Below are 104,262 nucleotides of genomic sequence, written 5' to 3'. Positions count from 1 at the left end.
GCACTTTTTGTTTTTCTTTCAGAGTACCTGACCCGGAGGTGGAGGCCGCATCACCCAAGGCAAAGGCACAGAGGCCGGAAACAGCAAGAGATAAGTATTTTTTCTGACTTGCAGTGCCCCCCTCCATCGGTGTGGTCGATATGAAACTAATATGCACTTTTTGTTTTTCTTTCAGAGTACCTGACCCGGAGGTGGAGGCCGCATCACCCAAGGCAAAGGCACAGAGGCCGGAAACAGCAAGAGATAAGTACTTTTTCTGACTTGCAGTGCCCCCCTCCATCGGTGTGGTCGATATGAAACTAATATGCACTTTTTGTTTTTCTTTCAGGGTACCTGACCCGGAGGTGGAGGCCGCATCACCCAAGGCAAAGGCACAGAGGCCGGAAACAGCAAGAGATAAGTATTTTTTCTGACTTGCAGTGCCCCCCTCCATCGGTGTGGTCGATATGAAACTAATATGCACTTTTTGTTTTTCTTTCAGAGTACCTGACCCGGAGGTGGAGGCCGCATCACCCAAGGCAAAGGCACAGAGGCCGGAAACAGCAAGAGATAAGTATTTTTTCTGACTTGCAGTGCCCCCCTCCATCGGTGTGGTCGATATGAAACTAATATGCACTTTTTGTTTTTCTTTCAGGGTACCTGACCCGGAGGTGGAGGCCGCATCACCCAAGGCAAAGGCACAGAGGCCGGAAACAGCAAGAGATAAGTATTTTTTCTGACTTGCAGTGCCCCCCTCCATCGGTGTGGTCGATATGAAACTAATATGCACTTTTTGTTTTTCTTTCAGAGTACCTGACCCGGAGGTGGAGGCCGCGGAACCCAAGGCAAAGGCACAGAGGCCGGAAACAGCAAGAGATAAGTATTTTTTCTGACTTGCAGTGCCCCCCTCCATCGGTGTGGTCGATATGAAACTAATATGCACTTTTTGTTTTTCTTTCAGAGTACCTGACCCGGAGGTGGAGGCCGCATCACCCAAGGCAAAGGCACAGAGGCCGGAAACAGCAAGAGATAAGTATTTTTTCTGACTTGCAGTGCCCCCCTCCATCGGTGTGGTCGATATGAAACTAATATGCACTTTTTGTTTTTCTTTCAGAGTACCTGACCCGGAGGTGGAGGCCGCATCACCCAAGGCAAAGGCACAGAGGCCGGAAACAGCAAGAGATAAGTACTTTTTCTGACTTGCAGTGCCCCCCTCCATCGGTGTGGTCGATATGAAACTAATATGCACTTTTTGTTTTTCTTTCAGGGTACCTGACCCGGAGGTGGAGGCCGCATCACCCAAGGCAAAGGCACAGAGGCCGGAAACAGCAAGAGATAAGTATTTTTTCTGACTTGCAGTGCCCCCCTCCATCGGTGTGGTCGATATGAAACTAATATGCACTTTTTGTTTTTCTTTCAGAGTACCTGACCCGGAGGTGGAGGCCGCATCACCCAAGGCAAAGGCACAGAGGCCGGAAACAGCAAGAGATAAGTATTTTTTCTGACTTGCAGTGCCCCCCTCCATCGGTGTGGTCGATATGAAACTAATATGCACTTTTTGTTTTTCTTTCAGGGTACCTGACCCGGAGGTGGAGGCCGCATCACCCAAGGCAAAGGCACAGAGGCCGGAAACAGCAAGAGATAAGTATTTTTTCTGACTTGCAGTGCCCCCCTCCATCGGTGTGGTCGATATGAAACTAATATGCACTTTTTGTTTTTCTTTCAGGGTACCTGACCCGGAGGTGGAGGCCGCATCACCCAAGGCAAAGGCACAGAGGCCGGAAACAGCAAGAGATAAGTATTTTTTCTGACTTGCAGTGCCCCCCTCCATCGGTGTGGTCGATATGAAACTAATATGCACTTTTTGTTTTTCTTTCAGAGTACCTGACCCGGAGGTGGAGGCCGCATCACCCAAGGCAAAGGCACAGAGGCCGGAAACAGCAAGAGATAAGTATTTTTTCTGACTTGCAGTGCCCCCCTCCATCGGTGTGGTCGATATGAAACTAATATGCACTTTTTGTTTTTCTTTCAGAGTACCTGACCCGGAGGTGGAGGCCGCGGAACCCAAGGCAAAGGCACAGAGGCCGGAAACAGCAAGAGATAAGTATTTTTTCTGACTTGCAGTGCCCCCCTCCATCGGTGTGGTCGATATGAAACTAATATGCACTTTTTGTTTTTCTTTCAGAGTACCTGACCCGGAGGTGGAGGCCGCATCACCCAAGGCAAAGGCACAGAGGCCGGAAACAGCAAGAGATAAGTATTTTTTCTGACTTGCAGTGCCCCCCTCCATCGGTGTGGTCGATATGAAACTAATATGCACTTTTTGTTTTTCTTTCAGAGTACCTGACCCGGAGGTGGAGGCCGCGGAACCCAAGGCAAAGGCACAGAGGCCGGAAACAGCAAGAGATAAGTATTTTTTCTGACTTGCAGTGCCCCCCTCCATCGGTGTGGTCGATATGAAACTAATATGCACTTTTTGTTTTTCTTTCAGGGTACCTGACCCGGAGGTGGAGGCCGCATCACCCAAGGCAAAGGCACAGAGGCCGGAAACAGCAAGAGATAAGTATTTTTTCTGACTTGCAGTGCCCCCCTCCATCGGTGTGGTCGATATGAAACTAATATGCACTTTTTGTTTTTCTTTCAGAGTACCTGACCCGGAGGTGGAGGCCGCGGAACCCAAGGCAAAGGCACAGAGGCCGGAAACAGCAAGAGATAAGTATTTTTTCTGACTTGCAGTGCCCCCCTCCATCGGTGTGGTCGATATGAAACTAATATGCACTTTTTGTTTTTCTTTCAGAGTACCTGACCCGGAGGTGGAGGCCGCATCACCCAAGGCAAAGGCACAGAGGCCGGAAACAGCAAGAGATAAGTATTTTTTCTGACTTGCAGTGCCCCCCTCCATCGGTGTGGTCGATATGAAACTAATATGCACTTTTTGTTTTTCTTTCAGAGTACCTGACCCGGAGGTGGAGGCCGCGGAACCCAAGGCAAAGGCACAGAGGCCGGAAACAGCAAGAGATAAGTATTTTTTCTGACTTGCAGTGCCCCCCTCCATCGGTGTGGTCGATATGAAACTAATATGCACTTTTTGTTTTTCTTTCAGAGTACCTGACCCGGAGGTGGAGGCCGCATCACCCAAGGCAAAGGCACAGAGGCCGGAAACAGCAAGAGATAAGTATTTTTTCTGACTTGCAGTGCCCCCCTCCATCGGTGTGGTCGATATGAAACTAATATGCACTTTTTGTTTTTCTTTCAGAGTACCTGACCCAGAGGTGGAGGCCGCGGAACCCAAGGCAAAGGCACAGAGGCCGGAAACAGCAAGAGATAAGTATTTTTTCTGACTTGCAGTGCCCCCCTCCATCGGTGTGGTCGATATGAAACTAATATGCACTTTTTGTTTTTCTTTCAGGGTACCTGACCCGGAGGTGGAGGCAGCGGAACCCAAGGCAAAGGCACAGAGGCCGGAAACAGCAAGAGATAAGTATTTTTTCTGACTTGCAGTGCCCCCCTCCATCGGTGTGGTCGATATGAAACTAATATGCACTTTTTGTTTTTCTTTCAGAGTACCTGACCCGGAGGTGGAGGCCACATCACCCAAGGCAAAGGCACAGAGGCCGGAAACAGCAAGAGATAAGTATTTTTTCTGACTTGCAGTGCCCCCCTCCATCGGTGTGGTCGATATGAAACTAATATGCACTTTTTGTTTTTCTTTCAGAGTACCTGACCCGGAGGTGGAGGCCGCATCACCCAAGGCAAAGGCACAGAGGCCGGAAACAGCAAGAGATAAGTATTTTTTCTGACTTGCAGTGCCCCCCTCCATCGGTGTGGTCGATATGAAACTAATATGCACTTTTTGTTTTTCTTTCAGAGTACCTGACCCGGAGGTGGAGGCCGCGGAACCCAAGGCAAAGGCACAGAGGCCGGAAACAGCAAGAGATAAGTATTTTTTCTGACTTGCAGTGCCCCCCTCCATCGGTGTGGTCGATATGAAACTAATATGCACTTTTTGTTTTTCTTTCAGGGTACCTGACCCGGAGGTGGAGGCCGCATCACCCAAGGCAAAGGCACAGAGGCCGGAAACAGCAAGAGATAAGTATTTTTTCTGACTTGCAGTGCCCCCCTCCATCGGTGTGGTCGATATGAAACTAATATGCACTTTTTGTTTTTCTTTCAGAGTACCTGACCCGGAGGTGGAGGCCGCATCACCCAAGGCAAAGGCACAGAGGCCGGAAACAGCAAGAGATAAGTATTTTTTCTGACTTGCAGTGCCCCCCTCCATCGGTGTGGTCGATATGAAACTAATATGCACTTTTTGTTTTTCTTTCAGAGTACCTGACCCGGAGGTGGAGGCCGCGGAACCCAAGGCAAAGGCACAGAGGCCGGAAACAGCAAGAGATAAGTATTTTTTCTGACTTGCAGTGCCCCCCTCCATCGGTGTGGTCGATATGAAACTAATATGCACTTTTTGTTTTTCTTTCAGAGTACCTGACCCGGAGGTGGAGGCCGCATCACCCAAGGCAAAGGCACAGAGGCCGGAAACAGCAAGAGATAAGTATTTTTTCTGACTTGCAGTGCCCCCCTCCATCGGTGTGGTCGATATGAAACTAATATGCACTTTTTGTTTTTCTTTCAGGGTACCTGACCCGGAGGTGGAGGCCGCATCACCCAAGGCAAAGGCACAGAGGCCGGAAACAGCAAGAGATAAGTATTTTTTCTGACTTGCAGTGCCCCCCTCCATCGGTGTGGTCGATATGAAACTAATATGCACTTTTTGTTTTTCTTTCAGAGTACCTGACCCGGAGGTGGAGGCCGCGGAACCCAAGGCAAAGGCACAGAGGCCGGAAACAGCAAGAGATAAGTATTTTTTCTGACTTGCAGTGCCCCCCTCCATCGGTGTGGTCGATATGAAACTAATATGCACTTTTTGTTTTTCTTTCAGAGTACCTGACCCGGAGGTGGAGGCCGCGGCACCCAAGGCAAAGGCACAGAGGCCGGAAACAGCAAGAGATAAGTATTTTTTCTGACTTGCAGTGCCCCCCTCCATCGGTGTGGTCGATATGAAACTAATATGCACTTTTTGTTTTTCTTTCAGGGTACCTGACCCGGAGGTGGAGGCCGCATCACCCAAGGCAAAGGCACAGAGGCCGGAAACAGCAAGAGATAAGTATTTTTTCTGACTTGCAGTGCCCCCCTCCATCGGTGTGGTCGATATGAAACTAATATGCACTTTTTGTTTTTCTTTCAGAGTACCTGACCTGGAGGTGGAGGCCGCATCACCCAAGGCAAAGGCACAGAGGCCGGAAACAGCAAGAGATAAGTATTTTTTCTGACTTGCAGTGCCCCCCTCCATCGGTGTGGTCGATATGAAACTAATATGCACTTTTTGTTTTTCTTTCAGAGTACCTGACCCGGAGGTGGAGGCCGCGGAACCCAAGGCAAAGGCACAGAGGCCGGAAACAGCAAGAGATAAGTATTTTTTCTGACTTGCAGTGCCCCCCTCCATCGGTGTGGTCGATATGAAACTAATATGCACTTTTTGTTTTTCTTTCAGGGTACCTGACCCGGAAGTAGAGGCCGTGGAACCCAAGGCAAAGGCACAGAGGCCGGAAACAGCAAGAGATAAGTATTTTTTCTGACTTGCAGTGCCCCCCTCCATCGGTGTGGTCGATATGAAACTAATATGCACTTTTTGTTTTTCTTTCAGAGTACCTGACCCGGAGGTGGAGGCCGCATCACCCAAGGCAAAGGCACAGAGGCCGGAAACAGCAAGAGATAAGTATTTTTTCTGACTTGCAGTGCCCCCCTCCATCGGTGTGGTCGATATGAAACTAATATGCACTTTTTGTTTTTCTTTCAGAGTACCTGACCCGGAGGTGGAGGCCGCATCACCCAAGGCAAAGGCACAGAGGCCGGAAACAGCAAGAGATAAGTATTTTTTCTGACTTGCAGTGCCCCCCTCCATCGGTGTGGTCGATATGAAACTAATATGCACTTTTTGTTTTTCTTTCAGAGTACCTGACCCGGAGGTGGAGGCCGCATCACCCAAGGCAAAGGCACAGAGGCCGGAAACAGCAAGAGATAAGTATTTTTTCTGACTTGCAGTGCCCCCCTCCATCGGTATGGTCGATATGAAACTAATATGCACTTTTTGTTTTTCTTTCAGAGTACCTGACCCGGAGGTGGAGGCCGCGGAACCCAAGGCAAAGGCACAGAGGCCGGAAACAGCAAGAGATAAGTATTTTTTCTGACTTGCAGTTCCCCCCTCCATCGGTGTGGTCGATATGAAACTAATATGCACTTTTTGTTTTTCTTTCAGAGTACCTGACCCGGAGGTGGAGGCCGCATCACCCAAGGCAAAGGCACAGAGGCCGGAAACAGCAAGAGATAAGTATTTTTTCTGACTTGCAGTGCCCCCCTCCATCGGTGTGGTCGATATGAAACTAATATGCACTTTTTGTTTTTCTTTCAGAGTACCTGACCCGGAGGTGGAGGCCGCGGAACCCAAGGCAAAGGCACAGAGGCCGGAAACAGCAAGAGATAAGTATTTTTTCTGACTTGCAGTGCCCCCCTCCATCGGTGTGGTCGATATGAAACTAATATGCACTTTTTGTTTTTCTTTCAGGGTACCTGACCCGGAGGTGGAGGCCGCATCACCCAAGGCAAAGGAACAGAGGCCGGAAACAGCAAGAGATAAGTATTTTTTCTGACTTGCAGTGCCCCCCTCCATCGGTGTGGTCGATATGAAACTAATATGCACTTTTTGTTTTTCTTTCAGAGTACCTGACCCGGAGGTGGAGGCCGCATCACCCAAGGCAAAGGCACAGAGGCCGGAAACAGCAAGAGATAAGTATTTTTTCTGACTTGCAGTGCCCCCCTCCATCGGTGTGGTCGATATGAAACTAATATGCACTTTTTGTTTTTCTTTCAGAGTACCTGACCCGGAGGTGGAGGCCGCGGAACCCAAGGCAAAGGCACAGAGGCCGGAAACAGCAAGAGATAAGTATTTTTTCTGACTTGCAGTGCCCCCCTCCATCGGTGTGGTCGATATGAAACTAATATGCACTTTTTGTTTTTCTTTCAGAGTACCTGACCCGGAGGTGGAGGCCGCATCACCCAAGGCAAAGGCACAGAGGCCGGAAACAGCAAGAGATAAGTATTTTTTCTGACTTGCAGTGCCCCCCTCCATCGGTGTGGTCGATATGAAACTAATATGCACTTTTTGTTTTTCTTTCAGGGTACCTGACCCGGAGGTGGAGGCCGCATCACCCAAGGCAAAGGCACAGAGGCCGGAAACAGCAAGAGATAAGTATTTTTTCTGACTTGCAGTGCCCCCCTCCATCGGTGTGGTCGATATGAAACTAATATGCACTTTTTGTTTTTCTTTCAGAGTACCTGACCCGGAGGTGGAGGCCGCGGAACCCAAGGCAAAGGCACAGAGGCCGGAAACAGCAAGAGATAAGTATTTTTTCTGACTTGCAGTGCCCCCCTCCATCGGTGTGGTCGATATGAAACTAATATGCACTTTTTGTTTTTCTTTCAGAGTACCTGACCCGGAGGTGGAGGCCGCGGCACCCAAGGCAAAGGCACAGAGGCCGGAAACAGCAAGAGATAAGTATTTTTTCTGACTTGCAGTGCCCCCCTCCATCGGTGTGGTCGATATGAAACTAATATGCACTTTTTGTTTTTCTTTCAGGGTACCTGACCCGGAGGTGGAGGCCGCATCACCCAAGGCAAAGGCACAGAGGCCGGAAACAGCAAGAGATAAGTATTTTTTCTGACTTGCAGTGCCCCCCTCCATCGGTGTGGTCGATATGAAACTAATATGCACTTTTTGTTTTTCTTTCAGAGTACCTGACCTGGAGGTGGAGGCCGCATCACCCAAGGCAAAGGCACAGAGGCCGGAAACAGCAAGAGATAAGTATTTTTTCTGACTTGCAGTGCCCCCCTCCATCGGTGTGGTCGATATGAAACTAATATGCACTTTTTGTTTTTCTTTCAGAGTACCTGACCCGGAGGTGGAGGCCGCGGAACCCAAGGCAAAGGCACAGAGGCCGGAAACAGCAAGAGATAAGTATTTTTTCTGACTTGCAGTGCCCCCCTCCATCGGTGTGGTCGATATGAAACTAATATGCACTTTTTGTTTTTCTTTCAGGGTACCTGACCCGGATGTAGAGGCCGTGGAACCCAAGGCAAAGGCACAGAGGCCGGAAACAGCAAGAGATAAGTATTTTTTCTGACTTGCAGTGCCCCCCTCCATCGGTGTGGTCGATATGAAACTAATATGCACTTTTTGTTTTTCTTTCAGAGTACCTGACCCGGAGGTGGAGGCCGCATCACCCAAGGCAAAGGCACAGAGGCCGGAAACAGCAAGAGATAAGTATTTTTTCTGACTTGCAGTGCCCCCCTCCATCGGTGTGGTCGATATGAAACTAATATGCACTTTTTGTTTTTCTTTCAGAGTACCTGACCCGGAGGTGGAGGCCGCATCACCCAAGGCAAAGGCACAGAGGCCGGAAACAGCAAGAGATAAGTATTTTTTCTGACTTGCAGTGCCCCCCTCCATCGGTGTGGTCGATATGAAACTAATATGCACTTTTTGTTTTTCTTTCAGAGTACCTGACCCGGAGGTGGAGGCCGCATCACCCAAGGCAAAGGCACAGAGGCCGGAAACAGCAAGAGATAAGTATTTTTTCTGACTTGCAGTGCCCCCCTCCATCGGTGTGGTCGATATGAAACTAATATGCACTTTTTGTTTTTCTTTCAGAGTACCTGACCCGGAGGTGGAGGCCGCGGAACCCAAGGCAAAGGCACAGAGGCCGGAAACAGCAAGAGATAAGTATTTTTTCTGACTTGCAGTGCCCCCCTCCATCGGTGTGGTCGATATGAAACTAATATGCACTTTTTGTTTTTCTTTCAGAGTACCTGACCCGGAGGTGGAGGCCGCATCACCCAAGGCAAAGGCACAGAGGCCGGAAACAGCAAGAGATAAGTATTTTTTCTGACTTGCAGTGCCCCCCTCCATCGGTGTGGTCGATATGAAACTAATATGCACTTTTTGTTTTTCTTTCAGAGTACCTGACCCGGAGGTGGAGGCCGCGGAACCCAAGGCAAAGGCACAGAGGCTGGAAACAGCAAGAGATAAGTATTTTTTCTGACTTGCAGTGCCCCCCTCCATCGGTGTGGTCGATATGAAACTAATATGCACTTTTTGTTTTTCTTTCAGGGTACCTGACCCGGAGGTGGAGGCCGCATCAACCAAGGCAAAGGCACAGAGGCCGGAAACAGCAAGAGATAAGTATTTTTTCTGACTTGCAGTGCCACCCTCCATCGGTGTGGTCGATATGAAACTAATATGCACTTTTTGTTTTTCTTTCAGGGTACCTGACCCGGAGGTGGAGGTCGCATCACCCAAGGCAAAGGCACAGAGGCCGGAAACAGCAAGAGATAAGTATTTTTTCTGACTTGCAGTGCCCCCCTCCATCGGTGTGGTCGATATGAAACTAATATGCACTTTTTGTTTTTCTTTCAGGGTACCTGACCCGGAGGTGGAGGCCGCATCACCCAAGGCAAAGGCACAGAGGCCGGAAACAGCAAGAGATAAGTATTTTTTCTGACTTGCAGTGCCCCCCTCCATCGGTGTGGTCGATATGAAACTAATATGCACTTTTTGTTTTTCTTTCAGAGTACCTGACCCGGAGGTGGAGGCCGCGGAACCCATGGCAAAGGCACAGAGGCCGGAAACAGCAAGAGATAAGTATTTTTTCTGACTTGCAGTGCCCCCCTCTATCGGTGTGGTCGATATGAAACTAATATGCACTTTTTGTTTTTCTTTCAGAGTACCTGACCCGGAGGTGGAGGCCGAGGAACCCAAGGCAAAGGCACAGATGCAGGAAACAGCAAGAGATAAGTATTTTTTCTGACTTGCAGTGCCCCCCACCATCTGTGTGGTCGATATGAAACTAATATACACTTTTTGTTTTTCTTTCAGAGTACCTGACCCGGATGTGGACGCCACAGACCAAGCCAAGGTACAGATGCAAGAACACATAAAGATAAGTTTGTTTTTACTTGAAGTGCCCCTATCATCTGTGTTTTCAATATGAAACTAATATATACTTCTTGTTTCTCTTGCAGAGTACCCCCGAGGATGTCTACGTCACAGACCAAGCCAGGTACAGATGCAAGAGTATAGAAAGATAAGTATATTTTTACTTGAAGTGATTCTTTTAGAAACTGATATTTCAAAGGGAGAAGTGGTGAGACTTAAAAGAGAAATGGTTGTTTGCTCATGGCACTTTAATGTTTGATTTTTAAAATAATTATTTTTTTTGAAGGGCCATATTCGTAGTGCATTTCTTTTAGACAATAAATGAATATTGAAAAAATCCCACCTGCGCTTTCTCAATAATGTCTTTACATGGTGTTGTACTACTTTTGGGACAAATTATATCAAAATTATAGAAAACTTCATCAGCTCTAACTCAAAATATGGACAATTTTATGTTAAGGGGGTTTTGAATTCTTTTGAAAGCTTCCGAAATACTAATTTTTAACCTTTTTTAGCTGGACCAAATCACTACTTTACTTAAAAATTCATGACCCAAATTTTTTTACAGTGTAATTTCATCCCCCTACTTGCTATTTGAGGCATAAAACATGAAGAAATAAATTTGGAAAGGGTATAAAACAAAATTGCAAGTAGCACATTGTCCACACTAGGGACTATATTCGTGGACAACGAAAATCAAAGGACGATAACTGTGTTCCCGGACCATATGTTACATCCTACATTTGTAATTGTTCAATTGTAGCACTGTCATGACTATTAAAGAACCACCATATCTGATTCTGACAATTTGAAGAGAGAGACCAACAATTAAGGATCATAATCAGCACTAAATAGTAGCTACATTATATATAATCACTATCAAAAAAACTTTACTTGTCAGCAAAATGTAGAATATAATGAAAATAAGAAGAATTTGACCTTACCTGACTTCACATTTGTTTTCCACCGCTTCCTTTATCCAGTGGTGATGATACACAGTGGTCATATAATGCACTACATTTCCTCTTAATGTTTTAATAGCCAAATACTATGAGTGCTTGGATTTCCTTTATTTTGTTGAAAAGACCTCTTTATCTCTTTGGCCTTTTCTAATGGGAGATAACTCAAAATATTTTTTTCACTCTTGTGGAAATCTTAATTATTTCATAATTTCCATAATTTTCCAGTATTATTAAACACCAGAACAAATGTGTGCATTCCTTCATTTAGACATTTGTTCCATTCTTATTGACATGAGCCTTGTACAAAGTGTTTAAAAATAGTGAAGGTAAAAACACTATTTGAAATCATTTTAAAATATTTCCTAATTTTATTAACTTTTTAGAATATTTTCTAACATTTTTCACTGTATCGCTAGATTTTTTTCTATATCCACAGTATGATTCTGTTTACTTTCCCATGATATACATCCCAATTAAACATGTACTGAATCTTTATATTAGATCCAGAAATTTGTGATTTTTGATAATTTCCAATATCACATTCAAAATAGTTCCAACTTTACACATTTTTTGGAATATTTTTCTTTTATTTTGCACTATATCACTTGATTTTACTAGATCCACAGTATTCAGTTTTTATTGCAGTTTCCATGAAATATGTCCCAATTAAACAATATAAGATCCAGAATCTTACAATGATTATTTCCAATATCACATTCAAAATTGTTATTCTCACATTATGAATTTTTTAGAATATTTTACTTTTATTTTTCACTTTATCACTAGATTCGACTATATCCACTGTATTCACATTTTACTTCATTTTCTAATATACATCGCATTTAAACAGGTGAATCATCTTCATATTAGATCCAGAATTTTTTAATGATTATTTTCAAAATCACATTTAAATTTTAAGCCACAGAAACATGGATAAACTTATTTCTTCTACTTGCATTCCAGTTTTGAATTTTTTTACCTTTTAGATTAACTAAATTCCATCTTTTTCATGTATAAGCCACACAAAACATTTTGAATGAATTATTTCCTCCTTGATACATTCATGACAATCCATTCTAAAAAAAACAAGTCACATTTTAAGAAGCAAAATTATATGGCATCTTAAGAAGTGAATTCAAATAAAATAAATCCCAATATATTATGCACATTGATTCCAAAAGATTTCAAACACTTTGAATAATATTCCAAATGAAAAATTTGAATGGATATTTGAAGAAATGCATAACATATCCATCTGAAAACTGAAACTGAAAACACCTGAATAGCTACTTCTTGTTTCACTGACAACTGGACAATACCATGTATAAGGGTTAAAAATTTAAAGATTCATATATTATGTAAAAACAGTTTTCATTTTCATACATGTTAACATGCAGTTAAGAAAATCTCTTACTGATTTAGATTTTTTGGTCAAAATTAAATTAATCATTTATATTGGGGATTTAAAACAATGAAAACCAATAATATGTTCTTCCCTATCAATTTTATAATAGAATAACCCTAGGTGAAGAAAAACTTCAGGAAAAAAGCATGCTGCAAGGTTGAGTTAGGTGAATAAAAAAAAACCAGTACAGGTAGCATCAAGGTTAGACTCAACTCTAACAATAACAACTGGTCAATTTAAATGTCCCAATTGTATTGTCAATTGAACAATAGGTAAAGGTAAATAGTCAAGTCGCAGTAAACTATTTTAAGTTAGATAACTGTACACATATATGAATAATTCAAATAACCTGGAATATGAGGTCCAACCAAATTTTTAAATTTTAAAGCTGTTGATAGAATTTTTCAAAAATTATGTCTTAAAAGGTTTCACTTGAAAAATAAAAAAAGGGGAGATAATAAAATTAGGCCAATTAAAATAAATTGATAGATTTTCATCCCCGCCCGCCCCGTTTTTTTTGTTTTTTTAAAGATTTACGATTTCCGTATTTTGTTCATTTCCGTTACCGGTAACCGCTGATAATTTTGTTTCATTGAAAACTTCCTGTTTCAAATTTCAGTTTTCGTATTTCTCCTCGAGTAATATATCCAAAATGATTAATTCGAAATATTCTGCTGCTCAATGATGACAACATTATCTTCTGAGAATATAGATTGATTACTAGAAGGGCATGAAATATTCGGGTTACGAGTAATAGGCTGTGTCCCAAGAACGCTAATCGTGGTATGTCTCAAATTTCAGTATTAGAAAACTGTAGATTTTTTTATTTATACAATGACTTTGTGTTAGGGAATTTGGACTGTGAATAATATCCAAAGCGCAAGAATCGTGGAACACATTGGTACGAAAACATGACTGGAATAAATTAATTGACACAAGCACGAACTTGTGCGGTTTATGACAGTATATTTTAAGCGGTAGGTCTTTTCACCACCGAACACCACCGAACACCCCAAAAATCGAACAGAAAAGGAGAGTCTATAACACTACCACTCTGCAAACCACCACTGGACACCTCAAATAATTTTTTTTCTTCATTTTTTTTCTTCTTTTATAAAATAGTTGTATCAATAACAAGAAAAGAGACATGAACAAATGTTAAATATTTCGGGTAACTAATATCCTTCATCAGTAATTGATGTCAAATGATTCTTATACACAAACAATGTAATCCGGAAAAATAGTGATGAATCCGGAGATGTTTTTCTCTTCTTTATATGGATTATATTGATAATCGACTTTAACAGAAAAATGACGGTACCTCGAAAGACCGAATAACACTGTTATTATCCAAATAACACTTGTAATGACCGAATAACACTTGAAATTTTAATATTAGCACATATTGGTGACTTTTAAACATTGATTTTTAAATAATATTATATTATGTGTGTATTTTATAACTTAAAAATGATTTACAGAAAGCAGGTATGTTCATAAAGGTTATTTTAAATATAGTGTGTACATCTAACATGGCGACCAAGGAAATCACAATGGTCGCCATGTTGGATGTACACACTAAATTTAAAACGATCTTTATGAACTTACCTGCTTTCTGTTAATCATTTTTAAGTTATAAAATACACACATAATATAATATTATTTAATAATCAATGTTTAAAAGTCACCAATATGTGCTAATATTAAAATTTCAAGTGTTATTCGGTCATTACAAGTGTTATTTGGATAATAACGGTGTTATTCGGTCATTCTTGTTACACGAAAAATGATGCACATAAACATCTAAAAAATTAGACGTAATTTAATTGATTTTACTGTTTTCTTGTATAAAATCACTGATTTTCTCAGTGGTTGATGGTTTTTTTGGGTGTTCGGTGGTGAAAAGACCCACCCTATTTTGAGTACAAAGAGTCTTAGAATAACACAAGGATGTTGTTTTTGTTGACAAACAGCAAACACCCTCTGTCCCCAGCCCCTTAATAGAGTCATTAAACAACTTTTTAGCTCACCAGGGCCCGAAGGGCCCCATGTGAGCTTATGCCATCACTTGGCGTCCGTCGTCGTCTGTTGTCATCTGTCGTCAAAAAACTATTTAAAAAATCTTCTCCTCTGATACTACTGGGCCAAATACCTTCAAACTTTAACTAAATGTTCCTTAGGGTATCTAGTTTATAAATTGTATCCCAAGTTTTGATCCATCGACAAACATGGCCGCCATGGCTAAAAATAGAACATAGGGGTCAAATGCAGTTTTTGGCTTATATCTCAAAAACTAAAGCTTTAAGAGCAAATCTGACATGGGGGTAAAATTGTTCAATTGGTCAAGATCTATCAGCTCTGAAATTTTCAGACGAATCGAACAACCCATTGTTGGGTTGCTGCCACCGAATTGGTAGTTTTAACAAAATTCTGCAGTTTTTTGTTATTATTTTGAATATTATTATAGATATATATAAACTGTAAGCAGCAATAATGTTCAGCAAAGTAAGATCTACAAAAAAGTTAATATGACCATAATTGTCAATTGACCCCTTAAGGAGTTATTGCCCTTTAAAGACAATTTTACACAATTTGTTCATCAAGTTTGCTAACATTTAAAAATCTTCTCCTCTGAAATACAGGTGAGCGATTCAGGCTCTTGAGAGCCTCTTGTTTGGTTCAGATCATGTTTTAAATTGTAATTATATTGGCACCTTGCATAAGAATCTTCAAAGCATCAACCCTCATGACCCTAGTATTTTCAACACAGTTTGAGTTTTCATTTCACTCTGTACTCGTAATATTTGTATTGCATACCAATGCATATGCTTTATTTTATGAGCACTACAAATCATAGCTTAAAAGAAAAATGAATTTCATACAGGAAATTATTTATAGCTCAATATGCATGATTTGTCTAAGGTACATGTAGTACAACAGGGTTCACTATTATTAAGGTCACTAAGACCTACATTTTCTGCCTGAGCGATATGGTTAGTTTTTATCTGCAGTTTCATATATAGATAGACACCCTGTGTCTCAAAGACATATTTTTTAGTTCAAAAATATTTCATATATCAAACCTGATTGTTAATAGATATCTTGCTATATGTTACATTATGTTGGTTTTTTTTTTTGCCTCCGCATTAAGGCGTTGGGATTTAGTTGTACCAATTTGCCTACTTTTGTTCATACATCCAGAAATTTTCCTTCACATATTTCTCAGCTTCTAAATATGGGAATGATTTGTAATTTCATAATGATGAGATGCAAGTTGTAAGTTGTTTTCAAATGAAACCAAATACCCTCTTCCTGTTTTAGGGTTGACAATCGTTTCAGATCTACAGAAAGTGATGATTCCTTTCCGTAGAAACAGAACCTATATTTTGTACATATTTTTAGTAATTGTTGGATTTAATTATGAGATTTAATCTATGCGACCACAAAAGTTGGACGAGTATAATGTAATGATGCTGTAATCAGCATTGTCTGTAGACACTTCAATTATGTGTGATCATTTTATGTTTCTACAAAATGGCAATTATGACGGTGATTAACAAACATTTGTTTAATTACAGGTCGCAACTCCCACATAACACAGTCTGAGAGATAAGCAGTGGCAATGTTATGTCAGACCAAAAATACCTGTTTCTCCCTAAGCATCAGAGGTGAATGGCATAACTGGTCGAAATGGTAGAATGCATCACAATGGAAAATTGTTGAAACATCTGACATATCTAGTGCTTTAGATGCATTTATTGATTTTCTCTCGAAAATTGGAAGTGGAATATGTCTGTATGGACACAAATTCACACAATATCAAATCTTTTGATTGCCATGTTCTGTTTAATGCTTTAGAAGCAGTTGGAAAAATTGAGAAGATTAATACTTTTGTTTCTGGTTTTCTTGATACCAAATTTTTATTTTGTTCACACAACCTGGTTTATCGTCGTATTCTCAACAATTTTTTGTTACATTTTTCCTACAGCAAGATTTTTCTGCACATAATGCCATGGAGGATGTCAGCATTTTACAAAAAACTTTTTTTTCACATGAAATCAAAGAAGAAAGTAAGAAAAAAGCTTTTTTTTCCTTAGCTAATGCACTTTTTTCCCATGAAAGTTTAAGTGTCAATCTGCCTAAAAATCAGGCAGTGGTGAAAACATGACAAACAAAAACCCACTCAAGTTGACATTAATTTATATTCAAAATGTATAATGGTGCACGAATATAACATTCGTTTCCTTTTCCTGTTCTGGTAATTCAAGGTATAATTTAGTTGAAATGCACTAGAAATTAACTATTAAGGGGAGCTAACTCCTTAATTTGCTATCATTCTAACCAAAATTTATCAAGAGATTTCTCGAATTACCAGACACACAGAAACGAAAGACCTACCATTTCTAACTCAGGATGAGGGTAACTTCAAAATAGGATGGTTAGGTTGGTGGGTTTTTTTCGACCATGTTTTGATTTTTTTCAAAATTGCCTGATTCTTACAAAGACTGGCACTTAAAAAAGTTGCAGCAACTAATTTGCCATCACTCCAAAGTCTTTTGAAGATTTGTAAAGGAAAAACTATTATCAAAGACAATGTGTAAAAAAATGGCAGCAAAAAAACCAGAACAGCATCCTAAACAACAACAACAGCACATTGAACCACAACAAGCATAACAGCAATTTGAACAAAGAAAGACAACAAGGAAAAGACTGTATGAAGAAGCATTTAAACAGAGGTAAAAAATCATTTAAAATTAACATCTCTTTAGGTGTAAAACCATTAATTCATAGCCCTTTGCTTTCTATGTTAAATTCTGCAATTTTGAGTATTAATGGCGACTTTGTTTTAAGTTTAAATAAAGTAGCAGTCATTTCATGTCAAAACTATACCTTATCCTGACTTGTGCTGAAAAATTCAACATACCTTTAATTAACGTGTGGAATAAGTGGTTCTATACCTTTATAACAAGAAAGAGACAAGGACTTAAAGGGAAACTTCGCAAAAAAATGAAAAATTCATATTCTGTTCATTATGTATAAAAAAGCACATATTCATAGACAATAAAGTTTTATTCTGCAAGTTAAGAGATGACCATCGATTTTAAATTTAGAGTATCAATTCTCCGCATGCGGCCATTTTGACATCCTCCCCGAATATTGACCACGATATATCTATAAACCACAAAGGACCAAAACAAGCAGTAACCTAACGTAGCCGTAATTGAGTGTCGATATCTTGTCAAGCGTACGGTTGTTTTATCCGACAAGGAAAGCATAAACAGTTTCCCGGGTCACAAAAAAGATTATGATAGACATGGTTGTGCAACCTTTCCTAACTAACTTGATACGGAAAATGTAATTTTATATATATTATTTTTTAAATAACTAGTACTAATAGTATGGTCTGTCGTTTTGAAACTGTTTTATTTACGAAGTATTTAAAACAAAGAAATTGAAATTAGTTAAAAAGTCAAAGTTATAAATAAGTGTTCCGCGTAAAATTGTTTTTGAAAATCTAGTTTGTTCATAATTGTTTTATGTAATAAACTTTTTAAAATAAATTCGGACCTTCCCTTTTCTGATCACCAGAATGGCTAAAGGAATTGTTCCCAGAGGTATTTTGAGGTGACAAGTACAGGTATTCAAGCGATTTCCTGTCGGGCTTTAAAACTGTTATTACACAATTACATCAAACAAGTTCGTGCATCACTTCTTTTCTGGGGGTATTGATCAGTGTACACGGCCGATAACATGTAACTTCCATTTTGAATCTATCAGGTGTAATATACAACTTTGTATAGCGTATCAAATAGTGATATACTAGTGATTGCTAAACTCATACGCTTGTTTATAAATAACATTTTTGGTGTAAAGAATGATATTTAAGAAAATTTAAATAATTAAAAAAAAAAAGATTTGATGAAATAAAAATCTATTTACACATTTTCCAAGGGTAAATTGTGGAAAATGTAAGTATATACTCGTCAATAATTATGGACATTTTGAAACATACAAATATTGATTTAATAAAATGTGCGGCACTTGTCGATCATTGGTTTATACGCCTAAATGGAAGGTTTAATACGATACTATGGATAGTCGCAATATAGAACTAATATCATACAAGTATATTGAATATACGAGAGAAACATCCAGAACCAATCTGATTTAAATACAGGTCGATATCTAACTTGCTTTGGTTCATCGAAGCTATAGACATAGTAAAATCACAGATTTATATTTCAATAAGATTATTTCGAACAGTTTAAGAAATTCGTCATCATCACATTTTCCTGGTCCGACATGCATGTTATATATATATATGCCACTGGACGTGCACTAATGATCCCCAAAAGCCTATTTGAAGAAATAAAGAAACTTCACTCCGGATAGACTGATGGTAGTTGTATTAACGTCTGGTCAGCTAGAGGGTTGATTTATTTATTTAGTTAGCTTGTAGGGGATTTAACCACTCTTAATATTGCACTTATGCATTAGATATTAAATTACAGTACCGGTAATATAAGAAAAAATATAAATACGAAAAGTCGCATATTTGATGGAAAAGGTCATGTCTATCTATCTATGATTAACCTTGACATTTCCGGGTATAACAGAGCTACTTGTATATTACCTGAATGTGGTTAGGTGACGTCCCATGAGGTCTTACGTATACATGTTCATATTTATAATGGTTTCTGATATAACAATTAGGTTTTATAACATTCACACTTCTGCATGTTCTGTATACCAAATTCGTATCTTTTTTTCAGACCGAATGAGGATGTGAATATTTTCTAGGATCAAATTCATTTCGGGATTTTTTTATTTCTTTGTATTAAATCTCAGAAATTTACAGAATATACTGCTTGTCCGCTTTAGGAGTTTTCTTGTCAGTTTAAACAGACGTATATATGTCTCTGGTTTAGAGTGGGTTTATGAATGAATGATAAGTCTTACAAAGGTACAAGATATCAAGCACATTGAAAATTGATTTCGCCATTCTGTCTCCATTTAAAAAAGGAAAGTTGACGTTAGATTGATTCTGTTAATTTTTTTAAACATCGTTGGTCAAATAGCTTAAGAATTATATAAATACGTTGTGAGATTTATAATATTTTAATAAGGGCATTTCTGATTAGGTAAATGAAGATCGCTTTGGACGACAAAACTATATTTTTGTAACTGATAATTTTCTCTGCACATTTAAATATTCAAGGTTACCGATGATAATTTAAAATAGTACTGTTTTGATTTATACGCTTGTTTTCGTGGGCCATTTATAATATTTATATAATTATTTTATTAAAAGTGATTCAGAATTTCGATGTTACAACAAAATACTCACCTATTTATTTAAAAACTGAGCAAATGCAAAATGTTAAAAAAATATATATATAACGGCGATTAAGGTATTTTGCCACCATATACCTCCCTTAATAATTAAAAAAAATCTGTCTCATACCTGCAACGGTGAACCCTTGAGGACAAACACCACTCTAGTGAAGATCAAAGGATTAAAATTACATAATGCTAATCTTTTAATTACCGTTAATTCAACCACGCCTTTACCAGGTGGTGTCAGCATAATACACATGCATTGTATTTACACAGTACTAGACTGAAGCAAGGATATGTATAGTAAGACAAATCCTCGACTGAAGTAATAGGGGAGAATACAAACGTGAATTTCTATTATACTATCAGTTATATATGTTGTTCAAAATATCCGTCGAAAAAAAAATCATAAAAAAATTCTATTGTATGATTTGCTTTTATTACTATAATCATATCAGAAATCCTTAAAATATAAATCGTAAATTTTAATTTAAAAAAATGCACGGCTGATCACTTTTCTTTCTGAATTGTTAGTTGGTTAATAGCTACACCAAAAGTCGTTGATGCGCTTTAAATCGCGTTATTAGATGATTAACGAACAAGTCTTTAAATGAGATTAATCCACTCCCGGCATGCAAAAAGACTTAAACTACGTCACATAAGTCAGGAAGTTTGAATAAATAGAATTAATAATTCCCAATTTTCTTCTTTATTAGTTTTCATATCCAGATAAAACTTGGTGAATATGTTTTTAATGGTATTATGAACATAATAAGATGATAAGTAAAAATTCGCGAATTTTCCCTTTAATGTAGAAATATCTGAAGGATGTACTAAGGAGAAATTCAAGGATTTTAAATTGATAAGTCGAAAGAGCATTAGTTACAGAATAAAATAAGCTGAACATATTGATAGGTTATGTAGCTCCTTTTCAAGATATTTGAGTTTTAAAAAATGGCGGAAAAGGCTGACTCAGACTTTTACCTTATATTTGCCTTGGTATTATTTGGGTTTAAAAATCGTTAGAAAAAGTCTACATACAATCTGCTTAAATTTTAAGAAATGACCTTATATGAGCTATTGACAAAAAATGATTGAAGTCTTATATGAAAAGAAAAATGGTTGTTATGGGGCAAAATACTTTACCCTGTATCATAGGAAAAAAAACCAAGAAGTCTGAAAATCTGATAAAAATTACAAAACATCTCCTAAGTACATCCCTAAAAGTCTCGATTATTTGATAGTATCTAGTGTTGTCAGGTAAGAGTTATTTTATCATGTTTATTGCTCGGTTACTTGCAATTACAAATTAAGTTGTTTTTTGGCCTGTGCTTAAATAAATTATTTTTACAGTGTATTGAGCTATCAGTCAATGGTCAATGTAATAACTGTGTGAATGTTGGGATCTGAATTAAATTTATATTTTACTTTGTAGGAAACCAACCACTAAAGCAACATGCATCCCTTCCAGGACGCTACCTAACAGGTAACATATCTCTATATCACTAGAAACTATAAAGGGTTATACCACAATTACGCAATATACATTATAAGGAAGGCAATTAGTTCTTTAGGAAAAGAAAAAGATTAGCAAAAATTTAAATGAAAGAGTCAATGTGCATTTAAATTAAGTATACTTAAGTATATTACCATAATCATATAATATAAGGTTCAACAATTCTTGTGTAAAAATACTTTTCAGAAACTATAGACACAATTGAAAATTAATTTAATCATAGAGGTCTTAAATGTTTCATGAGTTTGAAAAATTTGAAAACAAAATATTACTTGAACCTGTTGAATGAGTCTATGTTTAAGAGAAAATGAATTTATGGAATCAAAAGTTGCAACAAATGACTTCTGCAAGTCGATAAGTTGCCAATATTTACTCTGCGTATGTATAACTTGAAATAATACAACAACAGTCAAGCACACATAAAAAAAGAGACAACAGCATAAACATTTAATCACACAAAAAGAAAAACTGAGATGTTGCCAAAAATTATCCTGATTAAAACATTACATATACTTTTTAATTATTTAAAGAGGTACTTCTTGTGGCAGGCCACATTGAGGAAGGGGTAAAGGCATTAGAGGTAGAAGAGGAAAAGGACGAGGTGGTAGAAAGAAGGGCACTTAGTAAGCACATATCTTCTTATATCTATATAATACATTCTGACACTGAAACTTGTCTAAAACAATTTAAATTACTTGTAACTGTTATCACAAATGAATTAAAGATGTATTTTTTTGGTCTTTAACATTAGAAATTAAATCTACAAATTTTGTTAGGAACCTTTTATGAGCTGGTTATTTGAAGTCTTGTATGCCAAAAAATGGGTAATATGGGGCTAAATCTTAGGAAAAAACAAAAAAAGAGTCCAAACATCTGACAAATAATTACAAAACCTTAACTTAATTACATCCTTAAGACATCTCACCGGAATTGTTTATGTTGTATTATGTTTTCATCAATTCATTTAAAATGACCGAAATAATACAATTTCTTATTTTTTGACAGCATCCAAAGTAGCAGTACTGAGAGTAGTGAAAGTGAGAATGATAAGATCAATATAAGCAGTCATGACAGTGACCAGAGTCCTGTTAAAAACAAGTATGTAGCAGTATTTGGCTTCTGTTTTATGAGATATGTTTTCATTTGTTTTAAAATGAAATCTTGAATACCCCATTTCAATGCATTTATATATGCAAGTTTCAGTGGTACTGCAACAACTATTTTCGACATATATATATGATTGTATAATAAAAACTATAACACAATTTTCCATACATTTCGGCCATTACGGCCTTCGTCATTTTATATATATATAAAAATCTTTTTATCTTTAATATGTCGAATTGGAAAGTTTACATGTTGTGTAAGAGTTCTTATTTGTCACAAGTTATCAATGTATTTTTTCTCTTGTCAGAGTTGATAGACAAAAGGATAGGAAAGCAAAAGATCAAGAGAAAGTAGAGAAAGAAAAAGATCAAGAGAAGGTAGAGCAAGAAAACGATCAAGCCCAGGAGGAAGAGAAAGAGAAGGTAGAGAAAGAAAAAGATCAAGAGAAGGAAGAGAAAGAAAAAGACCAAGAGGACGTAGAAAAAGATGTTACTCAAGAGAAAGAAGAAACACATTACAAAGAAGTTCTGCAAGACGACAGGTTTGTGACAAATATGAAGAAAAGAAACAATGATCAAAGAGATAACACTATCAGTAAAGTGAACTTGTAATTTATTTAAATTGATTAGTGTCAGACTTTAAGCATCGCACAAGTTGGCATTCAGAGGTGGGTGGGGGTTAAGATGGTAAACTGTGGTTCATCTTTTATCAATAGTACCACTTAAGGAAGTTCGCTACTCAGTTTCAAAATAACAAGCTTTTCATAACACTAGTGTATATTGAAAGGGGATAAATAAAGGATTTTTCGAGATATTAGCCATTGAAATTTTGGCGGGAAAATGTTTTCTCTTGACTTTTCATAGCTTTATCATTGACAAGTTAAAGCTCTCAAAAACTATTAAAAAATAACAAAGATTTTGTAAGACTTTTACAGATGGCTTATAATTATACATATAAAAGATTTATAAAAAGAAAAATGGGGGTCAATGGGCAAAAAAATTTAATGCATACGAATGGATAAAACCAGAGGATTCCGAAAATCTGACAAAAGTTCCAAATTATGACAAGTTGACGCTAGGGGTTGTCTTGACCTCGTTGTAAAGTATGAATGTTTCGTTCATTGTGGAAGACTCTACAACTACTGTCAATGAGGAACAGGAATTAAATCCCTGTTTTTTGATAATTTCTATTTTCCATGTATTTTATGTGCTTTTGTCACACGTACATTTACCTCATATCATCCCTTTTTTTTTTATCTTTTAACAGTAAAGTGAAAACGATATTGGAACAATGTACAAGAAAAAAGTAAAATAAGAAATATACTGAACTCAAAGGAAAGTCCTTATTCAAATGGCAAAATAGAATGATCCAACACATCAATGTATGGAAAGCAACTGACATATTCCTGACTTGGTACAGACATTTTCTTACTCATAAGAGTGGATTAAACCTAGCCAAATCTCTCACTTGACAACAGTCTAGTAGCATGCCATTATATTGACAAAGTGTGATCAAAACAAACACAATATAAGTAAAAATGGCAATACAACCAAAATTGGACTTAACAGTAAGGATTAGAAATATACAGACAACTAAAAAAACACTGTTACAGGTACAATGTGGAATTTATTTTTACATCACATTCTCAATTTACAATTAGTGATAAGACAAAATACCATTAATTTGTCTCAACATAAATAATAAACTTGAAAAAATTGTTTGACTTTATTTTTATTTTTAGCTTTTTGTATGCTGCTACTCTAACAGAAGAATTGGGATATCCCATTGTCCAGGATCTTTTGCAGCTGCAGGTAATATATCTACTAAAATTTTCGTTAGTATAATGCTAATATTAAACTTTTTTTTAGTCCCCTAGCAATGAAGTCGAAGGGGACTTTGGGTTTGCACTCTGTCCATCTGTCAGTCTGACAAATCAGTTTTCCACACTTTTTTTCTTCATGCTTGAAGATATAGATTTGATATTTAATGTATTGTTTTATAATGACATCCCCAACTGTTCATGGTAAGACTTCTATGGTGTTCCATAAAATGACTTTGACAGAAAATGAACACATTATGTATGTCAATTTCATATTTTTATTTCATTGCATCCTTCCAAGAAAGGGAAAATTGACGTTTTAATTTACATCTCATTGTTTTGTTTTCTTTTTTTAGATGAATACTGAGGAAGGGATTTTGGAATTTGAGGCTACTGACATTAGCAAAGGTAAGGAAAATTAGACAATAACCAACAACAAACATGATTAACAAAGAAAATGGAAAATTATAATGATATCCTAAAGTAATACATGTATAATGGAACATAATTAGAATTAATACTACGAAATAGAAAATGTCCTATCCATTAACATGATTAAGTTTTTTTATGCACACCAGTGTCATAAACTAGAGAAATACATCATATTTTTATCAACAAACCATATAAAAAATCTATGAAAGTGTAGAAGATACTAGAATTTTTTTTATCATATTCTAAATTAAACTTAGCTAATAGTGTGTTTGTGGTAGTCGGAGGACAGGACATATGTATATTGTGAATTAATTTATTTTGGTTAAAAAAATAGTCTCATTTTTTTTTCTAGACCTTTAGGGTTAGCATAGTCAAGATATATTTTTAATTACTTCAATTTACTTTTCAGATGATGAAATCAAAGTGGGTCAATACGTCGCTGTTGCATATGAGAGCGAATGGTTCGCTGGACTTGTTGTGGAAAAGGTGGATGACACTTTTAAAATTAATTTTATGAAAAAGATATCAACCGGAAATGACTTCAAATGGCCCGCCAAGGAAGATACATCCTGTGTCAGAAAAGAATTCATTTTCGAAACCAATGTTGAAGTCAAGTCACCAAAGACTCCTATGGCAGGATTTGGCACATTAAAGAGTACAAAGAAATACAGAACAAATTTCAATCTTTCTGCAAAAAATTTTTTACTAATTGATATCATTATGTCCATACATTTTACTGACCAAGAGATTTTAAGGCTTATGGAAGTACTTATGTATAAAGATTAACTCATTATGTAAGGATTATTCCTATCTCAATATGTTATCAAGCATATATTTTTGAAAAAACTTTAAATTTCGATAAAGCAAAACAAAATTTTGATATCAAACATTAAGAAAGTTAGTTGTTTTATGCGGGTAAAATTGCCCCATACACATTGTTAACAACTTCTCTGATCAATGGTGTGTATTGCTTCTGGATACATGATTAAAGAATAAACTATATCTGATAGTGGTCAGCATGATGATGTTACACCTCCATAAGCCTTGAAATGTCAAGACAAGTCAAATATTACAACTTTTATTTAGAAATATACTTTAATTTGTATGTTCATGCTGTTGTTGTTCAAGTGTTACAAGGTTCATGAATTTAAGATTTTATTTTCCAATGTTCAACTCTTCCTCTTCAAGAAATGTTAAGTGCTGTAAAACCTGGAAAATTACATTGAAGTGCTGGTTAACCTTAAATATTTCATGTTAGTGCTTCACCTTGAGAACTACACTTTAGTGCTTTTTAACATTGAATATAACATGTTAGTGCTAATGTAACTGGAATAATCTGTAATGCCTTCATATCACAGAACTTGGTTCTTATGACTAAATCCATGATTTTGAATTTATTGGTATATGTATGCGTATGGTATAACTATGTCATGTGTATGTTGTATACAAATTCTAATAATGAGTGTTTTTAATGCAGTAAATCATAAACAATAAATGAATAATACAAGGACTACAAGATACAGTCAAATATATATATAATACATAGTATTGATCCAAAAAAAAATCTGTACACGAGAAGATTTTTTTATATATAATTTTGCATGAAACAATGTATGAAAAATTTCCAGAACATTTTAATGAAAACATTATTACGTGTACACAACACATACATACCATGCATACCATGCACATTGTGTACTTTGATTAAAATAACTGGTTACATACTACTCTTATGCATAACCAGTTATTTTTAGCTCACCTGGCCCAAAGGGCCAAGTAAGATTTTCTCATCACTTGGCGTCCGTCGTCAGTCGTCCTGCGTCCGTAAACTTTTACAAAAATCTTCTCCTCTGAAACTACTGGGCCAAATTTGACCAAACTTGGCCACAATTATCATTGGGGTATCTAGTTCAAAAAATTTGTCCGGTGACCCGCCCAACCAACCAAGATGGCCGCCATGGCTAAAAATAGAACATAGGGGTAAAATGTAGATTTTGGCTTATATCTCTGAAACCAAAGCATTTAGAGCAAATCTGACAGGGGGGGAAATTGTTTATCAGGTCAAGATCTATCTGCCCTGAAATTTTCAGACCAATCAGGCAACACATTGGGTTGCTGCCCCTGAATTGGTAATTTTAAGAAAATTTTGCAGCTTTTGGTTATTATCTTGAATATTATTATAGATAGAGATAAACTGTAAACAGCAATAATGTACAGCAAAGTAAGATCTACAAATAAGTCAACATGACCAAAATTGTCAATTGACCCCTTAAGGAGTTATTGCCCTTTATAGTCAATTTTTTACAATTTTCATAAATTTTGTAAACTTTTGTAAATTTTTACAAAATATTTTCCACTGTAATTACTGGGCCAAGTTCATTATAGATAGAGATAATTGTAAGCAGCAAGAATGTTCAGTAAAGTAAGATCTACAAACATATCACCATCACCAAAACACAATTTTGTCATGAATCCATCTGTGTCCTTTGTTTAATATGCACATAGACCAAGGTGAGCGACACAGGCTCTTTAGAGCCTCTAGTTTTTTAATTTAATCATTGTTATAGTGCTTCTTCAATTAATGTCTTTTGGTGATTTTTTTCCATTATATTATATTTGCTGACCATTCAATATGTGCCACTATACAATAATATGAAACTATTTTATCAACATGCCAATTGTCCTAGAACTTAGTTTCCTTACATTTTTGTGCCTTGTTTACAGCTTCAAGATTAAAGGGGCACTAGCTACAAGATATATAATGAATATAAAATGTGATTTTTTTTTGGTTCAATCATTAATGAAAATGAAATCCAAATGCATGAGTCTGATATCTATTTATATCTATATTTATGTATATATCGCATATATGGCAATCAGAGCTCTTTGGGGGTCAACTAGACAGTTAAATAGATTGCATCTAGACTAAAATACACGCGAAACGAAGCTACATATTATGTAGCCCTGCCCGGTATTTTGTTTATTTTATACTTTTTATTATTTGAATAAAAATTTTACGTTGTTATAATCAAATATGACAATTTGAGTCAAATCAGTGAACATGAATTTGACAACTAGTGCCCCTTTAAGTAATGCCTTTATATTACTGAATTGTGTTTTGATGTTTTATTTGAAAGTTATGTTTTGTTTAAAACAATTTTGAAAATTACTTTGATACAACTTTTATTGAATGTTTTTGTTAACATATGTTCAAACTCAGGTTTTTTTCATGTTTTAGTACTTATATTCATGATATTATTATATTGCCCTTGTTGATGTCTTTTATTTTATAGTTTCTGATTCAAAACATTGCTCAACTGTTTATGTATTTTATGTATCATATTTGTCATGGAGATTGCTAAAAAAGAATAATTTAGATTTCATATAGCTGTTTGATTATGTATGTCATTTAAATTACTTGTACTCCCTGGTTTCAGTTTTCTGTTGAAAATGGTTATAAATATTATGAAAGTTTTTACTTTATGCATGTTATGTAGTTTATTTTAGCAGTGTTAGAATACTGCATTGTAATATAATTTGTTTTCATGAAATTCTTTAAACATGTCAAATATGGTCAGTCTGTTGCACTCCAAATCATAAAAGTCAGAGTTTATTTTGTAAATCCATTATTGATAAGAAATCAGTGAAAATATAGTTATTTACATATATTCCAAAATTAAGATTAAGAAGAAAGACATGAAAAGAGTAGAAAATATTAAAAAATCCATATCCAATCAAGTGTTTTCATCCAGTTAATGAAACATAAATAGACCTATTAAAACAAGTCTTATATTTTCTGGACATTGCCAAAAAAAAAACACTTTTTATTGAAACATAAAAATAAATTTATGTTAATCATCCTTTTAAGTCGGAAATGAAATAAAGACATTTCTGAGCACTGACACCAATTTTTTTTTTGTATTGTTTTCCATCTGTATACAGGTAACTTAAGGTAGCACTATAGTCAGACTTTGATGACTCCAACAAACAGACTTTAAGATTAATTTCTCCTAAACCACTCAATGGAATTTTATAATCTTTAACTCATTTTACAGCTGAAATATCGTTCATTCTTAATCTGATGATAATTTTGTTCTTTGGTATGATCAATTAAAAATATAGTTCATTAACTGCCAAAAAAAGTTCTCTCCCGACTTCGATAAAAACAGCACATTCATTTCAAATGGTGGTAAAAATTTGTTTTCATACATTTCATTGACCATACAGAAGCTACAAAACTGTGTCTCAGATTTTTGATATATGCCACCAATTAGAAGATATATTGATTCAACTGCTTGGTGCTGTTAAAAAAAATAATGTGTTAAAAAAAATCACGTAAAAATCAACTGTAGTGCTACCTTAACTAGGTAACTATAACTTTTTGTTAAAATATTGTTAGACTTTTACATTAAATAATTGTTCTGATTCTTTATTAAGATTTAAGTGATCTTTTGTTGTACAGTGCCAAGTTTACATATAATTGTTTTAAATTGTTGTTATTTTTTTATATACATGTAGTTTGTGATAAGCTGTGGTATTGCCTGCTGATCACTTTTGATCACATTTCTGTTGAGAACTATTTTTGGGTCCTAATTGAAAAAAAAAATTCTGCACTTTTAATGTCAATGAAACTAATAGCTGTTTGAGGTCTTCTTTTAAAAAAATGGGTGAAATGGGTATAATATTTTGCCCCGTTATAGTTTATCATAGAGAAAAACCAAACTAGTCCAAACAATCTTAAATAAATTCCAAAACCTAACCCTTAACAGATCATATTTGCTGTTATATTTATGAGGGGGAGGGGGAGCACATTTTAGATATATTATTTTTATGCCCAACCTACACTCCTATAATATTTTTATGCCCAACCTACACTCCTATAATATTTTTATGCCCAACCTACACTCCTACAATAGTAGAGGGGCATTATGTTTTCTGGTATGTGCATTCGTTCATCTGTTAGGCTGTCTGTCCCACTTAAGTTTAAAGTTTTTGGTTAAGATAGTTTTTCATGAAGTTGAAGTCCAATCAACTTGAAACTTAGTACACATGTTCCCTATGATATGATCTTTCTAGTGTTAATGCCAAATTGAGATTTTACCCCAATTTCACGGTCCACAGAACATAGAAAATGATAGTGCGAGTGTGGCATCCATGTACTATGGACACATTCTTATTTCATTAAATTTCAATAAAATTTTGAGGTTTATGGGTGTATAACTAGTCATGTTTGTGATGACTTCTACTTATTCTGATTGATTTCAATGTATACCTGCTGTATAAAAGTTTGTTCCCAGTGAATATGGAGAAAAACCTTCAGTATTTGAATGTGTTGTCTGTTTAGCATTTAACATGCACTCATAGTCCCTGTCTCACATGTCTCAATTAAACAATGTGAAATTTTTAAACAGGAACCTCTTTTTGGTTTATTTTTAGAGTCTCATGTTTTGATAAAAATGTTTATACTATGTGTTTGTATGTATGTTATACAATGGTGCAGAAATGATAATTTTTTTGATTGAACGAGTTGATTAGAAATTAAAAAAGTTAATAAAGTTCATGGGTTTAAACATTTAAACGGGAGTTCCCATGTTTTTTATATCATATTTTAGAGGTTATTTTGTTAAAAAATGTTTATACTATGTTTTTGATATGTACATACTTGTTTTACAATGGTGCTGTATACGTAATAATACTTTTTTCTGATTTACACTATTTGGTTAAAAATAAAAAATTTAGAATTTAATTCTTTTGTTATATTGCCAAATGACCATTAAAAACTGTCAAATATTCTACTGTGCATAGACACAAACATTATTTTTATTTATGAAATCAAAAATTTCGATGTTTTATATTCATTAAAGCTTTGTCCCCTCATTATAATCTTTTCATCTAAAGCAGCTTTTACCAGAAAAGACTTGTTCCAGTCAAAGACTAAAATTTGACTTCTTCAGGTCGATTCTTGTAATTAGGGGACATAATCCCTACTGAATAATAAGTCAAATATGTGCATTACCAGCTGTACAAAAATTGACTTGCAAAAGTCATTTTATGTATTAATTGAGGTTTGCCTTAAATCGACTTGTTTAAGTCATATTGCGATAAATGAAAAAAGAGAGGTAACTCTTGTGATTTACTTATTTTGACTTGTAGAAGTCAAAACATGTTTAGACTTGTATGTGTCTGAGCTCTGACTGTAGTAAGAGCTCCTTTTGACAAATTTTATAAAAATTGAAGCGTTTGCCTAATTATTTGAAAACAATGATAGCTGCAGAGAAACAAACTTGTCCATCGAATAGGGGAAAACCATCCTTAATAAAACGAAAACTTGGATTGATTGATTGCTGTTTCCTTTACGTTCAGTAGGACATTATTCGCGCATATTCAGGACAGATAAAACTTGATAGATACAATTAGAATAACCTTTCGCTTGTTGTAAGGGGCATGTTCTTCCGCTCATTCATTTCATTTAAATATATTTTATTTGTTATTACATATAACAAAAAGGATCAGACACAAGTTATCACAACTTAGATAGTCCTCTCCTAAATATAATAAGTTATAATATATAGATATAAAGACATGTAACAACAACATTAGATAATTATAGATTTGTACAATAGTTATAGAAAAAAAAGAAAGTTCACAATTTCCCAAAATAATAAACAACAGTCCTACGTCAAAAAGCTTATCCATCGACATACTAAACTATATCAGTTAAAAAAAAGAAAAATATCTTTCTAAAGGTCAAACCGTTCACTTTTCCCAATAAAATGCAAGACTTCTTTAATTGAGGATGTATTTTGACTAAGAGTTAAATTTTCGTTTCCATTTAGTAAAGTACCAAGACGTAAAGACGGAACAAAAAGTAGTTTGTCTAAAAGGTGAGTTCTGATTTGCGCATAAAGTGGACATTAAAAATAATTTACTATATTGAATCTAAAAAGGTCATAATTTAGAGTTGAACATGCATGTCTAAGCCTTGTTAATATAATGTTTGCCTTACGTTCTCCAACATACAAGAATTTTGAGGCTTTAGATTGATGTGATTTCTTTCGTAGGGAATACTTAAATTTGGAGATTGAATCTTCATTTCTAATTGCGCTATCGATTTTATTCCATTGCCTTATAGTATTGGGAAAATATGAATTTGTTGTTAGTTCTAATCTACAAAATGGTACTATGAGGTCAGGGTTAATTCGAAGATTATATCCAGAAATAGTTGATACAGGAGGTGGTATTAGTGTTCGTAAATAATTAGGAGCTTGTCCATTATAAATTTTGTAGAATAAATGAAGTTTTCTTATTGATTAAAATGATACTATTAGTGTGTCTATACTATACAACATTGTCAGCTGATCTAAGCCTTGACTAAGATCATGCATGAAAAAATAATATGTGGAAGAAGTATGATTGCCTATGAGACAACTCTCCATAAGAGACTGGATGGCCTTTTGCAAATGAACAAAACCTGTACCACACAGTCTAAAAATTTCAAACGATACATGTTATGTTGTATGTATAAATTTATAACATATACTTTTAATCATTTGTTTTTTTGCTACACTGTAACAATAAAACAATTTAATAATGTGTAGGATTTAATAATGTCCCCCATGAAATAACATTATTTCATAGTAAATACTGTCCATTACTGATTTGGTTAACATGATTAAGCACTGTTTAACATTGTATTATGAGTATCTATATTTGCATAACAAATATTTATGGTTTTTGTATATATTTTTTCAGGGGTGATGATTTCAGACCAGAATATGGGAACCTTGCACACCTCCGTTCCATTGTTCCTGACAAAACAGTTTTTATAGCAATGACCGCCACTGCAACCAAAGAAATGAGAAGAAGGATTATTAAACACCTTGATATGTGCCAATCAGAGACACAAACCGTATGTATGTTGCCTGAAAGGAAAAATCTTACGTATGTGATCAAGAAATCAAGAAAACAAACAGATGAACTTCACTGGATCCTTGCAGACATACTAGAAAACAAGGAAAATGCAAAGAAGACAATCATTTATTGTAGAAATATAGCGGCATGTGCAAATTTGTATGAACATTTTTACATCAACATTGATGATACTCTGAATTTTGATAGTAGACTAATTGCCATGTTTCATCGCTCCACAACAGAAGAAAATAAAGAGCAAGTGCTGTCTGAATTCCCAAAACAGGACAGTAAGTTACGTCTTGTATTCGCCACTGTGGCTTTTGGTATGGGGGTCGACATACCGGATGTTGAACAAATTGTACACTGGGGTGCCCCTCGTAGTTTGGAGCAATATTCGCAGGAAAGCGGTCGTGGTGGAAGAGACGGCAGACAATGTGTCTGTGTGTTGTACTTTTCCGGTATAGACATTGCTAAGGACAGATCAACTGATGCTATGAGAGAGTTCTGTCGCACTTCAGGATGTATTCGTAAAGTTCTAAATGTCCATTTCAGTTTGGGAACATTAAGCGAGGCATCAAACTTTGAAAAAGGTCTGTGTTTTTGCTGCTCTTTGTGTTCAGAGCAGTGCAATTGTAACAATTGTTTCATACCTAGGTGTAATGTTGACTTTGCAAATGTAAGCGAATCTGTTGTGTGTGATGAACTGGCTGTAAGGTATCTCACTAGTAAGCAAATGAAATTATTAAAACTTAATTTGCAAGACTACCAAAGTGTTCTATGTGAAGACAATCCAAGCAACATCCATGACTTTGATTGCCAGTTAATAGAGGAAATAGTTCGTCATTCTGATACCATTATGTGTATTGAAGATGTGATAGAATTGGGGCTTTCTAAACATGACTATGCTGAAGACATACTGTTGTTGATAGAAGAAATAGAAAACCTATAACATGTTTAAAACTATTGCAATTTTTGTGCAGTTACATTTGTAAATACACATGTAAATTTAAATAATGATTTAACAAAAATTTAAATAAATTAATATTTTAACAGTACATGTGTATATACATGCTTATGTATTACAGTCAACAATGACTCTTTTAGGATCAAGTTAATCAACACATTTAACTAAATAAAAATAAAGGTTAATCATGTTATTTAGTTAATGTTTAATAGTCGCTTTTCAAATCAGTAAAAGACTTTCTGAAGCAATTAATTATCTTTTTCCCCTATAAAATTTATCTTCAAAGTTTTCTAGGAATGACAGTAGCTAATTTTTTTTATGTAAATTTTGTTTGTTTCATATGTGTATTATAAAGTGTTTTATTTTACTGGCTAGAGTACGAAAAAAATTTGACAAAAACCATTGATATTGTAATGAACAATGATTTCTGACATTAAATTGTATATTATTGTAATCCTAAATTTATTGTCTATAAATTCAAACGTGTGTTATAATAAACTGTATGTAGTTTCCTTAAATCTATTCTTTGTTACATGTATATATTTAATTATATATACAAATAAGGAGATGTGGTATGATTTCAACTGAGACAATTATCTAACAGAGTTCATACATATTTGATGTTCTGATTGACCTTTGAATAATCTTGGATCTTCAGTCATGAAATTCTCTGAACCAAAAGTACATTTCATACTTTCACTTAAGATGAATATGTCAATGAGACAAAAAAACCAACAACGAAAATAGACACCTAATATTAACTACATAGACCTCTATTATATTCATGTGTCCTTTCTAAATATCAAGAATTAAAGCATCCTGTACCTTTAAAAGTTGAAATTATTTAGCGAGAACCAAAATATATGCTGTCAACAACAAATATACATGTACAACCAGTAGCAGTCTGAAACACCACCCTATCCTCCACCAATAAAAACAGGAGTCTCCTAAAAATACACAGAAGATACCAAGGGGAAGATAAAAATTTGTTTGTCAACACCATTAATAAAATGGAAAGAAACCAATAAGACAAACATGTCAACCAAAAAAATAAAAAGAAATAAAATTGGAACAACAAGAAATCCCTACAAATTTTTAGGGTGCTCTAACATAGATATAAGAAAATGTGGTATGAGTGCCAATGAGACAACTCTCCATTCACTCCATACAATGCTCCAATAGGGTTCACAGAATTTGCTTCAATTAACGTGGTGTAAAACTAAAGGGTAACAAGATCCATAGCCACAGAAATGAGATTTGCAATAAAATCAATAGTAAATGAAAGGATATGGAGTAGATGTACATGGGACAAAATTGCACACAATACATAGAAAACATAGAAAATTATCAATGAACAGGGCTTTTCCTGTTCTTCATCTTAACAGTTGATGTTGGGTCTTCAACAATGAACGAATCATTCATACCCTACACCCAGTTCACATTCTTGCTCCCAACTCGCCATGGAGTGCCAACTTGTGCGATGCTTGTGTACGACAGTTCTCCAGTAGAAAGCACCAGGGATACAAGAAAGTTTCAATTAGTCTTCATGTAGTTTCAATTGGCAATAACAAATAAATATTCACGCACAAAGGTTTAAATTTCTATAATACTTGGTTGTTCAATGAGAATTCCTACTTTTCTGTCCCAAGACGCTTTTATTCCTGGTTGGACTAGACTTTTTGACCTTTTTGATTTGTACAAATGTATCAGCAATTCAGAGTTTGATTTCAGTTTGCTTAGACTGATTAATATTTTGATCTTTAGCGTCACTAAGGACACAGGACATGTATGAATTTATATGCACATCTGGTGCATTAAAATGAGTAACCTTGGATGTTAACTTCTTCGTGTACCTATCTCTTTCTTTTAGAATGAAATATCAGTTTGGGACTTTTGCTTGTAGACAAAATGAAGATGCATCAGTTTATTATTGGTAATTTGAAAACTTTTGTGCAGGATCCGAGACTCATGTCCTTGATATCAATCCTGTAATCAATATCATTATGAAAGTGATATGTTAATAAATACCAATACATGTACTGTAAATTCAGAAATTATTGCGATGTTTTTATTATTGCGAAAAATGCGACAGGATTATAATCGTAATGATTTAAACTCTCATTTTGAAATTTTTTGTATGAATTAAACAGGATTTTTCTCAATATCGCAAAAATTGAAATCGCATTTTAGTCTTAAATGACAAAATCGCAATAATAAATGCACGCAATAATTTCTGAATTTACAGTAATGACAAATTAAAGCCAGTATAGAGAAGAAAATGCCAAAATATTCAGACAAATCAGCTACATGTATTTTTGTATGGATGACTGCTGTGAGTTTGGCTTACTGTAAATAGTAGTAAGGTGTCCTATACTATGTTGCTTAAATCAACCTTATTTGCACTGGTGGATAGTTGTCTGTTTGGCTATCATATCATCTCTATATGTTTAAAAAAAGGCTGCAATTCAGTGGTTGTTGTTTGTTTATGTGTTACATATTTGTTTTTCGTTAATTTTTTGTACATAAATTAGGCCTTTAGTTTTCTCGCTTGAATTGTTTTACATTGTCATTACTCAGCCTTTTATAGCTGACTATGCGGTATCGGCTTTGCTCATTGTAGAAGGCTGTACAGTGACCTATGGTTGCTAATTTCTGTGTCATTTGGTCTCTTGTGGAGAGTTGTCTCATTGGCAATCATACCACATCTTCTTTTTTATATGCAAGATAAAATCATAGCTGGAAATGTAAGTGAATCATCACATTTGCTTCCAATAATCTTCACAACTACAGCTGGAAAGTCTTGTAAAGACACCAATCTAACCTAGTGATGCAAACCATATCAATTGGGCAAAAAAATGTAACAAAATATGATTAAGACTGCTTTTCATGTTTATTATTGCTTGAATTTTTCCAAGCTGAATTTTTAATAATTTAATTGACAGATGAAAAACAATGAAATTTAAACAGTATACATACAGAGTAAATAAAGCACATGACTTGTGAACAATTACTTTTTTCGCACTATGAAAACATAAAAATGAAGTTCTATTATTGTTGATCTCCAGGATTGATGGACAGTCAATGTTTCTACTAGATACATGTATACCAAAGATTAAAAATAACACACACAAATATCACAATTTTCTTAACATTGCACTATTCACTTCATAATAATTAAAATAACATTCAAAAACTTTAAATTACATATAACATATATGTAAAAAAAAAACACCAATAATCATGACAGTTGTAAAAAATTAAATGCTAACATATTACTGCATTTATTATTACTTCTACTGTTATTGCACAGAAGATGTTTTCATTTTATATTTCTTAGTAAATGAGAAAATGATAAATTATGCACTAAAGAAGAAATGATCAAGTGATGCACTATTGGTAGTATCCATGACATATAAATACATAAGTTTTTTAGAAGGATGGCTGTTTTTCTTTGAATTACACATAAATCTACATTTTCAAGGTTAGCACTAGGCTGACTAATAAACATGTTTAACTTTAAAATATTGAAATACATGCATGAAAGTAAAAAGGTTATCATGCAGGTACCAGTCATGTTTTCATACAAAAAAAATGCACCATAAATAAAACCAACACATACAAAAAAAAATGCACTATAAATAAAACCAGCCTCATTTCAAAGCAATACATGTACAGCTGACGATGATATTTTTATACTTTTAAGAGACACAACCAAGAATCAGTATCTAGAGGTCAAAATAACAATGAATAAAAAAAACTTTATACATGCTACTAATGGGCTGCCTTCAACTCATTAAAACAACAAAAAGCACAAGTTATAAATAAAAAAACACAACATAATAGAAAGCTTTCTGATATTGAACATGAAATGTATGATTAAAATGGAGTAACTTAATCAAGTATACACATGTATTTATACAACATTTTTTAAAGCCACCATTAACAATTTATCACAGTTTAGCACCTTTTTTTCATACATAATATGATTTCCGTCTCTGTATCTTGGCGTATGTTTCCTTCTTTTCTGTTAGCCATTTGTTAAAAGTCTTCCCTTTCAGGTCAGAAAGTGGATCGAATGGAATATATTGAAAGGATTTGTGATAACGTCCTGGAATTTCATTGAATAGTTTCTCTGGTTGAAGTTGTGTTACAATCATGTTTATGTCCTTTTTCAAAGATGGTTTTGAATTTGAAGGCTTTCCAAAATACTCTCCTAGACCATTTACATATGCATCCATGATGTCGTTGCATCCTTGAAGGCTTCTACCAACACGTTTTATGGACGTTGATGTTAGATTTCCATGCAGCGCATGCAAAGCATCCTTGGCTCTCATGTTGAAGAATTCCAAGGCCAGGTCACCTGGTACGTTCCCACCTTTTCCGCCATGGATATTAATTGACCGATTATGTTTCAGTTCAAAGGCAAGCCTTGGAGGTAATGTAGCCATAATCTGTGCTTGAAGTTTAAAGGCCAGTAGGCGGTATTTTGTATGGTTTGAATTTGAAAACCTAAGCATATCAAATTTCCACATTCGAAAAAGGCGATCACCATCATTCTCTTTGGCTGAGTCTTCCCTACACCAGTCCATCAAACCATCCCGAAGCACACAACATGTGTAATTAAACTTAAAGTCAGTTTTGGAATCTGCAGATTTTTCCTTTGTCTTCTTCTTTGGTTCATTTGCGACTGGTTCATGTGGCTGTAATATATTTAAATCTTTATATTGACAAGTTTGTCGATGGTTGCGCCGACACAGTCCATCCAACAGGTAAGATTTTGGACAACCAGGATAACCGCATGGCACTCTATTGGTTTCATTGTTGTCTTCTGTTATGTCATCACAATCTAGAGTAAACCGTTCTGTCTTAATGAAACGATCAACAATAGTCTGAACAATATGTTCCATTAATTCTGCTTTTTGTTCATCTGTTGCAAGATTATTTCGTGGTTATCGAATTCATTCAAGTTGTCTACTCCAAGGACTTGTAATGCAGCTAGGAGTATAAAACCTTGAGTGGTCAATCTCATAAACTCTCTGCAATCATTCACTGCTTTTGTCACCTGTTTGGGTAAAGAAAAAAAAGATTTACTAAAAGAAAAAGTATTGTGATAATAATATTTTTCTATTATATATATAAGTTATAATAAGAATTGTAAAAATGAGATTAATGCCATCCGGAATGTTAGAGATTTTTGTTGTATCTCCTTTTTATCATAACATAATTGACTGTCAGAACAGTCAGTCAAGAATTATCCCTGTAATATCTACGTGTCAATTCAAGTGTTGTAATATGGGAGTTTTACAGTGTCCTCTTTAAACTATTACATTCCTATGTTATTGGGCTATTGTGTCTGGCGATATTTCTTTAATTTGCATATTTTGAATACTCATCAAATTACCTCTGATTTTACTCCACGTCTATCAAGCATATTCCTTAACTGGAACAGTGTTCCTCTTTCACCAGATGATGAGCCTTTGAACAGCATATTAAATGATTCCTGTAATAATGAGAATTACACAAAGCTATAATAAGTATGTAAAGAATGGCATTATTTCATAAACACATATTTGAGGGGCCTGATGGGGGAGTCTCATCACGATTCACGAGTTGATTTTTTTGTCAATCACGATTCACAGAAAAGAAATATACCTGATCACAGATCACGAAAATATAAAAAGAGTTTAATCTGTAGAAAAATGGATCACGATAGCGAAAATGCGCCGATCACGAAGAACGAAAATAACCCATCAGGCCCCTCATATTTAACAGAAAGTTAATTTCTGCTTGTTAATCAAATTTAATGTTAAAAAAAAATGACATACAAAATTTAAAAAAAATTAAAACTTAGTAAAAGATTTCAATACTAAGTACTTGGTAAAAGATTTCAATACTATGACTACATTTTCAATCTGAAGAAAAGAAGTATGCTCTTACCTGTAATAATATTATGTGGCCATGCCAGTCCTCACTTTTCCAAACGTATCCATCTAGCCTCTGCTCTGGTGTCCTTGCATCTTGTCTGGCTCTCTGTGCTCCATCACCCCTTTCTACACTCAATGCATCTCCTCCAAGAAGTAATGGTATCATTTTACCGTTCTCTGTTGTTGGCACATACTGTTGCAGGTGTTCCATTATCTCAATCATCTGTTCCATGATGTTCTCGTCTTTCTCTAAAATGCCTAAAGGAATCTTAAAAAAAAAAGAAGTTTGTTATTAACATACAAATATTGTTTCGTTATAGAACATAGGTAATAAATGCTTGAACCAAAGCATAAATATATACACGTATTTATAAATTTTAGTTTTGCCTACAGTATCATGTATCAAATGATCAATTATTCTATAAAATAACAGCATAATTTTTTACTTTGTTTTCTCATAAAATTGATCATATATATATACACGTACATTGTGACTATTAGATCATTGTTGTTTATACATGTATATTAAAAGGTATGTTAAATTATCTTTTAAAAATATTGTATCACTTACAACATTGCTCTTTTTTTCTGACTGCTTTGAATATTGATGCTGGATATGGTATTCCACTAAATACTTTAAGTTTTCCAAGCATGGTACATTTTCAATAAGAGTTCTCTTCATCAATGTCTTGAAGTCCTGATGCAGGTCAAAGTACTCTTGGTCTCCAGGGATGAATGCATCATTTGGGATGGATAATATATCAGCCTGTGGATGGGTTGAATCCAAATCCAATCCTGACACACGAGAATGGACAGCAATAGAATGAACTAAGTTGTGTATTTTGTTCTTGTTATCAAGTGTTTTATGTCTGGTCTTTTGATGTAAATTTAAATTGTCCATCACAACTTGAAAGGATCCACCATCTCTGTTAGCTTCCTTTAGAGTTGTAGTAAATGGTGATTCATCTTGGCTCATGACTGAAATTTAATCAATAAATATAATGGTATGCAATACAAAGGTTTTACAATTATGTTTAAATAAAATAGTCTCCTTTTTAGACAATATACATGATATATATACAGTTTATATACATGTTTATTAATTCATAAACATAAGCATTCTAACATGTGAACTTCTTATGAAGCAATATCTGGGTTACAAAGGTCAACTTCTGAAATCAACATAACACAAGGTGACTGATCCTAAAAAAATATTTATTTGGTCTTAGGTAATTCATCTAATCTAACAATTCCCAGTTTTGTCCTTTTCCTGATTGTATTATTACTTGAAATTTAATATAAAAAGAAATAAAAAACATACCTATAGCTGCATCAGTCACGCATTTTACAACAGGAGTTCTTGGTGAAAGATCTGGAGAAGTTGTTTGTTCTTCTGTAACATTTGGTACCCAAACATCAAAGGTATCATCTGCATTGAAAATAAAGTACACATGTAGAACTATAATCTTTAAAGATTTAAAAACATTCACTATTTTTTCATAATATATATATATATATATGCAAGTCTAAATTGAAAACAATGTTCAAACCTATGATTGAGTTGAATAAAAAAACACAATATTTATACGTGTGCATGCAAAAACATATTTCTTGCTATACATGGAGGGGTCTAAATACAGCACCAACAACATTTTCCGAAAGACCAAAAATATGAGCTAAAAAGGTATATTTTAACTTACTCGAATAAAACAACTGAATTATTCGGGTTATATTTTAACAAAACGCATTATACTAGCAGGTCCAACAACAAAGTGTTGATTTTACTCAGCAGATTGCACAAGCTTGTGATTCGTGGTTTATTCAAATGTGTTGAAACTTTTTTACTTGTGTTTGAAAATTTCCCTCCACAATAGTTACAAAGTATTATATACAACATACCATAGGGTTCTGTAGTAGAAACTGACACATCACAATGGACATTCAAATATCTGTTGCCTTTTAGTGGAGTATCTGAGAGTTCGATCTCACCAACAAAAAGTGGGCTATGAACAGGATGCACAGAACTTAATTCCCCATCAGAGACCTTGGTAATTGGAGTAGCGTAATAATAATCATCTAAAAAAAAGAATAATACATGAAATACATTGGACACATATTTCATTATAATTATATATAATACTGTTATGATTATTTTTTGGAATTTTCAATTTTGGTTCTCCATCTAGCAATGTCTAGAATAATGGCTCAATAATTTTGGTGCGAGAAAAACAAATATATAAATTCAAAATATAAGCCAAAAATTTACAATATGATTTGATGATTAACCTGAAATAAGACATTGAACCATGTCTTAAAGTTATAATATTTAATAGCATTGTATATATATATATTGTAGACAGTGCATTTTATCTTGTAAACTACATGTACATGTATGCATATAAATTGTTGCATCAACATACCAAAGCATTCTATAGTTGGGATTGTCACTTCGTTAGCATCAATGGAGGGTAAATCACCATTTGACTCTTTGCCTTTGAGAGGGGTATCTGTGACAAGAAGTGCAACTGAGTAGCAATGGTCACCAGAGGTCACAGTACTAGTGTTGTCTATAGTAGAATAGCAATGGTCTCCTACAAAAGAAAAGGCATGTTCACATGTTCTGGAATTTTAAAGTAAAAGATCCTCAAGTTTCAGATTCTGATGATATTAAATAGTACATATACTGATATACTAAACTATACATATGATCAGGTACATCATGTACATATTTATATACATTTTGTACAGTGTATGCTATAAAACAAAATAAAGAAATAAAAGAAATTGAAATCAAACAAATATTTGCAAATGGCATGATATGTAATTACATCATTTGTTTCTTAAATTTTGATGATAATTACATGAATTATAAACTAATAAAAAAAATTAAACCATAGAATCATCCTCCCTTGTCCATGTATTAACTAATCATGCTAATCATTATTTGGATTTGATGTCACACAATTTTTTTTTTTCTGAAAAGCATACATGTATTGGACACACCTAATTTAAATATTTCACTGAAATGCAAATATTTAACCATGATAGCTATTATTTAAGTTATCAAATTCCTAAATCAATCACATGTTACTCAATATACCTTAACTACTATCTTCTGTGACTGTGTTAAGCTGATATTGGTTAGACATCTCTTTTGACCACTTCTTGACAGGCATATCAAAGTTTTTACATATTTGATCTACTAAGCCTAATGTTGCCTTGTAGGAGTTGCATATCCCTGCTCTGTTAAATGTACTGTAAACCTAAAAATCAGACATAATATGTTGTATTAATTTGTATATCTGAGTTAAATTTTACAATTCTATAAAATGTTTCAGCATACTGAGTACATGTTGTTAAAACTTGGTATAGCATGATCAATTTGGTGGGGGGTCCAGGTTTTTTCCAAACAATATTAAATAAATGCTTTTGAATAGGGACTTAAGTATACATATATGGATATGGTTTGAATCCACCCTCCCCTTCTACTATGTAGACATAGTTACATTGACAACATGATATTTGATTACAGCATATATATATAACCTAGGGCTATGACATGCTTTTAATGCATACTAATGTATATGTATAGTGTATGGAACACAAATTTATCTATCTTCATAGTTACATTGACAACATGATATTTGATTACAGCATATATATATAACCTAGGGCTATGACATGCTTTTAATGCATACAGTGTATGGAACACAAATTTATCTATCTTCACTTTTTTTTAAAGGGATGTGCATTATCACCTACTTTAATTTACTCTTAACTTGTGCATGCAGTTACTCCTGTGAGTGAATGCTAAATACCTTAAACACAATACATGTACATGAACCTTAGTAGTTAACAACAAGATTTTAAGGTTACCTCTGATATAATAAATGTATATACACATGTCATGTACATGTATACTAAATGTATTTTACTTACCCTTGTTCTCACATGTCCTCTGTACATCATGACACTATTAATTGCTTGTAAGGTGTTCATCTGCCTGTTTCTACTGAAAAGTAGTACACCCATACTGGTCACCATTCTTGGGGTCTTCACTAATTTGTCCTTTTTACTATTTCCAATAATAGCACTTAAAATGTCCATTGTTATTGGGCATGTACTCTCTAACTGGCTTATTGCTGACCTCCATGTGAACTTTGAAATGTTGGAAACTTTGAATACTGAACTTTTCAATCTACATAATTTTTGTGCTTCATCGTCAAGTGCCTTTTTCACAGTAGTTGCCAAATCCTTATTTCCCTCATCTATTTGAAGCAGGTGATTTAATGCTGTTTTGTACTGTTTCATCACAATGGCTCTGCAAGCAAGTTTACCAGGGCCTTGCAAAAGTGAGTTTCGCCGACTACTCCTAAAACCTATTTGAACCTGCAAAAACAAAAAAGACCTCTAGATAAGAATTTCAGAAGTACATGTATATAAAATGGATTAAGTCTCTATATACATCATTGTACATATATCTTTTAACATTTGAAAAATTTGCATTTTTATAAAATCAAGGGTTTGTGTACATGTATGAGGGTCTGGGTGTGGTTTACAGAATAATAAAATAATGGACAAAATATATGAGATAAGAAGAGATTAAATGGTCTAAAAATTATAAAGATAAAGGAAGGGGTCACCCATATCCAGATCATCAAATATATTCAATAACTATTGTTTGGAAGTTACATGTACATATATGTTATAGATGATTTTGAATGTACATTTTGTTATTATACATGTACATGTACCAAAATAAGAATTCAAAAGAAAAGATATACTTTCATTGTACTTTACATAATCTTTAAAATATAAATACACATAGTATTAATGCAAGTGTATACTATAATAAAATATTAATGAGTTTGTATTTAAATGAGCAGTATATATATATAAAAAATGAAGGGTACATGTATATACGTGTACAATTTTTCATACAGTGAGTATATCCATATACATGTACATTTATTTTTATAGAACTATTCATGACTGTCTACATCATCATTTTTAATATAGAACATTTAAGTAAAGTTTTGTGTCTCTAGTTACCTTCACTTTTGGACCAGGCGATTGTAGCTTGGAAGTTTCTGTTAGCTTTCTGCAAGATGATGGAGTCTGTGATGACTTTGGAGTCTGTGCCTGTGGTGGTTTTGGTGTTTGGAATTTCAACTGTCGTCTTCTGGACCCCTTACTTGGTGTCGAAAATCTGTTTCTCTTTCCCCTGGGGGTGCACCCTGATTTAGACGGTGTGAGTTAATGTAGCCATCGTAGATCAGCGGAATATAACGACTGAATTATTCGGGTTACGCGATACTTAACTTTAACGACTGGTTTCCGTACATTGTTTCAAATAGTACCAGTCCTTTATAAATAGAGTTTAAGAACGACAACTCTTAAGATAAATTAGCAAACTCTGAAACAGTGGTTACGTCCTCCTTACTGACGCTACGTTGACTTTAATAGTTTAGCGAAGCAACGTCACCACTGTTTCGGAGTTCGATAAATAGGGTGGTTTCTATTTTGATACCACAAAACTGTTCACGAAAAACGACGATTTAACACCTCCATCACGGAGAACTTTTAAAATCTAATTGAAAACGAGTCACGAAAAATGCACTTATCACGAGTCACGGATAATAAATCAATGCAAAAGTGAATCACGGCAAGCAAAATACCTCGATCACGAAGGACGAAAATAACCCATCAGCCCCCTCATAACTAGCGTTTTTATGTCCTTTTTTTTAGTTTGATTACAATTCTTATGTAATTATAAGACAGTGTGGTGACATATATGTATCTGATCATACTTCTATTGGTTGATTCTTAGAATGATTTATTTGTAATACTATTTTAATAAAGAGGATATTGTAGTTTGTTCTAATTTCATTTAGAATATAGCAAAGTACTCTCGACCAATGAAAGTGTAGAATTTGGTGTTCCTTAATTGTGAAGAATGAATCCAGATAAAATATCAAGGGAGCTTTATTACAAAAGTCCAGATTCAATAATCAAATCATTCCTTTAAACAGAAACTGAGTAATATGTTAATATGAAAATTTCCATTATCAGTGGGTATAATGGGTGCCCCCCTATAATAATATTTCAAATATTGTGAAACAGATTGAGACTGCCTGACAAATCTGAAAATTGCTTACATGATTAAGCACAAAAATATAAAGTTGCAGATCAAATATTAAATCATTCAATGCAAGACTGATGAGTAATAAATCCTGAAAGTTAATGGATAAACCGAAGGACAGACTGATGGACAAGTCTATATAGAATACCACCACTCCAATGTAGTAGTATAATAATTTAATCAACAAATCTCCATTTACTTATAATGCAAGACATTTTATTATGGAAGTGGCTATTCTTCCGGCTAGCTGGAACAATAGCAAAAAAAGTCTCTTCCGGCCATCCAGAAGAATAGCTTTTCTCTGATATTATGCTATTATTCCTGCCATAAACATAATAAAATGCTCCGCTGGGCGCAGCTTGATACAACCGCAGAGGTCGAACCCTGAACAGTTGGGGCAAGTATGGACACAACATTCAAGCTTGATACAGCACTGAATTTGGATTGTGATTAAATATTTGACACAGCATAGGTTATTGACACAGAATGAATGTGGTCTAAGAACTTAAAATTTTTTTTTAATTTACCTATTCAAACCATATCATTATTATTTGCTTTTATATATAAATCAGAAATAACCAAATTAAAATGGAAAATTTTAAAGAAAAAAAAAGAAAAAAAATCCCTCACCCAAATTTTTTGAACCCCCTTATGATTCATCACCCCCAAACTCAATCCCAGCCTTCCCTTTGTGATATGGTACCTTGCAGTACAATTTCAGAGAGATCCATACACTTGAACACAAGTTATTGTCTGGAACTAGAAAAATGCTTGTTTTTAGGCCCCTTATTGGCCCCAAATTCCTAAACGTTTAGATCCATACACTTACACACAAGTTATTGTCATGAAACTAGAAAAATGCTTGTTTTTTGCCCCTTTTTTGGCCCCTAATTCCTAAAATTTGGAGGCAATTACCCCCAAAATCAATCCCAGCATTCCCTTTGTGATATGGAACCTTGTGGTACAATGTCAGAGAGATCCATACACTAACACACAAGTTATGTCTGTAAGTTACAAAAATGCTTATTTTTGGCCCCTAATTCCTTGACTGTTGGTACCATAACCCCCAAAATCAATCCCAAGCTTCCTTTTGTGGTATTGAACCTTATGGTAAAATTTCATAGAGATCCATTCACTTAAACTAAAGTTAAAGTGCAAAAACCCATGTGTCTTGGGACGACGACCGACGACGACTACAACAACGACGCCGACGACGCCAACGTCATACCAATATATGACCACAAAATTTTTTTGTGGTCGTATAAAAATGAAAAATGAATATGTTTATGATTAAGAGGTTATTGTAGCATCCAATGGAAAATGTAGTGGCAAAAATTTCCCCTCACATGCATACACTGAGAATTGGAACTATTCATTTATTGCACGTTCTCCGAGCGGACGTTACTTATTTATTAAGTTATTATAAACTCAAGGTAAAAAGTAGTAACGCAACAAAAATCAAATAATAAAAACAGAATTATTATGGGAATAAACTCCTCAAGAACCAATTTTGATTTATTTTTCTACTGACTGTTCCATGGAACACACTGATTCCTCGTTAATATAAACAGCTTGTCAAATGAGATAAAAAGAAGAATATATCAACATCTATTGATATGCAGCAAATACACTTTTGAATTAAAGTCTCTATAATAGACTTGGCAAAAAAATGTGCAAATAATGTTTCCATTCATTCACTAAAAAAAAATCAAAATGCAAAAGAATTTACTACAAAGTATATACAGCTTATTCAGATTTTTTTTTTTTCTAAAGGAATCAGGGGAGGGCAAAAATGACTCTCCTTTTTTAGTTGTTCTACCTATGAATTTCCTGTAAGGTTAAGAGTCGGGCCACTTATTTATGGCTTCAATGGACATCTATGATTCATAAAGAAGATTCTGAATTTATCGTTTCCTTGAAGTTTGGTTCAAATCAGGTTGTTAAATGATTTTGCACGATTTTTTTATTTAAAAAGTTTGATTTTTAACACATAGGAAATACTAGAAAAGGCTAGGCACGTGTAACCTGTCCCCAAAGTAAGATTGTGTTTACGATAGAAAAATACATAGAACAAATTTTATTATTAGATAAAACAGAATAAAAAACGGGGGCTACCCCAACCCTGCTATCCTATTCCCAGTCCAGGCATATCAGTCATAATCAGTGCATGTTCATAGATCTCCGTTGTAGTAGAACTTAGAAATAATGCATCCAAGCATATTTGATTTAGTCATTTTCCCGTGAATTGTTGAAATGCGTTTTACCTCCATCAGTTGATACAGGTAAAGACAAGTGAAACTGCGAGCTACTGCTAACTGATGATACCCCCGCCCAAATACTTGACGGTAAACAGGATATTGTTGAGTGATGAATCTGAAAACGCATCACACCGTATAGCTGACTTATATAAATCCTAAAACCAAGTTTCAGAAATCCTTGTATTGTAGTTCCTTTGAAAAATGTGACGAAAATTTTCAACTTGGCTATCATGTGTAAAATGATACAAGTATTCGGTAAACAGGAAGATGTTGAGTGATGAATCTGAAAACGCATCACACGGTATAGGTGACTTATAGGTGTCAGACCACCAATTAAAAATCCCTATCTGTTCAACCAAATTTTGCAATTTTCACATATATCCTGAATCATACAGGTATCACCTTTCTACATGCCAATTTTCAACATACCATTAAAATCTTATAACTAGAGGCTCTAAAGAGCCTGTGTTGCTCACCTTGGTCTATGTGCATATTAAACAATGGACACAGATGGATTCATGACAAAATTGTGTTTTGGTGATGGTGATGTGTTTGTAGATCTTACTTTACTGAACATTCTTGCTCCTTACTATTATCTCTATCTATAATGAACTTGGCCCAGTAGTTACAGTGGAAAATATTTTGTAAAAATTTACAAAAATTTACAAAATTTATGAAAATTGTAAAAAATTGACTATAAAAGGCAATAACTCCTTAAGGGGTCAATTGACAATTTTGGTCATGTTGACTTATTTGTAGATCTAACTTTGCTGTACATTATTGCTGTTTACAGTTTATCTCTATCTATAATAATATTCAAGATAATAACCAAAAGCTGCAAAATTTTCTTAAAATTACCAATTCAGGGGCAGCAACCCAACAACATGTTGCCTGATTGGTCTGAAAATTTCAGGGCAGATAGATCTTGACCTAATGAACAATTTTATACCATCAGATTTGCTCTAAATGCTTTGGTTTCAGAGATATGAGCCAAAAACTGCATTTTACCCTATGTATTATTTTTTTGCCATGTCGGCCATCTTGGTTTGTGGGCAGGGTCATCGGACACATTTTTTAAACTAGATACCCTAATGATGATTGTGGACAATTTTGGTTAAATTTGTCTTAGTAGTTTCAGAGGAGAAGATTTTTGTAAAAGATTACAAAAATTTACGAAAAATGGTTAAAAATTGACTATAAAGGGCAATAACTCCTTAAGGGGTCAACTGACCATTTTGGTCAAGTTGACTTATTTGTAGATCATACTTTGCTGAACATTATTGCTGTTTACAGTTTATCTCTATCTATAATAATATTCAAGATAATAACCAAAAACGGCAAAATTTCCTTAAAATTACCAATTCAGGGGCAGCAACCCAACAACGGGTTATCCGATTCATCTGAAAATTTCAGGGCAGATAGATCTTGACCTGATAAACAATTTATTATCCCATGTCAGATTTGCTCTAAATGCTTTGGTTTCAGAGATATAAGCCAAAATCTACATTTTACCCCTATGTTCTATTTTTAGCCATGGCGGCCATCTTGGTTGGTTGGCGGGGTCATCGGACACATTTTTTAAACTAGATACCCCAATGATGATTGTGGCCAAGTTTGGTCCAATTTGGCCCAGTAGTTTCAGAGGAGAAGATTTTTGTAAAAGTTTACGGACGACGGACGCAGGACGACGGACGACGGACGCAAAGTGATGAGAAAAGCTCACTTGACCTTTCAGGTCAGGTGAGCTAAAAAAGAAGTGACCTCCCGAACTGAGGTACCACTAAAAATAACCCCTGGTTTTCTGGAAATCTTAAATTAGTATACTATGGAGCGCATTAATCCTCAATGTTTAATTCTAACTCATAGACAAGAAAATTTTGGCTCAAAATGGTCTTAATATATTTCTCTTTCACCAAAAGTTTCATTTCTGCAAATTTGTTGGTTAGTTATATCGGATATGTTCCTTATGTCGTAACTACAATACCCTTCCCTTTTCACGAATGTGACCTACCGAATTAGACTATTTACCAGATTTGTAATAACATAAGCAACACGACGGGTGCCACATGTGGAGCAGGATCTGCTTACCCTTCCGGAGCACCTGAGATCACCCCCAGTTTTTGGTGGTGTTTGTGTTGCTTAGTCTTTAGTTTTCTATGTTGTGTCATATGTACTATTATTTGTCTGTTTGTCTTTTTATTTTTGGCCATGGCGTTGTCAGTTCGTTTTCGATCTATGAGTTTGACTGATCCTCTGGTATCTTTCGTCCCTCTTTTAAGTAAACAATGACATCAAATGCACTATTTTTTGTCCGAGTAGGCCTACTTTTACATACGTTCTAAATTGGAGGGAGTTTTTGGTGGTCTGACACCTATATAAACCCTGAAATCAAATTTCAGAAATCCTTGTATTGTAGTTCCTGAGAAAAATGTGATGAAAATTGTCAACTTGGCTATCATGTGTAAAATGATGCAAGTGTTCGGTAAACAGGAAGTTGTTGAGTGATGAATCTGAAAACGCATCACACGGTATAGCTGACTTATATAAACCCTGAAACCAAATTTCAGAAATCCTTGTAATGTAGTTCCCGAGAAAGATGCGAAGAAAAAATATTCATGGGACGGACGGATGGATGGACTGATGGATGGATGGACAGATGGATGGACAGACAGAGGTAAAACAGTATACCCCCACTTTTTTAAATCCAGGGTATAATAATGGGGTAAATCAGCAATTTCAGTCTGATTTCAGGCTTTATTCCTCTCAGTTTACATGCATACGCTATTGTTCTAGAGTCACTTCTATAGAAATTTGTTTTTAAAGCAATCACAATCTCTCTAGTTTTCTTTAAGACGTCTTTAAAAATAAATCACGATCTCCAATTCTCAAAACAACCATTGCATACGTGCCTCATCCGGGACACTTTTCGTGCCACATGACACTTCTGTTGATATTGAACATTTGCGTATCCGCAAACGGATGGCAGGAAAAATAGAGATTTTTAACTATTCTTCTGGCTAGCCGTAACAATAAACACTCCGTTTTATTATAGACCTTCATCAACTTTGTAAAAGAATGAACAAGGAACTAATATGTATAAGATACTTATCTCCATGATGTTCAACAGGTTATTATCAAAAGATTTTGGAAATTGTAATATGATAACAATTTGATAGTCTAACAACATTATACTGTCAATGCATATGATTTGTATGTATAATTTTAAACCAAAGTATCCTTCTATGTTTAATAATTAAGTAATATTCAAGAACATTTTATTTTCATTATATAGATACAAGTTATCTCCCAAGAACACTTTATGTACCAAGTAAATTTTGTGAAATATTATGTAAAAAATACTTTTATAAATGTACTAAAAAAAACAAGAGGTTCCCAAGTACCTGATTCGCTCACCTTGTAAAAGATATGCCATTTTGATATTTTTTCTTTCTTTATTACAATTAGTTATGTTTGATTATTTGTAGATCTTATTTTGTGGCATTTTTGTAGGTCTTGTACTGATGATCATATTCTACTGTTCACAATTTATGATTATTTATTAAAGTCAATGACAATAACTCCTATAAGGGGTCCATTGACAGGGACGGATTCAGGCGGGGGCTTGCGCCCCCCCCCCCCCCCCCCCTTAATATTTGTAAAGCATGGGTTGTACTTAGCTTAATAAGGTATATTTCGATAATTTTACCTCGAAAATTTAAGTTGCAACCTTTTTGTATGTCATATTTTGTTGAACATTTTTTCTATTAAATAATTCTCTCTATCAACTATAGTTTCCCCTATAAATGCAAAAGGGTTTAAACTATCATTTAAAAGCAACAACTCCTACAAGGTGTCTTTTGATATTTTCCGCCTTATTGTTGCCTTAAGTTGACTTATTTGTAGATCTTATTGTTCTGGTCATTTTTACTGTTCAAAATTTCTTTCTATCTGTTATATTTTTCAAAATTCTACAGGAGATGTGGTTTGACCTGCTAATAATTTTCGCCCTGTCAGATAAACTCTAACTGCTTAAGTTTTTGAGATATTAGTCAAAAAAATCATTTTACCCTATGTTTTATTTTTAGGCATGACGGTCATGTTTCTTGATGGACAAGAATGAAAACTGAAAACTTTATACAATATACCCAAAGGATCAATCAGCCCAAGTTTGTTTGAAATTGGTCCAGTCATATCAGAGGAGAAAATCTTTGAAAAAGTTTACACAGGGTGATGGACAGACAACCGACACAAAGGAATGGCAAAAGCTCACCTGGTCTTTTAGGACAGGTGAGCTAAAAATTAACATTTATATTACAGTTATTCATAAAATTATATTTTTCTTTAAAAATATCACAAGGCTTTTTGTTGCATAGACATGATAGATGTTATAAGTTTCATATTCTCCTATCATACATTCTTCTTTGTTGTGGTCATAACCATCCTCAACATAAGCAGCGGGAACAGAAGACAAACTGCACCAAAAATGTAACAAACCTTTTCCCCCAAACTCCAGTAGACTGCAAAATAAATTAAAAAAAATGTAATGTAATAAAATGATTTAGATTACTTTTAAAACCAAATGTACATTACGTAACTTTTAACTAAAACAAAATGAATGCTTCATTTAGTTAGAAAGTTACAATTTATTAACAGATATAACATATTGCCTAGTTTCTTTTACATACTTAGGACTAGTTTTCATTTAGAACCTCTTCCGTAGCTAGTTGAAAGCTTTATAAATGTTCATATGCAATCTATTTTACAAGATTGTTTTAAGTACCTATTTGGATATATGGACAAAGTGGGGATAAGCTGTCAACCAAATTTACGACAAGATCATGTGGGATATTAATATAAAACCTACAGAAAAAGCTAGGTCAAATTTAACAAAACATCAAGAATACATATTGTGATTATGTTTGATCTAGTTCTACTAGAATATTTAAAATAAATGGGGAATGTGTCCATGGGACACAGATGTTGCTCCGGCTTGCATATCATATAAAGTTATAAAGGGACATAACTGAAGAACAGTAAAAGTGAGGCTACCCAAATTTGTACTTGATCTGAGTTTTGTGGTAATAAGTATTGTGTATAAGTCTCATAACATTTGGTTGAGGCTAACTTAAGTTAGAGAACAGAAACGAAAAATTCAGCAATTTTTACGTTTATAAAGGGGCATAACTCAAGAAAGGTACAAGTGATGCCACCCAATTTCATACTTGATCTGTTTTATGTGGTAATAAGCATTGTGTATAAGTTTCATAACATTTGGTTGAGGCAGACTAAAGTTAGAGAACGGAAACCAAAAATTCAGCAGTTTTTATGTTTATAAAGGGGCATAACTCAAGAATTGTAAAAGTGACACCACCCAATTTCGAACTTGATCTGTATTATGTGGTAATAAGCATTGTGTATACGTTTCAGGTTGAGGCAAACTAAAGTTAGAAAACAGAAACGAAAAATTCAGCAATTTTTATACGACCGCAAAATTCATATATTGGTATGACGTTGGCGTCGTCGTCCGAAGACACATTGGTTTTCGCACTCTAGCTTTAGTTTAAGTGAATGGATCTCTATGAAATTTTACCATAAGGTTCAATACCACAAAAGGAAGGTTGGGATTGATTTTGGGGGTTATGGTACCAACAGTAAAGGAATTAGGGGCCAAAAAGGGGCCAAAAATAATCATTTTTGTAACTTCCAGACATAACTTGTGTGTTAGTGTATGGTTCTCTCTGACATTGTACCACAAGGTTCCATATCACAAAGGGAATGCTGGGATTGATTTTTGGGGTAATTGCCTCCAAATTTTAGGAATTAGGGGCCAAAAAAGGGGCAAAAAACAAGCATTTTTCTAGTTTCATGACAATAACTTGTGTGTAAGTGTATGGATCTTTCTGAAATTGTATTACCAGGTTCCATATCACAAAGGAAAAGCTGGAATTAAGTTTGGGGGTAATTGCCCAAAACGTTTAGGAATAAGGGGCCAAAAATAAGCATTTTTCTAGTTTCCAGACAATAACTTGTGTTCAAGTGTATGGATCTCTCTGAAATTGTACTGCAAGGTACCATACCACAAAGTGAAGGCTGGGATTGATTTTGGGGGTAATTGCCTCAAAATTTTAGGAATTAGGGGCCAAAAAAGGGGCAAAAAACCAAGCATTTTTCTAGTTTCAGGACAATAACTTGTGTGTAAGTGTATGGATCTTATGAAATTGTACTTCAAGGTTCCATATCACAAAGGGAAAGCTGGGTTTGAGTTTGGGGTAATTGACCTAAATGTTTAGGAATTTGGGGTCAAAAAGGGGCCAACAAACAAGCATTTTTCTAGTTTCCAGGCTATAACTTGTGTTCAAGTGTATTGATCTCTCTGGAATTGTACTGCAAGGTACCATACCACAAAGGGAAGGCTGGGATTGAGTTTGGGGGTGATGAATCATAAGTGGGTTCAAAAAATTGGGGGGGGGGGGGAGGTGATTTTTTTTTCTTTAAAATTTTCCATTTTAAATTGGTTATTTCTGATTTATATATAAAAGCAAATAATAATGATATGGTTTGAATAGGTAAATTAAACATTTTTAAATTCTTAGACCACCTTCATTCTGTGTCAGAAACCTGTGCTGTGTCAAATATTTAATCACAATCCAAATTCAGTGCTGTATCAAGCTTGAATGTTGTGTCCATACTTGCCCCAACTGTTCAGGGTTCGACTTCTGCGGTCGTATCAAGCTGCGCCCAGCGGAGCATTTTATTATGTTTATAAAGGGGCATAACTCAAGAATTGTAAAAGTGACGCCACCCAATTTCGAACTTGATCTGTATTATGTGGTAATAAGCATTGTGTATAGGTTTCATTACATTTTGTTGAGGCAAACTAAAGTTAGAAAACGGAAAAGAAAAATTCAGCAATTTTTCCATTTGTAAAGGGCATAACTCTAGAACGGTTATAGTGACGCCACCAAAATTCAAACTCAATCTGTGTTTTGTGGTAATAAGCATTGTGTATAAGTTTCATAACATTTGGTTGAGGCAAACTAAAGTTAGAGAACGGAAACCAACTTTGGGACAGACGTACAGACGTACAGACGGACAAGGGTAAAACTTAATGCCCCCTCCGCTATGGCGGGGGCATTAAAAATTTTGAAGGGCAATAACCCAAATAAGGAGTTAATATAGACTATTTCCATCACTTAATTTTTTTTTGTAGATCATGTCTTGCTGATCATTTTTGTTTTTACAGTTTCTATCATTTATAAAATATTTCAAGATAATTGCAAAAGCCATTCATGTGCAAAAATATGTCACATTTCCAAGCGAGATAACCCAATCTTTTTATATTGGACAGAGGATAACAAGAAATGATTGTAACAGGATGCTGTTACGAAGTCTCCCAAACGAAGCTCCCATGATTCGTCATTCCCAGGTTCGCATGACATTGGGCAAAGTCCAGTAAAGTTATATGCATTAGTAATGCCTGGGGACTGACCCTGTATATCATTCAAATCATCTTGGCATGACAAACCAGAATATATATGGTTTACGGGTGGGGATCTCGACCATTTACAAGATATTAGATCATTAGGGGTGGGGGGACCCCTGGGGACTGATCCTATATATCTTTCGAATCTTTGTGACATGACGAACAGGAATATATATGGTTTAGGGGAGGGGATCTCAACCATTTACAAGATATTAGAACTTTCTCAAATGGCAGGGGGTGGGGGTGACCCCTGGGGACTAATACTTTACTTCATTTAATGTGCAGTATCATGACTAACCGGAATATATATGGTTTAGGGGTGGGGATCTCGACCATTTAAAAGATATTAGAACTTTCTCAAATGGCAGGGGGTTGGGGTGACCTGTGGGGACTAATCCTTTTTTTCATTTGATGGACTGTGTCATGACAAACAAGAATATATATGGTTTAGGGGTGGGATCTGGACAACTTACAAGATACTAGAACTTTCTCATATGACAGGGGGTGGGGTGACCCCTGGGGACTTACCCTTTATTTCATTTGATGTGCTTTATCATGACAAACCAGAATATATATGGTTTAGGGGTGGGGATCTTGACCACTTACAAGATATTAGAACTTTGTCAAATGGCAGGGGGTGGGGGTGACCCCTAGGGACAAACCCTTTATTTCATTTGATGTGCTTTATCATGTAGAACATTTTCAATTTGTATAGTTTCTATTATATGAAATTGTACGAACTATGAACTATAATGAACAAGAACCCTTATAGTAAAACTCCATTATGTCCTTTGAACAGATGAGTTATCCTGACGAATACAATTTAATATAATTAAATATAATTTTATTTTGTATTCAATATTCCTCGTTTCTATTTGAACAATAAAAAATAGCCGCAGTGAACACTTTGAATTTGAACTTATTATGTATTATTTCATTTATTTAAGAATAACTGGAATTTATTTTACATGTATAACAGTATGATCTCGCTAATGTACGTTGTTTTCATAATTAAATTTGTGTTAGTAATTTTTTTTCAAAGACCACTTTTCAATACGCCGGAGACCTAAGAATTTCTTAATTTAAACTGAGTTTTCTGACATCAAAATATAGCTTATTGACAGGAGTATTCAACAGTATGTGTTAATAGTATTTCCTCCGAATATTAAGTGTGCTTCAATTTTTTTAGTTACTGCTGTCTCTTTTCTTTTGAGGTAATTCATTGATATTTACTGATGTGAGTAAGGGAATTAAGATAATGAAATTTCAAAAAATCGAAGACCTAACAATGAGATAAGATGAACTGAATTTTTTTAATACCATCAGAAAGGTAAATCTATGTAGAATTCGTTCGTATGTGTTAATAAGAATTCAAATGATTAATAAAAATAATATGAAGAATTAATGAAGGGTACCCATTTATTTTCCCATTACTTTCTATGTTAATCGAACATCATTGAAAACATTGCACCCCCGGTGTCGCTGATAAGGGTAATCGGTCATTATTGTCCTTCATTCTTGGGTATGACATTGGTACATAATTGTCATTTAATGACTCTATCAAAAAATTCAGTTATATTCCCCCATTTATAGAACTTATCATGCTGATTATTTTTTCTGTTTCTATCTACTAAAGTTCCCAAATGATAGCCAAAAATGCAATAAAAGGGAAATAACTGGTTTTAGAAGCCTATTCTCAATTTAGTTTATGTTGACCTTTTTATCTTATTTTCCTGATAATTTTTGTTGTTTACAATTTCTCTCTGGCTTTCATAGTTTTGAAGATATCATAGACAGAAACAAAGAAAAGGGTAAATACATTTTGTACCATCATTTAAGGACAGTAACTTCTTATCAACACTTCAAAATAATAAAAAAAAAAGACAAAAATGAGTAAAAATACATCAAAGGCAATTACTCAAATAAGGAGCTGATTGACAGTTTTGGTTATGTTGACTTATTTGAATATATTTGTGGATTTTCTATTGGTTATGCTGCTGATTTGCTGGTTATTATATCTCTAGCTATTTCAGTTTTCAAGAAAATGTCCAAAAACACAAAAAAAATGTGAAAATACCTCCAGAATACTTTTGATTTATTATGTCATTGGAGTGCTGTTTAACTGATGTATACCCCACATATTCAGTTATTCATGAGAGATGGGCAATCATCTAAGGCATGAGCAAGAAAACTTATGAAATTCTTCAATCAATTTTAAACTAAATATTTTGAAAGTAAAATACATTGTCATTGCTGTTTTGACATCATTGTTACTGAGTTTACAAAATTAATTTGAGTCTACTTACTAGTTGATGTTATAAATGGTCCTAATGCTCTAGCTAAAGCTCCAAGGGATCTAAATACGCCCATGATGACACCTTTTTGGTCAGTTCCGCCAAACTGTGAGATCAAAGTTGTTAAACAGGGCACTACTGTTGCTGATGCTGTAACAACGATGATAAATATAAAAAAAGGTTACAAGAAACTGTTATCCCACAAAAGTAAAAATATGCCATATCAAATAACTTACATATTTAAACTGTTGACACAAAGATATGTCTGGCCTGTATGTAATATTGATAGTTTAGAGCAAATGTTGAAATCTTAATGGCAAAAGTTAAACATGTAACCTATGCAAAAGTTTCAGTCAATGAATCATGACTGAGCATGCAGTGCCAAATAATCTCCATGGAAATGAGATGAATCAATGCTAATAAAATTGCATACCAAATATCATATATCATTATTTCCACAGTGCTTGTTTAAGGAATGGCAACTGCAATCCTGCAGTATTTCACTCAAAACACATGAAATTGTTATTCTGAGCATTTTGGTGCCATCCACCATCAGATTTTCTCTATAGTTTTCAAGATATAAGACAATTAATGCATTTTACCCGTATGTTTTATTTTCAGCAATTGGTGACAAAAAAAACCCACAAACTTTCTACTACAAACCATTAGATTCTAAACAATGTAAAAGTTTCAAAGTCAATGAACCATGATAAGGGGATGGGGCAATATAATCTCCATGGAAATGAGACTTGCAAATGCTAATACATCTGCATACAAATATCATTGACTTAACATAAGTGGTTCCTCTTAAACTTATCTAATCACAAACTTTTTCATGTAAGCTATGCAAAACATTAAATAGATCATGACTGAGGGGCGTCCCCAAATGATCTCCAAGGAAATGAGATGTGCCAATGCTGATGCATCTATATATAATATACATTTGACCTACCACTAGTGGTACCCCTTAAACTGACCTAATCACAAACTAATACATGTAAACTAAGCAAAAGTTTCAAAGTTAATAGACCATGACTGAGGGGGGCAGGGCCAAATAATCTCCATGGAAATGAGATGTGCCAATGCTAATACAACTGCATACCAAATATCATTGACTAACCACTAGCAGTTCCCATAAACTGACCTAATCACAAACTTATACATTGTTGACACCGCTGAAGCCGCCAACGCCGTCGGAAACAGTATAACCCCACCAAATTCCATATGTGCCTGTCTCAAGTCAGGAGCCTGTCAGGGATTTTCATTGGTAGCCTAAAATCAATTTCTTTTTGTTTTCTAATAAATCAGGATGTTGGTTTTACACATTTTGTTATGTCAGAGTCATTCATAGATGGCTATACAGTATGGGTTTTGCTCATTTGGTCTCTGGTGGATAGTTGTCTCATTGGCAATCAAACCACATCTTATTTCATATAGAAAATTTGGATAACTTTAAAGTTTTTATTTCACCTGCCTTATTTTAAAGATCATGTTTTTTATCTTATCACTTACCAAAAGCAAAGAGAAAAAGGCCAGTGTACATGATACTTGCTGTGTATGCAAAAGCCATAATAATAAAGGCTGGTATAAGTAAAGTCATTCCCTGTAATAAAAAGATCAAGCAATCAATTACATCATTCCCTGTAATAAAAATATCAAGCAATCAATTACATCATTCCCTGTAATAAAAATATCAAGCAATCAATTACATCATTCCCTGTAATAAAAATATCAAACGATCAATTACTGTAAATTCAGAAATTATTGCGTGCATTTATTATTGCGAATTTTCTAGAATGGACTAAAATGCGAGATTTATTATTGCGATTTCAGGATAATCTGCATGCAGTTATATGTATCAGATATAAGAATGCGAGTTCTTTTTATTGCGATACTCATTCAGTCGCATTATTCGCATTAATAAAAACCTCGCATTAATTTCTGAATTTACAGTACATCATTCCCTGTAATAAAAATATCAAACCATCAACTACATCATTCCCTGTAATAAAAGTGTCGAACATCCAAAACTACTAAGAAAACTCTACTTATTATAATGTGTGCAAAACACTGCTAACAGTTTTCAACCAGAGAATATGTGGGCCTCCTTGAAGCTTTCTTTCTGAAAACAAAAACATTTGAAACCTCACTCTGGGTCTTAAATAAAAACTTATTGTTTGCTAGAAATGATACATATTCTTTATATTCCTAAAAATCAATAGAAAACGATCAAATACCCACAGGCGTGTCTCCTCTTTAATATGTTGGACCTGGATTATATTACTTTATGCTCTCTCATCCCAGGTAGTATGTCATGGTGTGTAATTTGGCTTAAATTTTTGTTAGCGTTATACTGTGTAAAAAATATGTTTTATATATAGAAAGAATAATTTTTACTTATGTTGTGGGATGTTTTTGATGTCACAGTTTGCTCAAAGTAATTTGTTTTGTAATATTTATATATAGTTATTAGTATGTCATTAGGGGAGAAATCTGTTTGCGCCACCACTCATTTGTGCCAATGCTACGTTTGCACCACTACTTTTCAAAATACCTAGAATTACTTGCACCAAAAATAAAGTATTCGATTATGCCAATTTTATTTAAAAAATAAATTGCTTCGCCGAGCGCAGCTGGATACCACCGCAGAGGTCCAACCCTGAACAGTTGGGGCAAAAATGGACACAATATTCACGCTTGATACAGGTCTGAATTTGGATTGTAATTAAATATTTGACACATAATAGGTTTCTGACACAGAATAACTGTAGTCAAAGAACTTAGAATTGGTTTATAGGATTTGAATTTATATTCAATTTTTTGCTTTTGTGGCAATACACTATGCTGTTGCGTATTGACCTCCCCCCCCCCCCCCCAAATCTTGAGAAAAAAAATGTCCCCTCCCCCCCCCCCCCCAATTTTTTTACCCCCCCCTTTTCCAAAAAAAAATTTCTTTCCCTCATGACATGGTCATAATCTCAATTCAAATTTCCAATGGAGTTTGCAACCATAATTACCCATTTAAATACATGTACATCATAAAAGTCTTAAAATAGAAAATGACATACATAATCATGGCTAAAATTAATTTACCTTAATCAGCATTTTTAAAATTATTAAAATAGTTTTTTTTTTAGTCATGTTAGTGTAATCAAACTTTATACATATAATTAACCATTTCTGTTTAAAGAGAATTAACTCAATCACATTAAAAATACCACTTTTGGATATTAAAAAGAGCGATAACTCAACAAGGAGAAAAGCTAAAATCGTGAAAATTGAACTTGACCTTCATTTAGTCACAGGTAACAACAAATCTAAATTTGACCCGTCCGCCCGCCCGCCGTACATCCCCAAATCAATAACTGATATTTCCTTAAAAAATCCAGTTAAAAATGGAAGAAAGGGGTATAAATCATCACTTAAACTTCCTCTGGTAAAGTTAACGTCAGTGTTTTTTTATCTATTCTTTTTAGTTTCATTTTGCTCATGTGTCTCCCAACTTATTAAAGTGGATAAACATCATTTAGCTTTAAAAATTGTGAATTTGAGTGTTCTTGATTAAGGTTAATCCAGAGGAGCTTTGTGGTCCATCAAATTTATAAAGCGTTATTTTAATTTTCTAGCACTGGGTCTATAAGGCTGTTAGTGGACTGCAGACTTTGTGTTTTCTGTGTTTTTGTTTTTGCTGATTCAATGAGTCAAGCCCTTTTCAAACTGGTTTTTACAGTTTTTTTCTGATGTTGTGCTGTTACATCACTGTTCTAGGTTTAGAAGGACAACGGGACATGCTTAACCCCACCATATTCTTTATGTGCCTGTCCTTAGACAGGAAGGATTCTGTAATTTAGTGGTTGTCATTGGTTACTGTCTGTAATATTTGTTTTTTGTTTTTAGCATAAATAAGGCCACAACATTTTGTCACACCAGGGCCCTTTATTGCTTAATATAGAGTATGGATTCTGCTCATTGTTGAAGGCCATAAGGTGACCTATAGTTGTTTACATTCTCACCCTTTGGTCTCTGGTGGATAGTTGCCTCATTTGTAATCATACCAAATTTCCTTATTTTTATATTTTTACACTTATTCAAGTGCATCCTTGTGCATATTAAATCTTTACCATTGTTGCAGTTCTGACTTCTGTTCCAGACTTGATTTTTCTTACATAACCACCTGAAACAATACAAATTTATTTTAAAATGCAATCAAATAGATGTGATTGAAAACACATTGCATTTGCACAAACCTTTAAATAAAGACTTCATGAAAAATATACCACTTATCTTGCATTCAAACGTTATGTGAAAAAAAAGAGAGTATGATGATTTGGCAATTGAAATAGAACAGCATAAATCCTTTTTATGCATTGATAATAGTTAATTCAAAATAACTGGCATTTAAAGTAACAAAGCTTTGTATATCTTATTTACCAGTTGTAAAAATAGACAAAATACATGTATTTATAACCTATGTTTCATTGCTGTTGTTGTCTCCTGAAACATCTTTACATTTCCTGTATACCATAAATATATTTCATGAAGCTTCTAAACAATACATTAACTAACAAAATGTACATAGCATGTGAACTATTTGGTCATAACTTAAATATTTTTTAATACTTGGATTAGTTTTTTTTATTACATTAATTTTTAGTGTAAAATAAGGTAGAAAATTCTATTTGATGAAATTTCATTGACAATATCAGGACAACACTTATGTTGTATGACATCAGAGGATTAAAATTGAAGGATTAATCTCAAGGTAAAATATCCATTTCTATTTGACTGAGAAATCATAGTATTTCATTGCAACAAATTTAATATTTCTTTTCTCTTTGTTTGGTGATTAAACAGTGTATTCTATAACATGTTTCCCAGTCAACACCAATGGTACTGCCCAGTACTGCTAATTGTATTTAAAAAATATACACAATGATCTACATTTGTTTCAAGGAGGCATAACTCTAGAATGGTTAAAGTGATGCCACTAAAATTCAAACTTGATCTGTGTTTTGAGGTAATAAGCATTGTGTATACGTTTCATAACATTTGGTTGAGGCAAACTTAAGTTAGAGAACAGAAACTAAATATTTTGCAATTTTTCCATTTATAAAGGAGCATAACTCTAGAAAGGTTAAAGTGACGCCACCAAAATTCATACTTGATCTGTGTTTTGTGGTAATAAGCATTGTGTATAAGTTTCATAACATTTGGTTGAGGCAAACTCTCGTTAGAGAACGGAAACCAATTTTGTCCGTAGGTACGTACGTACGTACAGACGGACAAGAGTAAAACTTAATGCCCCCACCGCTACGGCGGGGGCATAAAAAGAAACGAAGAATAACAATATGTCATCCCAACTCCGTTGAGATAGCCATAATAACTAGATTTGTAATTGCTAGCAATAACGGATGGCACCCTCGTTCCCCCATTGCCAGAGTAACGGCAGCCACTTTGAAAATTCCAAAGTCAAAGAGGAAATCTACAGATGCCAATTAACATTATTGTAAAGTTAAATTGAGTTTGGAGCATTTTTGAAATTTTTGAAATTTTTGCTGTTTCCATGGTAACGGCAGCCATTTTGGAAATTCCAAAGTCAAATGGGACATCTGCATATGCTAGTCAATATTTGTGTGAAGTTTCATTAACTTTGAAGCATATTGATTTTTTGGATATTTCTGCTGTTTCCATGACAACAGCAGCCATCTTGGATATGCCAACCCTTATTTGCACTTCTGCACATGGTGGTTAACATTCTGGTTTAGTTCCATTAGGATTGGTCCATACAATTCCGAGAAAACGTCTGGACAAAAAAAGTGGAAGAAAATTAATAAAGAAAAAGAAACGTAGAATAACAATATGTCACCCCAACTCCGTTGAGGGTGCCATAATAATAATAAGAAAAAAAAGAAACGTAGAATAACAATATGTCACCCCAACTCCGTTGAGGGTGCCATAATAATAATAATAATACAGAAAAAGAAACAGAGGAAAAGCAATATGTCACCCAACATTGTCGATCGGGTGACATAATAATAATAGGGAAAAAGAAACAGAGGAAAAGCAATATGTCACCCGACATTGTCGATCGGGTGACATAATAAGAACTGAGCAAAAACAATAAGTCTTCCCAAACTTTGTTTGGGAGACTTAATTAATATACCAAACCTCTTCATTTATCTTATTTACTAATCTGTCAGAAATGTATTTTCAGAAAAGATGTGGATTATTACCTTGAACAAACGTCATCACAGCTCCTATAAAGAAAAACATCTTCCCCTGCTGCATACTGAAAATTGAAAAATACTTATCTTTTACATTCAGCATAAAATAAGTTATTTGACTGAATTTGGATTAAATGTTGGTATTTGTAAGACTTTGAAAAAAATGATGTTTTATTCATTTATATAAATCAAAGAGATACTGTGTATATATCATTGAGAAAACAAACTAACAAGAATTTTAATAAGATTAAACATCTACACATCATCAATCTGTCTTTAGCCAAAAGCCACAAAGCAAGCCTTAAAACAAGTTCATAAGTAACTTTTTCCAGGATTATTCAGTTAAGATCATACAAAATCAAGAATTACTGGAAGTTGTGTATTCTGAAGCAAAAAAAACAACAAGCCCAGGGGTCAATACATTTAAGTAAAAATATAGATTATCCATGTAAATATTATCAGAAGTCCATTACTAGAGGAAGTGTGCAACCCGCTATATAGTACGGCGACCACGTTGTCCCCGTACTTCTAAATGTGATTGAAACGGGATTTGAGCGAGATTGCTATTAAAAGTAACAAAAATCAATGGCCAAAATTTTTGCGCTGCATTCTGGGTAGAGATAATTTATGTAGAACACCCCGTGAATTAATTAACGCACTGTCGCATTGAAAGATAGAACATGGATATGATAATTAAAAGCTGATGGTGTTTTTTATACGACGTTTATAATGGCTGATTTTAATGAATATGTATCTAAAAAAGTTTTACAAGAGCTACACATTGTAAATTTTGAGAAAAGAAACTCTTTGTTTTTAAGTTTTCATGGAAATTCAACATCAGACTTATAAATGATAGTTACTAAAATTACTGATGTTTATGATCAACTGCGAGCAGAAAGAAACAGTTACGAAGCCTTCATTTTAATTATCATCAGTCATGTGGTAAATTGTTGCTGACAATAACGACAAAAATGATTTTAATCAGATATTTAACTTTTATGTCCACTGTGTTTTTGACTTTCATCAAGAAAAAGAACTGGAAAACAACAGACAATCTACAGAAAAAACTTACATCAACTTCGCCAGTAGGATTGATGAAACTGGAAGAGGTCTATTAGCATTTGGAGGAGGAACAATCATGGTGAAATATGGAAAGTTAAGTGGCAAAAGAAGAAGATACAGTTTCATTAATTCATATTCATATCATAATGTTTTTTTTATATTTTTTGGCGTTATTATTAGAAAAAAATGCATTTTTCTGCACTTATTTCAATCTTTATCTAGTTCCCGCGGGCATTGTACTCTCAAAATGGATAGGGAATTGTCCTCTTAATAATTGCGATTCAAATTCTTACATCTTGCTGTACGGATCTCACTGTGTATGATTTTATACGTATAACATGCGAAACTAACAAGTTCGTGGGATTCTTATGGTATTCAGATTTCAATAATACGAAATATTTTTATTGGTATTTCCTATCATGGAAGTATTATATTGACGAACCTTTAAACAGGTACTCAGGTCAAAGAGATCCTACTGTTTGTTAATTACTATAACGATAATTACCGCTGTGTTCTAAGTACATTGATGCTCATTTTACCGGTACATGTTTATATCTAAATCCCTTTTTCCTACCGAAGGTTGGTGGTTCTCTCTGGCCACTCCGGCTTCCTCTACCAATAAAACTGACCGCCACGAAATAGCACAATAGTGCTGAAAAGTGGCGTTAAACACTAATCAATCAGTTAACTAAATCCTTGTTTATTATAGATGTTATCTAATCTTGTGCATTAAAACTATACAAAAAAGTTGTATGCTGTAAAATTTTAATCTTGGATAGTATGAGGTTACAATTAAACTCTGAAAAGTATAAATGAACTAAAACTAAAAAAACATACAAGACTAACAAAGGCCAGAGGTTCCTGACTTGGGACAGGCGCATAAATGCGGCGGGGTTAAACATGTTTTGTGAGTATTGCACAGTGTACTTGAATCTTTGTTGGTTTTATTCATTTTCACATACTGATAATTATTCAAAAACTGAAGGAGATTAATTAGCACTTATCTGTTTTATGATAATATTTTTACCCATAGTTATAAAACGAGATTTGGGAGGACACCCTATGGCGCTTTCCACTGATAATGGGGACATCTTGATCGCCTTACTATATAGCACAGCTTGCACACTTCTGATATAATATATGCAAAAGTGAATCTTACATGTTGTATGGAAGTTAAGTCATTAATGCAAATTATGAAATTCAATTCTAACTCAGCTTTAATCACTGTTATAAAGAAACTGTCTCATGTTTTCGTAATTTTGATGGAATAATGCAAATGTTGGAATTAAAATGGCAATCGCTGAAAACTTATCAAACTGCATACCAAATATCATTGACTTAATATTAGTAAATCAATTTTTTTTAGGTTTTTCAATTTTGGCATTGAGAAGGAATATTTGAAAATATCTACATGCAATTTTGTCAAATAATATGGTTGTGGATGCATTGCATCCTGCCATTGCAATTGTTATGATTTATTTCTAAAATATATAGCTAGCTTAATGATTTGTTCACTATACACTTTGTCAAATTTGTGTCTGCATGAGATTGAGAAACATGTAAACTGAAGCATAATGGATAATTCCCTTTTTAAACAAGGAATTATTTGCATCTGAAATAAATCTGAATGAAATGTATGATGAAAACTTACACAATTTAGGAGGGTTAACCATCCATGCATGGTTAGGGGGATTAGCTAGTTCATACTGAAATATGAGTGAAAGTAGAATTAACCTTAGCCATGCATGCATGGTTAACCCTATTTAGTTGGGTTAGTTTTCATCTAACATTTGTTAACAATTTTCCAGAAATCAAAATTATTCCAGAATCAAATAATTCCTTGTTTTTGGTAATTTTCCTTGTACAATGAGTGTTGTAAGACTATCAGCAAACAGAAAGTGGCTGCACAGCAGATGCAAAATTGCTTACATGCTACAACGCCACCTTATCTAGCTGCAGACCAAATATAAATACCATTCCCTATCATAGAAGCCAAGAATTTACCTATCATAATGTAATCTGTTATGAGTAAGGAATGTCAATGTAAATTCTAGTCCAGAGTAAAAAAAAAGGTACAGGAAGTATATTACACCAATTCTCTGCATTGTTTGATTATCTGAAAGGAGAAAAAAAATATATGTAATTGTTTATACATGTATACATAAATTGATTAAAAAATACTGACATTGGATTTTATTTGTTACCTGTATATAATAACATATGAAAAACTGTGAAATTTTCTTAGCTATCAAAATCGTCAACCCTGGCCATGTTTTGTCTAAAAAATAAGTACAGTATGTTCCTACTTTTCTTTCCAGAGAACATTATCATTACTCTGGAGTAAAATACCCTGTGCAATTTTATTACTGTGTAATATAATATTCTATACTAAGAGTAGAAACTGGAACAGTAGACATTTAGAACCAATGAAATATAAAGATACTTAACCTAACAGAGAATGATATTTAAAGTACATAGTAATGACTACAATGATATACATCCCCATACTCATGATAAATTAGACAATATATCAACAAGAGGCTGTCAGAGTGACAGCAAACCAGATTTTCCTGCAGAGGTCATACCCAGAACAGTTGAGCAAGTATGGATACAACATTTAAGCTTAAAACAGCTCTGAATTTGGATTGTGATTGAATACTTGACACAGCATAGGTTTGTGACACAAAATGAATGTGGTCAAAGAACTGAAAAATTTGAAATCGGACATTTACCTATTATGGTCCAATATCCAAAATCTAAGTAAATTGTTAGAATCAGCATATCAAAGAACCCCAAGAATTCAATTTTTGATGAAATCAAACAAAAGTTTAATTTAGGACCCTTTGGACCTCAATGTGGTATTATCTAATTAATAATGAAAATAAATACAGGTTTAGATTCAGCATTTCAAAGAACCTTATATATATTCAATTTATGTTGAAATCAAGCACAGTTAAATTTTGGACCCCGATTTGGACCAACTTGAAAACTGGGCCCAAAATCAGAAATCTAAATATATGTTTATTAATAGACAATATTAGGTCCGAGGACACAGTTATTGTCCTTAGATTTTCGTTGTCTACAAATATAGTCCCTAGTGTGGACAGTATATAACTTGCAAATTTTTTTCATACACTTTCCAAATTTATTTCTTAATATTTTATGCATGAAATATTAAGTAAGGGGATGAAATTACATGTTAAAAAAATTTGGGTGCTGAATCTTTATGTTAAGTAGTGATTTGGTCCAGTTAAAAAAGGTCAAAAACTAGTATGTCTGAAGCTGTCAAACTGAATTTTAGACCCCCTTAACATAGAATTGTCAATATTTCGAGTTAGAGCTGGTAGACTTTTCTATAATTTTGATATTATTTGTCCCAATAGTAGTACACTACACTGTAAAAATCATTTTGAGATAGAGCTGGTGCAATTTTTTTAATTTGACTTTATTGTCTAAAAGAAATGCACTACGAAATAACTGTGTTCTGGAGCCTAAGAGATGAATTCAGGAAATGTAGATTCTGTACTTTAGCAACGTCCCTGAATGGTTTGCTGGTTTCAATTTGTCAATGCTTTGATATTTGTGTTTCTATGATTAATTCAAATTCTATTAACCATTTGTGAACTCTGAATATAGAGAAAAGTAGATTATCACAGAAAAAATGTGCAAAATGTGTTGTATTTAGGCCCTGGTCGAACGGCCTGTTTAATGTATGTGAAATGTGAAGAGCTTTGTACATATAATGTGTAGTCCATCATAAATATTTCACTAAATCTGTAAAAAAGCACTTGACAATGATCTGTGCACCTTATCCATTTTATATACTACCTTTATTTTCTTCTGTAGGATAGTATGTGGTTCAAATATATGTCAGTTGAGACTAAAACTACATGCAAGTTTTCCATTGAAAAGTGAAACAAGAGGCTGTCAGAGTGACAGCAAACCAGATTTTCCTGCAGAGGTCGAACCCTGAACAGTTGAGCAAGTATGGACACTACATTTAAGCTTAAAACAGCTCTGAATTTGGATTTTGATTGAATATTTGACACAGCATAGGTTTGTGACACAAAATGAATGTGGTCAAAGAACTGAAATATTTGAAATTGGACATTCAGCATTCCAAAGAACCCCATAAATTCAATTTTTGTTGAATCAAACAAAGTTTAATTTTGGACCCTGATTTGGACCAACTTGAAAACTGGGCCCAAAAATCTAATATTTAAATACAGGTTTAGATTCAGCCTTTGAAAGAACCCTATATATATTTAATTTATGTTGAAATGAAACCACAGGTTAATTTTATCCATAATCTTTTCTGTGCAAAGGGAAATAACTAAAACTGGATAAATAGTTCTCTAAAATAAGATATGATGCAATTTTTCAAATTATAATCAATAATATAATAACAACAACCAGTGATGACTAAGTTCTCTAAAATTAGATAAGATTTAACACTCAAACATTGTTAGAATCAGCATATCAAAGAACCAAAGAATTCAATTTTTGATGAAATTAAACAAAAGTTTTTTTGGCCCCTAATTTCTAAACTGTTAGGACTGTAACCCCCAAAATCAACCCCAACCTTCCTTTTGTGGTTATAAACCTTTTGTTTAAATTTCATAGATTTCTATTTACATTTACTAAAGTTATTGTCCGGAAACCAAATGTCTTCGGACGACGACGACAACGATGTGATACCAATATACGATAAAATTAATATTGGTCTTAAAAATATTTACTGTTAAAAAATTGTAAAACAATAAATGAGTTAACCAATTTAAAATCAGTGCCCATTAATGTGAAATAGAAAAGGGAAGACACAAAGGAATACCCCCAGACAAAAGAATTTGTAAATTATGTAACAATGACCTTGTTGAGGATGAAATTCATTTTCTTCTTCAATGTCCATCACGTAGAACTGAAAGGTCCAGTTTACTTTTAGATTTATCTTCGAAATTTTCTAATTTTAAATTTTTAAATGATGAATCAAAATTTATATGGTTAAAGTCAAACGAAGATCCAATAGTTAATAATATAATGATAAAATTGACAGATAGTTTACTGAAGACAAGAAGAGCAAAATTAAGTAATAAGACATGAGTGGCCCACCAGCTCTTCCTCCAATAATACAATTGTACTGATTGTGATCACTCACTCATTATCTTTGGGAATACAGTGTTTGTTGTCTCCCTTTTCCTATATAGTTTTAGTTGATTGTAATTTTTCAATAAAAAAAATCAGCACAAACATTTGTACACTTCAATTTAAACTGTAATTGTTCTGCTCATCGGGGCGTCTTGATTGACATATACAAATTTTGTTGTTGTTATCTTAGGAACCAGTAGACAAACAAAACACAGTATCTATGAATATTTTAAATATCCACAACTGAGCAATTTATTCTATATGTATTGATACATAAATATAAATATTGTTTACCTTTTTGTGACATATTTGTTACAGATGAAAACTTGAACAATGAAACTGGGTTAATCAAATGTGCTTTTTCTTGCCATCCATTGGCTATAGATTTTGCCTGAAAAATAAATAAGTGTAAATTTTGACAACCTTCTGCCCAAAATAAGCAATTACACCAAATATGTGCTGTATAAAGATAGAGAAACCTTGATAAATGTGCATGATTACTCTATCTTGTTAATATAAATATTTTAAATAGTTGGAAACACTCCTTATAGAAAAAAGACAACCATTTTATAACTAGAGGCTCTAAAGAGCCTGTGTGGCTCACCTAGGTCTATGCGCATCTTAATCAATGGACATGTCTCTCCAACTATTTAAACTAGAATATTACTCTTCTTTTTTTCTGTTTACAGTTTCTCTCTATCTTCTCTATTTTTTACCCAAAACACAAACAAATGTTAAAATCGTCATTTAAGGGAAATCCTATAAGCAGATTTGTTGATTGATTGTTTGGTGTTTAGCGCCACTTTCAGCAATATTAGCTATTTCATGGCAGTCAGTTTCTACTTGTGGGGGAAGCCAGAGCCCAGAAAAAACCACTGACCTTCGGCAGGAAAACTGACAATCTTTGATGATTTAGATTTGAGTTGAGAGCACCTGCCACGGCAGGGTTCGAACTCACAACCAGTGTTGACAAACTAGTGATACAGTAGTTAAACTACTTTGACCACTCTGCCATGGAGGTCCCCCTATAAGAAGACAACTGACAAATTCATCTGCATGTTAGCTGACCTATTTGCAAAACTTGTCTTGCTGCTCATTTTTGTTTCTATCCATCTATAATAGTTTTTAAAATAATAGGAAAAAACTACCAAAAAATGGTAAAAATCATCATTTTAGGGAGATAACTCCTATTAGGAGACAACTGATGATTTCTGCAATTTTACTGATCAATGGTTTTCAAGATATTTAAAAACTTGCATGTTACCCCTATTTTTCGATTTTTAGCCATGTTGGCCATGTTGATTGACAGACAGGGTCATCATGCACATTTTTTTTGCAAGAATTAAATGGAATCTTGTAGAGGGCATTTAATCAGATGTCTATGAAACTGCCCTGCAGGATAAAACTAATGTAGGAGAATATCCTTTGTAGTACATAAATTGCCTTTAACTAAATGTTTTAAGTCCCATAACTCTGGAATGACAAAGCATAAAATATTCAAAATTCATAAGTAGCTTATCAAAAAAATTGTGGAAAGTCGCAATTAATAATCTGAACAAACTCAAGTAAGTGCACAACATGTGCACAATTGATAGTTTGAGTCCATTTATTCTGGGACAACAATCCACAAAACTTTCAAATTTGAATGGAAGCTTGGCTTTCATATGTTTGGGTTTGAGTCCACCCCATGAAGGTAAATCAAGAAAAGTGCTTCAGAAGCACAAAGTTAAAAGTGTTATTTCATTTACTATAATCAATCTCCTCAACAGTGTATGTAAAGTTTCCAATTAATCAATCCAAGCATACACCAGCTAGAGAAGGATATTTGAAATTATGTGTGAAGGGATGAACAGTGAATGGACAGATGAACCAAAAGAGGGACAATAGTATACCATAATAAGTCCTGTCAATTTCAAATGTATAAGGTATTACAAGCTTAAGTTCATGACTTTACAACAGATTCTATCAGTTTGCAGAAATTACACCTAAAGACATCTTATTCATTCATTGACAAGCATTTGCAATGACTTTACATTTACATGTTTTATGTCTAAGCTATCAACTACAATAATTTTGTATTAATATTCTTCTTAATTAAAAATTTTGAGAAATGTACCTAAATGGTGCATGGTGCATATAGGCTTTAATTTCTAAAATCATATTGTGACCTTGTCATGATATTTACCATTGATGATGATGATGGATTGGTGTTTAACGTCCAGTGGCAATTATCACATGACTATCGAGACGAGAACATGTTAATGTTATATAAAAATAAGGAGATGTGGTATGATTGCCAATGAGACACCTACCCACCCAAGTTCAAATGAAGTGGATGAAAGCAATTATAGGCAACCATACGGCCTTCAACAATGAGAAAAACTTATACTGTATAGTCGGTTATAAAAGGTTGAAAAATATGAAACAATTTAATTGCGAAAAATAACAACCTAATTCATAACAAAACAATTTACGAAAAATAAATATGACAGACATGAACCAATGATAACAACTGAACTACAGGCTCCTGACTTGAGACAGGCACATAAAGAATTTGGGTAGGTTTGTATACATAACATGTTAGTTCACAACTTAACAGTCTGCAGAAAGACAAGTCACCCTACTCTGGCACATTTTTCTGACTATGAGCTGACCAGTTTCTGTTTTCACTTCTAAATGACATGTGCTTAGTGATGAAGCATAAAAAAACTAATTTTCAATTATTTGATTAATCCTGTTGGTGATTAAACCATGAGAGTGCTACCAAGAGACCACTGAGGCTGTAGATATTTGAGATCCTACCTTGAAAAAAATACAGGCTCTACAAGGTCAAGCATTAGACAATTTGTAAAGCATATTTGAAGGAAAATTAAATTTCTGCAGTGCTTACAAATGTGTTACAAGCAGAAACATGCATAGATAATGGCATTTCTTCTTTGTAAAGATATTAAAAGGTTACAATAAGCATTGAAAAACGTGTCTTTTCACTTCAATTCTTACCCTTTTTTCAACTGGCAGTGTTTCTTGAAAAAATATGAAGACAAATAAAATATCAATCACAGCTAAAGATAAAGCAAAGAGAGCTGGCACTGTGTAAAATGCACCATGTTGATGTCTGGCCCATATTGAGAATCCTGCTCCTATTAATGGTCCAAATACAAAACCAATGGAAAAGGCTACACCAATTAAAGCCTGAAATATAACAAATAGGCATTAGACAGAATAATGCTTCAAATTGGCGGCAACTGTAAATTAGATTTCTTTACTCATTATAGTACCGTAAATTCAGAAATTATTGTGAGGTTTTTATTAATCAGGGACTGAGCTGCAAATTGCGATTTTTTATTTTATCTGGCAACAAAATACAGGTTTCTGGAGCCAAAAGATTCCTATGTTGATTTTCAGTTCTTGATTGCAACAGTAATAAAATCAATATAAAGGCATTTACAGGTAAATTTGTCATATGCTAGCACATGCCGATAATCTCTTACAACGGTAAACAAATAAACAAAGCAAGATAGTGTGAAATTGTAATTTTCAATAATAGGTAATGAATAGAGCATTACATTAAAAGTAATGAGCGCTGATTAATAAAAGGTTGATTCAAAATTTGAAAAGACCAAAACACAAACTTAATATTGGCCGATGAACCATGAAAATGAGTTCAAGGTCAGATGATGCCAGCCAGACAGACATGTACACCTTACAATTATTCCATATACCAAATATAGTTGATCTATTGGTTATAGTACTTGAAAATCAGACCAAAACACAACATGAGTGCACACGCCTGTTTTACTGACAATTAATTTTATGTTGAAAGTCTTAAATATAAAGGTTTTACTACAAGTAACACATAAACCTGACATTTATAAAGATCCATGACAATAAGGTCAAGGTCAGATGAAAACTGTCACACATACATGTACACCTTACAATTATTCCATACACCAAATATAGTTGACATATTGCTTATTGTAATTGAAAAACTGACCAAAACACAAAAACTTAATGTTAACCAATGAACCAAGAAAATGAGGTCAAGGTCATATGATACTGATTAGACAGACATGTACACCTTACAATCATCTCATACACCAATTATGGTTGACCTATTCTATTAGTATTTGAAAAACAGACCAAAACACAAAAACTTAACATTGACCATTGATTCATGAAAATGAGGTCAAGGTCAGATGACACCGGCTAGACAGACATGTACACCTTTCAATCATTCCATAAACCAAATATAGTTGACCTGCTGCTTATAGTACTTGAAAAACAGACCAAAACACAAATGCTTAACATTGACCAATGAACCATCAAAATAAGGTCAAGGTCAGATGACACCGGCTAGACAGACATGCACACCTTACAATCATTCCATACACCAAATATAACTGACCTATTACTTACAGCCCTTGAAAAACAGACCAAAACACAAAAAATTAACAATTACCAATCAACCATGAAAATGAGGTCAAGGTCAGATTAAACCTGCCAGTCTGACATGTACCCCTTACAATCATTCCATACACCACATATAGTTGACCTGTTGCTTGTAGTATCTGAAAAACGGACCTAATCACGTAACTTTAACCTTGATCACTGATCCATGAACTGAGGTCGAGGTCAGGTTAACCCTGTCTGACGGACATGAAGACGTTGCAATATACCAAATGTAGTTATCCTATTACTCATAAGTGAATTTTTTCAAGCAGTCACTGAACCATGAAAATGAGGTCAAGGACAATGGGCATATGACAGACAGAAACTTTGTAACATGAGGTATCTGCATACAAGGTATGAAGCATCCAGGTCTTCTACCTTCTGAAATGTAAAGCTTTATACAAATAGTTTAGGCCGCCACCACCGCCACCAGATAGTAATACCTATGTGTCGCATACTGCGACTTTCGTCGTAGGCGAGACAAAAAATTAACATTGACCAATGAACCATTGAAATGAGGACAAGGTCAGATGAAACCTGCCAGACTGACATGTACCCCTTACTATCATTCCATACACCACATATAAATTGACCTACTGCTTATAGTATCTGAGAAACGGAACTAATCATGTAACTTTAACCTTATTCACTGATCCACAAATGTGGTCGAGGTCAGATGAACCCTGTCTGACGGACATGTAGATGTTGCAAGGGATCCCTATACCAAATATAGTTATCCTATTACTAATAATAAGTGAAAAATTCACATGACAAAAAAAAACAAAACAAAAATTTTCAAGAACTATGGAGATATGACAGACTTAAAATTCTGAACATTATGTTTCAGTATACAAGATATGAAGCATCCAGGTCTTCTATCTTCTGAAATATAAATCTTTATACAAATAGTTAACATCACCACCGCCACTGCTGCTGGATAGTAATCACTACGTCTCACAATACTGCGACGTAAACTGTGACTTTGGTTGCAGGCGAGACAAAAACAAGACCCCATTCTCAAAAAAATGTCAATCATCAATTGGAGTTCAAACAATTGTACATAGATTACTTTCTGTGTGAATTTTAAAACAATTATTTCTTCTATTTAACTTTCAAATACCACACGACTGCTTGGGGTGATTTGTTTTCATATATGACATGACAGGAGATTAAAATATAATTCATAATGTTAATGGTGAAAAAATAAAGTAATTCTAATTCTTAAATTTTCTCACATACAACACTGGCGTCAAACAAAAACCTGTAAAAAGCATCTCACTTAACTTGTTTTTATTGCGAACCAAATGAAACTTTTGTCAGTTCTATAGTCCCATTGAAAAAATACAATAGCTATTGTTCTCTGTATAGTTTATTCACTGGGACCTTTAAATTTCTTCTAAGAGAAATCCATCACTCATTGAATAATTTACCTGAGTAAAAAACTTATCTTCTAAAAGATGAAAATACATGTTTTAATTCACAAAACATTATAATCCCTGACTTAATCGGACAATAAGAACAGATCATTTAGCTTGAACTGCTATATAAATGGTAATCACAAGCTACAGTTTTCTTTTGTTTAAATATAGTTTCTGTACTGTTATTTTCATTTAAAGATATGTTAAATGAAAGTTAAATAAATAACATTTTGTTAGTATACTGATGTTTTACACCATATTACAACAGTTTCAGAATATAAGCAAGGAGTTGGATCGAGAAACTAAATCTTATTGAATAACACTGGGTTTGTTTCTCTCTTATGATGCACTAGCCATTGCTATGAGCCATCGACGGAAAGTAGGACCACGGTATTAAAGGTAAATAAGTACACATTTATATAAATTTACCATTCCTTTGCCACGTTTTTCTTGGGGTAAAATATCAGCAACAATAGCAGTGGATAGACTGACGTTCCCTTTACTTAATCCTCCTATAATTCTAGCTATAACAAACAATGTAAAGTTGTGTGATACAGCCCACAATGCATAAGATCCTGCAACACCTGCCTGCAAAAATAAATTAAAAATCAATAATCCAGTTCTATCAACAAAATTAGAATTTTTATTTGCAGCTTTGACATGTTTTATCACTTCAAATATTACCCAGGTTCTTCTGGCTTCATACATATATTTCTACATTTTTAAAACAAGATAAGTATTTATAGAAAAAAAACCATATATTAAGCATGATGAAGTTTACTTGGTTTACCTTTGTTTAACTGTTTTCCTATGAAAAACGAGAACACAAATAATTTGAATCACAACATAAAATGTCTTAAAAGGATGGCAATCAATTTTTTTTCTTAGGGAATATTGTGCCTAAAGTTTAATCATTTGTTTATGTGAGGAAACAATTGATATTCATTTCAAATGAATAGCAAAGGATTTGTACAAAATTGGAGATGTTTTTTAATGTGTCATGTGAATGTATTCTTCTTTATGAAAATGATGTTTAACAGTAAAACATATCTCTAAGATATACTTCATTATCATTTGACTTTAAATATATTTTTTTTTATTTTTATCTGTAATTTTGCCACAACTCTTTGTCCGTAGTCAAAAATTGTAATTAAACAGAATTTTGAAGGTCAATGGTATAAACAAATAATTCTGAAATATAGTTATTTCAATTGTGACACCAAGTGATAACAGTAAAGGTTTTACATTGTGCTAAATTAATTTTAAAAGCCTGAGGTAAATTTTAGAAGATAATTTATCAGATATGATCTAGTTAAAAATAAACATATATCAATTAAAAACAGAACTTATATGTGTATGAGGACACGAATGCTCCTGCTCAAGCTTTGCTATTTTCCAAGTTAATAAAGTAACAGAGTTCCAATGTCCCCCGAGTTGCACATATTTTATCTATCCAAGGATCAAGGGCAATAACTAAAAAATAAACTTTTGTTTTTGTTCTTTAAAACTGTTGATAAATATCTTAAGAGAAATGAATGCTTCAGAGAAAATTCAATGTGATTTCCAATATAATTAATATTTCCAAGGGTCATAACTCATTCAAAATTTTTGATCTGCACTTATTTTCGAAAGTGTCGAAGACATTGCTGATATAAACCTATGATATAAATTTCAAAAAAATTCTGGCAAGAATTGTACATATATGAGAGTGCTAACGATGCAAGTTTCCATAAAATTAATATCTCCAAAGGGCATAACTCTTTTAAAAATAATTGATTGGCAAAGATGTTTGAACTCATCCAAGACATTGATGATATAAACCTATAATATAAATTTCATAAAATTCTGTCAAGAATTGTACACATGAGAGCACTCACAAGGCAATTTTCCATATAATTAATATTTCCAAGGGGCATAACTCTTTATAAAATAATTGATCAGCACAGATTTTCCAACTTGTCCAAACATTGCTGATATAAACCTACAAAATAAGTTTTATAAAAATCTGGCAAGAATTGTACAAACGAGAGTACTAACGATGCAATTTTCCATATAATTAATGTTTCCAAGGGGCATAACTCTTTTAAATAAAATGCTCCGCAGGGCGCAGCTTGATACGACCGCAGAGGTCGAACCCTGAACAGTTGGGGCAAGTATGGACACAACATTCAAGCTTGATACAGCTCTGAATTTGGATTGTGATTAAATATTTGACACAGCATAGGTTTCTGACACAGAATGAATGTGGTCTAAGAACTTAAAAATTTTAAATTGGACATTCACCTATTATGGTCCAATATCCAAAATCTAAATACATGGTTAGATTCAGCATATCAAAGAACCCCAAGAATTCAATTTTTGATGAAATCAAACAAAGTTTTATTTTAGACCCTTTTGACCTCAATGTGGACAAAGTTGATAACGGGGCCCAAAAATCAAAAATCTAAATACATGGTTAGATTCAGCATATCAAAGAACCCCATGTATTCAATTTTTGTTGAAATCAAACAAAGTTTAATTTTGGACCCCGATTTGGACCAACTTGAAAACTGGGCCCATAATCAAAAATCTAAATACATGTTTAGATTCAGCATATCAAAGAACCCTAAAAATTCAATTTTTGTTAAAATCAAACTAAGTTTAATTTTGGACCCTTTGGACCTTTATGTAGACCAATTTGAAAACAGAACCAAAAATTAAGAATCTAAATACACGGTTAGATTCGGCATATCAAAGAACCCCAATAATTCAATTTTTGATGAAATCAAACAAAGTTAAATTTTGGACCCTTTGGACCTCAATGTGGACCAATTTAAAAACGGGGCCCAAAATCCAAAAACTTAATACACGGTTAGATTCAGAATATTAAAGAACCCCAAGATTTCAAGAATAAAACCCCATTGAAATTGATCAAGAAATAAGCAATTTATACGAAGTATCTTCTTTTGCAAAATACTGTGCAATTGAATATTTCTCGCTATTGCGCAATACTGTACAATTGACAATTTCTTGCTATTGCGCAATATTGTGCTATTGGATATTTCTTGCTATTGCGCAATACTGTGCAATTGAAGATTTCTTGCTATTGCGCAATACTGTGCAATTGAAGATTTCTTGCTATTGTGCAATACTGTACAATTGAAAATTTCTTGCTATTGCACAATACTTATTATATAATAATTTACACATCCTGTTTGGTGTGTATCTCCTACCATATCATTATTATTTGCTTTTAAATATAAATCAGAAATAACCAACTTAAAATGGAAAATTTTAAAAGAAAAAAAAAAGAAACCCCCCCCCCCCCCCCAATTTTTTGAACCCCCTTATGAATCATCACCCCCAAACTCAATCCCAGCCTTCCCTTTGTGGTATGGTACCTTGCAGTACAATTTCAGAGAGATCCATACACTTGAACACAAGTTATTGTCTGGAAACTAGAAAAATGCTTATTTTTGGCCCCTTTTTGGCCCCCAATTCCTAAACGTTTAGGGCAATTACCCCCAAACTCAATTCCAGCTTTCCCTTTGTGATATGGAACCTTGTAGTACAATTTCAGAAATATCCAAACACTAACACACAAGTTATTGTCATGAAACTAGAAAAATGCTTGTTTTTTGCCCCTTTTTTGGCCCCTAATTCCTAAAATTTTGAGGCAATTACCCCCAAAATCAATTACAGCCTTCCCTTTGTGATATGGAACCTTGTGGTACAATGTCAGAGAGATCCATACACTTACACACAAGTTATTGTCTGGAAGTTACAAAAATGCTTATTTTTGGCCCCTTTTCGGCCCCTTATTCCTTAACTGTTGGTACCATAACCCCCAAAATCAATCCCAACCTTCCTTTCGTGGTATCAAACCTTATGGTAAAATTTCATGGAGATCCATTCACTTAAACTAAAGTTAGAGTGCGAAAACCAATGTGTCTTCGGACGACGACGACGACGATGACGACGCCAACGTCATACCAATATACGACCAAAAAATTTTTAATTTTTGCGGTCGTATAAATTAATTGATTGGCACTGATTTTCGAACTCGTTAAAGATATTGCTGATATAAGCTTATGACATAAGTTTCATAAAAATCTGGCAAGAATTGTACAAATGAGAGTGCTAACGATGCAATTTTTCATATAATTAACGTTTCCAGGTTGCACTTTGTAAATACAGCTGTTTCTCAAACCACGCCTCTTTTGGGGAGATATAGAATATTCATAGATAATTAATTTTGTTTACAAACTGGATCTAAACTTTGTTGAGGTGAGACAACATTACTGAATAGTTTTGCCATGACTATTGTGATATATGATGTATATAACATAGAAATATAAACCACTAACCAAAGATAGCAATAAAACAGGCTTTCTTCCATACACATCTGATGTTGCACCGACTAAAGGTGATGCTAAAAACTGAAGGAAGGAAAAAAGACTTCCAATGACACCTGAAATAAAGAAATGAGTATTTGGTTTACTATTATAGTATTGAAATGATATAAAAATCTACATAAATGGAAGAAAATGATGTATAAAGAAGAAAATTATATCAGCAAAATTTAGGATTAAAAAAATAAAACACTTTTACTTTTAACCAATTTAGACAAATGTTTGATCTATATTTCCATTTTTGAGAATGTTTGATTGTATATAAGATTGTCCATCTAAGATTATCGACTTATTTCCCCAGTTTGTTTCTGCATGCAAAAGATCCATCTTATAACAGAAGTTTTTTAATCAATGAGCTTAACATGTATGTATATACAGGTACATATAACATGAACATGTACTCATTGAACACCACTTACCTGCTATGTTAGGTTAATCTAAGTAACGGTAATTGCCTAAAATGTATCACTATCAGATCTTACCTGTTCAAATTATATTGGTGCAAACAAAAAATTAATAATTGGTGCAAATGCAAACTTTGTTTTGGTGCAAATGAAAAAAATAATGTTTCAAAATTGGCATAAATGTTATATGCCAATTTGAACAGTGCATCAGCGTGGACAAGTAACATTAATTATCTAAAATGTATCAGATCTTACCTGTTCAAATTAAATTGGTGTAAACGAAAAATTAATAATTTTTGCAAATGAAAACTTGGTTTTGGCGCAAATGAAAATGTTTACTTGAAATGGTACAGGTAAACTTATGGAAAGCCTTAGCTATCATATACAAGAGATATACAAAATGTTAGGTTTAAGCTAAAAGTAACATGACGTTTTTTAAATCTCTAATATATGACAGCTGATCAGGCTTTCCATATAAAATGGTAACAACAATTTTTTTCATACATTTTCAATTTTTTGCCAGCCAATTTGATGTTGAAGTAGCTAATTTTTATCAAATTTTCGTCATGTTTTGTCAAAATGACAACCGTAAATAAAATTTGGTAATTAATTTATGAATTTGAAGCGCTTGAGAGCACAGAAGGTGGTAAAGATTACCTACAATTTGCATTGTGAACTGAAGGGGGCAAAGATTGCTTTTAATTTTGCATTACTAGTATAAACTTAAAATTAATTTTTGCATTGTATTGAGAAAAGAAGCATATTTTGGTACTTTAAGAGATCAGTTATAAAATAAATAAAATAAAACCAGGTCATACAAATTATTAACCACTTTTCAAGCAACAACAGCTTTTAAATCCTGAATTTTAACTATTGTCAGCAGTTGGTGACTGTATAAAGCAATCTTTAATGTTGGGATAAATGAAGTCCATGTCATATTATCATGACTAATTTATGTTTTATGTCTTGACTAATGTGTTAATTCTGAACTGTGTTATATTTTGTGATTTTGTTTGACGAATATATGTGTAATTTGCAAATAAAGTTATTATTATATTGGTTATATCTTAAAATAACAGTAACTTATTTTCCTTTGTCCATATACTTAAAGGGATTTGATTGCTTTATACAATCTTTTCCCATAAAATATCAAACAATGTCTTATGCTAATTTTTTCACTCACTTTTGTGACTTCAGTTTTTTATTATAAAAATATACCTCCAAAGAGTACAGAATTCCATCTAGGATTATCTGGTGCTCCAACAAAGTCTCTAAATCCTGTTACAGAATCCTTTATAATTTTATAAAGTCCTCCCTGAAAAAAATAATTTGTAAGAATAATGTCTTCAAAAGTCTCTTGATGTACAAGCAAAACATTCATGTTAAAATATGTGTACAACCATAAAATTTGCATGTACTCAGAGTATATCTCTTAATTTTGAATAGGAACCCTAATTTGTATTAAACTGACATACTGCACCATATTTTTAAGGTTAACAATAAGTCTGCAAACAGATATGGACTTCCCAGATACATTATTCTATCTCTGAGCCTAGCAGTCTTTGCTCTTACTGAGCAAAAAGACAGCAAATACCAATTTTCAAACCTTGGGTTTGACCCTGACAAGGTTAAAAATCCACATTAACTTTTGACACAGAGCTATGTCTTTCCTGTATATAATTTTATAGTAAAATGCAAATGTTGAAATTAAAATAGCAATACTTTAACATGTTAATAACTCTAAGTCAATGAACCAAGACTGAAGGAACTGTGTCAAACAATTTCTGAGATATAAGATATGCCAACGCTAATACAACTGCAAAGAAAATATCATTGACTTATCATAAGTGGTTCCCCTTAAACTGACCTAATCACAAACTTTAACATATACACTATGCAAAAGTTTCAAAGTCAATAGACCATGACTGAGGGGGCAGGGCCAAACAGTCTGCATGGTAATGAGATGTGCCAATGCTTATACAACTGCATATCAAATATCATTGACTTATCACAAGTGGTTCCCCTTAAACTGACCTAATCACAAATTTCAACATATAAACTATGCAAATGTTTCAAAGTCAATAGAACATTATTGAGGGGGCAAGGCCAAATAATCTGTTTTACAAGTGCATATTAAATATCATTGAATTATCACATTTGGTTCCCCATAAACTGACCTATAAATATTGTGATGCATGTAAATTTACTTAATTTCAACTTCAGAAATATGGTTTTTATGACTTATATGCATGTTTCTTGTTGATAACAATATGAAGTATGTAATTGTACGAAGTTATCTACCTTTTGAATAATTAAGTACTTACATCACTTGTTATGTTACATCATTGATCAGGTATCACTTCTTATGGTAACATTAAACTAGTTTGATCAACAATGGGATTAATACAGGACATTGAATGCATTTATTTTGTACAAAGGTTTTTTTTAATATAACTGTATCAAAAATATTTTTGTGTGGTTATGTTTTTAATTTTAAATCCAGTTTTCAGGAGTTATATCATGACTTGCAATGACTGGTATCACTATTGTGAGTACTTATGATATTTATTTATCTACACAACACCATGATCATGATTGTACATCATTACTATCTATTTATAGGTATACGGTATACACAATACACCAAGTCCAATACACAGCTTGCTTATTACATTAATTTATAGAAGGAAGTTTGATAACTATTAATAAAATAATTTAAAGTAAAAGCTAAGTAATATAGTACTGCTCTTTCCTTATTTCGTTTTTGTCAAAAGCTTGTAAAGATTAATTAAATATTTCGTTTCACAAAATGATACATATTTAATCATAAATGTCACCAGTGGTGGTTTCAGGATACCAATCCATTTTGCCATTGAGGTGCAAATTTAAGTCATAGCCTGTCAACACTATGTTTTAGCATTACTAATGGAAAATTGAATTAAGACTTAACCCTTTAGCTCCCAATCCCGCCTGTAGGCGTGATGGCGACAACCATTCTTTGATGGCCCGTATGACCCTCCATACCTTTTTTGAACTGCCCCAGCTGAACTGTCATGATAGCAGGGACTTCAATCAAGCAGTTCATGGTCCATAAACTCTTCTCAGATGTCTGTTCATGAAAATATGGCACTTTGAAAGCCGTTTAAGAGTTCAAAATCGGAAAAACGTGAAAAGTAGCCAAAATCAGGTGGGGGTGGGCATCTTTTGATGGCCACTTCGTAACTGGTAGTGACTGTAGGTATAAACTATTATCATAAATGCATGCATAGGTGGTACAGGAACACAACGAGGTATAATATGGCCAATAGGAATCTAGTCTGTAAAATCTAGATCACCGTTTTATCAAAAATCTGTAAAAACGGACATGTAGGCAGACCTGACTTGACAATAATAATTCCCCAGCAAGACACTTAAGTCCAATATACTCCCAGTTAGCATGAATGGACTGCTGTAACTATAGGGTAATACTTGAATGACAAAGAAAAACAGTCTGGTCAATGTTCACCTCTCAAGGTCGTTTTAAAATCGGAAAATAGACGGAAAATTAACATTTTTCAGTGGGGGTGGGTTCAAACCCACGAGAAAATATTCCATCTCCCACCCCACCCCCCACCCATGCCATCCACCCCCAAATCTCAATACATAGTTTAAAAGATGAGCATCAGTTACAGCATCAAGAGTCTGCTAATTTGCATATAATTTGCATATGATTGCAAATTTTCGAAAATGCCTGATTTTCCAGAAATCTCTTGGGGGCGTATGAGTTAAGGAAAGACATAAACAAATTTCCCCTTTATACATGCATGATTGTATTAAATGTTTCACTCACAGAGTCAAAATCTAAAATGTCAATCGAATATTGACGAGTCTATATGATTATCCTATACTTATTCAAACAATTTTCTATATGGAATTTGGCATTAAATTTTGCTAATTTGAAGTGATTTTGATACAAAATTATGAATCTTAAATCTTTTGTAAAAGCATCAAAGGGAGCTATTCAAAATGAAATAATATGCAACAGACAACTTTATTTTCAACATAATTTTTGTTTTATGTTATTTCAATATCTTTCTTTTACATTTTGGACAAAATTACTCATAATTTGGAAAATTCTGTCAAACTTGTGGTTTTGGACTTTTGTCATGCATATAGAACTTGGTGAACTGCTTAGAATGAGCCATAAAATATCGTAAGATTCTCAAAAAAGTGCACACATGGAGCTGTAAAATTTTTTTATTAATTAAAAATGGACATTCCATACCTTTTGAAATGGCCCTTCTGTGAAATAAATTCAGGGGATATTGCAATTGGCACTACCTCTTTGGTTTTAAAGTCAAACCAATCTCTTAATTTGAATTCATACGTGCAAATGAATGCACTCACACAATAGACATAATGTATTCAAAAAAAGAGAGTAGTCTATGCTATATATGTCAAGATCTAAATTAAGTATTAAAATGCAAAGTTTATTCTCAATGATTCTAAGATTTGAAAGCATAGATATAGTGGAGAAGGATCTGCTCACTCTTCTGGAGCACATGAGATCACCCCCAGTTTTTTATGGGGTTTGCGTTGCTAAGTCTTAAGTCTTTTATGTAGTGTTTTGTGGACTTTTCTGTTTCTTGTTTTTTGACATGGCGTTGTCAGTTTCTCTTCGTCTCATGAATTTTGAATGTTCCAACTCACAACAGAATCGTCTACCTCTTTTCATAGTTATATATGAATTTTTCCTAAATTTAATTATCAAAATAGAATAGACAAAACAGATGGAACATTAAAACTTGCTCTATTCAGTGGAAATTAATGACATGGCATTTTGTAAATAAATAAAAAAAATGAATGAAGTCAAAGAACTGAAAAATTTGAAATTAGACATTTACCTATTATGGTTCAATATTCAAAATCTAAGTATATTGTAAGAATTAGCATATCAAAGAACCCCAAGAATTAAATTTTTATGAAATACTCATTTCTGTTTAAAGGGAAATAACTCAAAATTCATATAATAACTCAAATTCATATAATCAATAATCATAATAAACAACCAGGAATGACTAAATACTCTAAAATTAGATATGATGCAATTTATCTTTATCTTCAATAATATTCAAGATAATCACCAAAAACTAAAAAATTTCCTTAAAATTACCAATTTAGTGGCAGCAACCTTACAATGGGTTGTTAGGTTTCGGCTGAAAATTTCATGGCTGTTTGCACTTGTCCTAAGTCAGGAATCTGATGTTCAGTAGTTGTCGTTTGTTGATGTGGTTCATAAGTGTTTCTCGTTTCTCATTTTTTATATAGATTAGACCGTTGGTTTTCCCGTTTGAATGGTTTTACACTAGTAATTTTTGGGGCCCTTTATAGCTTGCTGTTCGGTGTGAGCCAAGGCTCCATGTTGAAGACCGTACTTTGACCTATAATGGTTTACTTTTATAAATTTTGACTTGGATGGAGAGTTGTCTCATTGGCACTCATACCACATCTTCTTATATCTACTTAAACATCTCTAGTTTCGTATTGGGGAAGGGTGCCAGTTTTATACATAATCACGGCTGATCAAAATAGGAACATTCATTGAATGTATTATCCAGTCTTAAGACAGTTCAAAGCACATTTTTTCCAGTTGTCTGTTTCGACCATCAGTGCCAACAGAACCTTGCCATTGAATTGATTAAATGTTAAATACTATTATGTTATCGTCTTACGTGTGGCTGAAATGTTTGACAGTCGAGAAAGCTACTGCAAGTGTTTTCTAGTAGTCTACAAGGAGATGGAAATCTGAATAATTTATTTGCCAGCCATTAGATTTTGGGTTCATCCGAGTTAAACAGTATGTCAGTACTTTTATTAATTAAAGAAATAATATGTCCTAATTTGAAACTGGGGATCAATTGACCTATAAGGAAATACAAATCAATATTCATTTTCCTTTGATATAAAATATTTTGAAATTTATTTTGAAATTTTAGATGAATCTTACCTTGTCATGTTCACCGTAATAGTCCAACAATGAGGGTAACAATGGCAAAATTAAGGTGAAAGATAAAAGGTCTAGGACAAGTGAAAAGAACAGTACAAATAGTCTTTTGTTTTCCTGTCCTTTGGCAAGTTTACTTTGAGCTTTCTCTTCTGAAACATCATTTTCTTGCTTCTCTTTCTTCATATTTGAAAGGAATTCAAGAACTAATATTTAGTTCTCAAAATTCTATGACTATTGATGACTGAATGATACCTTTTTTCAAATCTCTGCAAAAGAAAATAGCAATAATGAATGTTTAAGAACTAACTGATACATTATTCTTTAAGGTTGATGACCCCTTCTCATGTAGGCCTTTGTATTACGAAATTTTCAAAGTCCAACAATTTTCAGGCGCGTAGCTACGTTTACGTCAAAACGCCCGGGCGTACATATGAATTTTGGAGAAAAAATATTTTAATCTAAATAAATTAAAAGATCTGGCTAAAAGCACATGAGCCTTGTAGTTCTTTCTCCACTGACTTGTAATTGAAGATAACAGTAGGAAGAAATTTACTTTTTGTTCAAATGGTATCATACTATTTATTTGTTCGTTTTCTGTCAAAATCTGAATCTACTGTGAATGATCCTCCCTTTCCTATAGTTTAAAGCAATTCATTATCTGCTGAGATACGATATGCAGTTTTGTTGAGCCTGCGAGACATTCCGTAATCGGCGTTGGCGTCGTCAATATTTATGTTCAGCCTGTGGTTAAATTTTTTTTAAAACATCAATGAATTTGTAAAACCTTTATGAAATTTTACAGAATATAGGCAGAAACTTTTTTATGATCAAAAGAGTATCCAGAGCATAATTATGAAAATTTACTTTTAATTTTTCCACATTTTACTGAAAATAACATTGTTTTTATTAGTTAACAAGTAGATACTGTTTGTTACGCATCAATTACTTTTCAAAACTTCATCGAATTTTATGTAAAAATGTTAACACCAACTGTACGATTTTTTTTTGCACCAGATGTGCATTTCGACAATTAATGTCTCATCGGTGATGCTCGAGGCCGAAATATTTGAAAATCCAAAACCTAATAAAAACATTGGAAGAGCTGATCAAAATAAAACGTACATAAAGTATAGCTAATTCCGGACAAAGAATCAGAGCTTTGCATGGGGGAGATATATTCCTTTATTTTTAAATGATTTCAAAACTTTTACAACAGTCAGCAAATTTCTGTCTAAAAAAAATTTTTCAGTATTTTATTATTTTATTATTTTATCAGTCAAATACATGATTTAAAAGAAATCAAACTTTTCTTTAAATGTTTTTCTTGATCTTCGAAGATAAGCTTCTGTCCAAGTTTCATAACAATCTATGAAAGTTTACCATTTTTCGGGGCAATTAGCAGACGGTCTTGAATTAGATATTTTTCACCTGCTACATTTGTAAACTTTCATAGATTGTTATGAAACTTGGACAGAAGCTTATCTTCGAAGATCAAGAAAAACATTTAAAGAAAAGTTTGATTTCTTTTAAATCATGTATTTGACTGATAATTGGATTCACTTTTTATAGTTTAACCGACAGCAGCAATCCCAGGCGAAGCACAGGATTCCACGGAACCCTTTGAGTATGTTTATATCACACATGACCATCTATGAAGATTTATTATTGTATGTACTTGTCCATTAACGAAATTTGCGCATAAAATGGGAGAAAACTAGATTAAGTCATAATAATCAAAAGAACGACACCATTGAAAATGTAGACTTGCTTTTTTTATATTTCGAAAGGTTTGGATCTTTGCCTTTGGTCGATTGATTGTTTTACCCCACATCTCCTTTTAAACATATTTCATAGTAACAACTATTGGCCATTAGATTCCAAATCAACACACTGAATAAATTATACATGAAAAAATCAAGAAATAAGACTTTAAAGTACTAGTATGTTGCTATTGATGAGTTTTAATGACAGAAATAGTATCTCTCTCTTAATAAATCGTTAGCTTCCGTCGGACCCTGCTGGGAATTCCCTTGCCCTGTACCCGCTGGGGACCCTCAAACCCCTCGCCGAGGTTCGGGCGTACACTTAAAAATGGCTTAGCTACACCACTGATATTTATAAATACCGTAAAAATACAGAATAAAAGTGATGTGCCATTTTGTACATACACCAAAAGCATACATTGTTCAAAGCAATACTGTTGAATATTTTATTGCATTTAAAGGAAACAGGGGATTTGGTGGCAAATAAAGCCAAGATTTTTGCAAAAAAACCCACAGACTTTATCAACGAGATTTTCATACATAATTTACTCACTTGTTTGTCTATGTTGTGCTAGCATTTATTGTCTACAAAAAGTCCTAAACAACCTTTACAATCCAAAAAACCTTGTGCTGAGTCACATAAGTCGAGTGCACCCTAGAAGGTTTACTTAAATAATTAGATATAAGATGTGGTATGAGTGCCATTGAGACAACTCTCCATCCAATTCTAAGTCCATTTATATACTTGCTTTGACCGATATCTTTATTTATATACTTGTTTTAAGGAAATCATTGCTAGCACTGCATGCAATAATCCTCTATCTGTTAGGCCTGATAGATAGGCCTAGGAGTTTATAAGCTTGAACTAAATTTTTTTGACTCTTTGTTCAAAACTTTACATAAGAAAACAAAATAGAGAAAAAAGGGGATATTGAAGCATCTGAAAATGTATTTGATGAAATAGGACACCAAATATTGAAAAGGAAAACCCCAAATAAACTCCCCTCCCCAAAAAAGAACTTTTATATAGTAAACAATACATTGTAGGTCTTACATACCACCTTTTACTTAATATTGAACAATGTTCATTTCTTTTCATTTCAAATTGCACTAGAACTTACATGAACAAGATGTTATAAAAGATAAAAATCAGTTAACCCATAAGGGTTAAATTTAAAGGTTACTACAGTAACTACAGGTAAAATACTAATAATGATGGATGGTTTTTTTTTCAGATGTGAGGTACATGTGTATAATGACAGTTCAAAGAAAACATATGCTGTCAATATGTCAGTAAAACAGAATCATTCTATCATGTCTATGTATATATAATCATGATATTCCTGAAATCTTTTATAAAATAAAAACCTGGAAAATGAAATTGAAACATTTAAACTGTGATATCTATAAATCTATAATTGTAATCACATGAAATATATTTTTTTTTCAAATGAAACTTTTATATTAAAAATGACATTGTAATTTTTCAACCAGTTAGGGAGCAACCATATTTCAAGGGGGGTTATGGTTTTTTGTCTGAGTCAGAAAAATGTTTTCGCGCTTTGCACAAACAATTTTATTTAGTTTTCAACGCTATCAATCAAATTATTTTTTTCAAAATTTAACACTATGAGATATAGGGGAAATCTGGATTCAGAATATCTTTTTTTTGTCCTTTGCATGAACAGAATATTTTTTTTCATCAAATTAGGGATCAGAACATTTTTTTAGGAAAAAACCATAACCCCCCCCTTGAAGTTAAATGGACGTTCCCTTAAGCTTTAATATATAGACAACTATTTTTTCTTCATTATTTCACTATTAAAATGTATTTGGCCTGTTTCTTTTCTTTTGTCAGGCATGCTATTCTTCTTTCTTTTTTAAATAGCACTTAGGGAGCTGCCATTTGATTTTTATGGGGGGGGGGGGGGGGGGCTAGGATGAAAAATTTTGTCCTGCATTTTTTTTTAGTTGTAATCTCTGTCCTGCCTTTTTATTTTTCACTCTATTCGGTCCTGCCTTTTTTTTTTGCAAAGTGTCTCATCCTGCCTTTTTTTTTTACTCAAAACTCCTGTCCTGCATATTTTTTTCAAATTTCATCCTAGCCCTGCCCCCCCCCCCCCCCCCCCCCCATAAAAATCAAATGGTAGCTCCCTTATTTACAACTCCTTGTTCAATCAATTTGCCCTTCTTACATGTCTAAGTTTCAGCTTACATGTACATAGTTTTTCCATGTACTAAGTAGGTAATTTTTCATGTATTGCAATAAAGATTTTAAGAACAATAAATGCCATTGGCATAGATCTTATTATTGAACAAGAGTGCACAAGCTGTCAATGTCTTACCTACATTACTAATCATGATTTTTTTCATGTTGAAAGTCTTTTAGATATAGGTTAAAAATATCAAAAAAACTTGTTGTTAAAAATGATCCATGTTAATCAGGTTGAAGTCAAATGAACCCTTCCAGACCAACATTTTCGCCTTACAATAATTCCATTCACCAAAAATAGTTAACCTATATGTATACTATTGCTTATAGAAACAGACCCAACCATGAAAACTTAACATTACCAATGAACAAACAAAAAGAGATCAGGGTTATATGATACCTGCCAGACAGACATGTACATCTTACAATCATACCATACATGCATACATCAAATATAGTACATTTTTTTTATAGCTGACAATACAGTATGGATTTTTCTCATTTGTTGAAGGCTGTACTGTGACCTATAATTGCTGTATTTTCATCATTTGAACTGTGGTTGATAGTTGTCTCATTGGCAATCGTAACACATCTCCTTATTGTTATATTGGCCTATTGATTACTGTAAATTCAGAAATTATTGCAAGGTTTTTATGAATGTGAATAATGCGACTGTGTGAGTATCGCAATAATAAGAACTCGCATTCTGATATCTGATGCATATATCTGTATGCATCTTTTCCTGAAATCGCAATAATTAATCTCGCATTTATGTCCATTCTTCAAAAATCGCAATAATAAATGCACGCAATAATTTCTGAATTTACAGTATTATAATTATCTGAGAAACGGACTTATGCACAAGGTCCTTAGAGTTTCTCAGGCTGTTTATGATGTCATCTGGTCTTGGTGATTATTTTAGCTGTTTGAAATTTCTCTTTAGGTATATATATACTATATACAATGAATATAATAATGCTCAAAATAAAAAAATGGGTAAAAATCCCCATTTAAAGTAATACATTAGTGTTAATAACATATATCTTTCACTGGTTCTGGGGGTATATAAATTTTCATTATAATTAGGAGCTGACAATTTGGTCATGTTGAATTATTGATGGATTTAAGATTTCAAATCATTTTTGCTGTTTAAAGATTCTCTATATCCATTATAGTTTTCAAGGTTACAAGTATTTGAAAATTGAAAAATAATTGGTTGTTTAAGATCAATAACTCCTAAATGGAGTCAACTGGCTATATTAGCTGTGTTGTATTAAGAGATCTTATCTTGCAACTTTAATAATTCAGTTGGGAGCTGCTGATCATTTTTGAAAAGTTTATCTTTATATCTATTATAGTTTTCAAGTTAAATGTATATGTAAACTTGAAAAAAATTGGTCATGCAAGAACAATTATTGAACTCCTAAATGGAGTCGACTGGATATTTCAGCTGTGTTGGCTTAGTAGATCTTATCTTGCTGCTTTCATAATATAGTTGTAGTTGCTGATCATATTTGCTACTTAAAAATTCCTCTCTATCTATTATAGTTCTAAAGATAATAGACACATGAGCAAAAAAATGGTAAAAGTCATCTTTAAAGGCAATAATTCCTACATGTATAAGGCGTAAATTGACAATTTGGATGATTTGACTTATTTGTACATTTGAAGATCTTGTTGATCACTTATGTTTGTTAACTTTTTCTCTATTATAAGCCTGGGCAAGACAAGATGAGAAACAATTCAATGAGAAAACATGCTGCCTGATTTATGCTGAAATTACTAAATGAAAATCAAATATGGCAGACCAGAACCAAGGACAACCACTGAATTACAGGCTTCTGATTTTTGGAATTCAGATGTAGAATATTGTGCAATCATATATGTTTTTCAATTTTTCCAGTTTGTGCAGGTCATCATAGAGTTTATGGCAGTTGTTAAACTTATCAGAGGAAATGGTCAAATAGACTACTGTAACAGTCTCACTGTTGAGAAGAGGCTTTGTGGTAAGTAGTTTATATAAAAAAAAAGAAATTGACTTGGTCCTTAAACTGATCCTTGTGGTACTCGAGATTCTGCTTTCAATTTGTCTTATACTTCTCCTAAATCTAATTAAAATCAGATCTCTCACTTGCACTAGTTTACTGATATGTTGTGCTTGTGAGCTCTGATGGGCAATATATCAGTAAACTAGTGCAAGATAGAGATCCAATTCCATTTAGATTGGTTTTGCCGTAGACCACTATTACTTATGTTCTATTTATGAGAAGTTATCTATCCATTTGTTTGTCTTACTTCTGATTGCCATAATGGTGTAGTTTATGTGGAGCAGGATGTTGGACACCTTGTCAAAAGCTTAAGAGATGTCTAGAATTAGTAGATCTGATTGTTTTTCATTTTCCAGATTTTTTGTGATATCGTCAATTCATTCAAGGAGCTGTTTTTCACATGATCTTTTACTCCTAAAGCTATATGGAAGAGGATATTGGATGTTACTCGCCTCTGCATGCTTCATGCTGTTACTGGTGATTGATTATATGTTTTATTATTTTACGACAAATGCATGTACATTTTGTATGACATTTGTAGTTTGCAAGTGATTGAATATCTTTCCTTTCTCCTTTGAAAAATTGTAAACAAAATGGTTAGGATCTGAGCAATTTCACTAGCTAGTTCTTTCAGTATCATATTTTGAAGTTGTCTGATCCAGCAGTCTTAACTTGTGTTGGTTAAGATGACACAGTTGTTTTCCACTCAATCATTAGTGATGTTAAGATATTTTTCTGGTAGATCTGTCATGAGTTTTTTTTCTGTCAAGTTTTGTTTTAATGATCATAGATACAGCAAACCTATTTGAATTGATTGTTTTGTGTATTTGCTTTATTTATTGGATCATTATCAAATTTCCATCTTTATCAATTACTGATGTCCAAAATCTGTTTGTTAGTCATGTGTTAGTGAAGTCTTCATTATCTTCTGGATAATTATGTTCTCTATATATTTTCAATAAGCTTGGCTTGATTTCATTTAAATAGTTTGCTTCAGTTGCAGGGGTGGATCTAGCCATTTTTAAAAGGGAGGTTCCAACCATATGTCCCCATTTAAAAACATTGATTATCAAAAAAAGGGGGGGTTCCAATCCCCACCCCCCACCCCCAAAACCCCTTGATCTGGCACTGAGTTGATTCACTCTTTTGATATCAGTAGCATGGCTTGTTTTTTTTTATTATCATTTTTTGTATGCCTAGTCTATATACTCCACAATTTTTTTTTTATTTCCTGGTATATCCATGGATTTTTGTCCTAGGCCTTGCTTATTTTGGATAGGTACATGTACAGGTATATGTTGGTTTGTACTGCTTTCTTGAATATATTCTAGAGTCATTTCTATTTCAGTTTTCAAGATAATAGGTAAAAAATGAGGAAAATCGTCATTGAAGGGCAATAACTTCAATAAGGGTGGACTAACGATTTTGGTTATGTTGACTTATTTGTAGATCTTGTCTTGCTGATAACTTTTGCTTTTTAATGATTCTATCTATCTATTATTGTTTTTGAGATATTGAGCACATATGAAAAAAATTGGTAAAAATCGGCATTAAAGGGCAACTACTCTAATAAGGAGTCCTCTGACGATTTTGGTCGTGCTGACTTATTAGTAAATCTTGCCATGCTGATCATTTTTGCCTTTAAAGATTCTATCTATCTATTTTAGTTTTTAAGATATTAGACAATACAACGCAAAAAATTGGTAAAAATCGTCATTTAAGGGCAATAACTCTAATTAGGAGTTGTCTGACTATTTTGGTCATGTTGACTTATTTGTAGATCTTGTCTTACTGATCGTTTTTGCCCTTTATAGTTTCTACCTTTCTATCATAATTTTAGGCAAAAATTTTCAAAAATGGTAAAATCTATTATGAGTTATTGCCCTTAAATGACAAATTTAAGGGCAATAACTCCTAAAAAAAGTTGTCTGACAGTTTTAACGTAAATAGACAATAGGTATCTCAACATTCTGAATGTTTTTGTCCCAATCTCATTTTCTCTATTCATAGCGGTTTTTGAAATAATAGGCAAAACTTACATTTTACCCCTATGTTCTATTTTTAGCCATGTCAGCCATCTTGGTTGACAGGCAGAGTCATCGGTCCCCTTTTTTAAATTTGATACTCTAATAATGATTGTCCAAGTTTGGTTAAATTTGGCCCAGTAGTTGCAGAGGAGAAGAATTGTAAAAGTTAACGGACGACAAAGACGGAGGATGAAGAAGACGAAGGTGTTCAGACCTGTAGCAAACACAACAGATCTGGAATCTATGTGACCTGTAGCTGTTAACATCCTTGCCTGGTCATGTCCTTTAATAATGTTCTGGATCGTACCATATCTCCTCATTTTATATATTATGCATAGACTTTAAATGTTTCTGTATAATTTATTATAAATCTACAATAAATACACTTACATTTTACCTTGATGTACCTTTAAATTTTTACCACATTGTATATAGTCCTCGGATCATTAAACAACACTAATATCTTAACCAACCACATGAGACCATGTACAGTTTTATCGTCATGCACCAAAATTTACTGTTAACATCAAATGCTGATAAAAAAAGTACTATTAAAGTTATTTGGCTACATTTAATGATTTTTTACCATTATTCATCATGTTGGTATCACAATTACCACCCTCATATATGATTAAGGTGTCCACCCCACAACCCCTCCTGTTTTATTTTCCATTCTGTACTTTTAGATGTGGGTAAATGTTATATTCTGGTGGGAATTTTTGGCTGTTTGTAATTGATGATACAAAAATGAGCTAAAAAACAGAGCCTGCTGCTTTCCCTATTAAACAGGAATTAATAACAGAATAAAATAAAAAAATAATTAAAATTTAAAGGAATTAAACTTTCACTGCAGTAGTAACTCCTTTACATGTACAAAACATAATGAGGCAAATATAGACAATATAGCCTCATCAAAAAATGTGTATCAGCAAAATATTTTGGGTCAGTGGGAATTGCCTCATACAAATATAAATAGATCTTTTTTACAGCCAGTCGTGAATACTTGAATTTGAATTGTCGTACAATGATTACAGTGAATATATAGACATACCGTTCTTTTTTTTGAAATATCCTTGTCCCAGATGTTGACTTTCTGTCAATACACGTGTAACATCCTGATCCATAACATAACAATAAACAAGCTTATTCATATATTTAAAGTATTCCGGCTCCGCGTACAGTCTGTCTATTTACACAGCATTTCACTTTAAATGTAGGGGACTTTCATTTGTTATAATGGGAAGGGGGATTCTTTGCAGATTGCAGAAACGAGAACCGTCGTCTCGATAAAAATATCTCGTATTAACCTCCTTTACAGTGGCGTAGCTACCATTGACTCTAGATCTGAATTAGGAAGATTTCCCCTTTTTTGTTTCATTGCCACACAGTCACTTTTATATGAAGACCGACTTTTGAGTGAAAACTCATCTGATTTACTTAAAGAGTGTTACTCTCTTTCTAAATCACTTCATGATCAAGGTATATACTCATGGTACTCATATGTAAATCATATTAGGTCCGATAATAATATTAGTAAACCCAAAGATGTAACTAAAAACAAAAACGGAGACTGTAAGAATTTCAGTAAAAAATTCTATAAAAATGAATTTCAGCAAAGATACAAAGAAATATATGACAATAAAATATCATCTCTCGATCAAAATAGCAAACTTCTTCTGTTTAAGCATATAAAAGCTGAATATAAACAAGAATTTTATTTGACATACCCTAATCTTGATACAAGAAAACTTATATGCAAATTTAGAATAAGTGATCATTCCCTCACTATTGAAACTGGAAGATATAAAAATATTCCACGCCCTCAAAGACTTTGTAATAAGTGCAAAGTTCTGGATGATGAATCACATTTCTTTTTAATATGTAAAATAAATGATGATTTAAGACATGTCTTTTTTAATGATTTAAAAACTCAATACAAAGATTTTTCTGATAATAAAATGAAATATATACTAAATCCAACCACTAGTCAGCAAGTGAAATCTTTAGGCTCCTTTATTAAACAGTCTATGGAACTGAGGACAGGGGGCACTTGAGGTCATTTGTTGTGTTTAATGTTTTGGTTTATTTTTATTTTTTATGTAAATTTTAATGTCATCATTATATTGTTGTTATTACATGTACTTGTCATGCCTTTGGCCCTCTTGTGGGTGTAATTTGTGCTTTAATAAATAAAAAAATTGACGCAACAACGCACTTGCGTGCACAAACGAAATGGCAAAAAAAAAATCATTATTAAAAAATCATAACAGTCAAAAAAAGAAAGAGTGCGATTGACTGTTACTATATATATATATATATAGAAACCAAGACCTACCGGTCGTCAACGTAATCGGGCGAATCCCGCTGTTGTCGGTATCCAGGATTATTGGCTCGTCACACTGTATATACAATTTTTTTATACCATCTACTAAACGAACTACGAGATCGTCTTGTCAATTCGGAAGAACGTTTTCTTGCCTAGATGCTTCTTCCAAACAATCTGAAAAGTTTGAATCGGGACCATCAAATTCGCATATTTCGCGCCTACGAGTCCGATATTCAACCAAAAGATCAGTTTCTTCTCGAAATTAAAGGTGGGTTGCAAGATAGGATATTTATCCATCTAAGAAACCAGACCAACTCTGTGCAACATTGGAGATGACGCCGAAAGAACTTACCCAAATATATTCTGTATTCTGCAAATACTTCTCACCATGCCACCCTCAACCGCTATTGCTGAACGCTCTTTCAGCGCTCTGAAACACGTAAAAACGTATCTGAGATCGACCATGGGACAATGACAAGAAAGACTTTCTTAGCTTGTACTGCTGCACGTTCATTCTGATTTTGACATTGACACTAAACAGGGGCGGATCCAGGATTTTGGAAAGGGGGGGCGTAGTATGTAAAATTTTTTGGACCTTTTTTTTTTGGCTACAAAACATAAAATAAGTGTAAAATGCACATTTTTAGTGACGGTTCCTAACGTGGGGTATGTATATTTTATAGTTAAAGTGCCGGTAAGCTTGGTGCCGCATTCTCCCCATTAGTTGTCTATTATAAAATGATTGAATGGATCTAAAGCTATGTACTAATATATTTGATGTGAGATTTGTCAGTAAAAAATGGACATGGAAAATTCTCGTTTGTTGTATGGTTAGTTAGCATAACCTCACAGATTACTTGTTGTAAACATGATATACGGCTATTCAATGAAGTTTATAATACGACCGACACGAACAAAGACAAAGAAGCAATTTTTATCCAAATGTTTGGTGAAATGTTTCACTCAACAAGGGAAGTGAGGGGTTCCAAATCAACCAACGGCTACGAATGAGTCTGAAAATCAAATGACAACGAAGTTGTGAATGACGGTCGACAAATGGAGACATAAAGACACCCAGCAGGCATGTTGCAGTTGGGCCTTGAAAAAAGTATTCAGTATATCAGTTCGGCGAAACAGACATTCCGGTCAGATATGGGATTTACATGCAACCCCCCCCCCCCCCCTTCCAAAAAAAAAAGAATTTTTGTTTAAGGCAAAAATCAGGGTAAGAATTTTTTCTCTAAAATATCTCAGACTGCCCTATCAAATAAAATGGTCCGTACCTTTATTCAGCAATGTTATTAATTGGCTGGGGCGTGTGGGGTTAAACATATTTTCGTAGGTAAATAATATTGCCGTGGAACTTTTTTTTTCATGAGAGTGTAATAGAGTATTATCTTCTGTTGAGTGGAAATATGAAAGGGGGGCTAGGATGAAAAATTTTGTCCTGCCTATTTATTTTCCCCTCTATTCGGTCCTTCCTTTTTATTTTTCACTCTTTTCGGTCCTGCCTTTTTTTTTAGTTTATCCTGACTTTTTTTTTACATAAATTGTCATCCTGCCTTTTTTTTTTGCAAATAATCTCATCCTGCCTTTTTTTTTTGCAAATAATCTCATCCTGCCTTTTTTTTTACTCAAAACTCCTGTCCTGCCTATTTTTTTCAAATTTCATCCTAGCCCTCCCATAAAAATCAAATGGTAGCTCCCTTAAAAGGGTCAAAAAAAAATTTTGCCTCGCTACGCTCGGCATTTCATCATTAGAAGTGTAGCTACGCCACTGTTTATATTGGGAGCACGGCATATCTGGACATGGTATTTACGAACCCCCATTTACTCTGTCATCTAATTATTTCTGTGCTGCTACATGTTGCTAAAATCCTTTACAGTAATTACCTGCATGCTTTCTGTTTTTATATATGCTATTTTAAAACTTTCCACTTAGTTTTTCATTATTGCACTGTTTGACAATGAGTTCAAGTTGTTTATAGTTTGTAAATATCAGTACTTTCTGATAAAAAATACATTTCTTTATGTGAAGTTCTTGACTCTCTGTTATATATTCAATAAGTTTTTCAGTGGGAATGGTTACCAAGGACGTCCACTATTTTCAATATATTTTGTCAACTAAAACCAAAGTTTTGGACCTTGACCTTTGACATGGGAAGTTGTACATACATCATGACACACCCTCTGGTGTTGGTTAATATACATGTGAAGTATAAACTTTGAAATCATAACGGTTCTCTAGGAATAGAGCGGACACAATTTGTTACGGACGGACGGACAGACTGATCACTATAGGGCGTCCACCATTCGGCGGGGCCCTAATTATCATCAAAACTCATTAACAGTGCAAGATATGGACATGTATTTTTCTTCTGTGGTTTTGGAATATTAAGAAGTGACAAAATCAACTGAAAATGAAATGTTGATAAAATTTAGTTGCTTTTGTATTGTGCTACCTTAAGACAAAACTAATAGAGACACACTTTATAACCATATATATAATTACACCATGTACGAAACGTCTCAGATACGATTATCGACCTGGTATGAAACGACCAGGTTACGAAACGACTAGCATTCATTTATTTCCCTTGGCTGAGGGAGATATGGAAAAAATTTTCACTCAAGAAAATTTATATTCCCGAGGGTATTGCCGAGGGAAATATGACTTTTTGAGGGTGAACACATCTTCATATCTCCTTAAGCCAAGGGAAATGATGTTTTGTTCCAGTCTATACTTTTTTAATCCCTGAAAATAAAATATTAATTTACATACAATGTTTCTTATCCTCTTGATTTTATACAATGTAACTAAACACGACATAAACATTGATAAACAATTTCGATCAAAAGATTTTAAAGTTAATTATTTATTCTTGTATAAGAACTTTTTCTCTGTTTTAGGATTAGGATAGACAAATGTGTTAAGAAGGTTCCTGATTGGAAGAATAACATACTGAATAGATAGCAAATGTTTATATTCCAGTTGCTAATAAAAATATTCTGGAAGACATGTGATCCAACCACGAGTCTTATATTGAGTCTGTTAGCTTTAAGCCTTCTTTTAAACCAGGACACTTAATACAGAAGCACCAATTTTTTTTTCTATAGTTTGACCTGACCAGGTAGTAAACTCCTTACTTTTTTTTGTAACTCTGACAAGTTTTATTAAGTTTATACAGCAATTAAACGTATACCTTTTTCTGGGAATTAAACAAGCTTACTATGCTGATTGTTGAAGGTTATAGGATGACCTACAGTTGTTCACAAAGCTTTATAATTAACATAACAATTCCAAATGAGGTACAGTTTATTTGTATTATGTTCCCAATTTAACTGATAGTATATAAGAGCAGTTCCATCAAAATATACATGGGACCCAAGGAAGGCAACTTGAATTTGCCACTATATATGGATGGATGTAAAATATTAAGTTGTACATGATTAAAACATATGCAGGACTTTAAATTACCTTCTATGGATGCCTGGCTACTTTATTTTCAATGTGCTTTCCCTGAATACAGAGTGCGTTTTAATGAAACAACTCTTACTAAAATGTGGTGTTTGGGGTAAATAATAATTTATTTATATAATTTAAATGATTAATAATATGTTGCTGTCAGAGGCGGATTTAGAGGGGGGCCAGGGGGCCGGGGCCCCCCTTTTCTGGGAAAAATTTGGTTAATTTCTCTCCAAGCCTAGTATTAAAAAAAATTATATGAAGTGTAATCATCAATTATTTAAGCTGACATATAACATACCAGTGAAAGCCATTTAACACTTTAAAGGAAAAAACTCTTACAAAGCCTACACTAATATCAAAAGAAACATTAAATTCTTGTATGTAATTTTTCTTGCTGGAATGGTACACACCACATCTGAATTCCTCAATTTTGTTAAGGTTTTTAGCCTTATATTAAAAAAACACATTGTAAATTACATGACCAATTCAAAATTTCCAACCTAAGAAATTCATCTTGAAAACTAAAGTTTAAATAGATGAAGAATAATTGAGCAAACAGACATCACATGGACATTCACACAATTTCTCAAATATGACTTTCAATCATGCTTGATACAAAACAAGTCACAAAACTTTTGAATGCCTCTGTTACATATTTATCTTCTTAACCATACAAGTGTGGACACAGATCAGTGTGGATAGAATGTTTGGATGTATGCTGTGTTTTCTGTTCTGACAAAAAGAGTTCTCTGTTTTTTTCCCATAGGGTTTTATGTTAAACTGTGTTGCAGTGACAGCCTACCTGTACCAAACACTAATAAAATGCTTCGCTGAGCGCAGCCTGATACGACCGCAGAGGTCGAACCCTGAACAGTTGGTACAAATTTGGACACAATATTCAAGCTTGATACTGTCTGAATTTGGATTGTGATCAACTTTTTGACATAATATAGATTTCTCTGAATCCTCTAAAAAAAATTGGAACCCCCCCCCCCCCCCCACTTCTTGAAACCCCCCTTGGAGCAATAACCCCAAAACTCGATCCCAGCCCAGCCTTTCCTTTGTAGTATGGAACCTTGTAGTACAATTTCAGAGAGATCCATACACTTAAACACAAGTTATTGTCTGGAAACTAGAAAAATGCTTGTTTTTGGCCCCTAATTCCTACATATTTGGGCGATTAACCCCAAACTCAATCCTAGCCTTCCCTTTGTGATATGGAACCTTGTGGTACAATGTCATAGAGATCCATTCACTTTCACACAAGTTATTGTCTGGAAACTAGAAAAATGCTTGTTTTTGGCCCTTAATTCCTAAACTGTTGGCCCCATAACCCCTAAAATAAATCCCAACCTTCTACTTGTGGTATTAAACATTGTGGTGCAATTTCAGAGCAATCGAAATACTTATACACAAGTTATTATCCTGAAACTAGAAAAATGCTTGTTATAGGCCCCTTTTGGGCCCCTAATTCCTTAACGGTTGGGACCATCATCCCCAAAATCAATCCCAACCTTCCTTTTGTGGTATAAAATTTGATTGAGGCAAACTAAAGTTAGAGAACTGAAACGAAAAATTCAGCAATTTTTCCATTTGTAATGGGACATAACTCTAGAACGGTAATAGTGACGCCACCAAAATTCAAACTTGATCTGTGTTTTGTAGTAATAAGCATTGTGTATAAGTTTCGTAACATTTGGTTGAGGCAAACTAAATTTGGAGAACGGAAACGATAAATTCAGCAATTTTTTTGTTCATAAAGGGGCATAATTCAAGAACGGTAAAAGTGACGCCACCCAATTTCAAACTTGATCTGTATTTTGTGGTAATAAGCTTTGTGTATAAGTTTCATTACATTTGGTTGAGGCAAACTAAAGTTAGAGAACAGAAACGAAAAATTCAGCAATTTTTCCATTTGTAAAGGGGCATAACTCTAGAACGGTTATAGTGACGCCACCAAAATTCAAACTTGATCTGTGTTTTGTGGTGATAAGCATTGTGTATAAGTTTCATAACATTTGGTTGAGGCAAATTAAAGTTAGAAAACGGAACCCAACTTTGGGACGTACATACAGACAAGGGTAAAATTTAATGCCCCCTCCGCTACGGCGGGGCATAATAAATGGGGAATGTGTCCATGGGACACAGATGATGCCACTTGCATATCATATAAAGTTATAAAGGGACATAACTGAAGAACTGGAAAAGTGACGCTACCCAAATTTGTACTTGATCTGATTTTTGTGGTAATAAGTATTGTGTATAAAAGAGGGACGAAAGATACCAGAGGGACAGTCAAACTCATAGATCGAAAACAAACTGACAACGCCATGGCCAAAAATAAAAAGACAAATAGACAAATAATAGTACAGATGACACAACATAGAAAACTAAAGACTAAGCAATACGAACCCCACCAAAAACTGGGGGTGATCTCAGGTGCTCCGGAAGGGTAAGCAGATCCTGCTCCACATGTGGCACCCGTGGTGTTGCTTATGTTATTACAAATCCGGTAATAGTCTAATTCGGTAGGTCACATTCGTGAAAAGGGAAGGGTATTGTAGTTACGACATAAGGAACATATCCGATATCATCTGTGAAATGGTTATTCCATAACGGTCAAACAACTCGTGATGGCGTCCGTAAAATTTACGAAGGGATGATTACAACTTCACTATTTGGAACTCTTCGTTTAATAGCTTCCTTGTGAGCAGCAATCCTCTACCAAGGGAATCATGATAGGAAATACAAGCCCGGGAATATCGTATCAATTGGGAGATATATACTCCGTATGCAGGGGCTGCTGGAATATTGCTACATAGAAATGGAAAGTTCACAATTGGGAAGCAGAAATCATCTCTTTTGTCGTAAAGTTTTGTTTTCAACCGACCCTCATTGTCAATTTCTAGATGAAAGTCAAGATATGAGGCAGACTCAACTGTATCTGTAGTATCCTTTATCTCTAGTTCGATGGGATAGATTCGTTCAACATAGTCACCAAATTTTGTATTATTTAGTGAGAGAACATCATCTATATAGCGGAACGTAAAGTTAAAGGATATTGCTAACATCTTATCTTTCTTCTAAGAAGTTCTTGTATGAAGTCAGCCTCATAGTGATAAAGAAACAAGTCGGCAAGAAGAGGGGCACAATTGGTTCCCATTGGAATTCCGACAGTCTGTTGAAAAACACGTCCTCCAGACATAACAAATATGTGTTGTCAATCAAGAAATCAAGCATCTTGAAAATGTCAGTTTCAGAAAATTTTTTGTTTGAATCAGAGTGATTCTTTACAAAGTAGGATTTATCCCTCCCCAAGACAAGATACTTGTATCTACGTTCGCCATTCTTTTTAATGAAACAAAGTAATACCAACTCTTTCAATTTGTCTTTTAGTTTGGAATGGGGAATACTTGTGTAAAGTGTAGAAAAGTCAAATGTTTTAAGACTATTGCAAGATGAGAGAGTCTTAGATTGTATGTACTCTAAAAGATCTTTGGAATTTTTTAGTATCCACATCTGATTCACGCCACCTCTAGAATAGGCAGTTTCACAATAACTTTGGAGCCCGGCTTTGATTGCTGATAATATAGATGTTAATAATATAAGTTTCATAAAATTTGGTTTAGGCAAACTTAAGTTTGAGAACCAAAATAAGCATTGTGTATACATTCCTACACATTAATTTGAGGCAAACTTAAGTTAAAGAACGGAAACGAAAAAATCAGCAATTTTTCCATTTGTAACGGGGCATAA

General features: G+C 33.9%; 3 protein-coding genes and 1 long non-coding RNA gene across 4 annotated transcripts; 2 read left to right on the top strand and 2 right to left on the bottom strand.

The window, feature by feature from the left end:
• Positions 1 to 17,093: 17,093 nt before the first annotated feature.
• On the top strand, positions 17,094 to 22,340 carry LOC127735012 (uncharacterized). The gene is made up of 4 exons (XR_007997920.1): positions 17,094 to 17,130; positions 21,168 to 21,218; positions 21,779 to 21,871; positions 22,254 to 22,340. It is a non-coding gene; the product is annotated as an uncharacterized LOC127735012 (long non-coding RNA).
• A 243-nt stretch (positions 22,341 to 22,583) lies between these two features.
• On the top strand, positions 22,584 to 25,575 carry LOC127733635 (cilia- and flagella-associated protein 251-like). The gene is made up of 5 exons (XM_052242952.1): positions 22,584 to 22,609; positions 22,663 to 22,896; positions 24,097 to 24,166; positions 24,531 to 24,582; positions 25,016 to 25,575. The coding sequence occupies exons 1-5, from the start codon at positions 22,584 to 22,586 to the stop codon at positions 25,390 to 25,392; spliced, it is 759 nt and encodes a 252-aa protein (XP_052098912.1). The 3' UTR covers positions 25,393 to 25,575.
• A 10,777-nt stretch (positions 25,576 to 36,352) lies between these two features.
• Positions 36,353 to 41,991, bottom strand: LOC127735003 (uncharacterized). Its single transcript, XM_052245069.1, has 7 exons — positions 41,826 to 41,991; positions 41,305 to 41,481; positions 40,727 to 40,834; positions 39,977 to 40,383; positions 39,419 to 39,673; positions 38,883 to 38,981; positions 36,353 to 38,543 (listed from the first exon to the last, which is right to left on the bottom strand). The coding sequence occupies exons 4-7, from the start codon at positions 40,379 to 40,381 to the stop codon at positions 38,388 to 38,390; spliced, it is 915 nt and encodes a 304-aa protein (XP_052101029.1). The 5' UTR covers positions 40,382 to 40,383; positions 40,727 to 40,834; positions 41,305 to 41,481; positions 41,826 to 41,991; the 3' UTR covers positions 36,353 to 38,387.
• Positions 41,992 to 51,038: 9,047 nt separating this feature from the next.
• On the bottom strand, positions 51,039 to 95,927 carry LOC127734998 (major facilitator superfamily domain-containing protein 10-like). Its single transcript, XM_052245060.1, has 13 exons — positions 95,763 to 95,927; positions 86,662 to 86,927; positions 81,894 to 81,990; positions 80,227 to 80,330; positions 76,310 to 76,468; positions 73,014 to 73,205; positions 70,308 to 70,404; positions 66,873 to 66,984; positions 63,816 to 63,871; positions 61,704 to 61,756; positions 59,095 to 59,185; positions 57,595 to 57,732; positions 51,039 to 52,322 (listed from the first exon to the last, which is right to left on the bottom strand). Exons 2-13 carry the CDS (start codon positions 86,842 to 86,844, stop codon positions 52,213 to 52,215), a joined length of 1,392 nt encoding a protein of 463 aa, XP_052101020.1. The 5' UTR covers positions 86,845 to 86,927; positions 95,763 to 95,927; the 3' UTR covers positions 51,039 to 52,212.
• Between the last annotated feature and the right edge of the window lie 8,335 nt (positions 95,928 to 104,262).

Source organism: Mytilus californianus, unplaced genomic scaffold (genome assembly GCF_021869535.1).
Source record: "Mytilus californianus isolate M0D057914Y unplaced genomic scaffold, xbMytCali1.0.p SCAF_3, whole genome shotgun sequence".
Classification (NCBI taxonomy): domain Eukaryota; kingdom Metazoa; phylum Mollusca; class Bivalvia; order Mytilida; family Mytilidae; genus Mytilus; species Mytilus californianus.
This window is presented reverse-complemented; position numbering and strand designations above follow the sequence as displayed.

Bases quoted from the DNA above. Each gene is read 5' to 3' on its own strand.
- LOC127733635 (XM_052242952.1), top strand. From the start codon at position 22,584: ATGTCGAATTGGAAAGTTTACATGTT. The intron at 22,610-22,662 runs GTGTAAGAGTTC...TTCTCTTGTCAG, and splicing joins AATTGGAAAGTTTACATGTT to AGTTGATAGACAAAAGGATA. The intron at 24,583-25,015 runs GTAAGGAAAATT...TTTACTTTTCAG, and splicing joins GGCTACTGACATTAGCAAAG to ATGATGAAATCAAAGTGGGT.
- LOC127735003 (XM_052245069.1), bottom strand. From the start codon at position 40,381: ATGAGCCAAGATGAATCACCATTTACTACAACTCTAAAGGAAGCTAAC. The intron at 39,674-39,976 runs GTAAGTGATACA...TTTTTTTTTAAG, and splicing joins CAGAAAAAAAGAGCAATGTT to ATTCCTTTAGGCATTTTAGA. The intron at 38,982-39,418 runs GTAAGAGCATAC...TCATTATTACAG, and splicing joins GCCACATAATATTATTACAG to GAATCATTTAATATGCTGTT.
- LOC127734998 (XM_052245060.1), bottom strand. From the start codon at position 86,844: ATGAAGAAAGAGAAGCAAGAAAATGATGTTTCAGAAGAGAAAGCTCAA. The intron at 73,206-76,309 runs GTAAATTTATAT...GTTATATTTCAG, and splicing joins AAAAACGTGGCAAAGGAATG to GCTTTAATTGGTGTAGCCTT. The intron at 57,733-59,094 runs GTAAGTGATAAG...TCGTTGTTACAG, and splicing joins CCTTTTTCTCTTTGCTTTTG to CATCAGCAACAGTAGTGCCC.